This window comes from Nicotiana sylvestris, chromosome 5 (genome assembly GCF_000393655.2).
Source record: "Nicotiana sylvestris chromosome 5, ASM39365v2, whole genome shotgun sequence".
Taxonomy (NCBI): domain Eukaryota; kingdom Viridiplantae; phylum Streptophyta; class Magnoliopsida; order Solanales; family Solanaceae; genus Nicotiana; species Nicotiana sylvestris.
This window is the reverse complement of record NC_091061.1, coordinates 133752628-133896806: the sequence shown is the minus strand read 5'-3', so window position 1 is coordinate 133896806 and position 144179 is coordinate 133752628. Positions and strand designations below refer to the sequence as shown.

Genomic DNA, 144179 nt, shown 5'->3' with positions numbered 1-144179 from the left:
GGTTGAGGTCAGTCAGCTAGTGGTAGCCCTAGAGGGGGAGGCCGATCAGGAGGCGGTCATGACCATTTTTATGCACTCCCTGCTAGACCTGATGTTATTGCTTCAGATGTTGTGATCACAGGTATTATCTCAATTTGCCACAGGGATGCCTCTGTATTATTTGATCCTGGTTCCACTTTTTCATATGTGTCACCATATTCTGCCGGTTATTTGGATTTGCCCCGCGAGTCTCTTGTTTCATCTGTTCATGTATCTACTTTGGTGGGCGATACATTGTTATGGACCGCTTATATCGGTCTTGTGTGGTGACTATTTGGGGTTTGGAGACCCGAATAGACCTTTTGCTGCTTAGTATGGTTGATTTTGAAGTGATATTAGGCATGGATTGGTTGTCTCTGTGCCATGCTATCCTGGACTGTCATGCTAAGACGATGACGTTGGCTATGCCGGGGGTGCTACGTGTAAGCACGTGATTTTTGACCCTTCCCGAGAATTTTCACATTTTTAGCGTGAATATGTGAAATTGGGTCTAGTATAGCTATTTTAACTATTTTACTTTATTTCGTTGCAAAAAGAAAAAAAATCACAAAATATATATATAAATTTTAGTTTATGTATTTCTCATAAACTTGAAAAATACAAAAATTGTACTTTATTTTGGTACTTTATATAAATTCGAAAATTACAAAAAATATAATTCTATTAATGTTTTGTAGTCGTTTTAATTTTGGAAAAATACAAAAAAAATATTACTTTATATTTTTGTCTTTATTAAAAACGAAAATTACAAAAAATAGTTTTTATTCTATAGTCATTTTAACTTTGAAAAATACAAAAAAAAATATTGCTTCATATTTTATCTTAATATTTAAAAAAACGAAAATTACAAAAATAGTTTTATTAATATTTTGTAGCTATTTTAAATCTTGAAAAATATTTAAAAATATATAGTTTTGTTTAAATACTAGTCTTATTTTTGGTAGTTATTTTGCTTACATAGGACTAGTTAAGCAACGTGTTCCTATTTCTCGGGTCCGGGCAAAAGAATAATATTCGGGTTCAAACTACCCGGTTTTAGGCCTAATTTTCGGACCTAGCCCATAATAAACCGTGTCCAGGACACGTGGGGAACCCCACCACGCGTGGGGGACATATGCCTCGAACCCCACCACGCGTGGGGCTCATTTTCATGGGCATTGTATTACAAAAACACGGACATAATTTAAAAAGAGGGGGGACCAACGAAAAGGACTTTGAAAAATGGAAAAGAAAGAAGAAACGGACAGGAGGAAGGGGACCAACAAAAAACGGACGGTGGAATTTTTTTGAAACATATACTACTGTTCCTCTTTCTTCTTAAAAGGAGAAGAAGAAGAAAACTCCAGCGGCCCTAGCAGCTCCTCCATCAACACCAAGCACGACCACCACAAAACCATCACCAAACACCACCCTGTCATCCTCCTCTCCGCCTCAACACCACCACCATGCTGCCCGCAACCCCACCGTCCAAACGCCATAACCAACGACCCCAAAACCCTCGCGTCCAAAACCTCCGGTAAACCACCATTAACGACCCCTACTGTCGCAGCAAGGACGACCACCTACAAACCATCACCTTCCCCAGCTTCCCTCACGTCCGAACCAGTCGCACCACCACACCCCGTCATCCAAACGACCACTCCTCCAAGTCCGTCGACCTCCATAACTTGCTGCCCAGTTCCGTCGACCACGACCACTCCTCATCGTCGGCCACTGTTCCTGCTTCTTCTTCCTGAAGAAAGTAGAACAAAAACCCTACGCCCACACGTCCGAACCCACCAGCTCCTCACCACAACCCAACACCACGACCAACAGTTTTCCCCGTCGTCAAGTCCGCCATTTTCAGTCCAAGGTCATCAATCTCCAAGCAGTCGTAACTGCGTTTTGCGAGCAGTTGTGGGTCGCTGCGATCCCGCCTTGCCGAGTTTTCTGTTTTCCGTCGAGGTTCGATACGTCGAGGTTGTTGTCCGAGGTTTCATCGCAGGTCCAACGCACCGGACGTCGATCGCAAGTAGGTATCCCTGCCCGTGTCCTTCATGTTTTATGTTAGTAATATATATATGTGTTTGTTGAAATACAATCCTAGTTCATGCGAATAGTATGCAAATGAGCGAGACATATTCATATGATGTTTGTAAATCACTATTTCTTGTTAATTAACTCCGTATGATATTGAAATTTGGTCGTGAATGCATTTCCTTTGTTTCGTCATGTTTAGTAGTTATTCGGCATTTTGTTTCTTCACGCTCAGATTATTGTTATCTAAATGTTTGTCTTAATAGTTGTTTGTACGTGTAGTAGTAATGTTAAAATCATAGTAGTAATCTAATCCCGCGGAAAGATATTCGTTTCATCAAATAAGTTTAACCTACAACCCATGGCCTCGCGAAGTAGTAAAGAAATGTAGTCATTTTAGCCTTGTCCTTTTTTTAAAAAAAAAAATAAATAAATAAAAAAAAATATATAAAAAAAAACGAGGCTAGCTTCGCCAAATAAAATGTACAGATTGCGAGGCCCTCGCAAAATATATGTATTAAATACTTAGATTCCGGGACGGGCCGTTTTAGCAAATTTCACGGCCCTACCAAAAAATAATAATGCGCTAGTTGCTTTAGGCGCGCCTTTAATAATGTTAACTCCCTAAACTCGGGTGCACATTTGTGTGACCCAAATCCAAATCTCAACGAAATCGAAATATGTCTTTAATCACGGGTACATTGACTGTGACGCGGTATGAGATGCATTTCCATGACGTTGCAAATTCCTTTTAAAAAATAAGAATGAGATGAGCCTCGCCAAATAACAACACGAATTGCGGGGCCCTCAATAAATACTTGTTTAAAATTACTTAGAATTCAGGAGGGCCGTTTAGCGAATTTCACGGCCTCCGCAAAATAATAACGCGATAGTCTCTTTAGGCGCGTGTTTAATAATTTACTTTCTTAAGCTCGGGTGTGCATTTCATGCGACCCAAATCCAAATCTCAAAACATCAAATAAAATGCGTTCCGGATTGTGGGTGCATTTCATGTGACGCAGTCCAAAGACGTGTTTTAAGCGATGTTCACATTCTTGTAAAAACAATAATAATAAAGCGGTTAAAAGTTAAAATTTGCACATAAGTTCATACTTGTATAAAATCAGATAATCAAGCCGAATATAACAATTGAGCGACCGTGCTAGAACCACGGAACTCGGGAATGCCTAACACCTTCTCCCGGGTTAACAGAATTCCTTATCCGGATTTCTGGTACGCAGACTGTAATATAGAGTCATTCTTTTCCTCGATTCAGGATTAAAATTGGTGACTCGGGACACCCTAAATCTCCCAAGTGGCGACTCTGAAATTAATAAACCAATCCCGTTTCGATTGTCCTTTAATTGGAAAAAACTCCCCTGCGCCCCTCGGGCGCGGAAAAAGGAGGTGTGACAGCTCTGGCGACTCTGCTGGGGATATGACCCAGAACCACTGGTTCAGGGTTAAGAATTCGAGCTTAAAATAATTGTTATTATTTGGCTTTATTTATTATCTGATTATTACATGTTTTGAGCCTAATGTGCTAAATGCTGCTTTTACCGCTTTGATATTATTTGAACTGTATATAAACTGTGCCGAAACCTTTCTCTTCTTACCTCCGGGGATGTGCTTACTGGTTGAGACTCCCTATTCTGTTAGTGTCATACCCTAAATAAAAGAGGCTCGGAAAGTTTCTAAGCCGGCTGGCCTTTTGGTTCCCGGAAAGGAGCTCCTTCCTCAGCTCGAGTTGTCCGCTCGGGTACACTGTCTAGAACACCGACCCAGGTTTTTGAACCTAGTATAACAAAGCCACATGCCGGATCCCTAGTAGGAACGTTTATTTGCATCATGTGCATTTGACTTAGGGGACTCAACATAGGGGTTGGGTCCGTCTAGGACAAGCAACCTGAAAATAATAGACAATCTTTCGGCATCCTATGTGCTACATGTTGTATTTAGTCAAGGGCGTATGGGTCATTTGGTCATTTCCAGCATGATGTTATTTTAATCAAAGCATGGGGAACATTTGTGGAATCCAAGAAGCCTTGGAATTCCCTATGTCCCCCACGCTTGCTTTTTGGGAAAGCACATGGGGAACATTTGTGGAATCCAAGAAGTCTTGGAATTCCCATATGTCCCCCACGCTTCATATGTTGGGAAAAGCGCATGGGGAGCATTTGCGGAATCCAAGAAGTCTTGGAAATCATTATGTCTCCCATGCCACATTTTTGAAAGAAATAATAAATATAAAAAATAAAAATACAAATAAAAACAAAGCATGAAAATTCAAAAAAAGATTTTGTATGTTGTCATCATTTTCCACATATAAGAAAATCGTGAAAAGATGAGGAAATGGCAGTGTAGAGATATAACTACTTATTTTTAGAAAGAAAAAAAAACCAATGTCCAAGTAGTATCGAAACTCTGCCGAAATTTTGAGAAAATGAAAAGAAATGTTTTATTGGTTTGTTATATTAAAAACAAAGGAAAAATAGAGAAAAAAATCATCATTGTTCTGTCTTGTTTTTTTCAGAAAAATATAGAAAAAAAAATATTTGTTTTGCCATAAAAATGAAAATAAAAAAAAAGGGTTTTGTTTTAAAATGGGGTTTTATTTGTTTATCTGTTTATGAAAATGTCAAAATAAAAATAATAAAATAAAAAGAGTCCGGCGTTGAATGTGATTTTATTATTTGTTCCAAAAATAAGTATGTATATAATCCAAAAAAATTCAAAAAGATAAAATAGATAAATAAAAAATCCGAAATATTTTGATTCTTCTTTCAAAAAATAATATCTCCTTACTTCTTTTAAAGCAGTTCTTTTAAACGAAAATTCAAAAAAGGTTAGTTCATCTGCTTATTATTATTTGCCTACTTATTCTTGGTTTGACCGAACTACGCGGGTTTGATTCTCACCGGATGTGAGATACGTAGGCAACCCTCATCGGGTCCAACCCCACCTTCTCAAAAAAGAAGGAATGTTTTATGTTTTTCGTTAATTTATTTGTGTGTTATGAATGAAGAATAATAGTCTATTTGATTGTTGTGGGAAAAATAATAGAAACAAAAAAATATAGAAAATGGAAAAGGGTCCTCTCAAAAATAGCTTATTCGCCCGAACTACGCGGGTTTGATTCTCACCGGATGTGAGATACGTAGGCAACCCTCATCGGGTCCAACCCCACCTTTTGCTGAAATAGCCAAAAATCAAAATTTTAATCTTGTCATAAATAAGTCGGGTGATGTCCAACCCACCTTTGCTAAAAAGCCAAAAAAAAAAAATAATGATAAAAAAAAAAATACATGTCTAATTTTAGTTTTGTCATGAAGTCGGGTGACGCTGTTTTATCAAGACATAGCCGAATATTCCCGAAAGGGACGCCGGAAGGCTGACTTTGCATAAACAGCCACCTTCGGGTCATTTTTTAAGATTTGGTCCAGTTGACCCACACAGCCTTAAAAATCTTCGTCCCCGAGACGTTGAAAGGCCGTGCTTGCAATATTGAGTTTTCTAATTAAAAAAAATGATAAAAAGAGTAATAAATAAGTCAGGTGATGCCGTTTTGTCATAAATAGCCGAATGTTCCCGAAAGGAACGCCGGAAGGCTGACTTTGCATAAATAGCCACCTTTGGGTCATGTTTAGGATTTTGGTCCAGTTGACCCACACAACCTTAAATATCTTCGTCCCCGAGACGTCGAAAGGCCGTGTTTGCAATACAAGGTTTTTATCATAATTTGAAAAAAAAAAAACAAAGAGTCAACGGTCGGGTGAATGCCGTTTGGATGTTTAGTCAAAAAAATATGAAAAGAATAAAATAAGCCGAGCCAGCTTCGGCCGCGTCTTAAACCGTTCTTGCCGAAATAGCCTTAGAGTATCTTTCAGTTGTCGAAAGGTTATTTTCGTAAAAGAATGGACCAGTTTGTAAAGTGTCATAAAATAATCCTCCTCGGCCTCAAAATTCATGTGAGAGTTGGAAAGGGCCACGTTTGGTTAAAATTAGCAAATGGAAGAAGGAAGTTGGCCATTTGTTTTTGAAGTTTGTAAACCTTTTGATTAAAATAGGCGGGTTGTTTGATTTTCAAGTTGGTAGGTCATCTTTAAACCTTTGAAACCCAGTTTGTTTTAATATGAAAAGTGAAAAGAAAAAATGTTCATTATTGTTTATCTTTTATTGGTCCGAACTACGCAAGGTCTGATTCATGCAGGGACATGATACGTAGGCAATCTCCATAAGATTCGACCACCACTAAAATAAAAATAAAAAATATAATAATATATAAATAAAAGAGAGTGTGGAAGATTTTCAGGGGGCACAATTGTCTAACTGCTTAGGTACATTGTATCTCTGATATATGATTGTCTGTCCAATGCCCTAACACTAACGTGATGGCTTCCCTTTGATGTGTCCATATATAGAAAGTGGTTGGTTGTGGTAACTCCTCCCTGCAAAGCAAAATCAAAGGACAATGGCTCAGAACCGCAGAACCGAGTGGGTCGGTACTGATGACCGACAACAATTGATCGAACGGAACAGCGGGTTGGTAGAAGAAGTGAGAATGCTGAGACAGCATGTGGCAGACATGTATCAGGCATGGATAACGGGAAAAGCACCACCCCCTCCACCGCCAAGTCTCTTGAGCTCGGTCATTTCCCAAGCACCCAACACCATAATGGAAGATCCCCCATACTCTCCATCCCAACCCACTTATGGCAGCTTTCCCAGCTACCCCAATGCTTCTCCGCTCCCCAACACCACTTCTTTCCCCGCCATACTTCACTTTCCAGGCACCCGGCTCCACAAAATGCCTACCCACCTACACAAGCCTACCAAAAGCCACCTGGATCAGGTTTCCGGCCCTGTCAACATGCAAGAATGAAGAGGTTGCTGAAACGAGGAAAGGCTCTCACCCCCATCGGGGTATCTTATGCCAGTCTGTTTGAAAGGCTAAGGCATGCTGGTTCGATTGAGCCACTCCCCGCATGTACTATAAATCCGCTTGCAAGGAGCTTTGATCCGGCAGCACGATGCGCCTACCACTCCAATGTCATAGGGCACAACATTGAGAGCTGTCATAGCTGGAGAAGGGAAGTAGAGAAAATGATCCGAGAAGGGCGGGTTGCGATTAATAACAGTGACATGGAGCACTCGAACCTCCTCGAGAACTTGCCTACGGAGGTTGATGAGGTTGAAGCTGGTAATATTGATGCAAAGCTCAGTGGCTAAAATGCCAAGTTTGATAAAGTGGGAGGACGTTTTGTTCCTTGGTCAGCAAGAGAGAAGCTTGTGGTGGCTCATTTTGTTGTCATTTCTGTTGTTCGGATTATTAGGGTTATGAGTCGGATGTTGTCTTGTCCAGTTTGTTTTTAGGAATTTTATTCTGGTTGTTTTGTTTGTCTTGTCATTCAAACCATTTCACCGGTAATCTAATGCAAAATCCGGTCCTTTTTATTTCCAGTTCTCTTTTGTTTAGTCCTTTTATCATTTTTGTTCAATGCCGATTCTAGGGACATGACATGCGCACCCAGTTTGGGCCTAATCTTAAAAGTTAATCATAAAACCCTGGGAAGGTGATCAAAGCATTTAAAGGAAATAAGAACGGTTTGAGATTATTTGGAGCCCGAGTCATGTGGAACTGGGGCAAGTTAAACACAAAGAAAACCGTTAAAGAAAGATTCGCCTAAATTGGCATGAGGGTCATTCATAATAATGAGAATGAGAGTGTCGCCCAACGGTGCTTTAGAAGTGACAAATGACCAAACAGATGTTGAATATAATTGTCAAGTCCAGCACCATCAGAAGAGACTACGAATTTAAGTTGTGTTGTTTGCACTTGGCGTGTTTTGAAGACTGGAATGACGAAGGCATTTTGTTCTGCTACCCAAACACTTTATCCTTCGTTACCCCTTTTTGAGCCTTATTTATTTTCTTTCATACCCCTCGTTCAGAATTAGTAGCAACGAATAAAATACGCGAGCATGGCAGGTAAGAGAAAAGAAAGAAAACAAAACAACAAAATGGAAAAAGAAGAATAAAAGATAAAAGAGAGAAAGAAAAAAACGACAAAAAGAAAGGAGAAATGAAAAGAGAAAAGAAAAGAAAAGTGATAACAAAAAAGAAAAAAGAAAAAAAAAAGTCAGATGAAAAAGAGGAATTGGGAACTACGTTTGACCTGATTCCTCAAAGAGGATACGTAGGCGCTTCACGGCTCGGTCATAGTTTTGAAAAAATGAAAAAAACCCAATCAAAATATCCCCAAGCAAGAAACTGAGGCAAAAGTTGCGTTTGTTGTAAATAAATCTAATTCCGAAGGTTGTAATTAATAACCCAAAATCGATTCGTTTTTGAGCCTTTAATACCCTTTCTTTCTAGCCCTATCCAAAACCCACATTACGGTCCAAAGAAAGACCTTCCGACCAGTCTTCAAAAGATGCCAAGTCAGACAAATAAGATTCTTACCGGCGAACATAACATTCTGTTTCCACAACAGAAAGGACTCTAATCTCTAACAAAAAGAGTCATGCCGGCAACACTCCAAAATCCCCAGCTGGAGAGAGATATAAAACGAGAGAGTCTTATTGGTGAAAACCTTCACAGGCACCATAAGGCGATGAAAGCTGAGAGAAAACCAAAATGAGAGAGACTTGATAGTGAAAACCCTTCGGGCACTACAAGTCGAATAAGATTGAGAATCAGAGGGGGAATCGCCAATGGAAGATCTTAAAAGATGATTGACGGCAGAGGATAGGCCACATACGCATGTCATGGCCATTAGAGTCGGTATCTGCGTTTGATAGGGTTTTTATTTATAGTTTCTTTTGTTAAAGAGTCATGTTTTTTTTTCTTTGTCTTTTTATTCTGTTCCCTTTTATCTTTTTCCTTTCATAGAAAAATCCCCAATAGAGTCTGTCTGGTCAGAACAAGTATGAAATGACTTCAAATAGGCCATCAGCTTTCCAAAATGAGATCTGACTAGTACATCCAAGTGGTATAGTCAGCAGGGAACAAACGCGAGGCCAGTGTCAAAAAGATATCCCCAGCAAAAGGGAATTGACAGAAGGATTGACAAGCGTCAAGAGGGATACCGTTGCCTTTATCAAAAGTTATAAACCTCAAGGCCAAGGCCCATGAACAAAGCAAGGAAAGCAGTGAGCATGATTTGGCGAAATCCATACTAGACTAAAAGGTCGGGGAAATGCCAGTTGCCGAGCTATGCCACAAAAAGAAGAGGGATATCCCCATCAGAAAGGGATTGTACCCAGCAAATAAAATCGTCCCCAACAAGTTGTTGAGCACAGAGCAAGGAAGGAGAAAGGGAAAGCCATCCCAGTAGGAGTATCACAACCAACCACCATGTTTTAAACTAACGATTTTGTTTGATTTGAAACAGGTAAAGGAAATGGCATTGATGCCAGAACTGCGTGCCACAAGGGATATTATCAAACTGGGGCAGAAAATTTTCCTTCCATTTAGAAAATTTTCTGGAAGTCAGGTACCCCCAGCTGATAACATTTTACCCAACAGTGTTATCCCTAGCAGGTAAGTAAATAATTCCTCAAAGGTGTTATCCCTAGCAGTTGCGAGGGGTCCAACACAAGGTTGGAAAGGCGGTATCCTCAGCGGTTCCTTTTGGGGAAATGCAAAACGACTCTCAAGGGAGGTAGTCTTCGAAGGAAGAAGCTATGCGGAAAAAAAGAAGAATAAAATCAAAAAAGAAGAATAAAAAGATAATAATGAAAAAACAAAAAAAAAAGGGTAAAAAGTCATCCCCATCTAAGTAATCCCCAACAGTTTCGAGGGAAGACAATACAGGTAAGTAAATAATTCAAAAAAAAAAAAAGCAAAGGTTTCATTAATAGGAGACGCACTTCCTAATTTGAAATCATTAGAGTTCTACCCATAGGAGATGAATTTCCTCCTAAGTTCGTTTTAGTTGCACCAATAGGAGATGCATTTCATCAAAATCTCAGTCTGATGAATCTTTCTCCTGAGATACCAAAAATAAAAGACCTAGTCTGATGAACCTTCTCCTAGGATCAAAATCTTAGTCCGACGAATTTTTCTCCTAAGATAGAGACCTAGTCTGACGAACCTTCTCCTAGGATCAAAATCTCAGTCTGATGAATCTTTCTCCTGAGATACCAAAAATAAAAGACCTAGTCTGATGAACCTTCTCCTAGGATCAAAATCTTAGTCCGACGAATTTTTCTCCTAAGATAGAGACCTAGTCTGACGAACCTTCTCCTAGGATCAAAATCTCAGTCTGATGAATCTTTCTCCTGAGATACCAAAAATAAAAGACCTAGTCTGATGAACCTTCTCCTAGGATCAAAATCTTAGTCCGACGAATTTTTCTCCTAAGATAGAGACCTAGTCTGACGAACCTTCTCCTAGGATCAAAATCTCAGTCTGATGAATCTTTCTCCTGAGATACCAAAAAGAAAAAAAAACCTAGTCTGATGAACCTTCTCCTAGGATCCAAATCTTAGTCCGATGAATTTTTCTCCTAAGATAGAGACCTAGTCTGACGAACCTTCTCCTAGGATCCAAATCTTAGTCTGATGAATCTTTCTCCTAAGATAACCAAAAAACAAAAAATGACCTAGTCTGATGAACTTTCTCCTAGGATCAAAATCTTAGTCTGACGAATTTTTCTCCTAAGATAGAGACCTAGTCTGACGAACCTTCTCCTAGGATCAAAATCTTAGTCTGATGAATCTTTCTCCTAAGATACCAAAAAACAAAAAATGACCTAGTCTGATGAACTTTCTCCTAGGATCAAAATCTTAGTTTGACGAATTTTTCTCCTAAGATAGAGACCTAGTCTGACGAACCTTCTCCTAGGATCAAAATCTTAGTCTGATGAATCTTTCTCCTAAGATACCAAAAAAAAGAAAAGACCTAGTCTGATGAACCTTCTCCTAGGATCCAAATCTTAGTCTGACAAATTTTTCTCCTAAGATAGAGACCTAGTCTGACGAACCTTCTCCTAGGATCAAAATCTTAGTCTGATGAATCTTTCTCCTAAGATATCAAAAAGAAAAGACCTAGTCTGACGAACCTTCTCCTAGGATCAAAATCTTAGTCCGATGAATTTTTCTCCTAAGATAGAGACCTAGTCTGACGAACTTTCTCCTAGGATCAAAATCTTAGTCTGATGAATCTTTCTCCTAAGATACCAAAACAAAAAAAAAGGAAAAAAAAAAGAAAAACATTTGAAATAAAAGAGTCATTTTCCTAAAACCAGGCGCCCACCTGTATAACGAGAGGAATACATTTCAGTCTTTACTTTCAGGTGTTGAAATTGGGAGCCCGCCCATAGAACAGAGGCATACATTCCAGTCTTTAAATTTCTTACCAGGCACCCACCTGTAAAACGAGAGGAATACATTTCAGTTTTACTTTCAAGTGTTGAAATTGGGAGCCCGCCCATAATAACAGAGGAATACATTTCAGTCCTTACATTTCAAGCATTGAAGTTAGGCGCCCACCTGTATAACAAGGGAATACATCCTAATCTAGTGTTTAGTTCACTCTCAGCACTGCATCAGTAGTATCAGTGGGCTACGATTTTGCTAACGACTCACAAACCTCCCCAGGGCAAACTGGGTTAGGAAATTTTGTGTGTTTTGTTTGTTTTGATTGTCAGGGACCCGCCTGTAGAACGGAGTTTGTGGTAAAAGCAGAAGGACTACAACAAAAATCCCCAGCACTCAATCCAAGATAGAAGCAACAAGAAGCTCGCCCCAAGAATGCGAGTCAACAGTCTGAGAGGGTCAACAAAAGCTAGTCACAAAAAGAAAAAAAGAGAAAAAAAAAAGAAAAAGAAAAAGAAAAAAACGAATGAATCCGAAGCACGGAAGTGGAGAACGGATGTGATCTGCTCAAGAACTAGCGCCTACAACTAGCAAGTATCAAGGTTCAAATCCAAAGTCTGTATGAAGCACCATTCAAGACTCAAGACCAAGTTTCAGAAGACTTGAAGATAGGAATCCTTGTAACTAGTAGCTGATAGGCTTAGTTAGTCTTTTTCAGTTTTCATTTTTGTTGTAATGACAGGACCGCGGACCGGAACCTCAACGGAACGGCACCTCGATCGGCTCTTCACCTCGGTACACTTCACTATCTCTCTCATTCCCGAACTACACGTGGCCTGATTCCTGTATAACCAAGGATATGTAGGCAGCTCAGATACCAGGGCTCGGTCACATTCCCTCCCTTTCCTTAAGTGTAGTCCGTCCAAGTAATGGTCGGGTCAAAAACACGTCTAGTCGTTCTTTGTCGGAAAACTCTTCGTGTTTCCAGTCAAAGAGGGGCAGCTGTAAGCACGTGATTTTTGACCCTCCCCGAGAATTTTCACATTTTTAGCGTGAATATGTGAAATTGGGTCTAGTATAGCTATTTTAACTATTTTACTTTATTTCGTTGCAAAAAGAAAAAAAAATCACAAAATATATATATAAATTTTAGTTTATGTATTTCTCATAAACTTGAAAAATACAAAAATTGTACTTTATTTTGGTACTTTATATAAATTCGAAAATTACAAAAAATATAATTCTATTAATGTTTTGTAGTCGTTTTAATTTTGGAAAAATACAAAAAAAATATTACTTTATATTTTTGTCTTTATTAAAAACGAAAATTACAAAAAATAGTTTTTATTCTATAGTCATTTTAACTTTGAAAAATACAAAAAAAATATTGCTTCATATTTTATCTTAATATTTAAAAAACGAAAATTACAAAAATAGTTTTATTAATATTTTGTAGCTATTTTAAATCTTGAAAAATATTTAAAAATATATAGTTTTGTTTAAATACTAGTCTTATTTTTGGTAGTTATTTTGCTTACATAGGACTAGTTAAGCAACGTGTTCCTATTTCTCGGGTCCGGGCAAAAGAATAATATTCGGGTTCAAACTACCCGGTTTTAGGCCTAATTTTCGGACCTAGCCCATAATAAACCGTGTCCAGGACACGTGGGGAACCCCACCACGCATGGGGGACATATGCCTCGAACCCCACCACGCGTGGGGCTCATTTTCATGGGCATTGTATTACAAAAACACGGACAGAATTTAAAAAGAGGGGGGACCAACGAAAAGGACTTTGAAAAATGGAAAAGAAAGAAGAAACGGACAGGAGGAAGGGGACCAACAAAAAACGGACGGTGGAATTTTTTTGAAACATATACTACTGTTCCTCTTTCTTCTTAAAAGGAGAAGAAGAAGAAAACTCCAGCGGCCCTAGCAGCTCCTCCATCAACACCAAGCACGACCACCACAAAACCATCACCAAACACCACCCCGTCATCCTCCTCTCCGCCTCAACACCACCACCATGCTGCCCGCAACCCCACCGTCCAAACGCCATAACCAACGACCCCAAAACCCTCGCGTCCAAAACCTCCGGTAAACCACCATTAACGACCCCTACTGTCGCAGCAAGGACGACCACCTACAAACCATCACCTTCCCCAGCTTCCCTCACGTCTGAACCAGTCGCACCACCACACCCCGTCATCCAAACGACCACTTCTCCAGTCCGTCGACCTCCATAACTTGCTGCCCAGTTCCGTCGACCACGACCACTCCTCATCGTCGGCCACTGTTCCTGCTCCTTCTTCCTGAAGAAAGTAGAACAAAAACCCTACGCCCACACGTCCGAACCCACCAGCTCCTCACCACAACCCAACACCACGACCAACAGTTTTCCCCGTCGTCAAGTCCACCATTTTCAGTCCAAGGTCATCAATCTCCAAGCAGTCGTAACTGCGTTTCGCGAGCAGTTGTGGGTCGCTGCGATCCCGCCTTGCCGAGTTTTCTGTTTTCCGTCGAGGTTCGGTACGTCGAGGTTATTGTCCGAGGTTTCGTCGCAGGTCCAACGCACCGGACGTCGATCGCAAGTAGGTATCCCTGCCCGTGTCCTTCATGTTTTATGTTAGTAATATATATATGTGTTTGTTGAAATACAATCCTAGTTCATGCGAATAGTATGCAAATGAGCGAGACATATTCATATGATGTTTGTAAATCACTATTTCTTGTTAATTAACTCCGTATGATATTGAAATTTGGTCATGAATGCATTTCCTTTGTTTCGTCATGTTTAGTAGTTATTCGGCATTTTGTTTCTTCACGCTCAGATTATTGTTATCTAAATGTTTGTCTTAATAGTTGTTTGTACGTGTAGTAGTAATGTTAAAATCATAGTAGTAATCTAATCCCGCGGAAAGATATTCGTTTCATCAAATAAGTTTAACCTACAACCCATGGCCTCGCGAAGTAGTAAAGAAATGTAGTCATTTTAGCCTTGTCCTTTTTTTAAAAAAAAAAATAAAAAAAAAATAAAAAAAAAAATATATAAAAAAAAACGAGGCTAGCTTCGCCAAATAAAATGTACAGATTGCGAGGCCCTCGCAAAATATATGTATTAAATACTTAGATTCCGGGACGGGCCGTTTTAGCAAATTTCACGGCCCTACCAAAAAATAATAATGCGCTAGTTGCTTTAGGCGCGCCTTTAATAATGTTAACTCCCTAAACTCGGGTGCACATTTGTGTGACCCAAATCCAAATCTCAACGAAATCGAAATGTGTCTTTAATCACGGGTACATTGACTGTGACGCGGTATGAGATGCATTTCCATGACGTTGCAAATTCCTTTTAAAAAATAAGAATGAGATGAGCCTCGCCGAATAACAACACGAATTGCGGGGCCCTCAATAAATACTTGTTTAAAATTACTTAGAATTCAGGAGGGCCGTTTAGCGAATTTCACGGCCTCCGCAAAAATAATAACGCGATAGTCTCTTTAGGCGCGTGTTTAATAATTTACTTTCTTAAGCTCGGGTGTGCATTTCATGCGACCCAAATCCAAATCTCAAAACATCAAATAAAATGCGTTCCGGATTGTGGGTGCATTTCATGTGACGCAGTCCAAAGACGTGTTTTAAGCGATGTTCACATTCTTGTAAAAACAATAATAATAAAGCGGTTAAAAGTTAAAATTTGCACATAAGTTCATACTTGTATAAAATCAGATAATCAAGCCGAATATAACAATTGAGCGACCGTGCTAGAACCACGGAACTCGGGAATGCCTAACACCTTCTCCCGGGTTAACAGAATTCCTTATCCGGATTTCTGGTACGCAGACTGTAATATAGAGTCATTCTTTTCCTCGATTCGGGATTAAAATTGGTGACTTGGGACACCCTAAATCTCCCAAGTGGCGACTCTGAAATAATTAAACCAATCCCGTTTCGACTGTCCTTTAATTGGAAAAAACTCCCTACGCACCTCGCGGTGCCGGAAAAAGGAGGTGTGACAGCTCTGGCGACTCTGCTGGGGACTTAACCCAGAACCAGTGGTTCAGGGTTAGAAATTCGAGCTCATATAAATTGTTATATTTGGTTTTATCTGATTTTTACATGATTGAGCCTAATGTGCTAAATGCTGCTTTTACCGCTTTGATATTACGTGAACTGTGTATAAACTGTGCCGAAACCCATCTCCTCTCTGAGTCTTCTAAATCATGAAGAAGGGTGTTAAAGGAATTGAAGGAGCAACTTCAAGAACTCCATGATAAGGGATTCATTCGGCCTAGTGTGTCACCTTAGGGTGCGCCTGTTCTATTTGTGAAGAAGAAGGATGGCACGATGAGGATGTGCATTGATTACAGGCAGTTGAACAAAGTCACAATCAAGAACAAGTATCATTTGCATCGTATTGATGATTTATTTGACCAGTTTCAGGGAGTAAGGGTGTTTTCCAAGATTTATCTCAGGTCAGGGTATCACCAGTTGAAGATTAGGGACTCAGACATTCTTAAGATAACTTTCAGGACCCGATATTGTCATTATGAGTTCCTTGTTATGTCTTTTCGGCTGACCAATGCCCCATCATCGTTCATGCATTTGATGAAAAACATGTTTCGGCCTTATCTCGACTCATTTGTGATTGTATTCATTGATGATATCCTGGTATACTCTCATAGCCAGGAGGAGTACGCCGAGCATTTGAGATTTGTATTGCAATTGAGGGAGGAGAGGTTTTATGCCAAGTTCTCCAAGTGTGAGTTTTGGCTCAGTTCAATGGGTTTCTTGGGAACGTGGTGTCCGTTAAGGGTATTCAAGTGGATCCGAAGAAGATAGAGGCCATTCAGAGTTGGCCCAGACAAACCTCAGCCATAGAGATTTGTAGTTTTCTTGGTTTGGCGGGTTATTACTGTCGGTTTGTTCAGGGATTTTCATTTATTGCATCACCTTTGACCAAATTGACCCAAAAGGGTGCTCCTTTTAGGTGGTCGGATGAGTGTGAGGCGAGCTTTCAAAAGCTCAAAACTGCCTTGACCACAACTCTAGTGTTAGTTTTGCCATCAACTTCAGGTTCTTATACGGTATATTGTGATACTTCTTGGGTCGGCATTGGGTGTGTGTTGATGTAGGAGGGTAGAGTGATTGCTTATGCTTCTCGTCAGTTGAAACCCCATGAGAAGAACAACTCTGCCCATGATTTGGAGTTGGCTGCCATTGTTCTTGCGTTGAAGATTTGGAGGCATTGTCTCTGTGATGTGTCTTGTGAGGTGTTTACTGATCATCGTAGCCTCCAACACTTGTTCAAACAGAAAGATCTCAATTTGAGGCAGTAGAGATGGTTAGAGCTGCTAAAGGACTATGATATTACTATTTTGTACCATCCGGAAAAGGGCAATGTAGTGGCCGATGCCTTGAGTAGGAAGGTGGTGAGTATGGGCAGTCTTGCATTTATTCTTATTGGGGAGAGACCTCTTGCGGTTGATATTCAGGCTTTGGCCAATCGGTTTGTAAGGTTGGATATTTCGGAGCCTAGTCGGATCCTAACTTGTGTGGTTTCTCGGTCTTCCTTGTTTGATCGTATCAGAGAGCGGTAGTATGTTGATCTTCATTTGTTGTCCTCAAGCATAAGGTTCTGCATGATGATGCCAGAGATGCAACTATTAGTGATGACGGGGTATTGAGGATGCAGGGCCGGATATGTGTGCCCAATGTAGATGGGCTTCGGGAGTTGATTCTGGAGGAGGCCCATAGCTCATGATATTCCATTCATCCGGGTGCCGAGAAGATGTACTAGGATTTGAGACAAAACTATTGGTGGAGGAGAATGAAGAAAGATATAGTGGGGTTTGTAGCTCGGTGTCTCAATTGTCAGCAGGAAATATGAGCATCAGAGACTGGGTGGCTTGCTTCGGAAGATAGAGATTTCGGAGTGGAAGTGGGAGCGGATCACCATGGATTTCGTAGTTGGACTCCCACGGACTTTGAGGATGTTCGATGCTATTTGAGTGATTGTGAATCGGCTGACCAAGTCCGCACTTTATTCCTGGCTGAGATTTATATCAGAGATAGTTCGCCTGCATAGTATCCTAGTTTCCATCATTTCAGATAGAGGAACTCAGTTTACATCGCAGTTTTGGAGGGTCGTGCAGCGAGAGTTGGGTACTCAGGTTGAGTTGAGCACAACTTTTCACCCTCAGACGGACAGATAGTCCGAGCGCACTATTCAGATATTGGAGGACATGTTACGCGTTTGTGTCATTGATTTTGGGGGTTCACGGGACCAGTTTCTACCAGTCACGGAATTTGCTTACAACAACAGTTATCAGTCGAGTATTCAGATGACTCCGTATGAGGCTTTATATTGGAGACGGTGTAGATCTCCAATAGGTTGGTTTAAGCCAGGCGAGGCTAGGCTTTTGGGTACAGACTTGGTTCAGAATGCACTGGACAAGGTGAAAGTGATTCAGGAGCAGCTTCGTACAACGCAGTCAAGGCAAAAGAGTTATGCTGACAGAAAGGTTCGTGATGTGTCTTATATGGTTGGGAGAAGGTTCTACTAAAGGTTTCACCCATAAAGGGTGTTATGAGATTTGGGAAGAAGGGCAAGTTGAGCCCTCGGTTCATTAGGCCTTTTAAGGTGCTTCGGAGGATTGTGGAAGTGGCTTATGAGCTTGCTCTGTCACCTAGCTTGTCGGGGGTGCATCCAGTATTTCATGTTTCTATGCTCCAGAAGTATATTAGAGATCCGTCTCATGTCTTGGATTTCAGCACGGTTCAGTTAGTTGGTGATTTGACTTATGATGTGGAGCTAGTGGCTATTTTGGAGCGGCAGGTTCGAAAGTTGAGATCAAAGGATATAAATTCAGTGAAAGTGCAGTGGAAAGGTCGGCCCGTCGAGGAGGCTACTTGGGAGACCGAGCGGGCCATGCGGAGCAGATATCCACACCTATTTGAGGCTTTAGGTGTGTTTCTAGACTCATTCGAGGACGAATGTTTGTTTAGGAGGGGGAGGATGTAACGACCCGGCAGGTCAATTCATGAGTTATAGCCCCATTTCCCCCATTTCTGCTCTCTTATGTGTTCCTCAGCTGTATTTCATCGTATTGTGTTAGTTGGTTCGGGTCCGGAGTGGTTTCGTTGTGGGATGAGACACTTAGTCTCCTATTTAGAAGTTTAAGTTGGAAAAGTTCACCGAATGTTGACTTATCCGTAAACAATCTCGGATGTGAATTCTGATGGTTCGGTTAGCTCCGTTAGGTGATTTTGGACTTGGGAGTGTCCGGAATGTGGTTTGGAGGTCCGTGGTAGAATTAGGCTTGAATTGACGAAATTGGAAATTTTGCGACTTTCGGTCGGCAGTGGAAATTTTGATATCGGGGTTGGAATGGAATTCCGGAAGTTGGAGTAAGTCCGAAGTGTCATTTCAGGTCATTCGGAGGTGATTTGATTAGTTTTGGCATCGTTTGCAGAATTTAAAAGTTTAGAAGTTCTTAGGCTTGAATCCGAGGGTAATTTGGTGTTTTGATATTGTTTTGAGTGTGCCGAAGGTTCGAATAAGTTCGTATGTTGATATTGGACTTATTGGTATGTTTGGTAGAGGTCCTCAGGTTGATTTTGGGTGATTGACGGAACAAGGTTGGAATTTGAGGAATGCTGAAGATTGAACTCAACTGTCATAACCATACCTGGGAGTGGGAACCGCAGGTGTGAGCCCATAGAAACGGAGAAGGGGCCGCAGATGTGGCCAAGGCTGAGCTCGGTTGGGAGCCGCAGGTGCGAGAATTGGACCGTAGAAGTGAATTCTGAGGATTTAAGTGGGAACTGCACCTGCGATAGATTTTCCACAGGTGCGGCATCGCAGAAACGACATAAGGACCGCAAATGCGGAAGTTCTGAGTAGAATGTATAAAAGGCGGACTTTGCGAATTTTAGTTTATTTTTCACCATTTTTAGTCGGCTTTGGAGCTTTGAGAGCGATATTGAGGATGAATTCAAGGTTTATCAGTAAGGAAGTGGCTTGAGCCCTAATACTTATATATGTGATGATTTTTCGTTGTTTAATCATGTAATTAGTGAAGATTAGGGGTGAAAATAAGGGGTTAGGGCTTGGGATGTTTGGAGAGTTTGATTGTGGTTTTGAGGGGTCAAATGAAGTCGGATTTTTATAAACTTGTTTGTATGGACTCGTGAGTGAAAAGGCTTTCTAGTTTTGTAATTTTTGTCGGATTCCGAGACGTGGGCTCGGGGGCCGAGTTTAGGTGAATTTTGGAATTTTGGTCTAAATTGATAGTTTTTCATGTGGAATTGGTTCCTTGGCCTATATTGATTGCATTGTATTGCTTTTGGTTAAATTCAGAATGTTTGGAGGCTGATTCCAGAGGCAAGGGCATAGCGAAGTTGGATTTGGCTTGGTTTGAGGTAAGTAATGCTTCCAAACTTGATTTTGAGGGTTCGAAACCCCGAACTATGTGTTATGTGATTAGTGTTGAGATGACGCACATGCCAAGTGACGGGCGTGCGGGCGTGCACTGTGAGATTATGGCCTGGTTCATTCCATGGCACCGCTGAGTGACTCTTTCTTGCTGATATCCGTGTTTCTATCATGTGATTAAGTAAATGAGCTGTAAATCATACTAGATATCATGTTAGGGCTTCACGCCGATACTGTTGAGACCCGAGTGGTCGTTTCTTGTTATCATCTTATTAGTTTCATTGATATTCTATATTCATTCTTATTCATGCATATCATATCATGTCTCAGTCTCGGTTATTATTATTTGACACATCATATCATTGTTCCGGGCTAGTTTTTATGGTATTGTGAGCACGTGTGTGAGACTGGAGAGTGATGACTAAGTGAGGCCGAGAGCATAATTATGAGTGACAGTTATGGGATTGGGCTACACACCGCAGCGGTAATGTTGATGATTATGATAGGACTTGGGCTGTAGGATCCCCTCCGGAGTTTGTAACACACCCTCAGTGAGTGCAGTTGATATTATTGAGGGACGGATCTTCTCTGGACATGGATTTTGTCCGAAGTATTGCTGGAATGGCCTTCCTCGGTACTGAGTGACGGTTGTCGGTGATGTCTATATATTCCGAGATGGATCTTCCCTAGGCCGGATAGCCATATATTGTACCGAGTGGTTGAGTACTTGAGAGTGGAGATACATGGTACATTTTCATGCATTCTGTGCATTGGCACGTTGAGATTAGCTGAGCTTTATACTTCACATTGTTCAGATTTGCATTTACGTGAATTGCAAGCATGCCTACTTTATTGTACAGTTTAATTGTGTTTACTTGTTGAGACTAAGTTCGTCACTACCTATCAGTCCATAGTTTGGACTTGTTACTTACTGAGTTGGTGTACTCATGTTACCCCCTACACCTTGTGTGTATATCCAGGTATCTCAAGCCACAGTAGCGGTTGTTGACTATTCCAGTCGCGGATTTTCATCAGAGATTGCGAGGTAGCTCCCTGGCGATCGCAGTCCTGCCTTTCTCCTTCTTTATCTTCCTTTTAGTGTATTTTGGTTACTCTCAGACTGTGTTAGTCTTGCTATATTTCAGAACAGTTGTATTATTTGCTCATGACTTAGTGACACCCGAGGTCGGGCTTTTATTTCTGCATTTTGGCTTTTGAATTAATCTCTTTTTACGAAATTTTTAGTATGAAAAAGGCTATTACTTATCTTTAAATGAAATATCGAATTGTTTGGGAGTGGGTCGGCTTGCCTAGTTTCATGATAAGCGCTATCACGACCGGATTAATTTTGGATCGTGATATTAGGGTTTTCATCCTTTTTAGACAACGGATTTGGAGTGCATGCATGCACTCTCTACTTGGAAAAGGAAAAAGATAATTGAACCAGAGGTTGACAATAAATCTACAGATGTCCGTCATTCAAACTGCATTTGTTTAGTGTCAGACTTCAAAAAAATAGTATTCAAATGCAAAGATTTACTCTATACATCTCCGTAGCTTTTCTCTGATTCAAGCTACAACAAATAACACTTAGCCACTTTTTTAGAATAAACCTCTTCAACCATGTGTTCCATGCATGGGAGCAAACTATGCTCATCTCTACATATAATAACAACGCATGAACGAAACCTTGAAGAAAATTAAAGAAGAAAGATTAAGAAAAATATAGAAAACTAAAGAAGGAAGATTAAGAAAAATATATGACGGCCTTCTAATTGCATAACATTTAGTGGTTTTTGCAAGTTTTCAATAAGAAGTTTTGCCCATAGGACAAGCGGGGACAAAAAGTTAAAGGCCACTTCAAAAAGCGTCATATATTTTGCATATGTAAATCATGCAAACTATATTAATTTAGTATCATACGTGTAATAGAGAAAAATATAAAAAATCAAATACAAAGATATTTTCATATGACCATACTTCACCAATCTATTGATATATACGCATGTGAAAACCTAATATAAATTTTCAAACAATAGATTGGAATACAAGCATGCACTCTTTATTTGACGAAGAAATAAATGCACAATATCAAAAGATTGTAAAGGATTTTCATATTTTTTTGTCACGACCCGGATTTCCCACCATCGGGATCGTGATGGTGCTTAATATTACACTTGCTAGGCAAGCTAACGTTAGAACAATCTACTTTTTTTAATATTTTAAATCGGATATTAAAGAAGAACTGAGGTAACTGAATAAATTTAAAGTAATATTGCAGAAGTTGAACTAGCCAAATATCTATTACAATTCCCCGAACCTGGTGTCATGAGGGCACGATCTACTAGAGTAATACACATAAGAGTCTGAAATAAGTAACAAGATGTTGGAATGAAAGTGCATAGCTAAATAAACAGAGGATGGGGACTCTGAGAGCTGCGGGCGCTGAACAGCCGTAACTCAAGTCTCTGCGAATGTCTGATCCGAGCTCGCTAGCAACCACCACTGGGACCGTCTCCAAAATCTGCACAGTGTGCAAAGTGCAGTATCAGTACAACCGACCCAATATATTGGTAAATGCCGAACCTAACCTCGACGAAGTAGTAACGGGGATAAGACGGGTCACCTACCCTAAAACCTGTACACAGTCTATAAGAATGACAGAATAATTGAACTACAGTACAGAATTAAACAGCCAACAGGAAATGATAACCACAACCTCGAAAATAAACCGGTGTCATCCAAAATTACCAATCTCTACCATCTCAAATAAAAATACCGAAAAACAATGCAGCTCAAGAAATAAAAACATATAGGTTGTTACGGCGCACAACCCAATCCCACCAGACATCACATAATCCTCCCTTATTCCACCAACACAATATCAATAACAGTAAATAATATATATATATAACCCGATCCCACCAAATATTAATATCCATATCGTAATTCACCCTTATTTCACCATATCAATCCACCTTTATTCCACTTGTTGCGGCGTGCAAACCGATCCTATCGTACATACATATTCACCATTATTTCACCATATCAATCCTCCCTTATTACACCTGCTGTGGCGTGCAGCCCGATCCCACCATATCAGTACCAAACAGTCAATGTACACAGTCAAATCAACAAGCTAAATCACAAGGCCTTTACGATAAATAAATACCAAACTGAACCAAGAAAAGGAACCTTGTTCAATATAGAATCTACACAAATAATACTACACAGCAAGACCAAACCAGTAATTTACAGTTAAAAGGTACAAACAAGTCAAATTAAGCAAATAGCAGGGATTAGGAGAAATTATGAAAAGAGCTAACATGATTAACAAAAGAAAACATTGATTAAGACATAGCAATTAAGGATGAAAAACATTTAGAGCATGTAACAATTACGATAGGAGGAGAAACAATTAAGGAAAAACTATAAATCAAGGAAAAACAGATAATTCGGCGATGTATAATCACTCGTCACCTTGCATATACACCGCTCACATGGAATTCACTTAACACAAAGTCCGAGGGTTCCTAATTCCCTCAAGTAAAGGTTACACACAATACTTACCTTGCTCCAAAGGTCCCCTCAAAGCTCAGTCACAACTTTGCCTTTCAAACACGCCTCTAAACCAACAATATTTAGCAAATTACTAACCAAATAATTCAAAATACTCCCTTAGGAATCTCCCACGATCGATAAGAATTCAATTTAGGCCATTATTGAAAAAGTCAACACCCGGGCCTGCTCGGTCCAAACCCGAAATTCGGACCAAAACCCAATTACCCATTCACTCCTGAGCCCGGATATACAATTAGTTTTAGAACCTTATCTCAATTTGAGGTCTAAATCCCCAAATTTTGAAATCCCTAGTTTCTACCCAAAATCCCAATTCCATCATGAAAACCTTAGATTCTAGGTTAAAATCTTGTAAAATGAAGTGAAATATTGAAAGAAGCTAGTTAAGAATCACTTACCTATGATTTGGGGAAGAAATGGTCTTTGGAAAATCGCCTAGAGGGTTTCTTGTTTTGAAATATTTTGAGAAATAAGCAAAACTCCCCTCTAAGTTAGGTTTTACACAGCTGCAGATGTCGTATTTGCGACCTGAACTTCGCAATTGCGAAGCTCGCAAATGCGAGAAAAGCATCGCATTTGCGATGTCTCTCACACTTCTTCTTCCTGCGCAAAAGCGAAAAAATGCTCGCAATTGCGAGCTGAGCTGATCGCAAATGCGATCAAATGATCGCAATGCGAAGGCTGCCTTCTCCCTATCCCCATCTCAAATGCGAAACATTGTTCGCAATTGCGAATGCTGGCCTTCCCATCCACTCTTCGCAAATGCGATGAGTGGATTGCAAATGAGAACCCCAACAGTGGTTGCAAATGCGATGCTTAACTCCGCATTTGCGAGGTCTGAGGCCTGCAACAAAAATCTGATGCACCAGCACTGTTCTAAGTCCCATTTTCACTCCGTAGCCTATCCAAAATTCACTCGAGCCCTCGGGGCTCCAAACCAAACATGCACACAAGTCTTAAAACATCACACGAACTTGCTCATGCAATCAAATAGCCAAAATAACACCTAGAACTATGAATTTAGCACCAGATCAAATGAAATTCTCATGAACACTTTGAAATTTCTATTTTCACAACCGGTCGTTTGAATCACGTCAAACCAACTCTGTTTCACACAAAATTTCACATACATGCCTTAAATATTATATTGAACCTGTACCGGGATCCAGAATCAAAATATGGACCCAATACCAACAATATCAAACATCAATACTTTCCTTAAAAAGCCAATAATGTTTCAGATTTCAATCTTTTAAAATAATTCATAACTCGGGCTAGGGACCTCCGAATCCTATTCCGGGCATATGCCCAGGTCCCATATTTTGATACGGACCCACCGAGACTGTCAAAATACAAATCCAAGTCCGTTTACCAAAAATATTGACCGAAGTCAACTCAAAATGAAGTTTTTAAGCAAAAATTCTTTTTTATCAACTTTCAACACAAAAGCTTTCTGGAATCATGTCCGGACTACGCAAGCAAATCAAGGAGGGATAAGAAGAGGTTTTTAAAGGCCTAGGAACACAAAATTTGGTTTTAAATAATAAGATGACCTATCGGGTCATCACATTTTCCACCTCTAAAATAATAGTTCGTCCTCGAACGGACATAGAAAAGTACTTGATCTGGGAAAAAGGTAGGGATATCTACTCCGCATATCGGACTCAGACTCCCAGGTAGCTTCCTCAACAGGCTGACCTCTCCACTGGACTCAAACTGAAGGATAACTCTTCGATCTTAATTGACGAACCTGCCAGTCTAGAATAGCTACCAGCTCTTCCTCGTAGGTCAAATCCTTGTCCAACCGAACAGTGTTGAAGTCTAACACATGAGATGGATCGCCGTGATACTTCCGAAGCATGGACACATGGAATACTAGATAGACCGTTGATAAAACATGTGGCAATGCAAGTCTGTAAGCCACATCTCCGACTCGATCAAAAATCTCAAAAGGCCCGATGTATCTAGGGCTCAACTTGCCGACCGTGAATGCAACATCACGGACCTTACGGTCAGCATAACTCTTCTGCCTGGACTGAGCTACGCGAAGTCTATCCTGGATGATCTTAACCTTATCCAAAGCATCTTGTACCAAATCTATACCCAATAACCGAGCCTCCTCCGGCTCAAACAATTCAATTGGCGATCGACATAGTCTACCATATAATGCCTCATAGGGAGCCATTTGAATGCTTGACTGGTAGCTGTTGTTGTAGGCAAACTTTACAAGTGGCAAGAACTGATCCCAAGAGCCTCCGAAGTCAATAACACAGGCATAGAGCATATCCTCTAGTATCTGAATAGTGCGCTCAGACTGTCCGTCCGTCTAAGGATGGAATGGTGTGCTCAACTCAACCTGCATGCCTAACTCACGTTGTACTAGCCTCAAGAAATGCAAGGTGAACTGTGTACCTTGATCAGAAATGATATACATGGGCACACCATGAAGATGAACGATCTCACGGATAGAAATCTCTGCCAACCGCTCTAAAGAATAGGAAATTGCCATCGGAATGAAATACGCTGACTTGGTTAATCTGTCCACAATAACCCAAACTGCATCGAACTTCCTCTGAGTCCGTGGAAGTCTAACAACAAAATCTATAGTGATACGCTCCCACTTCCACTCAGGAATCTCTATCTTCTAAAGCAAACCACCGGGTCTCTGATGCTCGTACTTTACTTGCTTACAATTTAGACACCGAGCCACATATGCTACTATATCTTTCTTCATTCTCCTCCACCAATAATACTTCTGCAAGTCCTGATACATCTCCGCAGTACCCAGATGAATAGAATACCGGGAACTGTGGGCCTCCTCTAGAATCAACTCACGAAGTCCATCCACATTAGGCACACAAACACGACCCTACATCCTCAAAATTCCATCATATCCAACCATAACCTTCTTGGCATCTCCGTGCCACACTGTGTCCCTAAGGACAAGTAAATAAGGTTCATCATACTCCCACTCCCTGATGCACTCAAACAATGAGGACCGAGCGACCGTACAAGCTAGAACATGACTGTGCTAAGAAATATCCAACCTTACGAACTGATTGGCCAAAGCCTGAACATCTAATGCAAGCGGTCTCTCACCAATTAGAATGTACGCAAGGTTGCCCATACTAGTTGACTTCATATTCAAAGCACTAAGCACCACATTGGCCTTCCCGGGATGATACAAGATGGTGATATCATAGTCTTTCAATAGCTCTAACCACCTCCTTTGCCGCAAATTGAGCTCCTTTTGCTTGAACAAATAGTGCAAATTTCGATGATCCATGAACACCTTACACGACACGCCATAAAGATAGTGCCTCCAAATCTTCAGCGCATAACGATGGTTGCCAACTCTAAGTCGTGAACAGGGTAATTCGTCTCGTGAGCTGCGGCAAAGCATATGCAATAACCCTGCATTAATACCGCACCAAGTCCAATATGAGATGCATCACAATATACTGTATAAGGCCCTGATCCTGTAGGCAACACCAACACTGGCGCCATAGTCAAAGCAGTCTTGAGCTTCTGAAAGCTCGCTTCACACTCGTTTGACGATCTGAACGGGGCACCCTTCTGGGTCAACCTAGTCAACGGGGCTGCTATAGATAAAAACCCCTCTAAAAATCGATGGTAATAACCCGCCAATCCCAAGAAACTCCGGATCTTTGTAGTTGATGCGGGTCTCGACCAGTTCTTCACTGCCTCAATCTTCTTAGGATTCACCTGAATACCCTCTGCTGATACAACGTGACTCAAGAAAGCAACTGAACTCAACCAAAACTCGCATTTTGAAAACTTAACATATAACTGACTATCCCTTAGAGTCTGAAGAGCAATCCGAAGATGCTGCTGATGTTCCTCTCGACTACGGGAGTAGATCAAGATATCATCAATAAAGACAATCATAAAGGAATCCAGATAAGGCTTGAACACTCGGTTCATCAAATCCATAAATGCTGGCAAGACATTTGTTAGCTTAAATGATATCACTAGAAACTCATAATGCTCATACCGAGTCCGAAAAGCTATCTTAGGGAAATCGGATGCCCTAATCCTCAATTGATGGTAGTAAACCTCAAATCGATCTTTGAAAACACCTTGGCACCCTGAAGCTGGTCAAATAAGTCATCAATCCTCGGCAATGGATACTTGTTCTTGATGGTGACTTTGTTCAACTGCTAATAATCTATGCACATCCTCATCAACCCATTCTTATTTTTCACAAACAACATAGGCGCACCCTAGGGCGAGACACTAGGTCTAATAAAGCCCTTATCAAGCAAATCTTGCAACCGCTCCTTCAATTCTTTCAACTCTGGCGGGGCCTTACGATATGGCGGAATACAAATGGGTTGAGTGCCCGCAGCCAAATCAATACAGAAGTCAATATCTCTATCGGGTGGCATCCTCGACAGATCTGCAGGAAACACCTCAGGAAACTCACGAACAATGGGAACAGAATCCATAGTAAAAATCTCCACACTAGATCATGAAGATAACCCAAATAAGCTCGAAACCCCTTCTTGACCATGTGTCGAGCCTTCATATAAGAGATAATCCTGCTGGTAGAATGGTCAGGGGTCCCCCTCCACTCTAATCGAAGCAACCCTGGCAAGGCTAAGGTCACCGTCTTGGCGTGACAATCCAATATAGCATGATAAGGTGGCAACCAATCATTACCCAAAATGACATCAAAATCAACCATATTGAGAAGCAGAAGATCTACGCTAGTCTGAAGACCTCCAATAGTAACCACACACGAACGATAGACACAATGTACAACAATAGAATCTCCCACAGGCCACAAGGGTAGACATATATACAGGAGCACTCAAAGAATCACGAGGCACAACCAAATATGAAGCAAAATAGGATGACATGTATGAATATGTAGAACCCGGATCAAATAGAACTGAGGCATCTCTATTGCAAACTAAAATAATATTTGTGATAACCGCATCAGATGACTCAGCCTCCGGCCTGGCTGGAAAAGAATAACATGGGGGCTGGGACCCAACACTCTGAACCATGTCTCTAGGACGACCTCCTGCTGGCTGGCCTCCACCTCTAGCGGCCTGGCCTCCACCTCTAATGGCTTGACCTCCACCTCTAGCGGCTTGACCTCTACCTATGGCTCCCTGACCCCTACTTTTATCTGGATGAGCGGTCGGTGATGCAACAGGTGCAGGAATTATGGCACGAGAACTCTGCTGTGGCGTGCTGCCCAATAATCTCGGACAAGTCCTCCTAATATGCCCATAACCACCACACTCAAAACATCCATCCTGGTACTGTGGCTACTGAAACTGAGACTGACCCAAATGGGCTGGCTGACCTCGTTAATAACTCTGAATAGGAGGTGCACTGATAGGAGATGGCAGTGCACTATTGGCTGGCTACCCAGAATGAGGCACATAATGACCAAGACTCCCTGAAGCACTATGGCATGTTTGAAGCGCCGAATGATATGGCCTGGGAGGATGGCCCCTACCAAAAGTACCCCTGCCTCCAGACGAGGCACCACGAAAACCACCTGAATGATGAGGTCTCTTGTTAGATCCTTGACCACTCCCCTGAGCTACTACCATCTCAACTCGCTTGGCAACATTGGCTACCGCTTGAAAGAAATTTCGCTCCCAGTCTCCTTAACCATCTGCAATCTGATAGGCTGAGCAAGTCCCTCAACAAACCTCCTCACCCTCTCTCTCTCTCTCTCTCGGTAGGAAGAAGAAGAATAGCATGACGGGCTAGATTCACAAATCAAGTCTCTTACTGAGTGACAGACATAGAACCCTGTTGAAGACGCTCGAACGACCTCCGATAGTCCTCTCTGAGTGATAGAAAGGAACTTCTCAAAAAATAACTAAGAGAACTGGTCCCAAGTAAGAGCAGGCGACCCCGCTAGTCTGGTCAACATATAATCCCTCCACCATTTCTTAGCTGAACCTGACAAATAAAATGCAGCAAAGTCGACCCCACTGGTCTCCACTATCCCTATGTTCCATAACACCTCATGACAACTGTCCAAATAGTCCTAGGGATCCTCTAAATATGCACCGCTGAAGTGAACTTGGAAAAGCTTGGTAAACCTATCCAACCTCCACAAAGCCTCAGAAGACATAGCTGATCCATCACCGGTGTACAACACCCGGCGGAACTTCCCCCACTGCTAGACTACTGGAGTCTAAAACTTGGGAGCCATCTGCTCCGGATTGTGAGTAGCGGGAGTCTGGACTCCTCCCCCAGCCCGAGAGATGGCTGGTGCTATAGGAAATGTATTGGTTTGAGCAACACTCTCCATAAGGCCTGCTAGGCAGACCAAAGCATCCCGAAGCACTAGGGTGGCGATGAATACCTCCGGGACCTGAGCTGGTCCGACAAGCATGGTCTGGGATGCAACTTCCTCATCAAACTCTACTTGAGGCTCCACTGTTGTTGTTGCTCGAGCTCGGGGCTAAGATCTGCCCCTGCCTTGGCCTCTGGCACGACATCGGCCTCGATCCCTTCCCCTCGTAGGAGCTGCTGTTGGGGGCTCTGGCTGTTGCTCAACTGAAGATGTGGTACGCGTTCTCATCATCTGCGAGAGAACAGAATAGAAGAGTTCAATCAGCAATGATAGAATAAAATCGCACGACAGAGAAGAATAGAAGTGAAACTGTTCCTAACTCCATAGCCTTCGGAAGATAAGTACGGACATCTCCGTACCGATTCGCCAGACACTATTGAGTTTTCTTGTGAATCGTAAGACCTATGTAACCTAGTGCTCTGATACCAACTTGTCACGATCCAGATTTTTCACCATCAGGACCGTGATGGCGCCTAACATTACACTTGCTAGGCAAGCCAACGTTAGAACAATCTACTTTTTTTAACAGTTTAAATCAGATATTAAAGAGGAACTGAGGTAACTGAATAAATTTAAAGTAACAATGCGGAAGTTGAACTAGCCAAATATCTATTACAATTCCATGAACCTGGTGTCACGAGTGCACGAACTACTACAGTAATACACATAAGGGTCTGAAATAAGTAACAAGCTTTTCGAATGAAAGTACACAGCTAAATAGACAGAGGATGGGGACTCCAGGAGTTGCGGGCGCTGAACAGCCGTACCTCAAGTCCCTGCGAATGTCTGATCCGAGCTCGCTAGTAACCACCGCTGGGACCGTCTCCAAAATCTGCATAGTATGCGGAGTGCAATATCAGTACAACCAACCATATGTACTGGTAACTGCCGAGCCTAACCTCGACGAAGTAGTGACGAGGCTAAGACGGGTCACTTACGCTAAAACCTGTACGCAATCTATAATAATGACAGAATAATTAAAATACAATACAGAATTAATCACCCAATAGGAAATAATAACCACAGCCTAAAAAATAAACCAGTGTCGTCCAAAATTACCAATCTCTACCAGCTCAAATAAAAAAATCGGAAAACAACACAGCTCAAGAAATAGAAACATATAAGTTGTGTGGCGTGCAACCGATCCCACCAGACAACACATAATTCTCCCTTATTCCACCAACACAATATCAATAACAATAGATAATATATATATATATATATATATATATGCTGCGGCACGCAACCTGATCCCACCATATATCAATATCTATATCGTAATTCACCCTTATTTAATCATATCAATCCACCATTATTCCACCTGTTGCAGCGTGCAACCCGGTCCCACCGTATATAGATATTCAACCTTATTCCACCATATAAATCCTCCCTTATTACACATGCGGCGACGTGCAGTCCGATCCTACCATATTAGTACCAAAAAGTCAATGTACACAGTCAAATCAACAGGCCAAATCACAACGCCTTTTTGATAAATAAATACCAAACTGAACCAAGAAAAGGAATCTTGTTCAATGTTAAATCTACACAAATAATACTACATAGCGAGACCAAATCAGCAATTTATAGTTAAATGGTACAAACAAGTCAAATTAAGCAAATACTAGGGATAATGGGAAACTCTGAAAAGAGCTAACATGATTAACAAAAGAAAACATTGATTAACACGTAGTAATTAATCATGGAAAATATTTAGAGCATGTAACAATTAAGATAGGAGGAAAAACAATTAAGGAAAAACGATAAATCAAGAAAAACATATAAGTCGGCACCGTATAAGCACTTGTCACCTTGCATATACACTGCTCACATGGAATTCACATAACACAAAGTCTGAGGGTTCCTAATTCCCTTAGGTCAAGATTAGACACAACCCTTACCTTCGCTCCAAAGACCACTCAAAGCTCAATCACAACTTTGCCTTTCAAACACACCTCCGAACCAACAATATCTATCAAATTACCAACTGAATGTTTCAAAATAAACCATAGGAATCTCCCACGATCGATAAAAATTCAATTTAGGCCATTATTGAAAAAGTCAACACCCGGGCCCGCTTGGTCCAAACCCGAAATTCGGACTCAAACCCGATAACCCATTCACCTACGAGTCCGGATATACAATTGGTTTTGGAATCTGACCTCAATTTGAGGTCTAAATCCCCAAATTTTGGAATCCCTAGTTTCTACCCAAAAATTCCCAATTTCACCATGAAAACCTTAGATTCTAGGTTGAAATCTTATAAAATAAAGTGAAAGATTGAAATAAACTAGTTAAGAATCACTTACCTATGATTTGGGGAAGAAATGGTCTTTGGAAATTTGCCTAGAGGGTTTCTTGTTTTGAAAATTTTGAGAAATGAGCAAAAATCCCGTCTAAGTTAGGTTTTACACAGCTGCAGATGTCGCATTTGCGACCTGATCTTCGCAAATGCGAGAAAACCATCATATTTGCGAGGTCTCTCACACTTCTGCTTCCTTCGCAAAAGCGAAGAAATGCTCGCAAATGCGAAGGCTGCCTTCCCCTGTCCCATCTCAAATGCGAAACATTATTCGCAATTGCGAATGCTGGCCTTCCCAGCTACTCTTCGCAAATGCAATGAGTGGATTGTAAATGCGAACCCATCAGTGGTCGCAAATGCGATGCTTAACCTCGCATTTGCGAGGTTTGAGGCCTGCAACAAAAATCTGATGCACCAACAGTGTTCTAAGTCCCATTTTCACTCTGTAACCTATCCGAAACTCATCCGAGCCCTCGGGGCTCCAAACCAAACATGCACACAAGTCTTAAAACATTACACGAACTTGCTCATGCGATCAAATCGCCTAAATAACACCTAGAACTACGAATTTAGCACCAAATCAAATGAAAATTCTCAAGAACACTTTAAAATTTCTATTTTCACAACCGGTCGTCCGAATCATGTCAAACCAACTCCGTTTCTTACCAAATTTCACAGACATGCCTTAAATTTATATTGAACCTGTACTAGGCTCCGGAACTAAAATGCGGACGCGTTACCAACAAGATCAAACATCAATACTTAATAACCAATAATTTTTAAGATTTTAATTTTAATAAAAATTCATAACTCGGGCTAGGGACCTCCGAATTCGATTTCGAGCATGCGCCCAGGTCCCATATTCCGATACGGACCCACCAGAACTGTCAAAACATGAATCTGGGTCTGTTTATCAAAAATGTTGAACGAAGCCAACTCAAATGAAGTTTTTAAGCAAAAATCCTTATTTTTATCAACTTTCAACACAAAAGCTTTTCGAAATCACGCCAGGACTGTACACGCAACTCGAAAAGAGATAAGATAAGGCTTTTAATGGCCTCAAAACACAGAATTTGATTTTAAATCATAAGATAGACCTATCAGGTCATCACACTTCTAAACAACAAATTTAAAATATATGCATGCACTCACTACTTGGAAAAGAGAAAAAAGTAATTGAACCAGCTATTGACAGCAAATCTACAGATATCATGTCATTCAAATTGCATTGATTTAGTGTCACACTTAAAATTAAAAATAAAATAAAATAAAATGCAAAAGATCTACTCTATAAATCTTCATTGCTTTTTAGATTCAAGCTACAACAAGAAACTCTTAGCCATTTCCTTTAGCATAAACCTCATCAACAATGTGTTCCAGGGGAGAAAACTATGCTCATCTCTATGTGCAACAACAACGGATGAAGGGAAAATTGAAGAAAAATGAAGAAGAAAGATCAAGAGTTATGGAGGATGGCCTTCTTGAAAAGACGGCCAAGAATGGCGACGATGACAAAAACAAGAAAGTTCATTCAATTAAAATTGTAATTATGTCCCAAGGTGAACACCAAATAAGCCAAGAAGGTGAAGTTATAGCTAGAAGCAGCTAAAAGTGATAAACTCGAGTGTTGAGCTACATATGTTTATTTTCAACTCTCATCAGAATGAATAAACTAGTTAGTAAGTTGTGATCTACTCTACGATCCTTCTGTTTTTGTGTGGCTGGTAAAATACAAGTGTAAGCAATAAAAAAGTCAATCTTTTCGGCAAAGTATCTATCAATATCTTTTTTCGTTTTTTTTTTGTTACTTTTATAAAATTTTACTTCCAAATTATTCTTGACCGGTTCATCCAGAAAGTCAATAAGTCATTCGTGTTTGCTGGTGATTAATGATTTTGTACCATCTCCTTTTGTGTCGAGATTCAGTATAGATGTAGTCATTTAATTTGTTGCACTCGATCGCTTAGTATACCTATGAAAACACACAACGAAAGCATAAAGTACATAGTTTATCTCGTATGTTCATTTTCATCACATTATATAAAATCGGAGCGATCTCCACAGTGGTATATGCTGAAATTTTTGCGAATGATGTCAATATTTAAAGAAATAAAAAGACGGACAAATCACTTGACAATATTATATTATATAAATTACTACCGGTTGAAAATCTGGACTCTTACTCTGATTTTGAATGGAAAGAAAAGTCATTCTCTATCAGTGGAAAAAAAGTCGTGTCATCGGTTTCGAGAGAGGGCGGAGAAAAAATCTGCATTAACTAACATAAAATAATAGTGGAAGGAAGTGATGGCCCTTTATTCTGGCAGTTACGGGATTTTGACGTGCGGCTTTTGGAGTCTTTATTACCACACCGAACCGGCGTAAACAAAAGGAGAAATACAAGAAAAAGGAGAAAAGAGATAAATAGAAATGCTCCTCATAGAAATTGCCACATCATTCTTTTAAGCCCCTCCTTTATATATATATATATATATATATATATATATATAGATTACTTCATAGAAATAGTGGATGTCCTCAAAAAGTTTCACTGAGAAATAAAAATGATAAAAATTGCAACACAACTTATAAGGGTCGCTGACCCACCAGAGTTGCGGTGATGACGAGAGAGATGAAGAGTTGAGAAGAGCAACAATAGCATATTGCATGCTCAAAGAAATTCAAATTACATAGAAGTTTTATTTTTATCAAAATTATAATTTTAAATTCACTTATATGTTGAAATGATGTATTTCTAAAAGTCTCAAAGTGTTCATTATCATTGATTACGTAGGTAAAAATATCTTTGTACAATCATTTTAGTCAATTATAACCCTAGAAAAAGTCTATAGTTCAATTTTTGATGATGTCTAATCTTTTAATAAAAAATAATGCTAAAAAACTTAAAATACATATATATGCACAAATTGACGATCATTAGATAAATGCAGCAAATGGGCCAATAAGCGCTTGCGGGATGTAATGTCATTTTAAAAATAACTAATACTCTGTGTTTTGCATATTTTTTATATGTATATTTTAGTAAAAATTTTCTATAAAAATGGTGTCACGTGATATTGCTTTCCTTAACGTAAATCTGCCCGTCTTCACAAATTATACTGTCTGCGGAGGAGGAATTACCGACTCGATCATTTTGGATTTTGGCAGCATTTGCTTAAATGTTATATTGAATTGTATTGTTAACTTTAGAGTTTTCATAATGATCAATAATCTAAAAGAAACCTTGACTAATAACATCTCTTTGTGTGCACATTTGGTAAGCAACGATGTTGATAAAAGAAAAGAAGATCCAATTCAACGGCTGTGTATTTTGAACTTTGCTCACTACAAGAAAGTATAGAATTAGCAACAATTTTTTTGCAACAACAATAATATTGTTGCAAAATACAATAAATGACAACAACTTTATTTAGTTGTTGCTATATCATAGAATTTTTACCCACAAAAATTTTTTTGTTAGCAAAAGTTTTAATATCGTTGCCATATTTAACAAACAATATAATAAATTTTAAATATATATAAGTTAGCAACGACTTTTTAACAACAATAATATGGTTGTTGGCTAAGTTTAATAAATGGCAACAACATAATTAGATTGTTGTTGTATCACAAAATTTTTAACCACAAGGTTTTTCTTGTTACCAAATATTTTAGATTCTCGTTACTTTGTTTTAGGAGTAATATAATAAATATAAAATATAAAAATAATTGGCAATAACAAATATTAGTGTTGCTATTACACAAAATTTTCTCAACAACTCCATTGAGTTGTGGCCAAAAATTTAGTAAATCACTTTTAGTTTTCCGCCAAAACAAACGCGCCAAAACAGATTTCCCTATTTTATTATTTTTTCCCAAATTTTTAGCGCTCAATTTTAGTTTCCACTGCATCTAGGTTTTCTCTTTTCATTATCTAAACTAAATTCTTGCATCTGTGTGTTCGATTTTTTGATCTCTTCCGATGTGTTCAACCCAAAATCTGGTGAGTTCTCGCTTTTGATTTCGTTTCTTCTCAATTTCTATTGCTTTCTGCTTTTGATTTAGTTTAATCGTATCATTCTTCTTAATTTGTGATACCTTAATCACTAGTCAATGATTGTTTACTGGGATTTTCTTGAATTGTTTTGTAGTATGAGATGTCGTTGATCTTTTCTTGGTTGTTATAGTGAGTGTTTTCTATATAATTTTCTTAATTTTTTTCATGGTCATGCTATTTGACGTTCTTTTTTTGGGGAATTAATGGTGTGAGAGTGAGAATATTTGGGATTGATGATTTACAATATGGGCTATTGTCTACTTTTTTTCTGAATCTGATAAAGATTGGTGCCTTTATCTGTTCTTTGTTTCATCCGGAAAAAATGGGAGTCCCCAGTTTATTGTGAAACCAAGTGCAGCCATTAATACCACAAGACTACTTTGCTTATTTCAATCGCTTTCTTCACACGACTTCTATCCATCACCCTGCCGAAATGGTTAATTTTAACTTTCTACTACTCCTTTTATATTTTATTTTTTGTGATTTTTTCTTTGTAAATTTATTTGTTTCTCATTTTTCTGAACATATCTTATTTTTTTCTTATCATTTTGCTGCCTTCACTTTTTCATTTGGCTAATGTCCAATAATATAATTTTTAACATGTTATAGCCTATCATGACAATAAATGTGCATGTTTCTAGTAATACTGAATCTGCTACCGATGTAGTTTCAAATTCACAGCCAGGTAAGTTATTTCATTTGTTAAAATTCTAGCCCTTTAAAATCTCTTGATTGTATAGATTTAATTTGCTGTATACCTAAATATCTTCCTATGTTGCCGAAGGAAAAAAGAGAAAGGGAAGGGGGAAGACAACAGGGCTTTTAGTTCAAAAGAAACGGAAAGATAGTGACAATAGAAAGTTGAAGGTGATTATTCCACATGATAGAACAGTAGCAGTAGGCCTTGGAGCTAAAGATTTTGTTACCGAGCTCTCCGTCAAAGTTCTCCAGCATTCTAGGCATGATGTCAAGAAATGGAAGGAAGTTCCTAATCTAGCAAAAGATAGAATTGTTGCTCATATGCTGGTAATTCACTTTGTTTCTTCCCGATCACTTGATAAATTCTAGAAAATTGGTCACTTTCTTGATAAGCTTATCAAATTCTTATTTATAAACTTACTTTTTTTAACGTCTCATTTGATTAATTTAGCTTATGAAAAGCATACAACAAAGAACCAGCTTCTACTGAAGTAGATGGTTCAACTCCTACTTATATGTTGAGGTAGCTAAGATAATATATAATCAAATTCTAAATTCCAGATTACTTTTGAACTTGAATAATTCACCAGAACAATGATGTAAGTGTACAAATAAAGTATGTTTATAACTTATTAGTGGTAAGCCAATTTTAGGCATGCTAACCTGAAAGGTCCTCAACACATTGGCAGACAATGAAAGTTATATTCTAAGTAAGCTCACTTAAGTATTTTTGAGTGCAGGACACCTTTCAACTTCCAGACACACAACACAATCGAGATACTATCCTTCAAACAGCTAATAATTTATACTGATATCGTCGTAGTAGACTCCACGATCATTTCAAGAAATTTGCTTCGAAGGAGGAAAGCTTGCAGAACATGCCGGCAGAAGTTAATGAAGCTGAATGGAATTTCTTAGTGGACTATTTCAGTTCTGATGCTTTTAAGGTAATTAGGAGTATATCAAAATTAAATGGACTATTAGTAGTAGTAAGCACACCATTCCTTAGTGGAAGAAGAACGCCATAAACGAGAGAATGTAGAGTGTAAACTAATAGAAGTGGAAAATCAACTTGTGGAGGAGCGGAAAAAACGAGAAATCATGGAAGCTCGTCTGGTGGGTGATCAAAAAATATTAAAACAGGGCATGATGGCACTAGTATCCCATATACAAAGTTCCGAGGTATTTAATTTGTTTAAGGCGTTAAAGTTTCAATTACTTGCTTTTGATCCTAAAAATAATTTTATTAAACTACTTAAGAATAAAAGAGAAACCAGGTAGCAGTTGAATTCAATATCTATGGCAGGGCTTTGTTATTATAAATGTCTACTGGTGCTTGTTGGTAAGATGGTACACAGATACAATGAATGTAGGAAAGAGACATTTTACCCATAGCTTTTTTAAATGATTGAGAAACTATCTTAGCTTATCAGTATACGAAGCAAATTGCTGCCGATTTACTTTAGCTCTGTAGCTGAATATCAGCTATAGTATGTGAACTTTCACAAACTTCAGCTTACTTTAAATACTATGATAAAGATATTTCTAAGTCCAACACATGATGTTCTGTCTTATATCCTATGGTAATAGCTTCGAAGAATGGATGTTCTCATACACTAATCTGTTTGTCATTTCTACATGAGATATTAGATATTCAAGGTATAAAATGCTTTATGTACATGTTGTCTATTTATTTGGATCTATAGAAACTATATTTTGTGTTCTACTGAAAGGAAACGTGTTCTAATAATTTTGATGTTATAAATTTGCATCTTCGAAGTTTTATCATATTTAAGTTTAGTTGTACAATGTTTAACAGACTGGACTTCCTACTGCAATTTTTGACATGATTGCTAATTTAAATGATTCGGATGAGACAAGTCCTACAAGTCTTATGGATGATAGCATGGTAAGTAAACTTATTCTAGTTCTTGTGAAAGGAAGTTTCTTGGATGTATATGCAAATGAATCTATTTGAATAAATCAATCTTTGTCTAAATTTTTTTCAGACTATAGTATTGTATCTTTGGGAGTATTTAGCATGTTCTGATGCAATTTTATTTTGGGGAGTATTTTAATCAAGCTTACACTGCTTACATGCCTATTTTTCTTAAGTTGTTGCAATTATTTCTCATTAAAATATATTATTGATTTTTCTTAAGTATTTGGTTTCAAGAAGACTTTTGGTCTGAATACCTATGGGAGGATGACTTGAAATATACAAAAGTTGTTTGTGAACAGGATTATATAACTTCTTGCCTAGCTGTGGCAAATGAAAAAAGAAAAAAAGATAACCATACCAAATACCAAATAGTTTGAAATAAGCATTAAATCAAGAGTGCTTTTAGTCATGATGCACTTTACCTTTGCACATAATCCAGATTGTGGGTGATTGTTTCTTTCTCTTGGTCGTGCATTATTAATCTAATATTCCCAACCATGTTTCTGAGAGTGCTTTTTAAGTTAATGTTGTGTTTCCACTAAGCTCTTTTCAGGTTGATGGTTCTTGTTACGGAGTCATTTTGGTCATCTTAGTATCTTGATATTTTTTGTGTTGCTTTTACATGGCTTCCCGGTGTTGTCTCTTCTTGTCTTTTTTTTCATTGATGTGGTACTTATGTTGTACTGAGCCGAGAGTCTATTGGAAACAACCTCTTTATCTTCACAAGATAGGGGTAAGATCTGCGTAAATTGGGATTATACTGGGTATATTGTTATTGTTGTTGTAAGTTGTTGCAGTAAAATAAGCTTCCACTATTTCGTTTTGCACGTTTGTACTTTATTGCTTCTTTTTATCAAAATCTAATTATATTTTTTTTTAGGATGAGTAGCATTCCTGACATCTGGTTCATGTAGTGCACAAGCTGGTGGAAGAAGATTTATTTTTTGGGTTACTATTAGAATAGAACTTAAGGACCTTGGATATATGATACTTTTGTTTGTTTTGTAAGTAAAGATATACTTTTTAGGATTATTTAGCTTTTGAAAGTTAGTATATCCACTGCATCAATTTTATGTATAGACGCTTTATTTATAAATATATATATATATATATATATATATATATATATATATATATATATATAAATTAAACTACAATTTATTATCTCTACATGTATTTGTGAAAATTTAAAGAATATATGAATTGTGTATTTAGTAACACCACATAAATTGTTGCCAAAGTAGTACTAGAGAATATGTTGAAAAATAAAGTAATTATTACCACAATAATAGTTGTTGTTAAAAGTCTTGATAACAGATTATTAACTTTACCGCCAATTTCTTTAGCAACAACGGATATTGTTGGCAAAAAATTAATTTTGTCGCAACAATAATTTTTGTTGGTACATGTCTTTATAATCCACGACTTCATTGACCTTTTACCAACGACAAATAACTTATGACAACGATATATATTGTTGCGCTAAGTTACCTTTTGGCAACAATATTTTCTGTTGTTGCATATACTTTTCCCATCGGTGTTTACTTCAACGGAGTGCAACGACTTCTTTGTCGTTGCCAAAGATATTTTTGGCAACAACATTGAATATATGGCAACAAAATTTGTTGTTGCGATATGCCTTCTTTCTTGTAGTGGCTTTACATGAAAAATGAATGAATCAATCAAAGAACAAAGAAGGAAATTCAATCAGTCAGCCTTGTCAAAGATTCTCAAGCGCGCAAGAATGGGAAGAGAGCTAATCACGGCTAGAGATCAAATCCAGAAGAATCTGCAAAAGCTCAAATCAAGGAGAAATGGATGAAGCAATTCGTCAAGATTAAGAATGAATCTAGCTATCATTTAAAGCTAGATTCATGAGGCTACCCTTGGGTCTTTCTCTTTGATTTGTATTCCTCACAAGGAAAGGTCTCCTAAAATTGTTGCGATACAATCCCAGAAGACAAGGAAACAGAAGAATCATCCAGCTATAAAGGAAGAAGCAGAAGAACATCCGAAGGCACACAACTACATCATCTGTTTTTAAGCCTTTCTAGTTCTTAGTAAAAATACTGTATTCCTGAGTCTAAAAGTGTCACAAAATATTGGAAGAGTTAGAATACAAAACGATAGTTGTGTCAGTATTGGAAAGAATTACTCTTGCTGTATATCATTGGTTGTGAACGTACTGAAACCATCATTGTTGTAAACATTCATTAAAGATCTAAGAGAACCCTTATGACCCAAGAGAACTGGAGTACGTACCACACTGGTACTGAACCAGTATAAAATTGATGTGTCTTCTTTACCTTTCTGTTTCCTTAGTTTATCTCTGCTATAATCAATTACCGCGTAATGTTTAGTCGACTAAATTCATACTTAGTCAACTAAATTTTTTAAATAGGTTACAAATCACCCCTCTCTTGTACTTTCAATTGGTATCAGAGCATTACTCACGAATATTGCTTAATAGCAAGTTGGGAAATGATCATGGCATCAAATACAGTCGTTGGAGCACTATTTCAAGAAGGAACATCTCAAGTATGACCCCCGTACTTCAATGGCTAGCACTTCTCTCACTGAAAAGTGTGCATGAAGACCTATACTATGTCATATGATATTAAGGTATGACATGCGATAAAAAAGGAAAATCTTTTAATTCCGCCAAAAAGGATGCAAACGGTCAAATCATAGTATCATCTGACCCCCTTGATTTGGATTATTATACTGAAGAACAATCAGCCATTATTCAAGTGAATGCCAAGGCAAAAAAATTATTGTACAATGCTATCAGCAGAGAAGAATACAAAGAAAATGTAGGATAAGTTAGAAGTCACATATGAAGGAACAAACAAAGTGAAAGAAATAAGGATAAATCTCCTAGTTCGAGACTATGAAATGTTTCAAATGAAGGATGGATAATCAGTGGAGGACATATTTTCTAGGTTCACTAAAATTGTGATGACCTGGCCGGTCGCTTTGAACATTTGCACTTTGCTCGGTAGTTTGAGGGCGTGAGTAGTTCCGTGTGATGTATTATGACTTATGTGAATCATCGGTTTTGGTTTTCAGGTTATTCAGGATCGATTTGAAAGAATGAATTTCATGAGTTAAGCTTTAAGTTGGAAGAGTTGACCAAGTTTGACCTTTTAGTATTTGACCTCAGACTTGAGTTTTGATGGTTCTGTTAGGTCCAGATAGTGATTTTGGACTAGGATGTATGCCCGAATTTTCATTTGGATATTTCTAGAAGGTTTCGGCACAAATTGGCGAAAATTGGAATTTGAAGGTTTGCAAAAGTTCATAAGTTTGACCGAGAGTTGACTTTGGAGATTCCGGATTCGGATTGTGATTTCGGGAATTGGAATAGTTTCACACCCCGTTTTTAACCTCACTAACCCCTTTTAAATAGATAAAAGTGATTTTAAAACTTAAAAGGGTTTCAATTTGAAAAGTGACAAAAGATTGTTTTTCGAAGGATTTTTCAGAGTCGTCACCTGACATTTGGTTTTGGTGTGCCAGGTCGCCATATTTTTAAAAAGAATTCCTTCAAAACATATTGTACTCTAAAACATAATCTGCACTAGAGATTTTAGTTAAGGAGGTTCATTTGACTCGGGGATAAGGTGTTAGGCATTCCTCAAGTCCCGTAACTAGTACAGTTGCATACTCGATCTAGTTGTCTATTAAAAATATTCTAATTGAGGCTAAAGCACACGAGAAAGGCTAAATACAAAAAGGTTCGAGGTCGTCCCCACCTAGTAAATAAAAGAAAATAAATTAACAAACTAAATCTAGCTATCCTAAACTATGCCTCCATGGTGATGTCGCCTCGGCCTTCGTTTACAATCACTTCGGGACATTTCCCTGATAAAAATATTTACAGAGTTTACGGGGCATTATCTTGAATATAAACTAAAAGGGAACGACCTCTCACCTCAAGTAAAAGAAAAAAAAAACTAAAGTTTGCCTACCCGAGTATGGTTGGCCTAACATGCTACTAGCGAACCCCAAATAGATAAAATAGAAATAAATGCTAGAGAATTATCTAAACCCCAATAGCTTAATGTTCTATTCAAAATCCCATACTTGTTTCTTTACAGACCAATCCCGCAACCCAAGATTTTCAACCCCTTGGGCTACCAACCGAGCTACTAAATTTTTGTTGATTTAATTTGTAACGACCTGGCTGGTTGTTTTGCTTTATAGAACTTTGTTCTCCTAAATAAGACTTTTCGTACTTTCTTTTAGTGTTTTGTGACTTGTGGGGATGGTTAGTTTAGTATTTGGAAGGGTTCGGGTTGAAATCAAAACACTTGGTTCCTTAAGGTTGGCTTAAAAGGCTAAGTTTGGCTTAGGTCAAATCTTTGAGTAAACGACCCCGTAATCGAGATTTGACGGTTGCAATAGGTTTGTATGATAATTTTGGACTTGGGCGTATGTTTGGATCGGGTTTTGGATAACCCGTGAGCATTTCAACGCCTAATAGTGAAAGTTGGCATTTGAGTGAATTTCATAAGTTTAGGTTGAAGTAGATTTATACATTCTAGACGTCCGTTTGGGATCCAAGCATGGGAATAGCTCCGTATGGTGATTTTGAACTTGAGAGCATGTCCGGAAGTAGATTCGGAGGTCCGTAAGTCGTTTCGGGGTCAATTGGCGAAAGTTAAAAATTTAAAGTTTTTGGAAAATTTGACCGAGGGTGGACATTTTGATATCGGGTTTGAATTCCAGTTTTGGAAGTTGGAGTAAGTGAGTAATATCATTTAAGACTCGCACGCAAAATTTGGCATCTTTCCGAGTTGATTTGATAAGGATCGGACACGCATAAGTGTTTTTAGAAGTTTTTGAGTGCATGAGTTAATCCATGCGTTTTAGCATCCGATTCGTGGTTTTTTGATGTTAATTCAGTGCTTTGATCATGCGAGCAAATTTGTATGGTGTTGTTAGACTTGTGTGGGTATTTGGTGTGGAGCGCCGAGGGTTCGGGTGAGCTTCAGATGTTCGGAAGGATGAAAAACACATCAGTTTTCTAGTCTTTCTTGGCATCAGTTGCAGGTCTCGCAAATGCGAGAATTTGTTCGCAAATGCGAACCACGTATTTGCGAGAAGGGCTTCGCAATTGTGAAGGAGCCCGACCTAGGCAGTGTTCGCAGTTGCGACACATCAGCCACATTTTCAATCTCAGCAGTGTCTATATTTGCGACTCCTTGGTCGCATTTGCGACTTTGGCAGCCTAAGCCCAGGTTTGCATTTGCGATGGTTTTGTCGTATTTGCGAACCAGGTGTCGCACCTGAGGCATGTGCACAACTTATTAATTACGAGACTTAGACTATTTAGCTCATTTTCTTTCAATTCAATTTTTGGATCTCTTGGAAGGGGATTTTCACCTAGCAATTTGAGGTAAGCAATTTCTACACAACATGAGTTAAATACATAGATTATGGATAGATTGACAAGTAAAAATTGGTGAAAATCAAGGGTTTAGATGAAAACCTAAGTTTTTGATAAAAATGAGATTTGGCCACAAAATTGGTTAAGGAGTTTAGTAAAAATTATATATTAGAGTTTGTGGGGTTATGGGTATCAACTTTGTTCGAACATTTTCGGAATCCGGGCACGTAGGCCCAGAGGTAAATTTTAGAAATCTTACATTTAGAGTTGGGTAATCACTTTAATAGCGGGTGTCACACCTCCCTTTTTCGCACCCGCGAGGGCGCAAGAGAGTTTTTCCAATTAAAGGACAATCGAAACGGGATTGGTTTAATTATTTCAGAGTCGCCACTTGGGAAATTTAGGGTGTCCCAAGTCACCAATTTTAATCCCGAATCGAGGAAAAGAATGACTCCATATTACAGTCTGCGTACTAGAAATCCGGATAAGGAATTCTGTTAACCCGGGAGAAGGTGTTAGGCATTCCCGAGTTCCGTGGTTCTAGCACGGTCGCTCAACTGTTATATTTGGCTTATTTATCTGATTTTAAATACAATATGAACTTATGTGCAAATTTTATCTTTCAACCGCTTTTATCATTTACTGTTATTTTTATCAAGAATTGCAACGTTATAAAAATGTATCTCGAACCACGTCACAATCAATGTACCCGTGATTAGAACACATTTCGACTCCGTTGAGAATTGGATTTGGGTCACATAAATGTGCACCCGAGTTTAAGAAGGTAAGATTTATTAAGGCGCGTCCTAAAGAGTCTAACATATTGTTATTTTAGGAAGAGGCCGTGAAGGTTCATTAAACGGCCAAATCCAAAGTCTAGTCAATGGTTATGTATTTTATTGAGGGCCCCGGCGGTTTGTGATTTATTTGGCGAGACTCGTCTCATTTTTATTTTAAAGGATAAACCTATAGTGACTATATTTTCTATTAAGTTCGTCTCTAAAATAAAAGAAAATCTCTTAATTATTTACATGTTGAAAACGTAACTTATTAGTTATTAGTTTACGGCTAATGCGATTGGAAAATTGCGATCGAGTTTGTACAAAGAAAAACTGCTTTCATTTTTATATTCTATTATTTACTAATGCTAGAACATGAGAGGGATACACAATAATATCAAAGCAGATTAACTATTCTTCAAATAATTTAAACTAGCATTATTAGATGAAGAAATCATACATATGCAGCCTCATTACTCATTAATTAATCGACTACATTTTTATACAAAGAGAGGAAAATTAATATTCAAACACAGATCCAAACAAAAGAATTCAACAGGAACAGGAGCCTGATTAATATTTCATTTTTCGCTTCAAGCCAAGAGTGTACAAATGTGTACCTGGAAACAGCAGTACAAGAACAAAAGAAGTAGGAGTCAGCAACAGTAATAACGCGGCAACAGCAGGTTCAGCAACACCGCAAAACCAGTAACAACCAGTAGAATGACCCAGTAACAGATTGAAAACTCAGCAGTGCAAAAGTACAATCGCAGTCAAAGCAGAAGAGAGAAAAGATACGAGATGCAGTAGTTTCTGACTTTTGAATAACACTCGAAGAAAAGCAAACAGAATTGTTCGAGTGAAAGTTCAAATTGTCTTTCTCTTTTACTATCACAAACTCTCTCAAGTATAAAAGTATGTCAACTCTCAAGTGTAAAAGAATCTGTCAACTCTCTCTAAAAATCCTCTCAATAATATTCAACTCTTTTTCTCTCCCCCAAAAATCCTTCTTAAAACTCTCTAGTCAAGAATGACTCTATATATAGCAAGACAAGTCTTCTATTCCCAACCCCAAAATTATTCCCCCAATGGCATGCTTTGGCCCACTATTAAATGTCTTCTTTATTTTAAATTTTGTCCCCCATGCCTACATTAAATAAGTACAAGATTCCCAACCCATTACAATTTGTCTCCCATGTTTATATTAAACAAGTACAAGATTCCTCCCCATTATGTTTTGTCTTGTCCCCCATTATATTAAACAAGTACATCAAAAACCCCACCCCATTATATTTGTCCCCCATGCTTAACATAAAGAATCAAAATAATGTTCAATTACCAAACTACCCCTCCGACCTTATTGCAATTACAAATCTACCCCCGAATGCAATGCAATTTACCAAATTACCCCTCTGCTCTAAACAATCAATTAATCATAACTCAACCAAAATATAGTCAAGATGACCAATTTCTCAACAATCTTCAACAACAATTTACATGAACATGATGAACAACACAAACTCCAAATTAATGGAATGAATTAACCATATCGGGAACCAATCCTGGTTAATTTAGACCATGAATGTATGAGCAAGAACACAACAATACGAACAACAAAACACATGATTCAAACTAAATTAACAAATCAAAGACAAACATAATCTCATATTAAATCACTAGATTTAAACATGAACTTCAAACAAAGATGAACATGAATTAAATCTATTTTTAAGCAACAAAACATGACGGATTCACATGATTCAAACAACATTACTAATTTCTGAAAAATACATAACAACATGAAACAAATAGAAGAAATAATTAATTAAATTTCAATTTGAATCCAACAAACATTAAACTAACAAATATTCACTTAAACAACAATACAAACATGAAACAAACATGAAAAATAACTAATTAATCTTTCATTTGAAATCTGAAAAATTAATTTAACAAACAACACATGAACATGAACTAAAAATTAATTCAAACGATAAACAAAACAAACATTTACCGATTTTAGATTCGAAAATATCAAAACAAAATACGGACAAAATAAGACTCAAAAACTACTAACCGGATCGAAATGACGAACAAACGACTAAACCAACAACGAACTTGACGAGCCTCGACCAAAGCTCGAACCAACGATGACGAACGCTATTAAGAAGTAACTGAAGAAGCTGGACGGGACAGTAGCAGCAGACTGGACGATGAAGTGGAAGGCAGAAGCAGCTGGGGGTGTGTTTGTTGCTTGCGTGAGGAAGATGGAGGTGAGGCATCAACTCGGCAGCAGCAGCTCGGAGCTTGGTTGTTGACGAGGCAACACTAGCAGCCCAAAGCAGAAACGAGCAGCCAGCAGCTGGTTGCCGCAGCATCGACGGGGGTTGTTAATGGTGAAGCAGCAACGAGAAACAAGCGAAGCGAGGCGGCAGTTCGGTTGTTCGAGCTGTTCGCAGCTGAGGACGAAACAATAACGGAGGTCGTTTGGGCAGTGACGACGTCAGGGCAGTGACTGCATCCATGGCGGACTGTCTGGGCCATCACTGGTCGTTGATTGTTATGGCATGGAAGGCGGTTGACGACGAGGGTGAGGGCAGCCATGGACGTCGAGCTCGAACTCGAGCTTGACGAAGGACGAAGAAGACGAAGTGATGACGCAGACGAACTGTTTGTTAGTGGCGTTTGGACGTGAGGGAGTGGGGTCGAGGGCAGCCATGGAAAGCAGCCATGGATGGCTTGGGGATGAAGGTTTTGGGAGAGAAAGAAGATGGAGGGGGACGGGTAGTTAGTTTTAGGTTTTTAGGGTTTTTTGTTCTTTTTGTTTTTTCTTTTGTTTTGTTTTTTGAATGAAGAGGGGTGTTGGGTTAATGGGTTAATGGGGCGGACCGGGTCGACCCGTGTGAAGTGGACTGGGTCGTGGACAATTGTTTGGGTCTGGGGTTGAAAATTGAAGAAGTGGCCCAATCCGATTTTTATTTGTATTTTTTGTTATCTTTTCTTCTTTTATTTTCTAAAACTAAATTATAAAAATACTTAAATTTTTATTAAGAACTAAATTAAGTTATAAAATCGCAAATTAACTCCCAATAATAATTAACGCGCAATTAAGTAATAATTAAGCATAAAATTGTTCATTTGGACATTAAATGCTAAAAATGCAAAAGATGCCTATTTTTGTAATTTTTAATTTTTGTAAAACTAATTTAATTACTAACAATTGTAGAATTAAATCCTACATGCAAAATGCGACATATTTTTATATTTTTTATTAATTTAACAAATAAGCAAACACAGACAAATACAAATAATTATCTAAAAATATCACAAAAGTACTCAAAATTGCACACCAAGGAAAATCATTTTATTTTGCATTTTTTGGGAGTATTTCTCATATAGGGCAAAAATCACGTGCTTACAGCGGGGATATGAACTCTTGAGCATAAATTGATTAATTTATATAATATTTGACTAGTTTCGAGTCGTTTGGCACCAAATTTGGGGGTTTGAGCACAACCTTGGACCGGAAAGTAGGCCTTGAGACGAGGTAAGTCTCTTTTCTAACCTTGTAAGAGGGAATTAACTCCATAGGTAAATTATAATTAACATATGCTCTTATTTGTAGGGGCTACGTACGTACGAGGTGACGAGAGTCCGTATATAGCTACTAATTATGCTATTGTTCGGGTAGTGTAGGACCCATATCATGTTATACTTGAAATATTTGCACCCGTACTTGATAACTTAAATGCTTCAGTCACAATGGAAATTGATAAAAGAATTGTAATAGGTTAAATTCACTTACTTGAATGTTGTGAATGGAACATTTGACTGTAAATGAGAATTTTTGTTTTATTTTAAATGTTTTCTATTTGTGGAGCCGACCGAATGCCTTAGTAGTAGATAGATGCATCTATGGTTCGTGTCGTTCGACCCTCAGCAGTGCATAGTTTAAATATTATGTTGGATCGGGCCGTACGACCTCGGCATGATTTGCGCATGATAAATCATTGGAACTATTAATGATTTATATTGCTTAAATGCCTTGAGATACAAACTGTTAAATGATGAAAATAAATTTGGGACTTCAATATTTGTGAAAGGAGTATTTACTATTTCCTGTTATTGAGTTTCAGTATTATTCATGTAACCCATGCTTAATATATAATTTTGATATATCATTGTTAGCCTATAGTAAGTGTCAAAGTCGACCCCTCGTCACTACTTCTTCGAGGTTAGACTTGATACTTACTGGGTACATGTTGTTAATGTACTCACGCTACACTTCTGCACTTAAATATGCAGGATCTGAGGCAGATACATCTGGTGCACGCACGCTTGACTTTTGGTACGAGACTATACGGTGAGCTGCCTTTCCGAGCCGTTCTGCAGCAGCCGAAGTCTTCCTTTTGTTATATTTTTTTGTTTATTTTATTTTAGACAATAGATTAGTATTCTTTTGTATATTCTACTAGAGTGCTCATACACTTGTGACATCGGGTCTTGGCACACACTAGTAGACTTATAATTTATGGTTGTATTTCTACGATTATGACTGCATTTAGCTGCCTTTGTTCTAATTATTTTAAATCTGTTATCCCTTAAATCTTTTAAATTAAGGAAGTTATTTACTTGAAAAATATATTAAAATGGGATATCACTAGATTGTTCACTGTTGGCTTGCCTAGCAACGGTGCTGGGCGCCATCACAGCTTAAAATAAAATTAGGTCGTGACCACATGGTATCAGAGCTTTAGGTTTACGTAGGTATCACATGTTATGGGCAGACCTAATAGAGTCTTGCGTATCAGTACAAAGACGTTTATACTTATCTTCGAGAGGCTATAGTGTTACATCTCACATTTTCGTACGTTATAAGTTTCGTCTTCAGTTAATCGACGTAGACTCGGGAATAAGATTATCTTGAGATTAACGTATTTATGTTGTTTATAGCAAGCAATAAGTAAGTGTCATAAAGGATAAAGGGTACATGAATTAAAGAAAATGAGTTTCGCTGAAAGTGATCAATTTGGGATAAAATATGGGTCGAACGATAATACCCGATAATTATGAACTAGTACCATACAAAGTACCATATAACCACGGTAGTATCATGTATAAAGTATATTAAAAATAAGTAGTATTTTTAGGTAATTTGAGATAATTATTAATTATACAGATAATTAATTAATTACCGAGTAACGGAATATTACCTAGTAAATTATTAAAATATAAGATAAAGATTAATTTCTCCCCCCAAAACGTGGCAAAAGGCCACCAACTAAGAGAATGACTCTTAGTAATTCTAAGGACTAGGTGGCAATTAAGTAGCAAAGATATGGACAAATCATTTGTTATAATTAATATACAATTCTCACCTTCAGAACCTTAGGAACCTTTAGAAGTAAAAGGAATTAGCATTTTGCAATCCAAAAAAAACGTAACCTTTCTTAACATCTCTGGAAATAATAGCCATTTTCAAGCTTCCAACAAAGCTAATTCTTTCATTTACTAAAAATGAAACACCAACAGAAGATTAGCAAGCTTCAACAAAAAACGTTTTCCAACCAAAAATCCAACGAGAATTATTGGAATTTTAACAACATACAAATTTTGTGGTTCTAAAGGGGTACGATGCAATCTTTTGTGATGACTCAAAAGGTCATCACTTATTTTATAAATAAATTCTGTGTTTAGAAGCCTTAAAACCTCCCTTTTGTCTCACCTCGATTTGCGTGCACAGTTCGGACGTGTATCCGGAAAGCCATTATGTGAAAATCTGTTAAAAATAATGAACTTTTGCTTTTAAGATGAATTTAGGTTAACTTCGGTCAACATTTTGGGTAAACGGACCCGAATCTAGCCCCGTGATTTGACGGTCCTGGAGGGTCCATAGAAAAATATGGGACATGGCCGTATGCTCGGAATTGAATTCCAAGGTCCCAAGCCCAAGAAATGAATTTTTGAAGAAAATTGTTTAACTGAAATTTTAAGAATTTTTGGAAATTTGAATGTATTTGAAATTGATGGTTTCGGGCCCATATCTTGGTTCCGGAACACGGTACAGGTCTTATATGGTATTTAGGTTGAGCCTGTAAAATTTGGTAAGAAACGGACTTGAAATGACGTAAATCGGACCCTCGGTTGTGAAATTTGAAACTTAAGTGTTCTTGGGATTTTTCTTTGATTTTGATGCTAAATTCGTTGTTAAAGCTGTTAATTTGGAGATTTGATCGTACGAATAAATCCATATGATATTTTTGAGTTAGTATGCATGTTTGTTAGGAGCCCCGAGGGCTCGGGTGAGTTTCGGATAGGTTTCGAAAGGTTTTTAAACTTAGAAAAGCTGCAGGTTTTCAGTTTATGGTATTCTGGAGTTTTGTTCTTCGCGTTCGCGAAAGGACTCTTGCGAACGCAAAGGGTAAGTCAGGCTGAAGTACAATTCCTTCGACGCGAACGCGAAGCCTTGGGGGTGCTACCCTTCGCGAACGCGGACCTGCTATCATGAACGCGAAGGCCTTTTGGCCAGGACAGGGGGAAAGAGGTTTTTGTTCTACGCGAATGAGGCCACTGGCCCGCGAACTCGAAGACTTGAGGAGCTAAAGCTCCGCAAACGTGAGCCACTAAACGCGAACGCGACAGGCCCTTCGCGAATGCAAAGAAGGCCTATCCAGTGAACTAAAAACAATAGCAAAATCGGGATTGAGTCCATAACTTTATATTTTCAAAACTAGATAGCATTGAGGCGATTTTCAAAGAACAAGTTCTTCCCCAAAGCATTGGTATATGATTCTAAACCTTTTCCTTTCAATTTTCCATTGCATTTTATCAATTTTCATCCAAAAATCTAGGGTTTTTATGGTAGAAATTAAGAATTTGGGTAGAGTTAGGGCTTTTTAAATAATTGGAATTTAGACCTCGTGTTGGGTTCGGATTTTGAAACTAATTTCATATTTAGGCTCGTGGGTGAATGAGTTATCGGGTTTTGGTCCGAACCTCGAGTTTCGACCAAGCGGGTCCGGGGTCGATTTTTGACTTTTTAGGGGAAATGCAAGAAAACCTATAATTAAGTATTGAGTATGAATTCTTTAGTATTTATTGATGTTGTTAAATTAATTTGGGCTAGATACAAGTAATTTGGAGGCGAATTCTAAAGGAAAAGCGGTGTTTGAGGCTTGAGTTGGCCGTGGAAGTTTGAGGTAAGTGTTTGGTCTAACCTTAGCTTGAGGATTAGACGTTGTGTCTTATTTGCTATGTGTTAATTGTGGAGTACGATGTAAAGGCATAGTGACGAGTATCCATACGTCGGTGTCAAGCATGCCCGTGAGTCTAGTGTTGTAATTGTTGTGACTCCGTTGTGATTTATTCATGCCTAATATGATGATTATCATTGTTGGTTCCCTTGCCGGGATTTTATTATTTATAACATTGTCTCCTCTGCCGGGATGTTATTATTTATGACATTGTCTCTCTTGGCGGGATGTTTTTGTTTATGATATTATCTCCCTTGTCGGGATGTAGTTGTTACACTCTTGTTCCCTTACTGGGATTCTTTTATGACTCATGTTGAATTGAAATTGGAGCGGGTTGCACGCCTGTAACAAGATATATGAAATGGGAGCGGGTTACACGCCTATAACAAGATATATAAAATAGGAGCGGGTTGCACGCCTGCAACACGATATATGAAATGGGAGCGGGTTGAATGCCTGCAATGAGATATATGAAGTGGGATCGGGTTGCACGCCCGCAACGAGATATATGAAATGAGATCGGGTTGCACGCCTGCAATGAGATACATGAGATGGGATCGGGTTGCATGCCTGCAATAAGATATGAAATGGAAATGAATTCTGTGTTTGTTTTCCTTATCCTTGTTAGTAATTGGATTTTGGTTTCTTTACATTCCTCTTTGGTATTCCGTTGTTATCTGTTACTCCCTGCAACATATTTTCCCCTCCCATCTTTAGTTATAATTATCTGCTGTTATTTTTTGTTGTATATGATTTAACTGCAATAGTTTATTTGGTAGTCTAGTTCTAGCCTCTTCACTACTTCACCGAGGTTAGGCTAGGCACTTACCATCACATGGGGTCGGTTGTGCTGATACTACACTCTGCACTGTGTGTAGATCCCGGTACAGTAGCTTTAAGACCATAGCTTTGAGTTGCTGCCTTCAGTCCATTCGGAGATCCCAGGTAGTCCTGCAGGCGTCCGCAGGCCTTGGCATCTCCTTCCATCCTTTTATTCTGTTTCTTTTACGTATTTCAGAGACTGTGTTGCAATAAATCTTTCGAACCTTTATCTGTAGTATTCCTAGACAGTCTGTGGAATTGTGACACAAGTTCTGGGTAGTTTATGTATGGATTTGTATTAGCATCTTTATTAAAATATTACATTTCAGTCTTCCGCTTATTAAATTCCGCTGTTTTATTTAATGTTGATTATTAATTGCTAAAGGATTAAAATAAATAAAAGGTAAATAATTTAAATGGTTGGCTTGCCTAGCTTTCACTAGTAGGCGCCATCACGACTCCCGGGGGTGGGAAATCCGGGTCGTGACAAGTTGGTATCAGAGCTCTAGGTTACTTAGGTCTCACAATTCACTGACAAGCTTAGTAAAGTCTGAGGGATCAGTACAGAGACGTCTACAGAGTTATGAAAAACTTTACATCTATTCTTTCCTGTCATGCGGTTTGGTTTCTCAATCCTAATTGAATTTCTACGATATTCTTTTGCAGATGGTGAGAACACACGCTTCCTCATCCACTGATCAGCAGCCCGAGTCCCTAGAAGCAGCTTCCACGAGGGGCAGAGGGCGAGGGCGAGGCCGTGCTAGAGGCCGAGGTAGGGATAGAGCTCAGCCCAGAGTAGCAGCACCAGCGGTGGAGCCTCAGGTTGAGTTTGATGATGAGGTTCCGGCCCAGGCAGTTTCGTTGGGCCCAACTCAGGTCCCAGAGGGGTTCATTGCTACCCCAGTCCTCCAGGATGCTTTGGTCCATCTTGTGGGCCTTATGGAGAGTTTCACCCAGGCAAGCTTGCTTCTTGTAGCACCAGCCGTCTCTTAGGTTGGAGGAAGAGCCCAGACTCTTGCTACCCGCATTCCGGAGCAGATGGCTCCCCGTTTCAGACTCCAGCAACTCAGCCATTTGGAGTAGTTCCGCCGGGTATGGTAGCTTAGACCGGTGATGGAGCAGCTATGTCTGCTGATGCCTTATGGAGATTGGACAGGTTCACCAAGCTCTTCACTACCACTTTCAGCGTTGCATCTTCTGAGGATCCCCAGGATTATTTAGACAGATGTCATAAGGTTCTCAGGAACATGGGGATAGTAGAGACCAATGGGGTCGACTTTGCTACTTTTCGCTTATCTGGATCCGCCAAGACTTGGTGGAGAGATTATTGTTTGGATAGACCAGTTGGGTCACCAGCTTTGACTTGGGATCAGTTTTCTCAGCTATTTCTGGAGAAGTTTCTTCCTATTACTCAGAGGGAGAACTATATGAGGTAGTTTGAGCGTCTCCAGTAGGGTTCTATGACTGTTACTCAGTACGAGACCAGATTTATTGACTTGGTCCATCATGCTCTTATTATACTTCCCACTGAGAAAGAGAGAGAGAGAGAGAGAGGAAGTTCATTGAGGGACTCATTCAGCCTATTCAATTGCAGATGGCTAAGGAGACAGGGAGTGAGATTTCTTTTCAGGAGGCGGCCAATGTGGCCAGGAGAGTTGAGATGGTTCTTTCGCAGGGGGTGGTCAGGGGTCTGACAAGAGGCCTCGTCATTCAGGAAAATTCAGTGGTGCATCGTTTGGAGGCAGGGATTCGTATAGTAGAGGACATCCTCCTAGGACTTTTCAGTCAGCACTTCAGGTTTCTCGTGGTGCTTCAGGTGGCCGTGGTTCTCACATGTAGTATTCTGATCAGCAATCCTATAGTGCATCACCAGCTCCTATCAGTGCACCTCTGCTTCAGAGTTTTCAAGGTCGTCAGCCCTAGCAGCCGAGGGCCTGTTTTACTTGTGGCGACACGAGGCATATTGCTAGATTTTACCCTTCACCACCGAGCAGTTCTCAGCACCAGGGTTCCCGTGCCATGGTTCAGGCACCGAATGTTCCACCATCCGCTCAGCCAGCTAGAGGTGGAGGTAGGGGTGCTATAAGTGGAGGTAGATGTATTAGAGGTGGAGCTCAGGCCGCTAGAGGTGGAGGCCAGCCAGCAAGAGGCCATCCCAGAGATGTAGTTCAGAGTGGTGGGGCCCAGCCCCGATGTTATGCACTTCCAGCCAAGCCTAAGGCTGAGGCTTCCGATGCAGTTATCACAGGTACTGTTCTGGTTTGTAGTAAAGATGCTTCAGTTCTATTTGATACAGGGTCTACATACTCCTATGTGTCATCTTATTTTGCACCATATCTGGTCATGCCTAATGATTCTTTGAGTGCTTCTGTATATGTGTCTACACCGGTGGGTGATTCAATTATAGTAGATCGTGTCCATCATTCATGTATAGTTGTGATTGGGGGACTTGAGACTTGAATAGATTTCTTACTATTGGACATGATTGATTTTGATGTCATATTGGGAATGGACTGGTTATCACCTTACCACGCTATCTTGGACTGTCATGTCAAGACTGTGACCTTAGCCTTGCCGGGTTTACCTCGTTTAGAGTGGAGAGGGACTCCTAGTCATTCTACCTGTAGGGTTATCTCGTATATGAAGGCTCGACGTATGGTCGAGAAGAGGTGTTTGGCTTATTTGGCATATGTTCGTGATTCTAGTGCTAAGGTTCCTTCTATGGATTCTGTGCCTATAGTTCATGAGTTTCCTGAGGTGTTTCCTTCTGACCTACCGGGTATGCCACCCGGCAGGGATATTTACTTCTGTATTGATTTGTCTCCGGGCACTAAGCCCATTTCTATTTTATCGTATCGTATGGCCCCACCTGAGTTGAAAGAGTTGAAGGAGCAGTTGCAAGACTTGCTTGATAAAGGCTTTATTAGACCTAGTGTCTCGCCTTGGGGTGCGTCAGTGTTGTTTATTAAGAAGAAGGACAGATCGATGAGGATGTGTATAGATTATCGGCAGTTGAACAAGGTTACAATCAAGAATAAGTATCCATTGCCGAGGATTGATGATTTGTTTGATCAGCTTCAAGGTGCCAAGGTATTTTCGAAGATTGACTTGAGATCTAGGTACCGTCATTTGAGGATTAGGGCATTCGATGTCCGTAAGACAGCTTTCTGCACTCGGTACTGGCATTATGAGTTCTTGGTGATGTCATTTGGGTTGACAAATGCCCCATCAACGTTTATGGATTTGATGAACCGAGTATTCAAGCCTTACTTGGATTCATTCGTAATAGTCTTCATTGATGATATTTTGATCTATTCCCGCAGCCGGGAAGAGCACGAGCAACATCTGAGAGTGGTCCTCCAGACTTTGAGAGAGAGTCAGTTGTATGCTAAGTTTTTGAAGTGTGAGTTCTGGTTGAGTTCAGTTACATTCTTGTGTCATGTTGTATCAGCAGAAGGTATTTAGGTAGATCCGAAGAAGATAGAGGTAGTCAACAACTGGCTTAGACCCGCATCAGCTACAGAGATCCGGAATTTCTTGGGTTTCGTAGGCTATTATTGTCGGTTTGTGGAGGGGTTTTCATATATTGCATCCGCGATGACCAGGTTGACCCAGAAGGGTGCCCAAATTAGGTGGTCAGACGAGTGTGAGGTGAGCTTTCAGAATGTCAAAACAGCCTTGACTACGGCGCCGGTGTTGGTTTTGCCCACAGGTTCAGGGTCATATACAGTTTATTGTGATGCATCACGTATTGGACTTGGTGCGGTGTTGATGCAGGATGGCAAGGTCATTGCTTATGCTTCGCGTCAGTTGAGGATTCATGAGAAGAACTATCCGGTTCATGATTTGGAGTTAGCAGCCATTGTTCACGTGTTGAAGATTTGGAGGCATTATTTGTATTGCGTGGCATGTGAGGTGTTCACGGATCACAAGAGTCTTTAGTATTTGTTCAAGTAGAAGGAGCTAAATTTGAGGCAGAGAAGGTGGTTGGAGCTATTAAAAGACTATGATATCACCATCTTATATCATCCGGGAAAGGCTAATGTGGTGGCCGATGCTTTGAGTAGGAAGTCAGCCAGTATGGGCAGTCTTGCATATATTCCAGTCGGTGAGAGACCGCTTTCTTTGGATGTTCAGGCTTTAGCCAATCAGTTCATGAGGTTGGATGTTTCTGAGCCCAGCCGTGTATTAGGTTGCACAATCGCTCGTTCTTCTTTATTGGAGCATATCCGAGATCGGTAGTATGATGATCCTCATTTGTGTGTCCTTAGAGACACGGTGCAACACGGTGGTGCCAAGCAGGTTACATTAGGAGATGATGGAGTTTTAAGGCTGCAGGGTCGAGTTTGTGTGCCTAATGTGGATGGGCTCCGAGAGTTGATTTTAGAGGAGGCCCATAGTTCCCGGTACTCTATTCATCCGGGCACCGCTAAGATGTATCAGGATTTGCAACAACATTATTGGTGGAGGAGGATGAAGAAGGATATTGTTGCATATGTGGCTCGGTGTTTGAATTGTCAAAAAGTTAAGTACGAGCATCAGATGAAAGTACAAGAGGGGTGTGAATTGTATATTTTTAAACTTAATCGGTTACTAGTTGACTAGTTTATCGAATAGTCGACTAGATATAATAACCTAACAGTTATGATGACAGAAAGTAAGATGCAAAAAGTAAATGCAGGAATTAAAGACATCAGAATTTTTTACTGGTTCGGATTTAATGTGAATCCTAGTGTAGTCCCCTTGGGTTTCAAGGGAGTTCTCTTTAGTAAATATGTTTCTCCGAGTACAGTTGAAATGTCTTGACAACACAGTTCCTCAAACACTCATTTCTTTTTTATACAATGCCTCACCAGTGTTACACTCTCTTTTTTCTCTGACTTGTTACACAACAGATCTTAGTGAAGTACAATGTTTGCTTGCAGTAGAAAAAAGAGAGGGATTTTGGTTCGATCAAAGTATATCTGACTAAGGTTTAAGGCTGACTATAAATACTTCGATGAAGGTCGAGGCTTGACAACCCTAAAGATTTGATCCTTGGAAAGAGATTGATTCTTTCCGAGAATAAGACATCTAGCTGTTGCTCTTCTTTGATTTCCTACTTTTAACAGATGTATGTAATGAAGGCTTGCTCCTTGATTGTTGGTTCTTCCGAAATTAGTTGCATATCAATCTTTACAGGATCTTCAATTTTCCGGGTATGCTGGCCTTGATTCATGCCTTGAGTTTAGGCTTGCTTGATTTTCTCCATCGCAGCTGGCTGTTAATCTTTGCTGATTGATTTGCTGATTGAGTTCTTTCCTTAGGTATCCAGATTTGCGAGTTCTTTCCTTAGGCATCCAGATTTGCTGATTGGATTGTAATCTTTGCTGATTGATTTCTTCACTTAAGCATCAAGATTGACCCCAGCGATCTTGTAGTATCTTCTTAATTCCTTGTAATTGACTTCCTGCGGAGGTATATTATTTGCATCATTAAAACTATATCTAACAATCTCCCCCTTTTTGATGATGACAAAATAATATATAAGTGTAAACACCAGTTGACTTCCCTGTATTTTACTCCCCCTCAATATATGCAGTTGACTAGTCCATGATACTCTCCCTCAGTTCATGCAGTTGACTAGTCTATGGTAGAGTCGACTCCTACCACAGAACTTTACCTGTACAGATATAACATATACTCTTTCTCCCCCTTTTTGGCATCATCAAAGAGGGAACAAGCCAAAAACTAAATAGAATATATAACATTTAAACAGGACAGCTATAGGAATTATCCAATGGCGGAGAAAACAGCCCACAAAAACAGCACATCAAAAAAAATAAATTATCCAAAGGCTGAAAACATAGCCCATAACCAGCAGAGCAAAACAAATTGTCTTAAAACAACCACACTAACGACGCAGAAAATAAGTAAGGGTGTTGCAGATGGCCTCCTTCAATTGTTCAAAGCTAGCATTGGCTGAGATGCTCACTCCATCCAACCTGTCATGAATCTCCCTGAAGGCTTTGACAACATTCTCCCTAACTCTGAGAACATCAACTCTAATTTTGGACACATCAGACCCTATTTCCTTGGAAATGGCATGAATGTCACCAATAGTAGACTGAGTGGCTGTGATAAGATTTTTGATTTCAGAGAGTAGAGAGTCAATGGCACGAAGCTTGTCACCAAGATCAGGACTATCAAGACTGGGATGAGGGACAAAGGGTGAAGGTTTGGGCTCTATAGGGGCATGTTTTGCTTCACTATCATGCTTTTTAACCCAGGAGCCCTTTACACTCACATATCCCAGAGTAGCAAAGGCTCTAGAATTGTAAGACGTAGAGACAGTCATGAAGAGATAGTTGGACAGGGAAATTTGATGAGCTTCCAGAATGTGAGTGATTGCCATGCCATAGGGTAGACTGGTGGGATCTTCAACACTCTCGATCATGAAATTGATAACCCAGGAGGAAAGCTTGATTTTGAGTTTGGTCACTAGGCAATAGATGAAGAAGGTGTCTCTTGGAGAGAAGGTTGAAAAGGAACCAGTACGGGGAAGCATAGTAGTTGTTACAATGTGGGCCAGAACCCGAGTTTCGAAACTGACATTACTGGGACCTAACTGGTTTGGAAGGGATTCAGAGGGACACTCATCAATACACTGTTTGGCTTGGTCAAAGGAAATTTCAAAGTCATCATGACAGGTGTTTTAAACAGCATAGAAAAACCAGAACAACAACACAAAGAGCGAATCAAACAGCGCACAGTCAAGAACAATGCGCTTACCTAACACTAAAGATTCCAACTTATTAGGTTTACTAGAACAGAGATTTGCATAGAACATTTTTACCAGGGGTTCAAATACCTTAGGTGGAGGAATAGAGAAGAACTTAACCCAACCTTAATGAACGAAAAGGTCTTTGACCTTCCAATTGAGGGCTTCCATGTCATCAAGATCGACAACCCTTCCATGAGCGATGGGCTTGTCTTTCAGAGCAATGAAGAAATCCCTATTTGGGGAATCCCAGAAGTTGAGGTCAGATTCAAGAAAGGCAGAGAAATCAACCTTGTATTTCTTTGGGGTGGAGGAAACAAGGGTTCTTCCATGGGTTGCTTACCTAAAGCTTTTTCTCCTAAGAGTTAAGAGAGTTCAAAGAAATCTCCCTGAGAAGAGGCGAAACCCTCAGAGTTATCAGACCTTAGGTCTACTTGTTCTGGGGGCATAGATGGGGGTTTTGCTTTGGAATGAGTGCTTTTTCTGGTAGAGGCAGAGGGATTTATGGGATGTTTGGCCATTGTAAGGAAGGGGTTTGATCAGAGCTTTGGAGAGGAGATAAAGATGAAAGTGATTGAAAAGGGTTCTCCCGCCTTAAGAAGAGGGTTTCTGACGGTTGAGTACAGAAATTGAAAAATTGTCAGTTGACGGGACGCGATAATTGACTTTCGAACTTTGAACGACGAACTGATGTGAAAGAAGAGAAAAGAGAGGAAAAAACAGAGGCTTAATTAATGCATGAGTAAAGGACAATCATTGCACCAAAAATAAATTAACAATACATATAGGTCCTAAGGGTTATTAGTAATGCAAGTAATACCAAGTAATTTTCTTAAATCGTAAAATCTCTCCTCTAATAAAGGTTTAGTAAAAATATTAGCTAACTGGTCAGTGGTTCCAACAAAATATATTTCTATGTCTCCCTTAGGAACATTATCTCTGATTAAATGATGCTTGATATCTATATGCTTTGCTCTATAATGATGCAAAGGATTTTTGGAAAGACAAATAGCACTAGAATTGTCACAAAAAATTTGTATAGGCTTAAACGAAAGTTTATAGTCACCTAGTTGATGAGACATCCACAGTAGTTGTGCGTAGCATTGTCCAATAGCAATATATTCGGCTTCAGTAGTAGACAATGCAACTAATGCTTGTTTTCTACTGTTCCAGGATATCAATGCCTTTCCCAATAATTGACATGTACCACTTGTGCTTTTTCTATCGTCCTTATCACCTGCAAGGTCAGCATTTGAAAAACCTTCTAATTTAAAAGAGTTAGAGCGAGGGTACCATAATCCATGAGATATAGTCCCAATGAGATATCGAATGATTCTTTTTACGGCGGTCAAATGTGATTCCTTAGGAGCTAACTGAAACCTGACACATTTACATACGCTGAACATAATATCCGATCGACTTGCTGTCAGATACAACAGTGATCCAATCATTCCATGATATTTAGTTTCATCAACAGGAATACCCTGTTAGTCTTTGTCTAGATTTGTGGAAGGGCTCATTGGTGTGCCAATGTATTTTGCATTGCTCACAAATTTTTGAATCAGCTCTTTTGTGTATTTAGTCTGACTTATAAAGGTTCCTTCTTCAGATTGTTGAATTTTTAGTCCAAGGAAGAACATTAGCTCTCCCATCATACTCATTTCGAATTCGCTTTGCATAAGATTTGAAAATTCCTTGCACATGACAGGGTTAACACTACCAAATATAATATTATCAACATAAATTTGAATAATGAGGTTACCTTCTGATGATCTTTTAATGAACAAAGTAGTATCTATTTTACCTCTTATGAAGCCATGATCAACAAGAAAGGAACTCCGTCTATCATACCAAGCACGTGGAGCTTATTTTAGCCCATACATCGCCTTAGTGAGCTTGTATACATGGTATGGGAATTTTGAATCTACAAACCCAGGATGTTGTTTCACATATACTTCTTCTTCAATAAATCCATTCAAAAGGGCACTTTTAACATCCATTTGAAACAGCCCGAATACTTTAAATGATGTATATGCCAAAAGAATTCGTATGGATTCCAAGCGAGCTACTGGGGCAAAGGTTTCATCATAGTTAACTCCTTCCTGTTGTGAGTATCCCTAAGCAACTAGTCTGGCTTTATTTCTTACGACCTTTCCATCCTCGTTCAATTTATTTCTAAAAACCCACTTTGTTCCAATTACAGACACATTTTTAGGTTTGGATATCAGATTCCACACTTGATTCTTACTGAACTGATCTAACTCTTCCTGCATAGCTTGCACCTAGCTTGAATCTTTTAGTGTTTCCTCTATATACTTTGGCTCAATCTGAGAGATTAATGCAATATTTGCTTTCTTTTTGAGAGCTCCCCTGGTTTCATTCCTTCATTTGGATCCCATATAATGAATTTTTGAGGATATTCAGGCTCGCTTCTCCATTCATTTGGATGTACTACATTTGTAGTTGACTTGATTAGTTGATCTGGTACATTGCTGCTGTCTTCACCAGTTGACTCTGTCGCAACATATATATCAATCAACTCTTGAGATTTTCTTGTCTCCTGAGTTTCTTGAGCTTGATCTTCATCACCTGCAGTAATTCCTTTCTCGACCAAGGAATTATTTTCATCGAATATAACATGTACAAATTCTTCCACACATAATGTGCGTTTATTATAGACACTAAAAGATCTACTATTTAATTAGTATCCCAGAAAAATACCTTCGTCAATTCTTAGATAGAACTTTCCAAGATTATCCTTACCGTAATTGTAGATAAAATATTTACTTCCGAAGGGATGGAAGTAACTAATATTAGGACGTTTACCTTTCCATAATTCATATGGAGTCTTCTTCATAATAGGCCTTATGAGGCAACGGTTGAGAATGTGACATGTTGTACTTACACCTTCTGCCCAGAAGTGGTTTGGCAGTGAATGGTCTAGTAACATGTTTCTTGCCATATCTTGGAGGGTTCTGTTCTTTCTTTCTACAACTCCATTTTGTTGTGGTGAGCATGGTGCAGAGAAATTATATGTGTATCCCTGATCATTACGGAAATCTTCAAATGCTCTACTTTCAAATTCTCCCCCATGGTCATTCTGAATTGTTGAAATCAGATGTCCCTTTTCTCTTTCAAACTTTTTGCAGAAAACTTCAAAATTTATTAATGCTTCATCCTTATGAGTTAAGAAAATTACCCAAGTGAAACGTGAATAATCATCAACAATAACAAAAGCATACCTCTTTCCTCCTATACTAGCAGTTCTAGTAGGCCCAAATAAATCTATATGAAGTAATTGCAAAGGTTTTGAAGTAGATACTATATCTTTGTTTTTGAAAAAGTTTCTGGTCTGCTTACCCATTTGACATGCATCACAAATATGAGTTCTAGAAAAACTCAGTTTGGGCAGACCAACAACTAACTCATGTTTGGACAATTTTTCTATCAAATGCATGCTAGCATGACCAAGTTTCCTATGCCACAACCACAGATCATCGACATAGAAGATAAGCAAATATGGCCATCTATCTTTTCAAAACTATCAAGGATATAAACATTTCCATACCTTTTCCAAGGAAGGACTATTTTACCTGATTCATCTTCAATAGCACATCCTGTTTTCTTAAAATTTACCTCATATCCCGAGTCGTAGAGTTGACTTATGCTCAAGAGATTGTAGTTGAGGCCATCGACAAGATAAACTTCAGTGATGTCACAATTGTTATTGAAGGGAATTGTTCCAGTACCAATTATTTTGCCTTTTGAATCATCCCCAAACTTAACACTTCCTCCATCAATTTTTGTAACTTCTTTGAACAGATTTTTGTCACCTATCATATGACTGGAACACGCACTGTCTAGATACCGTTTTCCTTTGCGGCTTATTCTGTGGTGTTACTGCAAAACAAGATGATTACTTTATTTTAGGTACGCAAGCTTGCCTGGGTCATGTAAGGTTAGTGTTACCAGGTTCAGGATTGTTTTTTGGTTTCCAAACCCATCCTGAAATGTTTGTTTTACGAAAATGACAAAAGGAATATTTATGCCCACTTTTGTTACAACAATGACACTTAACGTCTGACCTACTTTTAGGTCTTTCATTAGTGTTAGTACTAGTCGACTTAGTTCTGGCTGATCCTTTTCCAGTTGACTTGTAGGTCGTCTGGTTTGACCTAACAGAACTGTGACTGGTGGACTTGCGTATGCCATTGAGTTGCATTTGCAATTTCTCAAACTCTTCTTGAAGTACTTCTTTTTCGATTTCACATACTTAGTGTTTGAGTTTCCAGTCTTTAACTTCTCTAGTGAGTCTCTTAAGCTCATTCATCATTTTTGAGACTTTTTCAAAGTTAAATCAAGAATATCCTGCAATTCATTACATCTTTCACAGTTATAAGATCTTACCTCAGTAGTTTCACCTCGTGCCATGAAACAGTTTTCATTTTCTTCATCTGAAGTGTCCTCATCTGTCCAGCATCCTGAGGATTTGTTCATTTCGTTTTCCAGAATTGTCATGAAGCAGAGATTTGCTATCTCTTCGTGGTCTGAATTGTCCTCATCACTCTAGCTTCCGAAGGATTTGTTCTTGTTAAAGCCTCTAGAGATCTTCCTCTTCAGTTCTGGGCACTCAGCTTGAATATGCCCAAATCTTCCACATTCATAGCACTTTCCATCATTCTTGTCCTGTTCGTTGTATTGCCTGGATCGTCTTGGTGGAATTCTTCCTTTCTTTGTGATCTTGTATCTTCTCATCAATCCATCTATGTTTCTTGATATCATAGCGATATCTTCTTGCAAAGCTTCAAGATCATCATCAATTTCGTTTTCAGCTATTTCAGTAGAGGTTTTGAATGCGACTATTTTCTTTTTTTTCTTCTTGACTGGTCTTCTTGAGGTGCGTCTTTTCAAAAGCAATGAGTTCTCCTCGTAGTTCATCATAGGATAATTTGTTTAGATTTTGAGATTCTAGTGCGACTACTTTGGTTTGCTAAGTTGTTGGCAAACTCCTGAGAATTTTTCTAACTTGATCTCCACTGGTGTAAGTCTTGCCAAATGCCTTTAGATCACTAATTATTTTGCTGAACCTGGCAAATATCCCTTCAATAGTTTCTCATTCTTTCATTGAAAAAAGTTCGTAATCATGGACCAGCATGTTGATATGTGTTTCCTTTACTTTGCTAGTTCCTTCATAAGTGACCTCAAGCTTGTCCCACATTTCTTTGGCTGTGTCACAGCTTGAGATTTTCTCATATTCTTCACCACTTATAGCGTTATGAAGCAAACTTCTCACTTTTTTGTTAACTTGTACCACTTCCATTTGCTCTTTTGTATATGAATCTATATTTTCAGGATCAGCAAGTAGTGGAGTGGCAGCTGGTAAGGTATAGTTTCCTATTTTGATGACTCTCTAAACTTTGACGTCATAAGCTTTGGAAAAGATCTCCATTCGCACTTTCCAATGGGAGAAATGTTGTCCGTTGAAGTATGGTATCTAACTTGTGAAGTTCCTTCCTGAAAGAGAGCTCCTATGATAACTTGATTTGCCATGATCTTTTCTCACAAGCTGTTAAGCAAAAGTAGAATATGAGCCTTGTTCTGATACCAATTGAAAGTACAAGGGGGGGGGGGTGAATTGTATATTTTTAAACTTAATCGCTTATTATTTGACTAGTTTATCGAATAGTCGACAAGATGTAATAACCAAACAATTATGATGACAGAAAATAAATGCAGGAATTAAAGACACCAGAATTTTATACTAGTTCGGATTCAATGTGAATCCTAGTCCAGTCCCATTGGGTTGCAAGGGAGTTCTCTTTAGTAAATGTGTTTCTCCGATTATAGTTGAAATGACTTGACAACACTATTCCTCTAACACTCGTTTCTTTTTGATACAATGCCTCATCAATGTTATACTCTTTTTTTTTCTCTGACTTGTTACACATCAGATCTGAGTGAACTACAATATTTGTTTGCAGTAGAACAAAGAGAGGGATTTTTGGTTCAATCAAAGTATATCTGACTAAGGTTTAAGGCTGAGTATAAATACTTCGATGAAGGTCGAGGCTTGACAACCCTAAAGATTTGATCATTGGAAAGAGATTGATTCTTTCCAAGAATAAGACAGCTAGCTGTTGCTCTTCTTTGATTTCCTACTTTTAACAGATGTATGTAATGAAATCTTGCTCCTTTTATTGTTGGTTCTTCAGAAATTAGCCGTGTATCAATCTTTACAGGATCTTCGATTTTCCGAGTATGCTTGCGTTGATTCATGCCTTAAGTTTAGGCTTGCTTGATTTTCTCCATCTCAGCTGGCCATTAATCTTTGTTGATTGATTTGCTGATTGAGTTCTTTCCTTAGGCATCCATATTTGCTGATTGGATTGTAATCTTTGCTGACTGATTTCTTTCCTTAAGCATCAAGATTGACCCCAGCGATCTTATAGTATCTTCTTGATTCCTTGTAATTGATTTCCTACATAGGTATATTATTTGCATCATTAAAACTAGATCTAACATCAGAGACCTTGTGGTTTGTTTCAGAGGATTGAGCTTCCCGAGTGGAAGTGGGAGCGTATCACTATGGACTTTGTTGTTGGACTCCCATGGACTCAAAGGAAGTTCGATGCGGTGTGAGTTATTGTTGATAGGCTGACCAAGTCAGCACATTTCATTCCTATGGTAGTCTCCTATTCTTCTGAGAGGTTAGTCAAGATCTATATCTGAGAGATTGTTCGTTTTCATGGTTTGCCCGTGTCTATCATTTCGGACTAAGGTACGTAGTTTACCTCACATTTCTAGAGAGCAGTCCAGCGTGATTTGGGCACACGGGTCGAGTTGAGCACAATATTTCATCCTTAGACGGATGGGCAATCCAAGCGCACTATTCAAATTTTGGAGAATATGCTCCGAGCTTGTGTTATTGACTTTGGAGGATCATGGGATCAGTTTTTGCCTTTAGAGGAGTTTGCCTACAACAACAGCTACCAGTCGAGCATCTAGATGGCTCCTTGTGAGGCTTTATATGGTAGGTGGTGTCGGTCGTAGGTTGGATGGTTTGAGCCGGGAAAGGCTCAGTTGTTGGGTACAGATCTAGTACAGGATGCCTTGGATAAGGTTAGGATTATTCAGGATAGGTTTCGTACAGCTCAGTCCAGGCAAAAGAGTTATGGCGACCGTAAGGTTCATGATTTGGCATTCATGGTCGGTGAGTGGGTGTTGCTTCGGGTGTCACCTATGAAGGGCATGATGAGATTTGGGAAGAGGGGCAAGCTTAGCCCTAGGTTCATTGGTCCGTTTGAGATTCTTGATCGAGTGGGAGAGATGGCTTACAGACTTGCGTTGCCGCCGAGCTTATAAGTCATGCATCCAGTGTTTCATGTGTCCATTCTTCGGAAGTATCAAGGTGATCCATCCCACGTGTTAGATTAGCACTGTCTAGTTGGACAAGGACTTGTCCTATGAGGAGGAGCTGGTAGCTATTTTAGACCGGCAGGTTTGTCAGTTGAGATCGAAGAGTTTCCCTTCTGTTCGTATTTAGTGGAGAGGTTAGCCTGCTGAGGCATCTACCTGGGAGCCCGAGTCCGATATGCGGAGCCGTTATCCCCATCTTTTCTCTGACTCAGGTACTTCCTTCTTATGTACGTTCGAGGACGAATGGTTGTATTAAAGGTGGAGAATGTGATGACCCAAAAGGTGATCACTTGTTTTAGAAATAAATTCTATGTTTCGAGGCCTTATAACCTCCCTTTTGCCTTACCTCGATTTGCATGTGCAGTCCAGGCGTGTATCTGGAAAGCCATTATGTGAAAATCTATGAAAAATGATGAACTTTTGCTTTTAAAATGAATTTAGGTTGACTTCGGATAATATTTTGGGTAAACAGAACCGGACCTGTGATTTGATGGTCCTGGAGGGTCCGTAGGAAAATATGGGACGTGGGTGTATGCCCGAAATTGAATTCCGAGGTCCCAAGCCCGAGAAATGAATTTTTGAATAAAATTGTTTAACTAAAATTTTAAGAGTTTTTGGAAATTTGAATGTATTTGAAATTGATTGTATCAGGCCCGTATTCTGGAGCCCGGTAAAGGTCTTATATGGTGTTTAGGTTGAGCCTGTAAAATTTGGTAAGAAACGGACTTGAAATGACGTAAATCGGACCCTCGGTTGTGAAATTTGAAACTTAAGTGTTCTTGGAATTTTTCTTTGATTTTGATGATAAATTCATTGTCAAAGCTGTTAATTTGGCAATTTGATCGCACGAATAAGTCCATATGATGTTTTTGAGTTAGTATGCTTATTTGGTTTGGAGCCTCGAGGGCTTGGGTAAGTTTCAGATAGGTTTTTAAACTTAGAAAAGTTACAGGTTTTCAGTTTCTGGTATTCTGGAGTTTTGTTCTTCGCGTTCGCGGAAGGACTCTCACGAACGCGAAGGGTAAGTCAGGTTGAAGGACAATTCCTTTTACGCGAACACGAGAAACAGGACGCGAATGCGAAGCCTTGGGGGTGCTACCCTTCGCGAATGCAAACCTGCTATCGCGAACGCGAAGCCTTGGGGGTGCTACCCTTCGCAAACGTAGACCTGCTATCGCGAATGCGAAGGCCTTTTGGCCGGGATAGGGGGAAAGGGTATTTTGTTCTATGCGAAGACTGCTACTGGCCTGGGAATGTGAAGTCTTGAGGAGCTAAAGCTCCGCGAAGGCAACTGAGCCTGACCCTACGCGAATGCGAAAAATGCCTGTCCAATGAACTAAAAACAGTAGCAAAATCAGGATTGAGTCCATAACTTCATATTTTCAAAACTAGAAAGCATTGAGGCGATTTTCAAAGAATAAGTTCTTCCCCAAAGCATTGGTATATGATTCTAAACCTTTTCCTTTCAATTTCCATTTGCATTTCATCAATTTTCATCCAAAAATCCAGGGTTTTTATGGTAGAAATTAAGAATTTGGATAGAGTTAGGGATTTTTGAATAATTGGAATTTAGACATTGTTTTGGGGTCGGATTTCGAAACTAATTACATATTTGGGTTCGTGGGTGAATGTGTGATCAGGTTTGGGTCCGAACCTTGAGTTTCGACCAAGCAGGCTCGGGGTCGATTTTTGACTTTTTGGGGAAAATGCTAGAAAACCTATAATTAAGCATTGGGTATGAATTCTTTAGCATTTATTGATATTGTTAAATTAATTTGGGCTAGATACAAGTAATTTGGAGGCAAATTCTAAAGGAAAAGCGGTGTTTGAGGCTTGAGTTGGCCGTGGAAGTTTGAGGTAAGTGTTTGGTCTAACCTTAGCTTGAGGGATTAGGAGTTGTGTCTTATTTGCTATGTGTTAATTGTGGAGTACGACGTATAGGCATGGTGACGAGTATCTATACGTCAGTATCAAACATGCTTGTGAGTCTAGTATTGTAATTGTTGTGACTCCGTTGTGATTTATTCATGCCTAATATGATGATTATCATTTTTGGTTCCCTTGCCGGGATTTTATTGTTTATGACATTGTCTCCCTTGCCGGGATGTTATTGTTTATGATATTGTCTCCCTTGACGGGATGTTATTGTTTATGATATTGTCTCACTTGCCGGGATGTTGTTGTTACACTCTTGTTCCATTGCCGGGATTCTTTTATGACTGATGTTGAATTGAAATGGGAGCGGGTTGCATGCCTGCAAAAAGATATATGAAATGGGAGCGGGTTGCACGCTTGCAACAAGATATATGAAATGGGAGTGGGTTGCTCGCCTACAACGAGATATATGAAGTGGGATCGGGTTGCACGCCTGCAACGAGATATATGAAATGGGATCGGGGTGCACGCCTGCAACGAGATACATGAGATGGGATCGGGTTGCACGCTTGTAACAAGATATGAAATGGAAGTGAATTCTGTGTTTGTTTTCCTTATCCTTGTTAGTAATTGGATTTTGGTTTCTTTACATTCCTCTTTGCTATTCTGTTGTTATCTATATCTTCCCGCAACATGTTTTCCCCTCCCATTTTTAGCTGTAATTATCTGTTTTTATTTTTTGATGTATATGATTTAACTGCACAGGTTAATTTAGTAGTCTGGTCCTAGCCTCGTCACTACCTCGCTGAGGTTAGGCTAGACACTAACCAGCACATGGGGGCAATTGTGCTGATACTACACTCTGTACTGTGTGCAGATCCTGGTGCAGCAGCTTTGGGTTGCTGCCTTCAGTCCATTCGGAGATCCGAGGTAGTCCTGCAGGCGTCCGCAGGCCTTCGCGTCTCCTTCCATCCTTTTATTCTGTTTTTTTTACGTATTTCGGAGACAGTGTTGTAATAAATCTTTTGGACCTTTATCTGTAGTATTCCTAGACAGTTTGTGGAATTGTGACACCAGTTCTGGGTAGTTTATGTATGGATTGGTATTGACATCTTTATTAAAATATTACATTTCAGTATTCCGCTTATTAAATTATGCTGTTTTATTTAATGTTGATTATTAATTGTTAAAGAATTAAAATGGGAAAAAGGTAAATAATTCTAATTTTTGGCTTGCCTAGCTTTCACTAGTAGGCACTATCACGACTCCCGAGGGTGGAAAATCCGGGTCGTGACACCTTTTCCAAGAGTATCATATGGATTTTTCCCTACCCCAGGTATGTTAAGGCTATCCCTTCTTTCTTTTGGCATGATCTATACGACACAAACAAAACAAGCAAATGTGCAATTTCCATAAATAACTTTATTCATAGAAATGCTAGAGATGTTTATGTTCTTGATTCTGCATGTATCATATTATTCTATCATCTGTTCATGAGTCTTAGAAAAATACGTAAGTTGAAAAAGTTTACTTCATGATATTATTCAAAGGCATAATGATCTTATGAAACTCCAAGAAATTTTATTGACGTACTTCTCATGGATTGCATTCATGTACATTGACCCATGACCATATGACGTTATATACGCATATATATATGTATATGTATATATATATATATATATATATATATATATAAATATGTATATATATGTATAAATATGTATATATATGTATATGGGATATGGGAGAAGGTTATGGCGTTATATATGCACCACCACCTGATCAGCTGGTATACGTTATTGATTTGCCCACAGTAGCTGAGATGATAAGATGGGATGCCCTCAGAGGCTTGATGAAGTTATGAACACATATACCCATGCATGGTATGGCATTTATACGTATACACATGACATTTTAAATATTAAAGGATTTCACAGAGCTACTAAGATTTACATGTCGAGTCTTTTACTCCATGTTTCTCTCATGTCTATTGTTTACTGATTTTCATTCCTTACATACTCGGTATATTATTTGTACTGACGTCCCTTTTGCTTGGGGATGCCGCGTTTCATGCCTTCAGGTCCCTATAGACAGGTCGAGAGTCCTTCAAGTAGGCTATCAGCTTAGCGGAAGATGTTAGTGCGCTCCATTTACTCTGGAATTGCTTATTTGGTCAGTATGATAAGTAAGCATTGATTGGTTTGGCGAGGCTCTATCCCGATCTTTATGATATTATGTATTCTTAGAGTCTTGTAGACATATGTCATGTATACGGATTCTTGTATGGCCTTGTCGGCCTATGTTTTGAGTATATAAAGGATCATGCCCACCTTAAAGGCCCATACATCATATGTATAATTTTGGATTACATGTTGGATCGTCCAATATTGAGTATTTCTCCATGTTTTATTCTACTTATCTCACGATAGCCTCTCTAGCTCATTTACCCATGATAGCATGATACGAAAGATACGTTACGTAGGTACTCAGTTGAGTAAGGTACCGGGTACCCGTCACGGCCCATTGGTTTGGGTCGTAACAAAAGTGGTATCAACCAGTTCTATCCTAGGGAGTCTACAAGTCATGTCTAGTAGAGTCTTGTTTATGGGTGTGTCACGCACCATACTTATAAGCAGGAGGCTACGTGGTATTTAGGATTTATCACTCTTTCTTTTGACTCTAGATCATGTGGTAAAGCTTAGTGGTAAGGACTAGGTTTCCTACACTGTATTTTATTCATAATACGATTATGCCTACATCCAGAAAGACAATTGGTAAGAGATTGAATGTGGCTAATGAAGAGTTGAGTCAGAGAAACTCGACTTTGCATCATGCTTATGTTAAGTAAATGTGAGGTCTTCAACAGATCATGTGTATACTGAAAGGTGTAAGCCTATTGATAAGAAGCCTTGAGGAAAGAATACCTATCTACCTTTATGGTGAAAGACAGTGAGAGATTCAGAAGATAAATACAGGTTTCAACAAGCAAAAGAAGTAAGATGAAGAAGGGTACGAGGCGCCCAGTTAATGAAGATTATTAGTATTTACAATGCAGGAAGAAAAATATAAGCATTTTGAGTTACCTTCAGCAATAACAGAGGTATGTACAATTGGCCATACCCATCTCATTTATGCCCTATGGGGGCTAACAGAAGTAGTATAAGAGAAGGATGGACTTCAGGATCCGGCTGGGGTTAGAGTAACCCAAATGATAGATGTATTGTTTGCATTGGTTGACATTTCCGAAGGGTATTATGAATGTGCTTCTAGATATTTTTGTGAGACACCCAGATGGTGCACTCTAGAATATTACAATTAGATGTGAATACTAGCATAATCGGAAAACATATCAGAAGATAGGCACTGAAAGCCTGGAAGGGATAAATATTACCTTAGTGTGACTCTCGTCCCTAGTAGAGCAAGGACGTTGAGCAACCCGAAGAACCGATGGATGAAGCAGGAGGAGCAAAAAAGCAAAAGAATGTCTTACTGAAGTTTTCACAAGAAAGGGATAGGCAGAAATATTAGTAGAGTAATGAGAAGAGAGATAAGGAAGAATTATGAGTAAGATGCGACACATGGATAGCAATGGTAGATCAAAAGATGACAATATTACAGAATCTATAGTAAAGTAAAGGAAGAGAAGAGAAGTGACAGGCCTTAGGACAACAAAAGAGTAGGCCTTACAGTCGTGTCGTCATTTCAAGAAATAAGTTCGCAACACTAACGCGATTACCAAAATGAAAAGTTAGACCCCAGAGTAGTAGAACATGTATGGATTGGTGAACACGATAAACTAAATATGAATTAGGGACTAAGTGATTGATAATAGTAGGCATCATGAGAATTTCAGATTTTATTCCGGAGATAATAGAATGGACAACAGAAGAAGGTTCGTAAGAAATTCAGAGAATGGTCATTCAAGAATACGCTTCCCTAAAGTAAGCAATGTGAGCAAGGTTCACATTAAGAGACTGTATGTGCCAGTTATACTAAGTGTCACCCTTGTGAGTCAGGAATTTTGTTATCTTTGGTACAGAAGGATTACTGCAAGGCGAGAAAGGGTCATCGATGATGTAAAAGATGCCAAAGATGGAGAGGTAAAACATACGTAGGTAGGTCATCGTAGCTCCAACTCTTAGTACTCCCCTAAAGGGGGAATATGGAATGATGTGGCATTAAGCCAGAATTAAGTAGTTCTAGTAATTATGGAATGATAAAGGAAGAATGTGAAAAAAATCAAAAAGGGATGAGATTGAATTTATCCAAAGCCTACATATATGCTATGATTCAAGAATATTATGCAAACATGACGTCAAGGAGAGGAAGTAAGGGTTCCTACCCGAAATGTTATTGATAGATAAGGAGTCAGTGCGAGAGGTAAGTTAAGATAAAGGAAATAACCCAAGAAAGATTGCGTGGAATATTGATATGAGAATGGGCCAACGACTAGTTAGCAGTTAATTTAGGAAGAGCCTAGTTATGGCTAGACAGGAGGTTACAAACGAATCGACAGATCGTGCAAGATAAGCATAGTATAACCCAATATAGTGAATTATGCCTCGCAATAATGTCATTGTAATACTTGAGATATATTCAGATAGGAGTCGGGGTAGTTAAAGGTACCGTATGAATGTTACGGGAATAAAAGAGAGTGCCACTGGGAAGACAATCAAAATACTAGTTCAGAGGCAACCCTACAAGTACAAGGGCATGGAGATAAGTAACTACGAATAATTATAGGCAATGAAGGACATCAAAAGGTCCGTAATATGCTCACAACTTTACAAGAGTTAGAGGGTCATCCCTAAATACTACAATGAAAGACTAGCTGAGAAAGTAAGGAAGAAGGCTTCAACCTAAGCTCAGTAACCTAAGGAGAGAATGGTCTTATAACAACAGTCTAACAATAACATTGTATGCACTCCATAAGAAAATGGCACCTTCCGTGGCTAATGAACGGGAAGTAAAAACCAGAAGTGATATCCAAGATCATATGAGTTGTATGGAATTCCAATATGTGTGGGCTCTAAGATAAGCTAAGTATGCACACAAAAAGGGGAAGGAAGACCAGGAAAAGTAAAAGCTTACATTTAAAGAAAGCTGAGAAGGAACAAAAGGAATTATTCGATCAATGATCCGGAGTTAGCTACGTTATGGACTCACTTAAGTGTTTGGAGTATCATACATGTATTACATCTCTCGTTTTTGAACATTAAAATTTTGTTTTCAGTTAACCGACGTGGACTCGGGGATGACATTATCTTGAGGTTAATGTATTTACGCTATTTGTAACAAGCGATAAATAAGTGTCATGAAGGATAAAGGGTACACAAATTAAAGAAAACGAGTTTCGTTGAAAGTGGCCAATTTGGAGTAAAATACGGGTCGAGCGATAATACCCGATAATTATGAACTAGTACCATGCAAGGTACCATATGACCACGGTAGTATAATATATAAAGTATATATGAATTATATTAAAAATAAATAGAATTTTAAGTAATTTGAGATAATTTTTAAATTATGCGGGTAATTGATTAATTACCAGGTAACGAGATGTTACCCAGTTAACTAATAAGTGGGTAAAGATTACTAATCTTCACCCACTCTCCACGTGGAACAAGGCCACCAATTTAAAGGGTGACTCATAACTATTGTAAATAGGTGTCTTACACCTATGGAATAAGAAAAGTTTAATTTTATCAAGATAACTCCATGTAGGAACCTGACAATCCACAAATGTGATATTATCACAATTTAGTACCAAATCCATTCAAAGGCTAGAACCACAAACGTTTTCCTCCAAAATAAAATGAATTCAATATTATTCTTTCAAAACTAATGAAGAACCAGAGACATTATCCTCCAAAATCAAATGAATTCAATGTTATTCGTTCCAAAATTTTAGGAAACAGAAAATATTTTTGTCCTTGAATTTCTAAGGAGCGAAGCCAAATTTCGTTCAATCAACGAAGGTTTTCCAACAAAATATTCTACAGAATTTTCCCTACTCCAGGTATGTCAAGGTCCTCCCTTCTTTCTTTTGGCATGGTCCAAATTATACTGAAGAAACGAGCAAATACATAGTTTTTACAAATTACTCTATTCGAAGAAATAGTAGGGGTCTCTATATTCTTGATTCCCTATGAGAATTATTATTATCTTCTATTCATGGGTGTCAGAATAATACACAGTTGGAAAAGTTTATCCGGAAGGAATATTGAGATTATTACGTATTTTTCATGCATTTCACTTATTATACATGTGCATTGACCCATGACCAGATGGCATTATGTACGTGTATATATATGTAAATATATGTATATGAGATATGGGAAAAGGTTATGGTGTTATATACGCACCACCACCTGATCAGCTAGTATATGTTGATGATGTTGCCCATAGTGACCGACACGATATGATGGGATGCCCTCAGTGGCTTGATGATATTATGTACACCCATACCTATGTATGGCACGATATTTATACGCACGTGCATGACATTATAAACGTTTCAGAATTTTTAAAGTTATTCAGATTTAAAGATGTGTTTCTATATTCCATATTTCATCTATGTTTTTTACGTACTAATTTTCATGTTTTACATACTCAGTACATTTTTTCGTACTGACACCCTATTTCACGGGGCCTGTGTTTCATGCCCGCAGGTGCAGATAGGCAAGCTGACGGTCCCCCTTCTTAGGATCCCTGATCAGCGAGAGTTGGCGTGCTCCAGTTGATTCGGAGCTGCTTTTGATTTTGGTACGATACATTTGTATATATATATATATATATATATGTATATGGGTATGACATTGCTCAGTCCCGTCTTTGTACAGTTATGTTTCTATTAGAGGTCTATAAATAGTATGTCTTGTTGGATAGTATATGGCCTTGGCGGCTTCTAGTTTTGAGATGTCTAGTTGTCTATAGCAGCCTTGTTGGCTCGCCCTCCGTATGTTGTATGTATATGTATGTATGCCCTTTTAGGAAGATTTCCTTCATGCACATTATTCTCGTAACTCAACAGATGTTATACATGTTCATATCTTGGATGCATGGTTAGGGGTGTTTGATAGGTAGGACTCGAAAACCTGTCGCGGCCCATCGGTTTAAGTCATGACAAAAGTGGTATCAGAGCAGTTCTGTCCTAGAGTTGTCTACAGACCGTTTCTAGTAGAGTCTTGTTTATGGGTGTGTAGTGCACCACACTTATAGGCAGGAGGCTACAGGACATATATGATGTTATCCTCTCTTCTTATCTTAGATCGTGCGATATAAGCATTCATGCTCCTAAAAATGTGTTACGTTTTCAGCGATGCCTCCGAAGACTACAACTGCTAGCACGGGTCAGAAGGCTATGAAGGCGTTAGAAAGAGATATAAGTTATACTATGGATTCAGACCCATGGGAGATCATGGGTTCTATTGAGGAGGATCCATATGAGTCACTCGTTCGACCTATTTCGACCTCTCCGGTAGTAGATGGGGTGAGAGGAGTTCCTAGCTCACCAAGGACCTTAGTTTCATAGCCCGTTGATTAGGGTATGGGGGAGTAGTGCATGCATTGGCACAACCGGGTTTCCCTCAGGCTCAAAACTATGTCATGGTATTTGAGGACACCAGCTCTTCGGAGGTTCCGGATACTCCACAGTTTTGGGAATCTATTAATCAAAGTTCATCGGTGTATGTTATGGGATATGCAGAGGAAGTAGCTAGTAGTCGGACCAAGATGAGGAAGGTAACTAATAAGGACATGAAGATTTTGCTTCGAAGTGTGTCCGATCGAGGTTCTTATATAGGACGAGGCAGGGAATCTCTACTATAGACTTCCCCCAAGTGTCAGTTTTTGGTTGGTAAGTTCCACCTCTTCTTGGAATATTACCAATTCAGGGTTCTAAATGTATTAGGTTGTTTTATGAGAATGTAAGGAGCCCCATCCCGACTTGTATATATTATGGTTATGCCTACTTAGAGGTTTTGTGGACGTTATCCTGTATATAGTCTTGGATATGATATGTCTACGACCTAGTCGAACCCTATGTATATAAACCTTTTTTTAAATTAGTTATGCAAGTTAAGTCTTAATATTGTTACTTATATATATGGATGTCACCCATAATGGCCCGTGATAGATTTGATAATAAACAATGATATGGTACGTGGTGTTCGGTTAGTAAAACTTAACGTTATAATAGGTAGGATTGGTTGGCCTTTTGTTACGTTAACATCAAGTGTAGGTCAAAGATGGTTTGATTTCAGTCCCCAGGAGAGCCTGTTTTAGAATGAAAAGGTAATACCGCATTGCCAAGAGGTAAATTTATCTTCTATATCAAGGCAAGGAAGATAATAAAAAAGGGCTACATTTATCACTAAGTTTGAGTTTGGGATGTGGAAGTAGAGTTACCTACCATTCAGTTCATTCTTGTAATTGATGAGTTTCCCGATGAGCTTCTGGGTCTTCCGCCAGAGCGAGAAATTGAGTTTGTCATTAACCTACTACTACCAGATATTCATCTAATATCTATTCCCCTATATAGAATGGCCCCTGTAGAGCTAAACGAGTTAAAGGAACAACTAAGGGTCTTGCTTGAAAGAGATTTTATCAGATCTAGTACGTCACCGTGGGGAGCACCTGTGTTGTTTGTGAGAAAGGAGGACGATTCCTTACGAATGTGTATTAATTATAGGCAGTTGAATAAAGGGACGATCAAGAATAAGTACCTGCTCCGGAGAATTGATGATTTATTTGATCAGTTGCAAGGTGCCAAATGTTTTTCAAAGATAGACCTGAGGTCCGAGTACCATCAAGTAAGGGTTAAGGATGAAGATATTCCGAAGACAGCATTTAGGACTAGATATGGGCACTTTTAGTTTCGTGTTATGTCATTTGGTTTGACCAATGCCCCAGCAGTATTCATGGATTCAGTGAAGCGTGTTTTCAGGCCCTTTATAAGATCTGTTCGTAATCGTATTTATCGGCGACATATATTGGTATATTCTCATTCAGAGGTTGAGCATGAAGATCACTTGCGTATTGTACCTAGAGTTCTACAAAAGGGCAAGTTGTATGCAAAATTCTCTAAATGTGAATTCTGGTTCAACTCTGTAACTTTCCTTGATCATATTATTTCGGGTGAAGGCATCCGGGTGGATACACAAAAAAGTGAGGCATTAAAGACTTGGCCTAGACCCACAACTCCGATGGAGGTTCGTAGCTTCTCCGTTTGGCAGGTTATTATAGGAAACTTGTAACGGAATTTTCTTCTCTTCTAAGCACCTTCGATCAAAATAGTATGTGGTGTCTCACTTAATGTTCCGGAATAACATAAGGAGATTTATGATGCAAGTAAGTTGAAGAAAGGTTGCAAATAAGTATAAATAGATATGTATAGGTCGCAAAGCTAAAGTATGGTAGAGCGACAAGGTTTTAGGAAGACAGGGAGAAGGATAAGAAAAAATGAGTGAAAAAGGTAACAAGAATGGATAAGTCCTTGGGTATAAGTTCATAAGAAAGCTGGTGATTTCTCTAAGTTACAGAAGGCTCAGTATAGCCTGAAAGAACTCAAAGGAGTCTAAAACTAGTAATGTTTAGAATAGATGCTGCCCTAATAGTGGGATAAGGGCGCAATTGTGATGGATAAAGGATAAAGTTTGGGCCTCCGAAGAGGAGAAATTCCTGAATTGTAAAAGATTAGGATACGCATGTAAGTTAACTCAGAAGGGAACTAAGTTTTAATGGACCAATCCTTGCGAATGGAGTTTCCGAGCATTGAAGGACAGATTAACTTCCGCAGCGGTTCTACTACTCCCAAAAGGGATCGATGGTTATATTATCTATTGTGATGCTTCAGGCGTTGGATTGGGTCGTGTGCTGATGCAACATGGTAAGGTTGTAGCTTATGCTTTCAGACAACTAAAAAAAGCACGAGAAGAACTACCTGACCCACGATTAAGAGCTAGCCCTGGTGATTCATGCACTAAAAATGTGGAGGCACTACTTGTATGACATTCATGTTGATATCTATGCGGATCATAAGAGCCTTCAGTATATCTTCAAGAAAAAAAAGAATTGAATTTACATCAAAAAGATGATTGGATCTACTTAAAGATTATGACATTGATATTTCATGTCATCGAGGGAAAGTGAACGTAGTAGCCGACGCCCTCAGTCGTAGATCTATGGGTAACCTGTCATATTGATAGCCAGAAAGAAAAAGGAGAATATCCCATGAGGTTCACCAGCTAGCTAGTCATGGAGTTTGGTTACTAGACTCAGGTCATATTGGAATTTCTATTCAGGATACAACAATATCCTCGTTAGTAACTGAAGTAAAGGAATGTCAGTATGAGGATCCTGTATTAGTTCATTATAGAGATACACCTCTCAAAAGGAGAAGACACCATTTGAAATTATAGAAGATGGAGTCCTCAAATATCGAGGACGATTATATGTCCCTAATGTTGTAAGGGTGCATCAGCAGGTTATGGGAGAAACTCACCATCCTGGAGAAACTCACTATCCATCAAAAAGCAACAAAGATGTATCATGATATCAATGAGGTATATTGGTGGGACGGAATGAAAAAGGATATAGCGGAGTTTGTTGCTTAGTGCCCTAACTGTCAGCAGGTTAAGATTGAACATCAAAAACCCGGTGGATTATTGCAGGCTATAGAGATTCCGACTTGGAAATGGGTAATAATCAATATGGATTTCATCGTAGGCTTACCTAGTACCCAACTTAGGTTCGATTTGATATGGGTGAATGTTGATAGACTTACAAAGTCAGCCCATTTCTGCCTGTTAGAACTACATGTTCCTCAGAGGATTATGCGAGACTTTATATTAAAGAGATAGTACAACTACATGGTGTCCCTATATCTATTATCTCGGATACGAGAGTTCAATTTATAGCTAACTTCTGGAGGTCCTTCCAAAAAGGATTGGGGACTCAAGTAAGTCTTAATACAATATTTCATCCCCAAACAGACGGTCACACTGAGCGTACTATTCAAACACTGGAGGATATGTTACGATCTTGTGTAATAGACTTCAAAGGTAGTCGGGATGATCATCTGCCGCTTATTGAGTTCGCGTATAATAATAGCTACTATTCCATCATTCAGATGGCTCTATACGAAGCTCTTTACGGATGAAAGTATAGGTCGCCTATAAGGTGGTTTGATGTTGGAGAATCTGGATTACACTGGCCAGACCTGGTTCGGCGAGCCATAGAAAACGTAAAATTGATTCGGGATCGACTATTGTTAGCTTAGTGTCGTCAGAAGTCATATTCTGACATGCGGCGACGAGACTTAGAGTTCGAAGTTGATGACTGGGTATTCTTAAAGGTGTCACCTATGAAGGGTGTGATGAGGTTTGGCAAGAAAGGCAAACTTAGCCCACAGTATATTGGGCCTTATTGGATCATTTAGAGAATGGGCCAAGTAGCCTATGATTTAGAATTGCCCTCAAATTTGGAGTCTGCCCATCCGGTCTTTCACGTATCTATGTTACGAACGTGCATTGGCGATCCTACCCGAGTGGTGCCCACGAATGACATACAGATTACATAAGACTTATCATACGAGGAAGTGCTGGTTGCCATTCTAGACCGACAAATCCGCAAGCTACGAAATAAGGAGGTAGCCTCCGTGAAAGTACTTTGGAGGAACAACAATATGGACATAAGGTACGTGTACAAATTCCTCAAGAAAAGGGTCTGACTGAGATGTCATAATCATAAGGTACGTGTACAAATTCTTTTATTGGTTATTGTCATTGATCAGGTGAGGCTATTATCGTTGTTCATAATTATAGTCCTATGCGGCGTTGGGTTATTAAGCTTATACATGGAGAGTTGATAGTATTTTTATTACAAAGTTAACCCTGCCAAAGTTATATGGATCACGGGGAGTTGAACATTTGGGGACGAATGTTTCTAAGGGGGGAATGATGTTACATCTTGCGTTTTCATACGTTAAAATTTCATTTTCAGTTAACCGACATGGACTCGGGGATGAGATTATTTTGAGGTTAACGTATTTACGCTATTTGTAACAAGCGATAAATAAATATCATGAAGGATAAAGGGTACACGAATTAAAGAAAACGAGTTTCATTGAAAGTGGTCAATTTGGAGTAAAATACGGGTCGAGCGATAATACCCGATAATTATGAACTAGTACCATGCAAGGTATCATATTACCACGGTAGTATAATATATAAAGTATATATGAAGTATATTAAAAATAAATAGAATTTTAAGTAATTTGAGGTAATTTTTAAATTATGCGGGTAATTGATTAATTACCAGGTAACGAGATGTTACCCAGTTAACTAATAAGTGGGTAAAGATTACTAACCTTCACCCACTCTCCATGTGGTACAAGGTCAACAATTTAAAAAGTGACTCATAACTATTGTAAATAGGTGTCTTACACTTAAGGAATAAGAAAAGTTTAATGTTATCAAGATAATTCCTTGTAGGAATCTGACAATCCATAAATGTGATATTATCACAATTTAGTACCAAATCTATTCAAAGGCTAGAACCAGAAACATTTTCCTCCAAAATCAAATGAATTCAATATTATTCTTTCAAAACTTATGAAGAACCAGAAACGTTTTCCTCTAAAATCAAATGAATTCAATGTTATTCGTTCTAAAATTTTAGGAAACAGAAAATATTTTCGTCCATGAATTTCTAAGGAGAAAAGGCAAATTTCGTTCAATCAATAAAGGTTTTCCAACGAAATATTATACAGATATTTTCCTACTCCAGGTATGTTAAGGCCCTCCCTTCTTTCATTTGGCATGGTCCAAATTATACTGAAGAAATGAGCAAATACACAGTTTCCATAAATTACTCTATTCATAGAAATAGTAGGGGTGTCTATATTCTTGATTCCCCATGATAATTATTATTATCTTCTGTTCATGGGTCTCAGAATAATACGCAGTCTGAAAAGTTTATCTGGAAGGAATATTGAGATTATTACGTATTTTTCATGCATTTCACTCAGTTATACATGTGCATTGACCCATGATCAGATGGTGTTATACATGTGTATATATGTAAATATATGTATATGGGATATGGGAAAAGGTTATGGTGTTATATATGCACCACCACCTAATCAGCTGGTATATGTTGGTGATGTTGCCCACAGTGGACGAGACGATATGATGGGATGCTCTCAGTGGCTTGATGATATTATTTACACCTACACCTATGCATGGCACGACATTTATACGCACGTGCATGACATTATAAACGTTTCAGAATATATAAAGTTATTCAGATTTAAAGATGTGTTTCTATATTCCATATTTCATCTATGTCTTTTACGTACTAATTTTCATGCCTTACATACTCATTACATTTTTCGTACCGATGCCTTATTTCACGGGGCCTGCATTTCATGCCCACAGGTGCAGATAGGCAAGCTGACTGTCCCCCTTCTTAAGATCCATTATCAACAAGAGTCGGCGTGCTCCACTTGATTCGGAGCTGCTTTTGATTTTGGTACGATACATTTGTATATATATATATATATGGGTATGACATGACTCAGTCTCGTCTTTGTACAGTTATGTTTCTATTAGAGGTCTGTAGACAGTATGTCTAGTTAGATAGTATGTGGCCTTACCGGCTTCCAGTTTTGAGATGTATAGTTGTCTATAGCAGCCTTGTCGGCTCGCCCTGCGTATGTTGTACGTATATGTATGTATGCCCATTTGGGAAGATTCCTTCATGTATATTATTCTTGTAACTCAACAGATGTTATACAGGTTCATATCCTAGACGCATGCTTACGGGTGTTTGACAGGTAGGACTCAGGCACCCGTCGCGGCCCATCGGTTTGGGTCGTGACAACATGCATCATATACAGCCGTGGAAGATTCCGGTATAAGTTAAAAGAAAGAATTGAGCCTATATGATAGATCGAATTATTAAAGGATTATATCATGGGTATTCCATAGCGCCGATGAAAGCTAAACATAATAACTAATACCATGAACCTCAGATCAGGAGATAGCTTAATCCTACATAAAGGTTGATCAGAAGAAGGAGGAAACTAAAGAGTTACATCAACAAAGTAAATCAGGAATCTAATTATTGGACCCAGAAAATTATAGAAATCGTGATTGAGCACAGTATATGGTCACTCTTAATATTAGAGGTACAAGAGGGATAGTACAACAACCATATTCTATAACGGCTCTATGATAAAGTCGGTTAGAAAGTACTAGCCTCATAAGAAGTCAGTACGAAGCTCCTAATATATTGTGTATGCATTAGAGGTGCAAGCATTATAATAGAGCTTCAAGTTATGGACGTGAATTACACTTAGGTGGAAGGGAGGTCATGAAAGAGATAGAAGATACGATGCGAGATTTTAAGGTAAGTAAGGTAAAGGTGAACAACATACGAGATACTCAAAGGCACAAGATTGTGAATAGACCATATTTTGGATAAAAGGCTAGATGCGCGGGGATTCAGTATCTAGGAATAATAGCAGCATCGACAGTAGCATATCTTCCAGCCTATGGTCTAGGTATCGAAAAGCCTGACTAAGAGATTAAAGAAGAGTTAGAGACGATGTGATATCTCGATTGATGTTCCAAAATGACATAAGAAAATCTATGATGCAAGCAAGTTGAAAGGTTGCAAGTAATATAAATAGATATGTGTAGGTCGCAAGCTATTGTATGGTGAAGCGACAAGGTTCTAGAAGACAAGAGTAAGGATAAGAATGAGTGTTTGAGAAGGAAACGAAATTTTTTTATAAGTCCTCAAGATTAAGCCAATGAAAACAAGAAGAGCAGATGGCTTCTCTAAGTTATACAAAGCTTACTATAGCCTGAATGAACTCAAAAGAGTCTAAGACTAATATCACTTAGAAGAGATGGAATGCTGCCCTAGTAATATAATGAGGGTGTAATTGTAATAGATAAAGGATAATGTTTGGACCTTCGATTGAGTAATGATATGACAAAGAAAAGAAAAGGATCTCATGAATCGGACATGATTAAAATACCCACGTAAGGTGAATCACATTAGGATGATGTAAGATACGGTTATGAAAGCATGGTATCGCCCCAGGTGGATCAGTCTAATTATTTCAGATGTTCCTCGATGAAACATGAACCCTAGCGGTTAAAAGGTTAAGTTATCAGGGGTAGACTATAGATCAATATTGAGGTGAATCAATTACTAGGGATGTATAAAAGTTATAAAGTATTCGGAAGACATATGCTGTGAAAATGATAAGTGCACCAGTCAACATTCGAGGACGAATGTTTATAAGGGGGGGAAGGATGTTACATCTCACGTTTTCGTACATTAAAAGTTTAATATTCAGTTAATCGACGTAGACTCGGGGATAAGATTATCTTGAAGTTAACGTATTTATGTTATTTATAACAAGCGATAAGTAAGTGTCATGAAGGATAAAGGATACATGAATTAAAGAAATTGAGTTTCGTTGAAAGTGGCCAATTTGGAATAAAATACGGGTCGAGCGATAATACCCGATAATTATGAACTAGTACCAAACAAGTACCATATAACCACGGTAGTATAATGTATAAAGTATATTAAAAATGAGTAGTATTTTTAAGTAATTTGAGATAATTTTTAATTATACGGATAATTGATTAATTACCGAATAACGGGATATTACCTAGTTACTTATTAAAATATAATATAAAGATTAATTTCTTCCCCAAAACGTGGCAAAAGGACACTAACTAAGAGAATGACTCTTAGTCATTCTAAGGACTAGGTGGCAATTAAGTAGCAAAAATGGGGACAAATCATTTGTTGTGATTAATATACAATTCTCACCTTCAAAACCTTAGGAAACTTTAGAAGTAAAAGGAGTTGGCATTTTACAATTCAAAGAAAAACGTAACCTTTTTTAACATCTCTTAAAACATTAGCAATCTTCAAGCTTTCAACAAAACTAATTCTTTTATTTATTGAAAATGAAACACCAACAGAAGATTATCAAGCTTCAACAAAAAATGTTTTCCAACCAAAAATCCAACGAGAATTATTGGAAGTTTAACAACGTACAAATTTTGTGGTTCTAAAGGGATACGGTGCAACCTTTTCCAAAAGTATCATATGGATTTTATCCTACCCCAAGTATGTTAAGGCTATCCCTTCTATCTTTTGGCATGATCTATACGACACAAACGAAACGAGTAAATATGCAATTTCCATATAAGACTCTATTCATAGAAATGCTTGAGATGTTTATATTCTTGATTCTCCATGTATCTTATTATTCTATCATTTGTTCATGGGTCAAAGAAAAATACGTAAGTTGAAAAGCTTACTTCATGATATTATTCAAAGTCATAATGGTCTTATGACACTCCAAGAAATCTTATTGACGTACTTCTCATGTATTGCATTCATGTACATTAACCCATGACCAAATGACATTATATATATGTGTGTATATATATATATATATATATATGGGAAAATGTTACGGCGTTATATATACACCACGACCTGATCAGCTGGTATATGTTAATAATTTGCCTACAGTAGCCGAGATGATATGATGGGATGCCCTCAGAGGCTTGATGAAGTTATGAACGCATATACCCATGCATGGTATGGCATTTATACGTATACGCATGACATTTTAAATATTAAAGGATTTCACAGAGCTGTTCAGATTTACATGTCGAGTCTTTTACTCCATGTTTATTTCATATCTACTGTTTACTGATTTTCATTCCTTACATACTCGATACATTATTTGTACTGACATCCCATTTGCCTGGGGACGCTGTATTTCATGCCCGCATGTCCCTATAGATAGGTTGAGAGTCCTTCAAGTATGCTATCAGTTCAGTGGAAGATGTTGGTGCGCTCTATTTGCTCCGGAGTTGCTTATTTGGTCAGTATGATTAGTATATGCATTGATTGGTTTGGCGGGGATCTATCCCAACCTTTACGATATTATGTATTCTTAGAGGCTTGTATACAGATGTCATGAATATGGATTCTTTTATGGCCTTGTCGGCCTATGTTTGAGTATATAAAAGATCATGCCGACCTTAAAGGCCCGTACGTTATATGTAAAATTTTAGATTACATGTTGGATCGTCTAATGTCGAGTATCCATGTTTTATTCTACTTATCTCACGATAGCCTCTCTGGCTCATTTACCCATGATAGCATGATACGAAAGATACATTACATAGGTACTCGGTTGAGTAAGGTACCGGGTGCCCGTCGCGGCCCATTAGTTTGGGTCATGATATATAAGGTATTAGTAAACTACTCCTTATTCATCTCCTATCGTGCAGTTGGTGGTGTACTAAGTTTCTTTCTCTTATTCTCTTACAGATGGTGATAACACGCACGACCGATGTTCTGGACCAAGGATAGATGCTCCACCTATTACTAGAGGCCGATGTAGAGGCCGGGGGAGGGCACCAGCCTGTGGAAGGGGATGAGGACGCCCCAGAGTTGTCCTAGTTGCACCACCAGCGGATCCAGTGGAGGGTTCCATTTTTGAGGAGCAGGGAAAGGTGCCCACAGTAGAGCCGACCCTAATCGATTTCATGTTAGCACCGGGCTTTCAAGAGGTCATGAGTCGTATGTTGTGGTTCATGGATACTTTGACCCAGGCTGGTTTATTTTTAGCAGACCCAACCACATCTCAAGCGGGAGGGGGAGCACAGACCCTTGATGCTCAGGCTCCTGGGCATGCAGCTGTTGTATATCAGACCCTGGGCACACTACTCATGGGCGGGGCCCAGCCAGTAGCAGCAGCCATACCTAAGCCTAGACCAGCTACGGCCGGCAAGCCACACAAGCTATTGGATAGATGGACTAGGCTACACCCTCCTGTCTTCGGAGGTAAGCGACATGAGGATCCCTAGGACTTCATTGATCGGTGCAGGGATAGACTGCACAATATGAGGATATTGGAGTCCCATGGAGTGGACTTCACTAGTTTCCAGTTGGAGGGTAGGGCCCGTAGGTGGTGGCAGTCTTATCTTCTCGGCAGGCCAGTGGGTTGTCCTCCCATGACTCGAGACCAATTTACATGCTTGTTGCTAGACAGGTACATTCCACCCTCTTAGAGGGAAGAGTTGTGGTTTCAGTTTGAGCAGTCTAGCAGGGTCAGCTGTCTGTGACTAATTATAAGGCGAGATTCTCTGAGTTGTATCGCAATGCACTTATGATACTTCCTACTGAGGCGGAGCATGTGTAGAGGTTTGTTACAGGGTTGCACTCAGGTATTCAGGCTACTATGGCACGAGAGGTTGAGATGGATACTTCTTATCAGCTAGTAGTGGAGATAGCTCAGAGGATGAGGGCTACCCTTAGAGGGGTAGAAAGCAGATGCAGCAGGACAAGAGGCCTCGTTTTTCTAAAGAATTTAGAGGTGCCCCAACTGGGGGTAGAGGTCAGTTTGGGAGGTGTCAGCCTAGCCGACCCACATATCTAGCACTACCACCTCCTTAGAGTGCTATGGCACAACCTTATTTCAGCGCCATGCCATAGAGTTCTTACCACCCACCAACCATTCAGGGTTCACCTAGTGGGTACTCCGGTCATTAGGGTTCTTCCACTGCTTGCTTCAGTGCCATGCCAAAGAGTTCATACCGCCCGCCAGTTATTCTGGGCTCTTCTAATGGGTATTCAGACCATCAGGGTCAGACTCTAGGGCAGCAGATCACCACACCGAGAAGTTATTTCAAGTGCGGAGATTTTGCCTTAGGCTTCAAGGCAAGGCAGTGCAGCAGAGCCAACTGCCCATAATTCCAGCACCAGCTGTTCGGCCGCCCAGAGGCGGAGGGCAGGCAGGTAGGGGTCGTCCTAAACGTGGAGGCCAGGCAGGGAGAGGTAAACTAGCTACTATTCAGTCAGGCGGAGGCCAGCCAACCGGCGCTCCATCCAGATTCTATGCCTTTTCGGACAGACCAGATGTAGTGGCCTCGATGTCGTGATTATAGGTATTATTTTTGTTTGCTGTAGGGATGCTTTGGTATTATTTGATCCAGGGTCTACCTATTCATATGTGTCATCTCTGTTTGCTCATTTCCTGGATATTCCTCGCGAGTCCTTGGGCACTCCTGTTTATGTGTCCATTCCTGTGGGCGATTCTGTCATAGTGGATTGGATCTTTTGGTCTCGTGTGGTTACATTATGTGGTTACGATACTAGAGAGGACCTTCCGTTGCTTGATATGACCGACTTTGAGGTCATCCTGGGCATGGACTGGCTATCCCCATTTTATGCCATGCCAAAACTATTACTTTAGCAATGCCAGAGTTGTCAAGATTGGAGTGGAAGGTTTCATCTGTCAGTACATCTAGTCGGGTTATCTATTTTCTGAAGGCTCGACACATGGTCGAGAAAGGCTATTTGACTTATCTAGTTTATGTTCGGGATACTATCACGGAGACTCCAGCGATTAATTCGGTGCCAGTAGTCTAGGAGTTTGCCAATGTGTTCCCTTCTGACCTTCCAAGCATGCCACCAGATCGTGATATTGATTTCTGCATTTACTTGGCTCCAGGTACCCAGCCTATATCTATCCTACCATACCGTATGGCTCCGAAAGAGTTGAAGGATTTGAAGGAGAAGCTTGAGGAGTTACTAGCAAATGGGTTCGTCAGGTCAAGTGTGTCACCTTAGGGTGCACCAATGTTATTTGCGAATAAGAAAGACGGAACCATGCGGATGTGCATTGATTACCGCTAGTTGAACAAAGTTACCATTAAGAACAAGTACCCACTTCCGCATATTGATGATTTGTCACCAGTTGCAGGGTGCTAGGGTGTTCTCTAAGATGGAATTAAGATCGGGGTACCATCAGTTGGAGATTTAGGACTTAGATGTTCTGAAGACTGCTTTCCGTACTAGATATGGCCATTATGAGTTTCTAGTGATGTCCTTCAACTTGACTAACACCCCAGCTGTATTTATGGATTTGATGAATAGGGTTTTTAGGCCTTATATTGATTCGTTTGTCATTGTCTTCATTGATGACATTTTTATCTATTCGCGTAGCATGGAGGAGCACGAGCAGCATTTGAGAGTGGTACTTCAGACCTTGCGGGAACAAAAGTTATATGCTAAGTTCTCTAAGTGTGAGTTTTGGCTAAATTCTGTGGCATTCATGGGACATGTTGTATTAGACGAGGGTATTAAGGTGGATCCCAAGAAGATTTAGGCAGTTCAGAACTGGCCTCATCCCACTTCGGCGACTGAGATCAGGAGTTTCTTGAGGTTAGCAGGTTATTATCGACAATTTGTGGAGGGCTTCTCATCCGGTTGCAGCACCTTTGACTAGGTTGACTCAGAAGGGTGCTTAGTGCTGTTGGTCCGATGATTGTAAAGCGAGCTTTTAGAAGCTCAAGACAGTTTTAACTACCTCACCGGTTCTAGTGTTTCTTTACGGTTTGGTGATGTATACTGTGTATTGCGATGCTTCACGCATTAGTTTGGGATATGTATTGATGCAGGAGGGGCAAGTTGTTGCATATGCTTCATGTCAGCCAAAGATCCTTGAGAAGAATTACCATGTGCATGATTTAGATTTAGCCGCGATTGTTCATGCTCTTAAGATCTGGAGGCATTATCTCTATGGGGTATCCTGTGAGGTTTATACTGATCATCGCAGCTTGCAACATTTGTTCAAGCAAAGGGATCTCAATTTGAGGTAGCGCATATGGCTTGAGTTACTGAAGGATTATGACATCACCATTCTTTATCATCCGGGCAAGGCGAATGTAGTCGCGGATGCCTTGAGCAGAAAGGCAGAGAGTATGGGTAGCTTGGTATTCATTCAGTAGAGGAGAGACCATTAGCTTTTGATATTCAGTCTTGGGTAACAGACTTGTGAGGTTGGATAATTCAGAGCACAACCGAGTTCTTGCATGCGTCGTTGCCTAGCCTTAAGTATTGGAGTAGATCAAGGCCCGATAGTTTGATGATCTACATTTGATGGTTCTCAGAGAGACTGTACTATAGGGTGGTGTTAAGGAGGTTTCTACCAGTGAGGATGGTGTTCTATGACTCTATGGTCGTCTATATGTTCCTAATATCGATAGCTTGAGAGGGAGGATTCTAGAGGAGGCACACAGTTCTCGGTATTTCATTTATCCAGGTGCTACGAAGATGTATCGCGACAAAATTTCTGATGGTGGCGGATGAAGAAAGACATAGTTGAGTATGTAGCTAGGTGCCTAAATTATCAGCAGGTTAAGTGTGAGCACCAAAGGCTAGGCGGCCTACTCCAGCAGATGACTATACTAGAGTGGAAATGGGAGCGCATTACTATGGACTTAGTAGTTGGGTTACCGCAGACCTTACGGAAGTTTGATGCAGTTTGGGTCATTGTTGACAGGTTGACCAAGTCGGCACACTTCATTCCAGTCGTGGCTACGTATACTTTAGAGAGGTCGGCCTAGATTTATATTCAGGAGATAGTTCGGGTGCATGGTGTGCCTGTTTCCATCATATCAAATAGAGGCCCTCAGTTTACTTCGCATTTTTGGAGAGCCGTACAGAGTGAGTTGGGGACCCGTGTAGAGCTCAACACCACATTTCATCTATAGACCAACGGGAAATCGGAGTGGATAGTTCAGATCTTGGTGGACATGCTAAGAGCATGTGTGATTGACTTTGGAGGGCAGTGGGATCAATTCTTACCTCTGGCCGAGTTTGCTTACAATAATAGTTATCAGTCCAGCATCGAGATGGCTCTATTTGAGGCTTTGTATGGTCGGCGATGTCGTTCTCACATCCGGTGGTTTAAGCCTGGCAAGGCTAAGTTATATGGTACTAATTTGGTAAAGGATGCCTTGGAGAAGGTAAAGTTAATACAGGAGCGGCTTCGCACAGTATAGTCCAGACATAAGAGTTACGTGGATCAGAAGGCGCGTGATTTATCATTTATGGTAGGCGAGAAGGTTCCCTTGAAAGTCTCACCGATGAAGGGTTTTATGAGATTCAGGAAGAAGAGCAAGTTGAGCCCAAGGTTTATAGGCCTATTTGAGGTGTTGAGATGAGTTGGGGAGGTTGCTTGTTAGCTTGCTTTACCTCCTAGCCTATCGGGAGTTCATCCGGTGTTCCACGTGTCTATGCTTTGGAGGTATCACACTGACTTGTCATATGTGTTAGACTTCAGCACGATTCAGTTAGATGAGATCCTGGGTTATGAGGAGGAGCCAGTTGCCATTGTCGCTAGACAGGATCGCTAGTTGAGATCAAAGAGGATTTCTGTAGTAAAGGATCAGTAGAGGGGCCAACCAGTCGAGGAGGCGACCTAGGAGTCCGAGGAGGACATGCAGAGCAGATATCCACACTTATTCAGCACTCCGGGTATGATTCTAAATCTGTTCGAGGGCGAACATTTGTTTAAGAGGTGGAGAATGTAACGACCTAACCGGTCATTTTGCTTTCTAGAACCCCGTTCTTCTAAATAAGACTTCCCATACATGCTTTTGCTATTTTGTGACTTGCGGGGATGGTAAGTTCAGGATTTGGAAGGGTTTGGGTTGAATTCGGAACACTTGCTTCCTTAAGGTTGGCTTAAAAGGCTAGAGTTGACTTCGGTCAACATTTTGAGTAAACGACCTCGGAATCAAGATTTGACGGTTCCATTAGGTTCGTATGATGATTTTGGACTTGGACGTATGTTCGGATCGGGTTTTGGACGACCCGTTACATTTCAGTGCCTAATAGTAAAAGTTGGCATTTGAGTAAATTTCATAAGTTTTGGCTGAAGTAGATTTTTAAATTCTAGACGTCTGTTTGGGATTCTTAGCCTGGGAATAGCTCCGTATAGTGATTCTGGACTTGGAAGCACGTTTGGAAGTGGATTCGGAGGTCTGTAGGTCATTTCGGGGTCAACTGGCGAAAGATAGAAATTTGAAGTTTTTGGAAAGCTTGACCGAGGGTGGACTTTTTGATATTGGGTTCGGATTCCAGTTTCAAAAGTTGGAGTAGGTCCATAATGTCATTTAAGACTTGCACACTAAATTTGGCATCATTCCAAGTTGATTTGATAGGGATCGGACGCGCAGAAGTGTTTTTAGAAGTTTTTGAGTTCATGAGTTAATCCATGTGTTTTTGAATCCGATTCGTTGTTTTTGATGTTATTTCAGTGTTCCGATCGTGCTAGCAAGTTTGTAGATGTTGTTATACTTGTGTGGGTGTTTGGTGTGGAGCTCCGAGGGCTCAAGTGAGTTTCGGAAGTTCGAAAGGATGAAAAACACATCAGTTTTCTAGTGTTTCTTGGCAGTAGTTGCAGATCTCGCAAATAAGAGAATTTTTTCGGAAATACAATCCACACATTTGTGATAAGGATTTTGCAATTTCGAAGGAGCCCGACCTAGGCAGTGTTTGCATTTGCGACACATTGGCCATATTTGCGATCTCAGCAGAGTCCGCATTTGCGACTCTTTGGTCGCATTTGCGACCTTGGCAGCCTAAGCCCAGGTTCGCATTTGAGATGGTTTTGTCGCATTTGTGACCTTTGAATTTTTGAACCAGGTATCGCAAATGCGACACCTGAGGCTTGTGCACAGCTTATTATTATGAAACTTAGACCATTTAGCTCATTTTCTTTCAACTCTTGGGCGATTTTTGGAGCTATTGGAAGGGGGTTTTCGCTTAGCACCTTGAGGTAAGTAATTTCTACGTAACTTGAGTTAAATACATAGATTATGGGTAGATAAACATGTAAAAATTGGTAAAAATCAAGGGTTTACATGAAAACATAGGTTTTTGATGAAAATTGAGATTTAAGCCCGAAATTGGTTATTGAATTTAGTAAATATCATATATTTGAGTTTATGGGGTTATGTGTGTCAACTTTATTCGAATATTTCCAGAATCCGGCACGTGGGCCTGGGGGTAAATTTTAGAAATCTTACATTTAGAGTTGGGTAATCACTTTAATAGCAGGGATATGAACTTTTGAGAATAAATTGATTAATTTATATAATATTTGACTATTTTCGAATCGTTTGGCACCAAATTTGGGAGTTTGAGCACAACCTTGGACCGGAATGTAGGCCTTGAGACAAGGTAAGTCTCTTTTCTAATCTTGTAAGAGGGAATTAATCCCATAGGTGAATTATAATTAATATGTGCTCCAATTTGTGGGGCTGCGTACGTACGAGGTGACGAGAGTTTGTACGTAGCTACTAATTATGCTATTGTCCGGGTAGTCTATGACCCATATCATGCTATACTTGAAATGTTTGCACCCCTACTTGATAATCTAAATGCTTCAGTCACATTGGAAATTGATAAAAGAATTGTAAAAGATTAAATTCACTTACTTGAACGTTGTGAATGGAACACTTGACTGTAAATGTGAATTTGTGTTTTATTTAAAATGTCTTCTATTTGTGGAGTGGGCCGAATGCCTCGATAGCAGATAAATACATCTATGTTTCGTGTCATTTGACCCTCGTCAGTGCATAGTTTAACTATTATGTTGGATCGGGTTGTACGACCTCAGCATGATTTGCATGATAAATTGTTGGAACTATTCATGATTTATATTGCTTAAATGCCTTGAGATACAAACTGTTAAATGATGAAAATAAACTTGGGACTTAATATTTGTGAAAGGAGTACTTACTATTTCCGGTTATTGAGTTTCAATATTATTCATGTAACCCATGTTGTGATGACCCGGCCAGTTGTCTCATGAGTACCGCTCTGTTTCCTCCATTTCAGCTTCTTTATGCTTCGTTATCCGTGTTTTGTGGTATCGGGTTGGTCGGATCGAGTTCGGAATGAGTTTGGTGAAGTTTGAGACACTTAGTCTCTTTTAAAAAGGCTTAAGTTGGAAAAGTCAACCGGATGTTGACTTATGTGTTAGAGGGCTCAGATATGAGTTCTGATGGTTCAGTTATCTTCGGGAGGTAATTTGTGACTTAGGAGCATGATCGGAATGGGTTTTGGAGGTTCGAAGTAGACTAGGGCTTGAATTGACGAAATTGATATTTTGGCGATTTCCGGTTGATAGGCGAAATTTTGATATAGGGGTCGGAACGGAATTCCGAGAGTTGCAGTAGCTTAGGTGTGTCAATTGGGATATGTGTGTAAAATTTCAGGTCATTCGGACGTGGTTTGGTTGGGTTTTTGATTAAAAGCATATTTCAGAAGATTTTAGAAACTTAGGCTTGAATCTGATGTGATTTGGTAGATTTGATGTTAGTTAGTGTGTTTTGATGATTGGAACAAGTTTGAATAAGGTATTGGGTTATGTTTGTGCTTTTGGTTGAGGTCCCGGGGGCCTCGGGATGATTTCGGGTGGTTAACGGGGAAGTTGAAGTGTAATTGCAGCTGCTGAAGTTTTGCTGCTTCTAGTGTTTTCGCACCTGCGGTTTGAGGACCGCAGGTGCGGCACCGCATATGCATTAGATTGGCCGCAGAAGCGGATCTTGGGAACAATGTCTGGGACCGCAGTTGCGGTAGAGGGACCGCAGATGCGGTTTAGGCTGGATTAATGAATTTCCGCAGAAGCGGAGTTTTGACCGCAAATGCGGTACTGCAGATGTGGTGGGTGTGGCGCAGATGCGGAAAAGCCTAGGCAGAATGTATATATTTCTTCCTTCGCAATTTTTGAAGGGTTTAACTATTTTTAAACTCGGAATTGGGAGCTTTGGGCAATTTTGAGGAGAGGAATCAAAGGGACTTTGTTAAGGTAAGGATTTTGGACCTAAAACACATTTCTATGGTAATATTTCATGGATTAATACTGAAATTAAAGGAATTAAAGGGCTAAAAATGGAGTATTAGGGTTTGAGTTTAAGAGGCCTTAAATTGAGGATTTGAGGGGTGATTTGAACTCCGATTTTGGTATTCTTGATATTTATAGACCGTGGGGAGATAAGGAATCTAATGATATGAAAATTTCTGAGTTTCGAGAAGTGGGTCCGATGCTCGAGTTTTGCTAATTTCAGGATTTTTGGTATTTTACGATTGTTTTCGCTTGGGCTTCGTTCCCTTAGCATATTTTGATGCCGTGATTCTGATTTTTAATAGATTCGACGCAAGTGGAGGCCGATTCGAGGAGAAAAGGTGTCGCGGAGTAGTATTTTCACTGGTTTGAGGTAAGTAACCATTGTAAATCTAGAAGTGATGGTACAAACCCTGGTATTTGACTTGTTTTAATAAATGTCGTGATGCACATGCTAGGTGACGAGCGTGTGGGCGTGCACCGGTAGGGATTGTGACCTAGTCCGTTCTGTAGTGACTATTAAGCCACGTATTTGATTTGGAAATACTATGTTATTCCGTATTTTGGATGTTTATACTGTTTTATGGGTTGTATGTCATGTTTGGGGCCTTGTGCCGACCTGTAGAAACCCTTAGGGGCATTTTGACCGTTTTTCCTCACTTTACTTGCTAAAGGCATATCCTCAGTCGTGTTTTACCTGTTTAAAAGCTAAAAATGGTTTTATCGCTTTACTCCTAATTGTGAGGACTATTTGGGCTGAGTTCTCTGATTCCTGTTGTTGTGCCCGAGAGGTTGTGAGGTTAAGGACTGAGAGAGGTTGAGAACCCACTTGTGAGGATATTATATGTATATATATTATGGATCAGGCTGCACGCCGCAGCGATACTTATATGGATCGGGCTGCATACCGCAACGATATATATATTGGATCGGGCTGCACGCCGCAGCGATATTACGCTTGGGTTGTAGGAGACCCTCCGGAGTCTTCACACCCCCAGTGAGCGTAGTCGACTATAAATATATGGATCGGGCTGCACGCCGCAACGATTACTACGATTTCTATTATTATGAGATATAAATGAGCCGAGTGTTGAGAGTGAGCACTAAGTGACGAGAGTTGAGTCATGAGTGATTGAGAGGCTGCCTGAGGGGCCAGGTTCTGAGTGATTCCTTGCCAAAGAGGCCTTGTCATGATGTTTTCACTGATTTCACTTTTCTTTTAAATAAGCCTCTGTTTGATATACTGCTAAGTAATTGGTTCCAAATGTTTAAACTAGAAATGTGGTTTTATAACGGAAACTGATTTTTGAACTGCAAAGATGACATGTTGTTTCGTTGGTTATTCCGTTATGTATTTTTGAACTGCTCGTCACTACTTTCAGACCTTATTTACTTTAGTTACTTACTGAGTTGGCGTACTCATGTTACTCCCTGCACCTTGTGTGCAGATCCAGGTGCCCGAGCAACCGAGTGAGCATTTTTCAGCTGGTTCATTTTTTTGTCGGGGATTTCGAGGTAGCTGCATGGTGTTCGCAACCCTGTTCTCTCCCTTCTATCTTGTTATCTTTTCAGTATTTTCTAGACTATCTATGTAGTAGGATGTTCGAACTTGGATTAGAGGCCCTAGACTCGTGGCACCAGATCATTAGTCTATGTAGTTTATTATTATTTTGACTTCCACATATTTTCTGTCATTTTAAACGTTTATTATGAAATCGTTGTTTAAAACTCGTGTTGGAAATGGTTTCTTACTAAAGGAAATGGGTTGTGATTAGTGACTGGTTAGCTTGCCTAGTAATATGATAGGCGCCATCACGACCGGTATTTGGGGTCCTGGCAAGTTGGTATCAGAGCCTAGGTTACATAGGTCTCGCGAGTCATGAGCCGGTTTAGTAGAGTCTAGCGGATCGGTATGGAGACGTCTATATTTATCCTCTAGAGGCTGCAGAACCTTTAGGAAAAACATCATATTCTTGAAATTCTTGTCGTGCGAATTTGTTGATCCGAGTATTAAACTTCTGATGTTCCATTCTCTCATAGATGGTGAGGACATGTGCTACTGGGCAGGGCGGACGACTGCCAGTACCACCAACTGGGCCACCAGAGGCCGAGGTTGCGGTTGAGGCAGGGGCAGGGGCAGAGCAACTAGAGCAGCACTGGCAGATCCACCAGCTGCCCCAGTTCCGGATCAGGTCCCGGTTTTGGATGCTACAGTAGCCCCAGTTCCGGATCAGCTGTGCCTATTGTGATCCCAGGTCTCCAGGAGGCTTTAGCTCAGATCTTATCTGTGTGTACCGGTTTAGCTCAGGTGGTCTCAGCTACTACGGCCATAGCTACTTCCTAGGCCGGGGGAGGCACCCAAACTCCCATTGCTCGCACACCTGAGTAGGTAGTGTAGGGATTACAGACACCGGGGGCACCTCCAGCCCGGCTGGTTGCACCAGCTCAAAAGTTTGTAGTACCAGTTATGTCGGATGATGAGCAGCGTCGACTTGAGAGGTTTGGTAGGCTCCAGCCTCCACGATTCAGCGGTTCAGAGGGCGAGGATGCCTAGGGTTTCTTGGATAAGTGTCAGCGGATGCTTCGTACAGCAGGGATTCTTGAGACTAGTGGTGTGGCATTTACTACATTTCAGTTTTCTGGGGATGCCTTCACTTGGTGGGAGGCGTATGAGAGGCATAGGCTTGTTAGTGCAGCGCCCCTTACTTGGCAACAATTCTCTGTTCTCTTCCTATAGAAGTATGTACCACAGTCGCGCCGAGAGGAGCTGCGCAGACAGTTTGAGCAGCTGCATTAGGGGGAGATGACGGTGGTATAGTATGAGATGTGGTTCTCTGAGTTAGCCCGTCATGCGGTTTGGATGGTTCCCACAGATGGAGGGAGGATTAGGAGGTTTGTTGATGGCCTAACGTATCATCTACGGATTCTCATGACTAGAGAGAGGGTGACAGGTGCTACCTTCGAGGAGGTTGTTGATATCGCCAGTGAGATTGGGACTGTACGCCGACAGGAGCGAGAGGAGAGAGAGGTCAAGAGGCCTTAGGGATCTGGTGGTTTTAGTAGTGCTCCTTCGAGGGGTCAGTTCCAGCATGGCAGAGGCCGTTCTTTCAGACAGGCTCAGTCAGCTTGCCTAGGTTACCGTAAGGCATTTTCGGGTCATGGTTATCATGGATCTCAGCAGGGCCAGTCATTACTTAGTGCCCTTCCATCTTAGAGCTCATCTCGTGCTCCGTCGGTCCAGGGTTCTTCCATGCCAGGTCCTTCTACTGGTCATTCTGGTGCCAAGGGTTCCCTTCAGTCCCCATATCCAACACCGGGGAGTTGTTATGAGTGCGGAGAGTTTTGATATATGAGGAGGCAGTGCCCTCGACTTCATGATAGTCAATCTCAGCAGAGAGGTTAGCCCTCGACTTCTGCTCCAGTTACTTCACCACTCGCCCAGCCTGCTAGGGTTGGAGGTCAGGCAACTAGGGGTCGCCCCAGAAGGGGAGGTCGATCAGGCGGCGGTCAGGCTTGTTTGTATGCTATCCCAGGTAGACCAGATGCTATTGCTTCAGATGCTGTCATTACAGGTATTATTTCAGTCTGCCACAGAGATGCCTCTGTATTATTTAATCCCGGTTCCACCTTTTCTTATGTGTCCTCATACTTTGCTCATTATTTGGGTACGCCCCATGAGTTTCTTGCTTTACTTGTTCATGTATCTGCCCCATGAGTTTCTTGCTTTACTTGTTCATGTATCTGCCCCGGTAGGCAATACTTTTGTTGTAGACCGTGTGTACCGGTCATGTGTGGTGACAATTGGGGGTCTGGAGACCCGAGTGGATCTGTTATTACTAAGTATGGTGGATTTCGATGTCATTTTTGGCATGGATTGGTTATCTCTGTATCGTGCTATTCTAGACAGTCATGCCAAGACAGTCACTTTGGCTATGCCGGATATGCCACGGATCGAGTGGCGAGGTGTGACGATTACGTTCCTAGTAGAATGATCTCTTTCTTGAAGGCCCAGCGTATAGTTGGGAAGGGTTGTCTTTCATATCTAGTGTTTGTGAGGGATGTTAGAGCTGAGGCTCCCAGAATTGATTTTGTCCCAGTCGTGAGAGATTTTCCAGATGTTTTTTCTTGCAGACCTGCCGGGCATGCCACCGAACAGGGATATTGATTTTGGTATTGATCTGGTACCGAGCACTCAGCCCATTTCTATTCTACCGTATCGTATGGCACCAGCGGAGTTGAGGGAGTTAAAGGAGCAGCTTCAAGAACTCCTTGATAAAGGGTTCGGCCTAGTGTGTCACTTTGGGGTGTGCCGGCTTTGTTTATGAAGAAGAAGGATGGCACAATGAGAATGTGCATTGATTATAGGCAATTGAACAAGGTAACAATTAAGAACAAGTATCCTTTGTCTCGCATTGATGATTTGTTTGACCAGCTTCAGGGAGCGAGAGTGTGCTCCAAGATTGATCTCCGTTCGGTCTATCACCAGTTGAAGATCAGGGATTCAGATATACTTAATATGGCTTTCAGGACCCGATATGGTCATCATGAGTTCTTGTTGATGTCTTTTGGGCTGACCAATGCCCCAACAATGTTCATGCATTTGATGAACAACGTGTTCCGGCCTTATCTTGATTCTTTTGTCATAGGCTTCATTGATGATATTCTGGTGTATTCGCATAGTCAGGAGGAGCACGCGGAGCATTTGAGAGTGGTATTGTAGAGTTTGAGGGAGGAGAAACTTTATGCAAAATTCTCCAAGTGTGAGTTTGGCTTGGTTCAGTGGCTTTCTTGGGGCACGTGGTGTCCAGCGAGGGTATTTAGATTGATCCGAAGAAGATACATGCGGTTCAGAGTTGGCCTAGGCCGCCCTCAGCCACAGAGATTCGCAGCTTTCTTGGTTTGGTAGGCTATTATCGCTGGTTTGTTTAGGGATTCTCATCAATCGCATCGCCTTTGACCAAATTAACTCAGAAGGGTGCTCCATTTGTATGGTCGGACGAGTGTGAGGAGAGCTTTCAGAAGCTCAAGACAGCTTTGACCACAGCTCCAGTGTTGGTTTTACCATCAGCTTCAGGCTCTTATACCGTGTATTGTGATGCTTCGAGAGTTGGGATTGGTTGTGTGTTGATGCAGGAGGGTAGAGTTATTGCTTATGCTTCTCATCAGTTGAAGCCCCATGAGGAGAACTACCCCGTTCATGATTTGGAGTTGGCTTCCATAGTTCACGCATTGAAGATTTGGAGACATTACTTGTATGGCGTATCTTGTGAAGTGTTCACTGATCATCGCAGTCTTCAGCATTTGTTCAAGCAAAAGGATCTTAATTTGAGGCAGCAGAGGTGGTTGGAGTTGCTTAAGGATTATGATATTACTATATTGTATCATCCGGGAAAGACCAATGTGGTGGCCGATGCTTTGAGCCGAAAGACAGTGAGTATGGAGAGTTTGGCATATATCCCAGTTGGGGAGAGACCCCTTGCGGTTGATGTTCAAGCATTGGCCAATCGGTTCGTGAGGTTAGATATTTCGGAGCCCAGTCGGGTGTTGGCTTGTGTGGTTTCTCGGTCTTCCTTATATGATCGCATTAGAGAGCGCCAGTATGATGATTCGCATTTTCTTGTCCTTAGGGACAGAGTTCAGCATGATGATGCCAGGGATGTCACCATCGGTGATGATGGGGTGTTGAGGATGCAGGGCCGAATTTGTGTGCCCAATGTGGATGAGCTTCGGGAGTTGATTCTGGAGAAGGCCCATAGCTCGCGGTATTCCATTCATCCGGGTGCCGCGAAGAAGTATCAGGATTTGAGACAGCACGATTGGTGGAGGAATGAAGAAAGATATTGCGGGATTTGTAGCTCGGTGTCTCAATTGTCAGCAGGTGAAATATGATCATTAGAGACCGGGTGGCTTACTTCAGCAGATGGTTATTCCTGAGTGGAAGTGGGAGAAGATCAGTATGGACTTTGTTGTTGGACTTCCACGGACTTTGAAGAAATTTGATGCTATTTGGGTGATTGTGGATCGGCTGACCAAGTCCGTGCACTTCATTCCTGTGTGTACTACATATTCTTCAGAGCGGTTGGCAGGGATCTATATCCGGGAGATTGTTCGTTTGCATGGTGTTCCAGTTTCCATCATTTCGGATAGAGGTACTCACTTTACCTCACAGTTTTGGAGGGCCGTACAGAGAGAGTTGGGTACTCAGGTTGAGTTGAGCACAACTTTTCATCCTCAGATGGACGGACAGTCCGAGTGTACTATTCATATATTGGAGGACATGTTGCGTGCTTGCGTCATGGATTTCGGAGGATCATGGGATGAGTTTCTACCACTCGCAGAGTTTGCTTATAACAACAGCTACCTGTCAAGTATTAAGATGGCTCCATATGAGGCTTTGTATGGGAGGCGGTGTAGATCTCCAGTTGGTTGGTTCGAGCCCGGTGAGGCTAGGCTATTAGAGACTGATCTGGTGCAGGATGCTTTGGAGAAGGCGAAGGTGATTCAGGAGAGGCTTCATGCAGCGCAGTTGAGACAAAAGAGTTATCCCAATAGGAAGGTTCCAGATGTGTCCTACATGGTTGGCGAGAAGGTTCTGTTAAAGGTTTCACCCATGAAGGGTGTCATGAGATTTAAGAAGAAAGGGAAATTGAGTCTGCGGTTCATTGGGCTTTTTGAGGTGCTTCGGAGGATTGATGAGGTGGCTTATGAGCTTGCTTTGCCGCCCAGCTTGTCTAGTGTGCATCCGATATTTCGTGTTTCCATGCTCCGGAAGTATATTGGAGATATATCTCATGTTTTGGACTTCAGCACGGTTCAGTTGGATGATGATTTTGACCTATGATGTGGAGCCAGTAGCTATTTAGGGTCGTCAGGTTCGAAAGTTGAGGTTAAAAGATATAGCGTTAGTGAAAGTGTGGTGGAGGGGTCGGTTCGTGGAGGAGGCTACCTGGGAGACCGAGCGGGAGATGCGGAGCAGATATCCCCACCTATTTGAGGCTTCAGGTATGTTTCTTGACTCGTTCGAGGACGAACGTTTGTTTAACTTGGGGAGGATGTGATGACTCGGCTAGTCATCTCATGAGTACCGCTCCGTTTCCTCCATTTCAGCTTCTTTATGCTTCGTTATCCGTGTTTTGTGGTATCGGGTTGGTCAGATCGAGTTCGGAATGAGTTTGGTGAAGTTTCATACACTTAGTCTCTTTTAAGAAGGCTTAAGTTTGAAAAGTCAACCGGATGTTGACTTATGTGTTAGAGGGCTCAGATATGAGTTCTGATGGTTCGCTTAGCTTCGGGCGGTGATTTGTGACTTAAGAGCGTGATCAGAATGGGTTTTGGAGGTTCGGAGTAGACTAGGGCTTGAATTGGCGAAATTGATATTTTGGTGATTTTCGGTTGATAGGCGAGATTTTGATATAGGGGTCGGAATGGAATTCCGAGAGTTGCAGTAGCTTAGTTGTGTCAATTGGGATATATGTGCGAAATTTCAGGTCATTCGGACGTGGTTTGGTTGGGTTTTTGATCAAAAGCGTATTTCGGAAGATTTTAGAAACTTAGGCTTGAATCCGATGTGATTTGGTAGATTTGATGTTGTTTGGTGTGTTTTGATGATTGGAACAAGTTTGAATAAGGTATTGGGTTATGTTTATGCTTTTAGTTGAGGTCCCGGGGGCCTCGGGATGATTTCGGGTGGTTAACGGGGAAGTTGAAGGTAATTGCAGCTGCTGAAGTTTTGTTACTTCTAGTGTTTTCGCACCTGCGGTTTGGGGATCGCAGGTGCGGCGCCGTATATGCGTTGGATTGGCCGCAGAAGCGGATCTTGGTTAGAATGTCTAGGACCGCAGATGCGGTAGAGGGACCGCACCTGCGGAGTCGCAGATGCGGCTAGTGGACCGCAGATGCAGTTTAGGCTGGATTAATGAATTTCCGCAGAAGCGGAGTTTTGACCGCAAATGCGGTACTGCAGATGCGGTGGGTGTGGTGCAGATGCGGAAAAGCCTGGGCAGAATGTATATATTTCTTCCTTCGCAATTTTTGACGGGTTTAACTATTTTTAAACTCGGAATTGGGAGTTTTGGGCAATTTTGAGGAGAGGAATTAAAGGGACTTCGTTAAGGTAAGGATTTTGGACCTAAAACACACTTCTATGGTAATATTTCATGGATTAAGACTGAAATTAAAGGAATTAAAGTGCTAAAAATGGAGGATTAGGCTTGAGTTTAAGAGGACTTAAATTGAGGATTTGATGGGTCATTTGAACTATGATTTTGGTATTCTTGATACGTATAGACTCGTGGGGAGATAAGGAATCTAATTATGTGAAAATTTCTGAGTTTCGAGAAGTGGGCCCGGGGCTCGGGTTTTGCTAAATTCAGGATTTTTGGTATTTTTTGATTGTTTTCCCTTGGGCTTCGTTCTCTTAGTATATTTTGACGTCGTGATTCTGATTTTGAATAGATTCGACGCGAGTGGAGGCGAATTCGAGGGGCAAAGGCGTTGCAGAGTAGTATTTTCACCGGTTTGAGGTAAGTAACCATTGTAAATCTGGAACTGAGGGTACAAACCCCGGTATTTGACTTGTTTTGATAAATGCGGTGACGCACATGCTAGGTGACGAGCATGTGGGCGTGCACCGGTAGGGATTGTGATCTGGTCCATCCCATAGCGACTATTAAGCCACGTATTTGATTTGTAAATACTATGTTATTCCGTATTTTGAATATTTGTATTGTATTATGGGTTGTACGCCATGTTTGGGGCTTTGTGCCGACCTGTAGAAACCCTTAGGGGCATTTTGACCTTTTTCCTCACTTTACTTGCTAAAAGCATATCCTCAGTCGTGTTTTACCTGTTTAAAAGCTAAAATTGATTTTATCGCTTTACTCCTAATTGTGAAGACTGTTTGGGCTGAGTTCTCTGATTCCTGTTGTTGTGCCCGAGAGGTTGTGAGGTTAAGGACTGAGAGAGGTTGAGAACCCAATTATGAGGATAGTATATGTATATATATATTATGGATCGGGTTGCACACCGCAGCGATACTTATATGGATCGGGCTGCATGCCGCAGCGATATATATATTGGATCGGGCTGCACGCCGCAGCGATATGACGCTTTTGCTGTAGGAGCCCCTCCGGAGTCTTCACACCCCCAGTGAGCGTAGTCGACTATAAATATATGGATCGGGCTGCACGCCGCAGCGGTTACTACGATTTCTATTATTATGAGATATAAATGAGCCGAGTGCTGAGAGTGAGTAATGAGTGACGAGAGTTGAGTCACGAGTGACTGAGAGGCTGCCCGAGGGGCCAGGTTCTGAGTGATTCCTTGCCCGAGAGGCCTTGTCATGATGTTTTCACTGATTTCACTTTTCTTTTAAATAAGCCTCTATTTGATATACTGCTATGTAATTGGTTCCAAATGTTTAAACTGGAAATGTGGTTTTATAACGGAAACTGATTTTTTGAACTGTAAAGATGACATGTTGTTTCGTTGGTTATTCCGTTATGTATTTTTGAACTGCTCTTTACTACTTTCAGACCTTATTTACTTTAGTTAGTTACTGAGTTGGTGCACTCACGCTACTCCCTGCATCTTGTGTGTAGATCCACGTGCCCGAGCGGCCGAGTGAGCATTTTTCAGCTGGTTCAGTTTTCTGTCGGGGATTTCGAGGTAGCTGCATGGTGTTCGCAACCCTGTTCTCTCCCTTCTATCTTGTTATCTTTTCAGTATTTTCTAGACTATCTATGTAGTAGGATGTTCGGACTTGCATTAGAGGCTCTAGACTCGTGACACCAGATCAATTGGGCTGTGTAGTTTATTATTATTTTTACTTCAGCATATTTTCTGTCATTTTAAACGTTTATTATGAAATCGGTGTTTAAAACTCATGTTGGAAATGGTTTTTTACTAAAGGAAATAGGTTGTGGTTAGTGGACTGGTTGGCTTGCCTAGTAATGTGATAGGTGTCATCACTACCGGTATTTGGGGTCGTGACACATGCTTAGTATATAATTTTGATATATCATTGTTAGCCCATAGTAAGTGTCAAAGTCGACCCCTCGTCAATATTTCTTCGAGGTTAGACTGGATACTTACTGGGTACATGTTGTTTATGTACTCACGCTACACTACTACACTTAAAAGTGCATTATCTGAGGCAGGTACATTTGGTGCGCACACGCTTGACTTCCGGTACGAGACTATACAGTGAGCTGCCTTTCCAAGCCGTTCTGCAGCAGCCGAAGTCTTCCTTTTGTTATATTTTTCTGTCAATTTCATTTCAGACAATAGATTAGTATTTTTTTATATATTCTACTAGAGTGCTCATACACTTGTAACATCGGGTCTTGGCACACACTGGTAGACTTATGATTTTGGGTTGTATTTCTACGATTATGACTGCATTTAGCTGTCTTTGTTCTAATTATTTTAAATACGTTATCCCTTAAATCTTTTAAATTAAGGAAGTTATTTACTTGAAAAATATATTAAAGTGGGAAATCACTAGATTCTTCACTGTTGGCTTTCCTAGCAATGGTGGTGGGCACCATCACGGCCTAAAATGAAATTGGGCCGTGACATAATTCTTTTGTCATCAAAATATTAATTGTGAAACCTTAAGCATTTATCCCTTAATGAAGCAATGAAACAGGAAACCAATAACTCATTTAAGCCATGAAGATTCATCCAAGCAAATTAAACCAAACATTACGCAAACAGTAATCAATAGAACAAAACTGAATAAATAAATACTACTAAGACACCCCAAAACAGAGGAACAAAACACTAACTCATACGAGCAACAAATACAAAGAAAAGACTGATTAACGAGATTATGAAAATAAACAAAAGCATGACATTAAGTGAAGAAAAAGTAGAGAAAAGGGAGAAATAAACCTCAAATAAATCTGAAATGCAACTGTTTGACAATTCGGAGGTGCGACGCGATAGAACCTCAAGCAAGAATCTCCATGGGAAACTAGAGAACATGACCTAGATCGGAAAATCGGACAAAGATCTCGAATAGGCACCTCTACTAGAACTGAGAACGACCTCTCGGCAACTTCGAAACTCGTCGAAAACCCAAAAGTGAAAAAATAAGCTAAGCACTTTCTTTACAGCGAAAACGCGACAACTTTGGAACTGTTTCGAAGCTGCTCTAACATGAGTTTCGAGGCTGGATTTTGCTTAAGTTTGGGGCGAGTTTAAGGATTGTTTTGAGGATGGAGTTGAGCAGATTTTTAGCTTATATTTCGGGTCATTCCGGGTGCTTTTTTGGTCCATTTTTGGCTGGTTCTTGGTAGTAGTTGGCAGATGAATTTTCGGGTTGACTCTCATAGGTTTTGGAGATGGTTTAAAGCTAATTTTCAGCTGGTTTGGAGCTGCATTTCAGAGCTCAGTTTTGGCGTCGTTTTTGACAGCTCTTCACGGTAAGTTTGAGGTGGGCTTGGGGTGTTCATGGATAACTTGAGATCTAATATTAATGGATGAAAATTAGGTGTTATTATAGAGGTTTCATGGTAGAGATAAGGAAGAAGAAGAAGAAAGTGGAAGACTCCTGATTTGGTGTTTGTCGTGGCTCTTTTTTGCACTTTTGCTCTATTTTTTGTTCCCTCTGTTCGTTCCCCCTCTCTTGTGTGTGCGATCTTATCTATTCTCAATTTCTTTTTGCTAGCGTGTGGTCCCAACCCCATAAGAAAATGTCGTGTCCCTTTCTGTGAGTAGAATCGACAAAGTCATAAATTATTATTGTGCTAATCTCCCATAATACAAAGTATGAGAATGAGGAAAATGTTACGATAAAAATCAAAATATGGTGGATGTCTACTCTTTCTCCATGATCTTTCTCTTAAATGGTTAATGACATATTCAATGACATATTTTCTATGTTCAATGATATATTCCATGACATATTTTCTTCACTTTTCATACCTATATAAAGACCTTGTAATAGATAGGAAAATACACACAATTGAAGAAGAAAATCTCTTCCTTCTCTCTATCTCTATTTCTTGTTCATGTTTTACTAAATTGCTTTTATTTCTTGTTCATGTTTTACTAAATTGCTTTTATTTCATAACACGTTATCAGCACGAGTCTCTAACTAATTGTATATATATATCTACGAAAAAAATTCTACATCCGGAAAGATTACAATTAGAAGTCATACATATCATCACATGGTTAAATGTAAAGAGAAACTACATATGGTAAGTAATGAAATGTAAGAAGGTATGATTATCTTATACTTGTCATTCCTTTAAAATCTCATATGCACACAACTTCGTACTACACCTGTATTGCATAAGCACATATTAATATTACATCTTTTATATCACATGAATGGAATAAAATTTTCGAAGTTCTATATGTGAAAATCATAGTAGCAGTTAATTGTTGATATGATGCATGTCATGGTAACCAAGGATATTTTATATAAATTGTCCTATGCATATTTATGTGTTAACTATCTTCAATCTGTCCTGCCGCTTTAAACATTTTCTTTTACTTGGATGAATATTTTTTTCCTTTTGGATTTTTACACTTGCATATAGTACCAAAAAAAAAGGAATAAAAAATAAAATAAAATTGGTTATACTGATTAAAAGCATAAATTATCTTGAAGAAAACAAGAAATACTTCACATCTTTATCTAGGTTGATTAATTAGTACTTCTATGATATTTGGAAAACAAACCAGCTATTTGAAAGTATACTTCATAATTTATGGTCGTATCATTTGAAAGCAAACAATGATTAGTATGATTACTAGAAGAGGTATTTTTGAGTATCCATGACCTACTTGATGCTTGCTACTGACTTACCAATTTTAAGTATTTTATATGAATGATGCACAAGCTACAACTGGTAAGTTGTTACCTATAATGTCACTTTTCAAGTAATATAAATGCTGAATTTATGTATTAGTACTATATATGTGTTAGGTGTACTTTTGATAAATTTATTCTCTAATTGCTTGGTTGAATTGAGTGAAGGAAAGTCATGGCGTTAAATCAAATCCAATAGGTAGGGCATACCCCGAAAACAACAATATTTTTTAGAGAGACTCAATAAATATTATGACAATGATTTTATGATCCTTTTAAACTCTTATAGAATTTAGAAGAAATATTCTGACTACAAACGGTTGTATTTTATATAGATGCTACAAATAATTAATAAAGATTTGCACTAATTTGAGATTTGTACACTTATTTAAGAAAGCAAATTTGATTTGCTAAGTTGCAAATTAGTTTTGTATAACTTTCTTGGCATGTGATTGAAATTAAGGCTTGAGAATCAATCTCAATATTGTTTAGCCTATTATGTCATTGATTGAGGGTAAGACATGGGGATCAAGTCCTGATGCTCCATAATGATAAGAGTTGGGTTTGAGTCCCAATTTATTATGGCCTAACATGCCTTTATATTGGTAAGACATTGGGTTTGAGTCCCAATGTACCATATTGATGATATAATGATGACTAAAGAAAAATAATATATTTTTCATGAAAAGGCATGAAAAATGTCCCACTTGATTTGTTCCATTCTTGAAGTGAATGTGATAACAATGCATAATAAGTTTCAATGAAGACAATTGGTTGAACAATGAACGTGGGCGTTCCAAATATCAAAATAATAATAATCATCACTATGATTATAAAAGGAGAACAATAAGGGTTCTCAAAATAATCCTTCAAAATGTGAAGGCAATGCTTACCATCAAATTGGTATGAAAATAATAAAGCATGTCGCTGATTATGATCCATTCCTTGAAGAGAATGTGACTTATGATAAGCATTGAGAATGCAAACCCATTCCTAAAGTTGAATGTGGCAATATGTGATAAAAGCAATGAATAAAGACATGCAATTCATGATTATATGAATACCACACAACTCACCTCTAAGGGAGGTTTGAGTAAAATAAAGAGAATAAATATTATTGTGTGGTTACATGAATATGTCATTGGTCGCGTACATGTGATATGCCAAATATTATTTTGCCATGCCTTATAAAAGTTATTAAAGGCAAAATTAAAGCAAGAAATAATTTTGCTTATGATGATTTTGACCATGACAATCTATTATGATATAATTTTCTCCGTGAAGGAGACATTTACCATATGAATGGTATGATAAAAGATCTTGTAGTACAAAAGTTGTTAAGAACTCCGGAAAAACTAATTTGTTACTACCCGGATGAATAAACTTATTCATGACATTGATATTGTAAAGTCTCAAAAGAAACTTTTTGAGTTTCAAATATATAAGTCAAAGTGATTGGCATATTGAGACTATAAATGAAAGGAAGATTGAATATCTTCATATTTCTATAATCATACCGGGTAAATATGAAAGGTTACCCGATCTTCTTTCTATTTGTACTACACAAATATAAGCATGATGCTGGAATCATATGCCACAAGTAAACTAGAGATTTACTAAAATAAATATTAATTGGCATGACCGGTTGACCATATCGGTTCAATTATGATGCGAAAAATTAATTAAGAATTACATTGACACATATTGAAGAATAGAAGATTCTTCAAGAATTCTCTTGTGCTGCTTATTCTCATGATATACCAGTTAAAGGTTGGGATTGAATCCTTTGATTTCTGGAAGGAATAAAAGGTGATATATATATGGGCCCAGTCACCTATATATATATATATATATATATATATATATATGGGCCCAGTCACCTGCCATGTGGACCGTTTGCTATTATATAATTTTAATAGATGCATCTATTTTATGGTCACATGTGCATTTGTTATCAACTTGCAGTTTGATTTTTGCAAGATTGCTTGCTCAAATTATTAGAGCACAATTTCAGAATATAAATTATGATGATTTATCTTAATAATACTGGTTTAAATCCAAGTTGGTTTAGCAGAAATTGTATCCCTCCAATTATAGCTAAATCATTGGTTATGAAAACAAAACTTCCAAAAATAAAATTTGGTATGAGATTTATTATTTAATATACAACAGCACTTGTACGCATCTAGCCAAGTTATAAAAATTTCTCCCTATCACAATTGGTTCAGGGTCAGGAACCAAATAATTTCTATATAGAAATATGGATGTGCTATATGATTTAATTATGCCACCAAAATGCACAAAGATGAGTTCCCAAAGATGGTTGGGAAATGTGTTGGTGATCCCAACATTAGGGGGAGAAAATGGGCAGCTGAGAAAGTGATACGTGAAATGAATTATTATGAATACATATAGATCCTCGTACAAGAAAATATAAACTTGAAGTTCAAGTGATAATTCATTTACAAATTATTGCCAGACGCATTTGCTGACCCAAAGCTAAATGTCATATTTCAGCTGCTAATGCTCCAAATAGAATAAAGTCCATGAGGGACAGAGTCTATGGCACGCATGAAGTGTAACAGACCAATCGGTTCCAAAGATAAAACTCCTTGAAGAAGGAGAGGGGCAAATATTCAAAATGGTCATAATAAGGAGGCAAGTGCCCTAGAAGAGCACCACGACATAACACTTCATAAGACCTCATGGGAGAGGCTCAGGTACCTGAAAATAATGAAATAAAGAGATCTCAATAAGTTATGTCTTTATTGGGTAATAATGGAACCGACATAAAATGATTGTCGACGATATTGTTAATATAATGTAGCGCTCAATATGATTAATATTGACGAGGATCTTGAGATCAAATCTGTCATGAAATTTGGACGGATAAAAGATTGGCCAAATAAAAAATACGCAATGAAATTGACTTCACTTGAAAAATGTGAAGTTGGACGGATAGTCCAACACCTGAAAGTATAAAGTCAATTATGGTATAAATGTGTTTTTGTGCGAAAGGTTCAAGTCGATAGACATAAAGACGACTTGTGGCACAAGAAAATTAGTAAATATCCTCACATTGATTATATGGAGACATGTTCTCTTATAGTGGATATAGTCACTTCAGGTTTTAATCTGGCAATATATGAAAAACTTGATATGCGTATAGTGGATATCATTGAAAGATTTAAATTGTCTTGGAGCATATTAAGGTTTCCAAGAATTTTATTAAAGCTTCAAAAATCCTTATACGGATAGAAACAATCAGGGCCCATGTGGTATAATAGCCCGAGAGAATACTTGTTGAAAGAAGGGTATAAGAATAATTCAATTTGTCCTTGTGTCCTTATAAAAGGATATGGATTTGAATTTGTTATAATCGCCATGTATGTTGATGATTCAAATATCATTAGAACTCCTGGAGAGCTTCCTAAAGCAGTAGACTGTTTAAACATTTTGAAATGAAAGATCTTGGAAAGACAAAATTTTGTCTTGGTCTACAAATTGAATATATGAAAGATGGAATTTTTGTCCTTCAGTCAGAATACACTAAAAAGATTTTAAAGAGCTTCTATATGGATAAAACACATCCATTAAGTACCCCGATGGTTGTGAGATTACTCGATATAAATAAAGATCCACTGACCTCATGAAAATAATGAAGAGCTTCTTGGTCCTAAAGTACCATATCTTAATACAATTGGTGCGCTAATATATCTTGCTAACACTACAAGGCATGACATAACTTTTTCAGTTAATGTCTTAGCAAGATATAGCTCCGCTCAAGGAGAAATTGGAATGAAATCAAACACATATTGCGTTATCTAAGGGGGATTACCGGTGTGGGCTTATTTTATGGCAATGATTGCAATACCGATCTTATTGGTTATGTCGATGTGGGGTATTTATCTGACACACACAAGGCTTGATCTCAAACATGTTATGTGTTTACATGTGTGGCACTGTCATATCTTGGCGATCGACTAAGCAATCAATCGTGGCTACTTCTTTTAATCATGCTGAGATAATTGCTATTCATGAAGCAAGTCGAGAATGTGTATGGTTGAGGTCTACTATACATCTTATTCGAGACAAATGTGGTTTGAAGTGTGATAAACTACCCAAAGTTTTGTATGAAGAAAATACAACATGCATAGCTCAATTAAAGGGAGGATTCATAAAGGAGTCAGGACAAAACACATTTCACCTAAATTATTATTCACACATGATCTTCAAAAGAATGGTGATATTAATGTGCAACGGATCCGTTCAAGTGATAATATGGCTGATTTGTTCACCAAATATCTACCGGCGTCAACCTTCAAGAAACTAGTGTAGGACAAAGCACATTTCACCTAAATTATTGTTCACACATGATCTTCAAAAGAATGGTGATATTAATGTGCAACGGATCCGTTCAAGTGATAATATGGCTGATTTGTTCACCAAATATCTACCGGCGTCAACCTTCAAGAAACTAGTGTACAAGATTGGGATACGAAGGCTCAACGATGTGAACTGATGATCTCATCAGGGGGAGTTAATACGCGTTGTACTCTTTTTCCCTTACAAGGTTTTGTCCCATTGGGTTTTCCTTGCAAGGTTTTTAACGAGGCAACCAAAAGGCGTATTTCTAAATATGTGTACTCTTTTTCTTTCATTAGGATTTTTTTTCTAATAAGGTTTTAACGAGGCACATTATTTATAGACATCCAAGGGGGAGTGTTATGATAAAAATCAAAATATGGTGGATGTCTACTCTTCCTCCATGATCTTTCTCTCAAATGGTTAATGACATATTCAATGACATATTTTCTATGTTCAATGACATATTCCATGACATATTTTCTTCACTTTTCATGCCTATATAAAGGCCTTGTAATAGATAGGAAAATACACACAATTGAAGAAGAAAATCTCTTCCTTCTCTCTATCTCTATTTCTTGTTCATGTTTTACTAAATTGCTTTTATTTCTTGTTCATGTTTTACTAAATTGCTTTTATTTCATAACAATTCCGTTACTATTCTCTTTTTTCTCTTCCTCTTATGGAAGAAATCCATTTAAGGAGGTGGGCCCCATTAGAAAATAAAGAAACCATTAATTATTTACATAAGAAAAATAAAAGAGGACAGAATGGGTAGGGAATCACTTGAATTGAATTTCAAAGTTGGGCAAAAATCTGTTTTCCCCTATTTACGTTCCTTTCCTTCTTCTTTTTTTTCATTTCATTGTTCTTCTTTTTTTCTAATGTTGGATAATAAAATGAAATAAAATAAATACTTTACAAAAATACTAATTTATCTAGGATAACAGAAAATATTAGGAGGAGACATAGAATTACTATGTTAATGAAATTTAATTACTACTCAATATATACTAAAACCTACAACTTTAAAACTAAACTAATTAAATATATTCTTTAATAAAAATTCTTATCTTTTTTGGTAAAATAAAATATTAATACTATTTTTTTGTATTTTTCAATTCTATGAAAAGTGATATAAACTAAAAGTAACTAGATGAAATATAAATTAACGTAAATAAAGGAAAAGATTTTTGTAGTTTACAATTTTTATGCTTTAAAAATATGAATTAAAATTAATAATAGATTAAAATACTATAAACTCAAATAAATATAAAAAATAGTAAGACTACTAAAGATAGTTCTAATATGCGGGTAAAAAATTACGTGATTACAAGTGCCCTTCTTTGCTTGAAAGCACAAAGTGTTTTTGAGCAAAGAATTGAGTAAGCAACGTAATTGAGTTCTGACCCAACACTTATTAAAAAAAATAAAGTTGGATAAAATGATGGTGATCGAGCCTGGTATCTGAGCTGCCTACATATCCTTGACTATAAAGGAATCAGGTCACATATAGTTCAGAGGTAAAAAAGAATGGAAAGGTATACCGAGGTGGAGAGTCGAGTGAAGTGCCATTGAGGTTCTGGTCCTCAACAAAAGTTACAGCAAAACAAAAGAAAAATACAAGGTCCTATCTAATTCTTATCTCGAATTTTCCTTGAATCTCTACTTGAATCTTCAACATGAAACTGAAAATCAACCTTATTCTTCAGGTGGGCTCCGGCTGGCTTGAACTTGAAGAAAACTGAAAGTTGACCCTGTTCTTCAGGCGGGCATCCTGCTGCTTGCACATGAAATAAACTTCAACTTGGAGTAAACTTGAGCTTGCGAACCTTGTTCTTCAAGCGTCTCGTGCTACTTCTGATTTGAACTGAAAAACTAGAGGTTAACCCTATTCTTCAGGCAGGTTCCTGCTGCCTCTAACTTGAACTTGAAATCTGAAAGTTGACCCTGTTCTTCAAGCGGGCTCTTGATACTTCTAACTTAAACTGGAAATTGAAAGCTGACCATGTTCTTTAGGTGAGCTTCTGGTACTTCTGAATTGAACTAAAAAATGACAGTTGACCATGTTCTTCAGGCGGGCTCCTGGTGCTTCTAACTTGAACTTTGAAATAAGCTTGAATTTGAAGTAGGCTTGCGCTTGTAAACCTACATTTTCAGGTGAGCTCTTGCTTCTTAAACTCGAAAATTGAAAGTTGACCCTGTTCTTCAGGCGGGATCCTCCTGCTTGATCTTGGAAGAAACTGAAAGTTGACCCTGTTCTTCAAGCGGGCTCCTGGTGCTTCTCTGATTTGAACCTGAAACCAATTTCTAAAAAGCATTAACATCGTTCTCTAGATAGTTCCTGCAACTGAAACAAATAAAACAAACAAAATTTTTTGCCCCAGTTTGCACAAAGAAGATTTGTGAGTTATTAGCAAAACTGTAAACTACTTATGCTATTGATGAAGGTGTGATGATCCAAAAGGTTATCATTTGTTTTGGAAATAAATTCTATGTTCTGAGGCCTTAAAACCTCCTTTTTGTCTCACCTTAATTCGCATGCGCAGTCCGGGCGTGTGTCTGGAAAGTCATTATGTGAAAATCTGTGGAAAATGATAAATTTTGCTTTTAAAATGAATTTAAGTTGACTTCGGTCAATATTTTGGGTAAACGGACCTGAACCCGTGATTTGATAGTCTCGGAGGGTCTGTAGGAAAATATGGGACTTGGACGTATGCCCGGAATCAAATTCCGAGGTCCCAAGCACGAGAAATGAGTTTTTAAAGAAAATTATTTTTTGAATTTTTAAGAGTTTGAAAATGTGAATGTATTGTAATTTGATGGTATCGGGCCCGTATCTTTGGTTACGAAGCCCGATACAAGTCTTATATGTTATTTAAGTTAAGCCCATAAAGTTTGGTAAGAAACAGACTTGAAATGACGTGAATCGGACCCTCGATTGTTAAAAATGGAACTTAAGAGTTCATGAGATTTATCTTTGATTTTGATGATAAATTCGTTGCTAAAGGTGTTAATTTGGCAATTTGATCGCACGAGTAAGTCCATATATGTTTTCGAGTTAGTATGCACATTTGGTTTGGAGCCCCGAGGGCCCAGGTGAATTTTAGATAGGTTTCGCGATGTTTTTACACTTAAGAAAAAGTTGCAAGTTTTGAGAAGTTGTAGGTCTCTGAAGCTAGGTCTCGCGGTCCGCGGTGAAATCTTTGCGATCACGGTGGGTTCTAATGAGCAAGGCCAGGTCTTCGCGGCCACGCTCGATTTCTTGCAGTCCGCGGTGGAGCTCCGCGGCCGCAGTCTTTTTTATGTGGTCCGCGAAGATGGTCTGAGAGGAGTATATTTAAACGAGACTTTAAGTTATTTTTCACTTTTCAAAATCCTAAAACATAAGAGGAGATTTTTCAAATACTTTTTATTCTCCCAATGTCACACCTCCTTTTTTACCACCCCGAGGCGGTATATAAGGGAATTTTTCCAATTAAAGTGACAATATTCGAAATGGGATTTATTTATTTCAGAGTCTCCACTTGGAATAGTTTGTTTGGTGTCCCAAGTCACCGGTTTATTTTAAAATCCCAAGTCGAGAAAAGTTGACTTTATTTAAAAGTCTGCGAACCAAAAATTCTAGATAAGGAATTGTGTTAACCTGGGAGAAGGTGTTAGGCATTCTCGGGTTCCATGGTTCGAGCACGGTTGCTTAAACTATTAATAATTGGCCTATTATCTGATTCACTACATGTTTTAAACCTATTGTGTATTTTTAACTTTATAACCGCCTTTTATTTATTTTAACCGCTTTTAGGAAGATTCAATGCTATTTAAAACACGTCTTAAACCACGCTACATGAAATGCACCCACGGTTCGCGACACATTCTATTTAACATTGTTTAGAATTGAAATTGGGTCACATGAAATGTACGACCGAATTTAGTAATAAATAAAATTAATTTGAAGAACGCGCCTAAAGCAACTACGAAGGTTCAAATTAATAACAATGTTTGCGAGGGCCATGGAAAATTTAACTGATGGCTCGCCCCGATTTTTTTAAAAGGGTTTGAATTAATTTCATGAGGGCCGTGGACTATTAAAAGGAAAATGGAACACCTCAATTTTTCTATAAGAGTTAACTAATTTTATCGGGGCCATGGGCTTAAGAGTTTTATTTGGCATACCACACCACAAAAGGTTTTAAGAGTAAATAATTAACGCCATCTAAGGGTATTTTTGTTTGAAACTATCTTAAGCTTAAAAAAGGCTAAAGGATTATGAAAGATTTTTAATTGCTTTGGACAAAGGGAATGGGCCAGCAGTGGCTCCTCACTTGGACGAATCAGCTGTAAATGCTGTATTTGGGCTCATGAATTGGCCCAGTAGAGAAGGAAACCTCAAGTTTCTGCCCAAGCCTGAATTTCGAACAAGTTCACCCACATTGGGCTTAACCAGGAGGGCCTCAGTTAACGTCTGGGCCTATCTACCTTTGTGTTCTGAACTTACCCAAACTGCTAGAGAAATTGCAAGGAAAATGATTCACTTCAATCAGAAAACAAAAACAAACAAAAATATGCAATCCAAATTCGGAGGTTCATTTTTACCAACCTGATTCTAATTTAAAGAAAATTAATCAACTAATTTTTGCAATGTAGATAAAAAAAAGAATTGCGATTTAAAAAGGAAGGGATGGCTTATGAGACTGACTCAAAGCTTTGGACCTATAGGCTAGGCCCAAACTATTTGAGGTTGTTCTTTCGATTCGGCTACAGATTCAGCCCCTTTCTTTCTTATTAAACGAACAATTTTCAGTTCCACTAAGTAGGCTTGAAGCCCAGCTCCTCTACATCGCTACTATTTTGTAAGGCATGAGAAACACATAACTTAATTCCTAAATACAGTTAATCAAAAACTTGAAACTAAACATAACCATTACATTCTTCAAATAAATTAAGAAGCTCTCAAAATACATTAATACCTATGGAATACATAAACTAAACATTACTAAAGCTAATCTATTATAGATCTTAGATAACTGAAATCCTGAATAATGCCTCCTCTTTGGACATGGTTTGTCCATTCGAGCTTGGTCCCCTCTTGTGTTAGAATGGTGTAAACTCCAATTTCCAGCCTTTAAACCTGCTGATTTGGATAATAAATAGCCAAATCCGCAGGTATCAACTTATAACAAAACAAACAAAGGACAAACAAAAGGATTTAAATAAAAGGAAAAGTTATATAATCAGACAAAAGGTAAGAAGCTGACTTCAAAAAAAACTCAAAACCAGCCCTAATGGCTAACTTTGCAGGATTGAAACTCATAAAACATTCAGACACAGATCAACTTGCTCATGCTCAAAATCTAAACTCACATGTTCAAGATTCAATTATATTCATATCATTATAGGCTAAATACTATCATAAAAGACATTCATTTGCACCAAACATCATTTACATACAACTGATTTCACATTTCTTTAACAACAAACATTACATGGGGAGAATGAAGTTTAGTACCTTGCACAATAGCAACAAAACAACAACTAAAAGGTGCAAAAACTGGCTGAAACTTTAATAAGAAAGAGCAGCAACAGGACAGGAGCCACAACAGACCAAAACCCAAGTTTCAGACCCAAAATCAAACACTTGAACCCAGAAATTGACCAACTGAAGCAAGAAAATCCCTATTTCAAACCATTCCCAACTTGTAAAGATTCAGAAACAAAATGAGGAGTTTTGGAGTTATAATATTTCTGAAAAATATGATGTGATTTCAGGGATTTTGTGCAGAATATTAAAGCTGAATCCGTATGAAAAATCTCTATCTTTTCAGAATGAGTGAGCCTATATATAAGCTGCCTTGGGGAAGGTATCTTTTAAGCATATTCCTTATCCTAGGTAATAATAGTACTGTCCTTTTTTATAGCCTTTGTTACAACTGTCCTTTATTTCAGCATTTTTTAACAGCTAGGACAGCTGTACATTTTCTAGAAATTTCTGATTTTCAACTTAAGTAAAAACCTCTTTTTACTCTTTAGGTTACTACTTATTTCAACTTTAACCTAAACCTTTCCAATTCAAACAGGTCCTTAAAGTTACGAATAGTTTTCAGGTTAGGACCAACACAACCAAACCTAAGGCAAATAGAAATTTAAATCAAAAAGCCCAAAATAAAGATGAAACTACCACCTAGAATTAAAATCTAAATTATTCCATAAAAGAAGAAGTTCTCTAAGCAAAGGAAAAAGGAAAAGAGATAACATGAAGACAATAAAGGAAAAGAGTAGTGGATAATTCAAACTCATGCAATGCTTCTAATCAATCAAAACAAATAGACATGTGAATGAAGTCTGAAACTACACCTAAACGGGCAACCAATCAGAAATGTAATTAAGGGAAAAGAAAAGAAATTAAAATGAAATTAAGGGGGAAAATGAGTAACCAACAGACTAAAACATGATTAGTTCCTAAATGATAAAAATGCAGAACAAGAAACCTAAATATGCATCTAACAAAACCACTAAACATGCAGAAGACAAACAAGGATAAAATTTAAATTAACAGAAGAAAAGAAGAAGATTTACCTAAATTTGTTCCATAATTAGGTCAAATTGGGAACTCGTCCAAAAATCCTCCAAAATAGACTTTGACTATCATTAATCGACTGGTCTTAATAAGAACAGTCGACTAATGGAGGTTTTAAGTTCATTCGACCAAACACAGATCAATAAGAGAAAAAAGAAAAATTAGGGTTCTTCCGGAATCACGAGATTTAAAATTCGAAGCACTCAAGGCTGACTCGAAAGGGGCTAATGGTGGTTTGGGGTTCAGATGGGGGTAAGGATCATAGGGTGTAATTTTGGTGGGATTTGGAATAACTAGGGTTTTGGCCGTGTCCTTCGATTTAACATTCGAAGAAACCGGTAGTGATTCGAGGGAAAGGGAGTGGAGATTTGGAATGGGGAGGTGAAGGGGAGTTCATGGTATTATTTTGGGGACGATTGGACCATTGGAACCGTCGTGAGGCGATTTCCGATGGTGGTTTACGGTGGAGGCAGCGTGCAATGTGAGGCAGCTAGGGTTTGGGTGATTTACAGAGAGAGATGGAGAGTGAAATGGTTCAATTGGGGGGGTATGGTTTTTGGATAGTTTTATAATTATTGAGTTATGAGTTTTGAGCCGTTAGATGATTAAAATCCAATGGCTGCGATGTGGTGTTACCAAAACGGGGTCGTTTGGGGCAAGGGAAGGCTAGACCGGGTTTGGCAGGGATTGGGCTTGGGTTTTGGGCAAAACTTGGGCTGATTTGGGAGATTAAAATTGGTCCAATTCAGAAAATTAATTCTCTTATATCCCTCTTCTTTTATTTTCAATTTCTTTTCTTTTTCTTTTCCTCTCTTTTTTAATTAAAAATCCTATATTATCTAACATGTGAAATTAAACTATTTAACTAATTATAAAAATTATCAACAATCATTATAAATTAAAAGAGGAAAATTAGTAAACTAAAAATTAAAAGACAAAAAATGTAAAAATGAGCTATTTTTTGTGATTTTCAAATTTTATAAAACAAATAATTACTGACTAATTCTAAAAAATGTAAAAACAAAATCCTAAATGCAATGCATAATATTTTTGTTATTTTTCACGATTTAAATAAAAATTTAAACATGCACAGAAAAATGCAAATAATTAAGAAAATTCTACCAAAATTCCTCAAATGGCAAATAATTAACAGAAAACTTATTTTCCTTGGGATTTTATAGGAGTATTTCGTCTGGGGCAAAAATCACATGCTCACAGTTGCCCCTCTTTGCTCAGAACTACGAAGGGTTTTTGGGCAAAGACAAAATGAGCAAACTATGAGGGATTTTTGCTCGTTTGAAACTCTATAAGAAGCCTTTTGAAAAAGCCTGACCGAACCTTGCTTCAGAGGTTGCCTACATATCCTTGGCTATAAAGGAATCATGTCAGTGTAGTTCTAGAAGTTTTGGTAGCTGGGACTACCGAGAAACTGTAATTTCACTGTTGTTGCTATTGTTTCTGCTTGCTAAGCTCCTTATTACTTCAAAATGAAAGATAAGAAGCTAAACCAGCTAAAACTTATCAACTACTAGTTACAAGATTCCTATCTATAAACCTTCTAAGCTTGCTCTTGAGTCTTGGCTGGTTCTTCCTGCAGACTCTGATATGAATCTTGATGCTCATTAACTGCAAACACTGGTTCATTTTCTTCGGCTTTTCGGAACAAGGCGGGACATACAAAGCTTGTGACTTCAATCATATCTTGAGCAGTCCGCATCTTTTATCCGCTTCTATACTTGAGTTCACTTCTTTTCTTGTTATTCATTTTATTTTATTTGGGTTGAGACTTCTTCTTTTGGTCATCTCAAACCCGATGCCTAACGGCGAAAAACCTGTCCAGGCACCAAAAAAAACAAACGAACAAATATTTTCTGCCCAAGTTTTCACTAGAAAAATTTCGTGAGTTATTGTAACAAAATCTAAACTATTTCTTTATTAAAAGCAATTAAATCAATATTGTGTATCCTTGGGAAAAGAGATTAGAGAGTGGAGACCTATATCTATAATGGCATCAACTAGGGATTGGGGCCCAAAATTTGAAGGATTGCCAGGTTATACTGGAAAGATGATCGGGTCATGCCGGAAAAGGTTTGCCGGGAAAGGAAAGGTCCTCGGGTTATGCCAGGGAGGTCCACGGGTTATGCCGGGAAAGATGACCGGGTTATGCTAGAAAATAAAAGGTTCTCGGGTTATGCCGGGAAAGGAAAAGGTCCTCAGGTTATGCCGGGAAAGTCATCGGGTTATGCCAAAAAAAAAGGTCCTCGGGTTATGCCGGGAAGGTCCACGAGTTATTCCAGGAAGGTTATCGGGTTATGCCGGAAAATAAAAAGGTCCTTGGATTATGCTAGGGAGGTCCACGGGTTATGCCGGGAAAGTCATCGGGTTATGCCGGAAAAGAAAAGGTTCTCGGATTATGCCGAGGAGGTCCACAGGTTATGTCGGGAAAGCCATCGAGTTATGCCAGAAAAGGTCCTCGGGTTATGCCGGGGATCAACTAGGGAGTGGAACCCTATAATGGAAATGACTACCAGGTTATACTGGAAGCGACTAGGGGATGAGACCTTATGTTGGAAAGACGTAGCTAGAGATTGGGGACCCTAGGCTACCATGATTTTGGAATTTTTCTTCTTCTTGTTTTCATTTCACTTTTAATACTTTATTCAAGAGAATAAATGAAGAGTTTGGAAGGGACTTCCCTTTTTGCGTTAAATTCTGCATGCAGGACCATTCTGGTCTCTGCGCACTTTGCTTTTATTACACCTGCTTCTTGCGAGGTTATCTTAGATTAACCTGTTTTCAAATCAAAGAACAATTTGTCAGTTTGAAACGGTGGTTGGTTTTGTGGCCTTGATTGTTTTGATCACTTGATCTCGGCCCAACTCTTTTGCTGAACTCCTTTAATGCTTGCTGGCTTTCTGGAAACCGATTTCTCTTTTAAAACCGGATACCTTGATTTCTCCCAGAATTTCACATGACGGTTAACCCTTGGGGCTTGGTTTTTCATTTCATTTCGCCTTTATGGGAACTTGACTTTCGAATTTACTTCCTTTTCAAGAGTTTCCGACTCCGGAGCATCGGGCATCAAGGCCAGTCGAGATCGACTTGAGGCACCCGCTGAGGCTAGGTGTTTTTTCCTTGAAATTTGGCTTTTATCAAACAGAAACCTGTAAAACCAATCTTGCCATCTTTTCTTTCGATTAGTTTCGGAAGAGGATTAAAATCGAAAAGGGATTCTAAGAAAAGTACAGAAAGGAACAGGATACTGAATTAAAAGAGAAGTGTCCCTTTCGGGGAAGGAAAAAAGGACTTATCTGAAGTTCGTGTTGACTTCAATAGACATGACATGCTTCTTGGAATGGATAGCCGATCTGCGCAACTATCGAACTTCTCATAAACCCATTATGACCCGCGTTTTAAAACCAGGAAACCTTGCCAGGACTCTTTCAGTGGCAATGGTTGGAAGGGACTCCTTCTCTTCGATCAACGGCGCCCTTTTCGGGTTTTCGCCAATTGACCTCTCTCATTTCTCTTCTCACCGTCGCCTTATAGTGCTCTTTACGAGTTTTCACTAACAAGACTCTCTCATTTTTCAGTTTCTCTGCTCATCATCGCCTTACGGTACCCGTGTGGGTTTTCACCAATAAGGCTCTCTCATTTTATTTCTCTCATCTTGATTGCACTGGATCCAAATAGCTGCGTTCTCCGATTCTTGAACATTCTCACTGATTGGTCGAAAGGACTTGAGCAGGGTTTTGGGGTAAAAGGAATTTGGACCCAATTACAACTTTGGAATCATTCAGGTGGAATTTGCAGGGTTTTGAATGTTTTCAGGTTCCAAAGAGGGTAATCAAAGAAAGGTAACTGGCTCAAAGGGTTAGCAAAAGATTGGAGTGTTTGGGGTAGCGAGAATGAAAGCCTTCGTCATCCCAATTAGATAATATTGTTGTTGCGGACAGACTAGACATAATCGCTTTTGACTGCATCTGAATTTACAGTTGTTTCAGGGTCATTTCCTTCAATGTCTCCCAGGTACAACGCCCCTTTTGGCAACAATTTTCTGATAATGTATGAACCTTTCCAGGTAAACTGCTCACATATCTCCCTCATCAAGTGACTATTCAAGTTTGCAGCATTATCTGTAATGATAGTTGCAGGAATACCAAAACGGCATATGATATTGGAGTGCACGAAGTCTACTACTGCTTTCTTAGTGACAACTTTGAGAGTAATTGCTTAAACCCACTTCGTAAAGTAGTCGATGCCAACCAATATGAATCTATGCCCATTTGAAGCTTTTGGCTCGATCGTCCCAATGATGTCCATATCCCAAGCAACGAACGACCACAGTGCTGACATAGGATGCAGTTCTGTAGGCGGTGCATGAATCAGGTCACCGTGTACCTAACACTGATGACATTTCCCGACAAAACTAAAGCAATCTTTTTCCATAGTCATCCAGTAATATCCTACTCGAAGGATTTTCTTTGCCAAGACGTACCCATTCATGTGGGGTCCACACACTCATGTGTGCACTTCATACATGATTCTTTCGGCCTCTTCGGCGTCAACACATCTTAACAAATTGAGATTTGGAGTCCTTTTGTATGAGACCTCGCCGCTCAAGAAGAAACCGCTGGCAAGCCTTCTAATGGTTCTCTTTTGGTCTCCATTGGCTTGCTCGGGATATTCTTTCATTTTCAGAAATCTCTTGATATCATGATACCATGGCTGAACATTTGGCTCCACCTCGACCGTATTGCAGTAACCATGCCTTTCTTGGATTTGGATTTCCAACGGGTCAATGTGGAGATTGCCTGGATAAGGCAACGTCGAGGCCAAAGTAGCGAGTGCATCGGCTAACTCATTATGAAAATGAGGAATGTGCCTAAACTCAACTGACTTAACTGCTTGCTAAGATCTTCCACATGTTTTCTGTAGGGAATAAGCTTGACATCCCGGGTTTCCCATTCACCCTGAGCTTGTCGGATAATCAAGTCTGAATATCCCATGATCAACAATTCTTCCACATCTTGGTCGATTTCAATATTCATACCCATAATGCAGGCTTCATACTCAACAATGTTGTTTGTGAAGAGAACCGAAGCCGAGCTGTGGCTGGATAGTGCTGACCAGTGGGTGAGATCAAGATTGCCCCAATCCCGACACCTTTTATGTTTACAGCTCCATCGAAGAACATTTTCCAAGCATTGGTGTCTTCTGATTTTACCTCAACTGAATTCACCTCCTCGTCTAGGAAGTTAGTATTCAAGGGCTGATATTCATCATCAACAGGGTTTTCAGCTAGGTGATCTGCTAGAGCCTGGGCTTTCATTGCCATGCGGGTGACATAAACTATGTCAAATTCAGCGAGCAGGATCTGCCATTTGGCTAATCTCCCTGTGGGCATCAATTTCTGGAATATGTACTTCAGGGGGTCCAACCTGGTAATGAGGTAGGTGGTGTAGGCCAACAAGTAATGTCTAATCTTCTGAGAAACCCAAGTTAAAGTGCAGCAAGTCCTTTCCAACAAAGTGTATTTGGCTTCATAACTAGTAAACTTCTTGCTGAGATAGTAGATTTCCTACTCTCTCCTTCTGGTCACATCATGTTGCCTGAGGACACATCCGAAAGAACTCTCCCAAACTGTCAAATACAAAAACAAAGGCCTTCCAAGTTCAGGTGGGACCAAGACTGGCGGGTTCGACAGATATTCTTTGATTTTGTCAAAGGCTTCTTGACACTCATCCGTCCATTTAATTACTGCATCTTTATTTAACAACTTGAATATGGACTCACATGTAGATGTCAACTGAGCAATTAACCCGCTGATGTAGTTCAACTTTCCTAGCAGGCTCATAACCTCTTTCTTGGTTCTTGGAGGAGGCAAATCCCGAATAGACTTTATCTTTGTTGGGTCTAGCTCGATGCCCCTCCGACTGACTATAAATCTAAAGAGTTTGCCAGACGGAAGCCCAAATGCACATTTAGCTGGATTTAGCATCAAATCATACTTACACAGCTGCTCAAAGAACTTTCTCAGGTCCTGGACATGGTCGTCATATGCTCTGGAATTGATGATCACATCATCCACATACACCTCAATTTCTTGGTGCATCATGTCATGAAAGATGTCAGTCATGGCCCTCATATAAGTTGCCCCGACATTCTTCAAACCAAAAGGCATGATCCTGTAGCAATAGGTGCCCAGGGTGTGGTGAAGGCTGTCTTTTCCGCATCCTCTTCATCCATCAGCACCTAATGATATCCTGCATAACAATTCACGAAAGATTGTATCTCATGTTTGGCACAGTTACCAACAAGGATGTGGATGTTTGGCAAAGGGAAGTTGTCCTTGGGACTTGCTTTGTTTAGATCTCGGTAGTCAACACACACTCGAATTTTCCCGTCTTTCTTTGGCACGGGAACCACATTAGCTAACCAGGTGGTGTATTGGACCACTCGGATCACCCCCGCCTTTAATTGTTTTGTGACCTCTTCCTTGATTTTGTCACTGATATCAGTTTTGAACTTTCTTTGCTTTTGCTGGATAGGGGGATATCAGGGTAGGTCGGCAACTTGTGGACCACCAAATCGACACTTAATCCTGGCATGTCATCGTAGGACCAAGAAAACACATCTTTGAATTCAAACAAAAGTTGGATCAATGCGTCCCTGGTTCTTTCATCTATGTGAATGCTTATCATGGTTTCTCGAACTTCTTCAAAACTACCCAAATTAACCGGCTCAGTTTCCTTTAAGTTTAGCGTAGGTTTATTCTCGAATTGTTCCAATTCTCGGTTTATTTCCCTAAAAACCTCTTCTTCATCATATTCCGGTTCTTGGTTCATTATTTCACAATTAGACAACGTGCTTGGATCTGGGCATGAAGTCCGCAAGCATGTCATGTTATTTAAAGACGCATTATTAGAACTGAAAGAAGAAATAAGAAAAAATAACAAAATCATAAAGAATAAATAGAGATGAACGATGAAATATTGATTTCATTTCATTGAATTTTGAAGATAACAGGGTTTACATTAGAATTTAAAGACAGTAAATTAAAAGAAACATCCGAGTTGCACCCTGGAATAACTCGTGATGCAAAAAAGGTGGCAAGACTGGCCTACCAGGATTCCCGCCTGATTGGGAACGGAGTAGCCTTCCAGTTTTGCAACTTGGCATTGGGTCCCATATACAGCACCTAAGTGGTGCTCGAGCCTTCTCCCGGCTGAACCATGTGGGTTTCATACAACATTTGCCTCATAGCCCCACATATTTCTTCTTATTCATTGTACTTGGGCCTGATGAATGTTTTGTAGAGATATGGAACCGGCTGAGGTAAAACCCAACCATTGCTCTTTCAGTCATCTGCCCATGTCACATCGGCTTTTGTGGCATGAAAACCCACACCGAAAAACTTCTTGCTGGTAGGTAAAGTGATCGGTTCTGTGATACCTTGCAATGATGCCCCGAGTCCCTTCCCAGGCTTATAACCATGCTTGATCATTTCAGCAACCATGATAAATGCATTTGACAGAAAAGGCTAAGGAGAAGGGCTTCCCTCCTCACATTGATCGACAACCACCACCTCAAAAGCTTGATAAACTATATGTTCGCTACCTTCCCTGGCTTCGAGACATGGGACTAATGGGTCTCGGTAAATTGACTGCTCATCTTCTCAATGAACCACAATTTACTGGTCTTCATATTCAAATTTCACCATCTGGTGGAAAGTAGAAGGTACAGCCCCTGCCGCATGAATCCAAGGTCTTCCCAAAAGGAAATTATAAGAAGTGTCCATGTCTAGGACCTGAAAGGTCACCTCGAAATCCACAGGACCAATTGTCAAAATCAAATGGGTCTCACCTATGGTATCTCTCTTGATGCCATCAAAGGCACGCACACAGACATTATTAGGTCTGATTCTCCCCATCCCAATCTCCATTCTTTGCAAAGTTGAGAGAGGGTATATATCAACTCCGGATCCGCCATCCAGCATGACTCTCTTCACATAGTACCCCCCACATTTAACTATCAAATGGAGGGCTTTGTTGTGGGGGGCCCCTTTCGAGGGCAAATCAATCTTGCTAAAGGAAATCTAATTGACTGCGAAGAATCTTACCACCATCCTCTCTAGTTGTTCAACAGTGGTTTCAATTGGAACATAAGCTTCGTTGAGGGTTTTTATGAACACTTTCTGATACTCGGTTTAGCTCACCGCAGAGACAGGAGTGAAACCTTCGAAGGAGACTTTCGAAGTTGGTCTATTACCTCATAATCCGCAGTTTTCATTTTTCGGAAGAACACTTGTACTTCTTTGGCACTAACTAGCTTTTTGATCGGGAAGCGTTTCTTCTTGGCATTGTTCACTTCTCCCACATTAACGTATTTCTCAGCTGGGTTAGTTTTATTTGATTCTACCAGTACCTCTTTTCCTTTGGAGGTTACTACTTCCTTGTTATAATTCCACGGGATGGCAGTGGGGTCTGTCATGGGCCTCTGCGGTGCGCGGCCAATAACCACGGGCTCATTCATCCTTGGTGAAATTATTGGCCCCCGTACCATATTGGAGGGATCAATGTCATTTTTTCTTTCTTGTGACCCCGAGGAACATAAAGAATGGCATCTTTCGGGGGGCACTGCCTCAATTTTGGTTTCCACAGTCTTTTCTGTATTTTGAGGGGTGGGTTTACTCTTCTTCTCCCCCTTGTCTTGCTTTGCAGCAACCTTTGGCTTCTTCTCAACATCAGCAATCGAAATGATGTCTTTAAAAGTAGGATCAAACTCCTTATCTTCGCAAATCATTCCAATAACTGATCCATTGTTGTGAGCCGGTAATGGATTGTTGGTCACATTAGGAAGTTCTTCATCCTTTAGCACTATCAGTTTCTGCTCTATGAGGTTTTCAACAGCCCTTTTTAGAGTCCAACAGTCTTCAATGTGATGTCCTTCCACCCCAGAATGGTAGGCACATCGGGTGCCAGGTCGGTAAGAAGGTGACTCTAGGTTTTGCCTATTCGGGGGTACGAGTTGTAGCAAACCCATTTGGACCAATTTAGGGAATAGGCTAGAATATGACTCACCAATAGGTGTGAAGTTTGTTCTCCTGAGTGGCTCCCGAGCACGGGCATTGTAGGGGAAATTATTTTTCGGAGGTCGGGGATTATACTGAGCTTGGTAGGGAGGGTTATTTCTAAGAGGTGGAGCTCTATTTTGGTTGAACTGTTGTTGTGGACGGGCGTACGGCTGGGCGTACATTACTGCGTACGGTTGAGGAGCCATAGCATAGGCCACGTCCTGATGAGGATAATAGTGTTATGGGGTGCTTGGAGGGAAGTAACCTCTGGGTGGACGGGGGTTTCTCAAACTTGAGGGTGCCATTGCCACCTCTTCTTTCTTCTTTCTGTTTGCTACACCTCTGGACCCACCTTGAATTTCTCGAGATGTAGCTCTTATGGCAGATTGGGTCAATATGCACCTTGTTTTCAGACCATTCTCGAACATCTCACCAATCTTGATGGCCTCAACAAACGGTTTTCCCATTGCAGACATCATATTCTGAAAGTAGTCAGCCTCTTGGGCTTGTAAAAAGACACTCACCATTTCTGTTTCATCCATCAGAGGCTTGACCCTGGCCACTTGTTTGCGCCATTTAACAGCATATTCTCGGAAACTTTTCGATGATTTCTTCTTGAGATTCGATAGAGAATTCCTGTTGGGAGCTATGTCTATGTTATACTGAAATGTCCTGAAAAAATCTCTGACCAGATCGTCCCAAATGTGCCAACGAGACATGTCTTGGTCCATGTACCACTCAGATGCAATGCCAACTAGAATCTCTCCAAAATAGGCCATTAGGAGCTCTTCTTTTTCGCCTGCCCCTTGTAATTGATTGCAATACCTCTTGAGATGGGCTATGGGATTCCCGGGCCAGTCATACTTTTCGAACTTTGGGGTCTTGAAACCCAAGGGCAAATGCACGTGTGGGAACATGCATAGATCAGTGTAGGATATGGTACTCTTTTGTCCGCTCAAACCTTGTATGTTCTTAAGGCTCTGTTCCATGCTCCTCATTTTTCGGGTAATTTCCTCTTGCTTGGGGTTCTTTGTAGCCTTCTCCTATCTCGCGCCAAACTCGTACTAGGGTTGTTAAGGGTAAGAATTGGTGGTGAACTGGGTAGGTTCTGGTGGGAAAGATGATACTTGGAAGGTGAAGGATGATGGATCAAAGCTTGGCCTGGAAACAGTCGGTTGTACCGCAACCGAGGTTGGTGGTGCTATAAATATTTAGAGACCGCTCCCAAAATCCCCCGGGGGTGAACCTCAGAAGGTGTTCGGTGAAGTGAGATGAGATGGTGGGGTATCCAAGTGGGGTATTCGAGTAATGTATTGGGATATTAGAATTTCCACTTGCTCTGGAAAATAACTCGGGGAAACTGGTTATGGCACTTGGCGGCTCTCTACTATTGGACCAGGCGTCCCACATTTTCAGTACGCGGAGACACAGTGCCATATTCTCTTCAACTGCCGCTGACTCTAAGTTTGGGATAACCGATAGCGGGCTATCGTTTGAGATGGGAATTGTTGGTTGGAGACCTTCTGATGACATTTCTACGCTGCCCTTTGATCTTGTGAAGTATGGGTGTGAAGCCAGGTTACCACAAACTAACCACCTTAAAAATAGAACCTATATTCAACAGTTTACAACAAACTGGTTAGTTTGAAGCAATTAACACATAGAAATCGCACATTGGGGGTGTGATGCACATATGCAGTTAAAAGTGTTTTTACATGTTTTGCAACGATTAAATGTCTCATCCCGACTTTTGTTTATCTCCCCGATCTTTTCTCTTGCTCTCTTTTGCGCTCTCATTTTATCTCTTGTTTTTATTCTCTTTTCTTTTAGGTTTTTCTTTTGGTTCTCTCCGTTCCACATTCCTCTTTTATTTGAGTTATTTATAAAATCATGACCGGATCCGATAAGATTGCCTATGTATCACGACGCCACGTGAATCAGATCATCACGTAGTTCCTGAAATAAATGCAAAAAATAAGGAAGCAATTTTTTGCGATTTTTCCAATTCTGCATTAATAAAAACTCTACTTTTCTATATTACAAAAGACTCCATCATACTCTTTCTAAGAATTTAAAATAAAAAACAGACTTGAAACATATTTTAAGACTAAAAAATGAAGTACAGACTCAAAAACGAAAATCAAGAGAACATAAGTGCTTCTACCAGGGGCCCATGGGACATCAGTTGGTCTTGCCATGGGCTTGCGTGAAAGATCCCCTTGAAGACGCTCCAGGTTACTCATTATTTGACGAAGAAAGGTCATTACCGCAGCAAAGAAAGTGGTTCTAGTCATGTCTTCACATTCATGGCACTTCATGATGATGTAATCCGCAATTGCTCTAACCCTCTCCCTGATGATACCTTTTTCTTGGAGCAAACGCCCTATTTGTTGAGACCTGGCTTTTAGCACCTGGGTGTCCTGATGATTTTGACCTTGCAGTTGTTACATATCTTCCTCTAGCTGGGACATTAATGCATAGAAATGTTCCCTTTCTACCTTAAAGTTCTTAGCTTGTTTGGCCATCTCATTTTCACAAGTAGTTAGCTTTTTCTTCAACTCTGCGACTGTTCCCTCATATTTTCTTTTCAACTGCCGTACAAACTCTGCCCATCCCTTTACGTTCTTTGTCATTTGTGCTCGGGCTCTTGCTAGATTAACCTCGAATTTTTCTAAGTCATCCTGATACTCGGATACTTTCCTTCTAAGACCACTTATAAGCATTTCATTTGCTTGGCTTCTTTCCTGATTCTCAGCAGCTGTCTTCATTTATTGGATCTGGGCTCGAAGGGCTTTGTTTTCTTGAGTCAGCTTCTTCTTTTCCCCTTCATCGGCAGCAACTTGTACACTGTTGTCAAATTTGAGATCCCTGATTTGTCCCTCCTATTTGCTTATCTTAGCCATGTAGCTTGTCTCTTTCGCCAACCAATCCCATTGCTCTCGTGAATCATCAGTGAATTGCTGGACGTGGGGTCTTTAGCAATCCGCTCGGGCTCCCGAGGGACTTGAAACCTTTTACCAAACCAAATCATGTAATTAGGGTCTAACTCGCCTTTAGATAGATCCCGCACCCGAGTATTTGGCTCTAGAAATCTACACTCATTCCAAATCTGACGAACTTTTCCTTCTGGGAATACAACTTTCAGACCCAATTCAATGACTTGTCAGCTCAGATCTTCGTCATGTGGGATAGTTTGGAAACTTCCTAGTTGGCGTAGCACCCTGTGTGGAGTGTATGGCTGAATGCTCCGGAGACCCATTAAGAGAAGATAACACACCTCGGCTGACATGTAAAGGACTTCAGTGACAGGGAGCCAACCGAAAGTCCACTCAATTTTGTCTGAAGTTACGGAACTCAAATGAGCAAACCAAGCCTTTGTACCTTCTAGAAATTCACAACCCACCACCCGGTTTTCATGCTCTTCAATTCAATTTAGCCTAGTCATGTCGTAGTTCATGTACCCCAGGCGGTGACAAAGATGTTCTTGTATCCAAAGTTGTAGGAGCAAGTTACAGCCCTCGAAGAATTTTCCCCCTTCTCGGTAGATAGTTAAAGCTCGATAAATCTCTGCTAAGATCATTGCAACAAGGGTGCCATTAGCTTTTTTAATCATGACATCGGCCATTCCTACAAGACCCAATTCTATGTTTCCATCCTTTCTTGGGCATATTAAGACACCCAGTAATGCCACTATAAAAGCCAGTCCCCACCGTGATTCCCATTTATCTTTGTTTCCTGAATGAGTTAGGCCAGTATTTGGTGCCTCAAAACCGTAGGGATTGCCATAGTGTTGGTACAAGAAGTGGAATGTGCAAAATCCCTCAGATTGATTTCCATCTTGAACCTCTCGATTGATGCTCAGCAGGTCTAAAAACTTATGCGGAGTCACTGTTCTTGTCGCCACTGGTTACCGACTTCTAAAATTCCCGCTAAGACTGGCATAGCCCGTTATTTCTTCTAGCGTGGGAGTTAGCTCAAAATCAGAAAAATGGAACAAATTATGCGTCAGGTCCCAAAAAGGTATCAAAGCTTCAACTACATCCAACCCTGGTTTGATTTTCAGAAGACCAACAAGAACGCCCAAAACTTTTACCACAGTCTCTCTGCTGCTGACTTTTCCTAAGTTGCTCCATCACATATGGAGCTGTAATGGGATTTCCTCAAGAACTGTGAAGGGTTCATTTTCAATTGTGCTCATCCTGCACATTTATTAGAGTGATTGGTTAAGAAATCATGATTTATTTTGACTCAAGAGAAAGTTATCAGGTTTTTTTCAAAAATTTCCATTTCAAAACAAAAACTGCCTTTGCAAATACGGCCCTTCAGCACCTTAGGATAGAAGATTTTAGGGTTGTGTTTGCTAATTGGCCAAAATTTGAAAAAGGAGCCATAAGTGACTATTCTTGCAAAAACAACCTTCTGGTGCCGTTTTGGGGACATTTGGCTATTTAGACAAGAACGACATCACCTAACTTATTTATGACAAAACAACAAAATTTTTGTTCTTTTTTGGTTATTTTTGCAAAAATAGAGTTGGACCCGATGGAGGTTGCCTACATATCCCACATCCGGTGAGAATCAAACTTGCGTAGTTCGGGCAGTTTTGACATAATAAAACAATACCAGATATTTTATTGAAACAAATTTTCTTTCTCTTTTTTTTCAAAATTTCGGCAGAGTTTCGGTACTTTTTTGGATACCGGGTTTTTCACAGACAGGTAATTATCTCTCTCAATCCCAACTTTTCTTCATTATTCAAAAGCCGGTCAACATGCAATCCGAAGCAAATAAATTCACACGTAGCAAGTAGAATGCATCAGGATGGTCTTTTCATTTCAGGTACACCTGTCCTAGATGGTCCCAACCCCTGTGTTTAGTCCCCAAAATCAAATGCACGCGATGCAAATAAGCGTTCCTACTAGGGATCTGGCATAAGGCTTTGTTATACTGGGTTTATAACCCTGGGTGTATTGTTCTAGACCTGGCTTACCCGAGTAGACAGCTCGAGCCGATGGGGCAGCGTACCGGGAATACAAAAGCTTCACCGGCTTTGCAACTTGTCCGAGCCTCGTTCTAAAATTGGGATATGACTCTAATACAAAACAAGTTACATGAAGTGTACACTTCCTAGATGATTTAGAAGGCTCGGATAGAGGAGAGTTTCGTAGCAATTTATATATAGTCTAAATAATATCAAAGCGTTAAAAGCGGCAATTAGCACATTAGGATCAAATATGTAAAAATCAGATAATAAATAAAGCCAAGTATAACAGCTATTCTAAGCTCAAATTCGTGAACCCTAAACCAAAAGTTATGGGTTCGATCCCCAGAGGAGTCGCCAGAGTTGTCACACCTCCTTTTTTACCACTCGGAGGGGGTATATAAGGGAGTTTTTCCAATTAAAGTGATATTATTCGAAATAGATTTTTTTATTTATTTCAAAGACGCCACTTGGAATAGTTTGTTTGGTGTCCCAAGTCACCGGTTTATTTTAAAATCCCAAGTCGAGAAAATTTGACTTTATTTAAAAGTCTGCGAACCAGAAATTCTAGATAAGAAATTCTGTTAACCCGGGAGAAGGTGTTAGGCATTCTCGGGTTCCGTGGTTCGAGCACGGTCGTATACATTATTAATAATTGGCAAATTATCTAATTCACTACATGTTTTAAACCTATTGTGTATTTGTAACTTTATAACCGCCTTTTAATTATTTTAACCGCTTTTAGGAAGATTCAATGCTATTTAAAACACGTCTTAAACCATGCTGCATGAAATGCACCTGTGTTTCATGACACGTTCTATTTAACATTGTTGAGAATTGAAATTGGGTCATATGAAATGTACACCCGAATTTTGTAATAAAAAAATCAATTTAAAGAACGCGCCTAAAGCAACTACGAAGGTTCAAGTTAATAACAATGTTTGCGAGGGCCATGGAAAATTTAATTGATGGCATGCCCCAATTTTTTTAAAAAGGGTTAGAAATAATTTCACGAGGGCCATGGACTATTAAAAGTAAAATGACACACCTCAATTTTTCTATAAGAGTTAACTAATTTTATCGGGGCCATGGGCTTAAGAGTTTTATTTGGCATAGCACACCACAAAAGGTTTTAAGAGTATATAATTAACGCCATCTAAGGGTATTTTTGTTTGAAACTATCTTAAGCTTAAAAAAGGCTAAAGGATTATGAAAGATTTTTAATTACTTTGGACAAAGGGAATGGGCCAGCAATGGCTCCTCACTTGGACGAATCAGCTGTAAATGCTGTATTTGGGCTCATGAATTGGCCCAGTAGAGAAGGAAACCTCAAGTTTCTGCCCAAGCCTGAATTTCGAACAAGTTCACCCACATTGGGCTTAACCAGGAGGGCCTCAGTTAACGTCTGGGCCTATCTACCTTTATGTTCTGAACTTACCCAAACTGCTAGAGAAATTGCAAGGAAAATGATTCACTTCAATCAGAAAACAAAAACAAACAAAAATATGCAATCCAAATTCGGAGGTTCATTTTTACCAACCTGATTTTAATTTTAAAGAAAATTAATCAACTGATTTTTGCAATGTAGATAAAAAAAGAATTGTGATTTAAAAAGGAAGGGATGACTTATGATACTGACTCAAAGCTTTGGACCTATAGGCTAGGCCCAAACCATTTGAGGTTGGTCTTCCGATTAGGCTGCAGATTCAGCCCTTTTCTTTCTTATTAAATGAACAATGTTCAGTTCCACTAATTGGGCTTGAAGCCCAGCTCCTCTACATCACTACTGTTTTGTAAGGCATGGGAAACACATAACTAAATTACTAAATACAGTTAATAAAAAACATGAAACTAAACATAACCATTACATTCTTCAAATAAATTAAGAATCTCTCAAATTACATTAATACCGATGGATTACATAAACTAAACTTTACTAAAGCTAATCTATTATAGATCTTGGATAACTGATATCCTGAAGAATCCCTCCTCTTTTGGACATGGTTTGTCCATTAGAGCTTGGTCCCTTCTTGTATTAGAATGGTGTAAATTCTAATTTCCAGCCTTTAAACCTGTTGATTTGGCCAATAAATAGCCAAATCCGTAGGTATCAGCTTATAACAAAACAAACAAATGACAAACAAAATGATTTAAATAAAAGGAAAAGTTATATGTTCAAACAAAAGGTAAGAATCTGACTTCAAAAAACTCAAAACTAGCCCTAATGGATAACTTTGCAGGATTGAAACTCATAAAACATTCAGACACAGATCAACTTGCTCATGCTCAAAATCTAAACTCACATGTTCAAGATTCAACTATATTCATATCATTATTGGCTAAATACTATCATAAAAGACATTCATTTGCACCAAACATCATTTACATGCAACTGATTTCACATTTCTTTAACAACAAACATTACATGGGGAGAATGAAGTTCAGTACCTTGCATAACAGCAACAAAACAACAAATAAAGGTGCAAAAACTGGCTGAAACTTTAACAAGAAAGAGCAGCAACAGGACAGGAGCCACAGTAGACCAAAACCCAAGTTTCAGACCCAAAATCAAACACTTGAACCCAGAAAATGACCAACTGAACCAAGAAAATCCTTATTTTAAACCATTCCCAACTTGTAAAGAATCGGAAACAAAATGAGGAGTTTTGGGGTTTTAAGATTTCTGAAAAATATGATGTGATTTCAGGAATTTTGTGCAGAATATTAAAGCTGAATCCATATGAAAAATCTCTATCTTTTCAGAATGAGTGAGCCTATATATAAGCTGCCTTAGGGAAGGTATCTTTTAAGCATATTCCTTATCCTAGGGAATAATAGTACTGTCCTTTTTTACATTCTTTGGTACAACTGTCCTATATTTTAGCATTGTTTATAACAGCTAGGACAGCTGTACATTTTCTAGAAATTTCTGATTTTCAGCTTAAGTAAAAAACCCTTTTTACCCTTTAGGTTACTATTTCTTTCAACTTTAACCGAAACTTTTCCAATTCAAACAGGTCCCTAAAGTTTCGAATGGTTTTCAGGTTAGGACCAACACAAACAAACCTAAGGCAAATAGAAATCTAAATCAAAAATCCCAAAAGAAACATAAAACTGCCACCTATAATTAAAATCTAAATTATACCATAAAAGAAGAAGTTCTCTATGCAAAGGAAAAAGGAAAAGAGATAACATGAAGGCAATAAAGGAAAACAATAGTGGATAATTCCAACTCATGCAATGCTTCTAATCAATCAAAATAAATAGACATGTGAATGAAGTCTGAAACTACACCTAAACGGGCAACCAGCCAGAAATGTAATTAAGGGAAAAGAAAAGAAATTAAAAAGAAATCACGGGGGGAAATAAGTAACCAACAGACTAAAACATGATTACTTCCTAAATGATAAAAATGCAGAACAAAAACCTAAACATGCATCTAACAAAACTACTAAACATGCAGAAGACAAACAAGGATAAAATTTAAATGAACAGAAGAAAAGAAGAAGATTTACCTAAATTTGTTCCAAAATTAGGTCAAATTGGGAACTCGTCCAAAAATCCTCCGAAATGGACTTTGACTACCATTAATCGACTATTTTTAATAAGAGCAGTCGACTAATGGAGGTTTTAAGTCCATTCGACCAAACACAGATCAAGAAGAGAAAAAAGGAAAATTAGGGTTCTTCCGGAATCACGAGATTTAAAATTCGAAGCACTCAAGGCTGATTCGCAAGGGGCTAATGGTGGTTTTGGGTTCATATGGGGGTAAGGATCATAGGGTGTAATTTTTGTAGGATTTGTAATAACTAGGGTTTTGGTCGTGTCCTTCGATTTAAGATTCGAAGAAACCAGCAGTGATTCGAGGGAAAGGGATTGGAGATTTTCAATGGGGAGGTAAAGGGGAGTTCATGGTGTTATTTTGGGGGCGATTGGACCACCAAAACCACCGTGTGATTTCAGGTGGTGGTTTACGGTGGAGGCGGCGTGGAATGTAAGGCGGCTAGGGTTTGGGTGATTTACAGAGAGAGATGGAGAGAGAAAGGGTCCAATTGGGGGGGGGGGGTATGGTTTTTGGACAGTTTTATAATTATTGAGTTGTGAGTTTCGAGCCGTTGGATGATTAAAATCCAACAACTGTGATGTGGTTTTACCAAAACGGGGTCGTTTGGGGCAAGGGAAGGCTGGACCGGGTTTGGCAGGGATTTGGCAAAATTTGGGCTGATTTGGGAGATTAAAATTGGTCCAATTCAGAAAATTAATAAACTAAAAATTAAAAGATAAAAAATATAAAAATAAGCTATTTTTTGTGATTTTCAAATTTTATAAAACAAATAATTACTGACTAATTCTAAAAAAATGTAAAACAAAATCCTAAATGCGTATTTTTGGTATTTTACATGATTTAAATAAAAATTAAACATGCATAGAAAAATGCAAATAATTAATAAAATTCTACCAAAATTCTTCAAATGACAAATAATTAACAGAAAACTTATTTTCCTTGGGATTTTATAGGAGTATTTCGTCTAGGGAAAAAATTACATGCTCATACCCAAAATACTAGTAAGTAAATTTTTAACTTATTTCTTTCACTCCTTAACTTCTTTTAACAAGATTTCATCCTAGAATCTAGGGTTTTCATGATAGAATTGGGAATTTTGGGTAAAACGTAAGAATATTGGAATTTGGGGATTTAGACCTCAAATTAAGGTCGGATTCCAAAACCAATTATATGTCCAAGCTCGGGGGTGAATGAGTAATCGGGTTTTGGTCTGAATTTTGGATTTGGACCAAGCGGGCCCGGGGTCGATTGTTCGTCTATATCCGGAAGATTGTTCGTCTTCATGGTGTGCCCGTGTCTATCATTTCAGACCGAGGTACACAGTTTACCTCACATTTCTGGAGAGGAGTTCAGCGGGAGTTGGGCACACGGGTCGAGTTCAGCACAACATTTCATCCTCAGACGAATAAGCAATCCGAGCGTACTATTTAGATTTTGGAGGATATGCTCCGAGATTGTGTCATTGACTTTGGAGGCTCGTGAGATCAGTTTTTTCCTTCAACGGAGTTTTCCTACATCAACAGCTACCAGTCGAGCATCCAGATGGCTCCTTATAAGACTTTATATGGCAGGCGGTGTCGGTCGCCGATTGGATGGTTTGAACCGGGAGAGGCTCACTTGTTAGGTACGAATCTAGTACAAAGGGCCTTGGACAAGGTCAGGATCATTTAGGATAGGCTTTGTACAACTCAGTCCAGGCAAAAGAGTTATGCCGACCGTAAGGTTCGTGATGTGGCATTCATGGTCGGCGAGCGGGTGTTGCTTCGAGTGTCACCTATGAAGGGCGTGATGAGATTTGGGAAGAGGGGCAAGCTTAGCCCTAGGTTCATTTGTCCTTTTGAGATTCTTGATCGAGTGGGAGAGGTGGCTTACAGAATTGCATTGCCGCCGAGTTTATCAGTCGTGCATCTAGTGTTTCACGTGTCCATGCTTCGGAAATATCACAATGACCTATCCCATGTGTTAGACTTCAGCACTGTCCAGTTGGACAAGGACTTGTTCTATGAGGAGGAGCCGGTAGCAATTCTAGACTGACAGGTTCGTCAGTTGAGATTGAAGAGTTTTCCTTCTGTTCGTGTTCAGTAGAGAGGTCAACCTGTTGAGGTAGTGACCTGGGAGTCCCAGTTCGATATGCGGAGCCGATATCCCCATCTTTTCTCTGACTCAGATACTTCCTTCTTATGTTCATTCGAGGGCTAACGGTTGATTTAGAGATGGAGAATGTAATGACCCAAAAGGTCATCACTTGTTTTGGAAATAAATTCTATGTTCGGAGGCCTTAAAACCTCCTTTTTGTCTCACCTTGATTCGCGTGCGCAGTCCGGGCGTGTGTCCAGAAAGTCATTATGTGAAAATCTATGGAAAATGATAAATTTTGATTTTAAAATGAATTTAAGTTGACTTCGGTCAATATTTTGGGTAAACGGACCTGGGCACGTGATTTGACAGTCCCGAAGGGTCCGTAGGAAAATATGGAACTTGGGCGTATGCCCGGAATCGAATTCCGAGATCCCAAGCCCGAGAAATGAGTTTTTAAAGAAAATTATTTTCTAAAATTTTAAGAGTTTTTGGAAATGTGAATGTATTGGAATTTAATGGTATCGGGCCCGTATCTTGGTTCCGGAGCCCGGTACATGTATTTTATGTTATTTAAGTTGAGCCCGTAAAGTTTGGTAAGAAACAGACTTGAAATGACGTGAATCAGACCATCGGTTGTTAAAAATGGAACTTAGGAGTTCATGAGATTTCCTTTGATTTTAATGTTAAATCCGTTGTTAAAGGTGTTAATTTGGCGATTTGATCGCACAAGTAAGTTCATATATGTTTTCGAGTTAGTATGCACGTTTGGTTTGGAGCCCCAAGGGCTCGAGTGAGTTTCGAATAGGTTTCGAGATGTTTTTACACTTAAGAAAAGTTGCAGGTTCAGAGAAGTTGCAGGTCTCTGAAGCTAGGTCTCGCGGTACGCGGTGTAATCTTCGCGACCGCGGTGGGATTCATGCTGTCCGCGATGAGCAAAGCCAGGTCTTTGCGGCTGCGCTCGATTTCTTGCAGTTCGCAGTGGAGCTCCGCAGCCTCAATCCTTTTTGTGCGGTCCGCGGAGAGGGTTTAAGAGGAGTATATTTAAAAAGGATTTTTAGTTATTTTTCACTTTTCAAACCCTAAAACATAAGAGGCGATTTTCCAAAAACTCTTTATTCTCCTAAAACACTAGTAAGTCGTTTTTAACTTATTTCTTTCACTCCTTAACTTCTTTTAACAAGATTTCATCCTACAATATAGGGTTTTCATGGTGGAATTGGAAATTTTGGGTAAAACCTAAGAATATTGGAATTTGGGGATTTAGACCTCAAATCGTGGTCGGATTCCAAAACCAATTATATGTACGGGTTCGGGGGTGAATGGGTAATCGGGTTTGGTTTGAATTTTGGATTTGGACCAAGCGGGCCCAGGGTCGATTTTTTTAACTTTTTGGGAAAAACACTAGAAAACCTATTTTCATGCATTAGGATTTGTTATTTAGCATTTATTAATGTTATTAAGTAAATTGTGGCTAGATACGAGCGAGTTGGAAGTGGAACCAAGAGGTAAAGCGGTAGTTGAAGATTGATTGTGTTCGTGGCTTTGAGGTAAGTGTTTTGTCTAACTTTAGCTTGAGGGATTAAGAGTTTAGTCTTATTTGCTATGTGTTAATTGTTGAGTACGACATATAGGTATGGTGATGAGTATCTATACGTTGGTCTCAAGCATGCCCGTGAGTCTATACTATGGTTAATGTGACTCCATTTTATATTATTCATGTTTTATATGATGATTTCTATTGAGGAATATGATTTGTGGAGGTATTATTGGTAATTGAACATTGTAGAGCGTTGGCTCAAGTCGAGAAATGAATTGTTAACATTGTAGAGTGTTGGCTCAAGTTGTGAATTGAATTGTGAGGTAAATGTGGAAAAGAGAAGAGGTTTATGATATTATCTCCCTTGCCGGGATGTTATTGCTTTTGGTATTATCTCCCTCATCGGGACGTTATTATTCATGATATTGTTTCCCTTGCCGGGATATTGTTATTGTGCTATTGTTCCCTTGCCGGGATTTTATTGTAATCTTATTGATTCTCGTGACCTTATTGCTTTGTGATTGTTGTTTGGGTTAGGAGGAGTGTTAAAGCACAAAGGGTGATGCCATGCATGACATTTGTGAAAGAGTGTAAAGCACGAAGGGTGATGTCGTGTATGATTTTGAGAGTGTTAATGCACGAAGGGTGATGTCGTGCCGCATGATGTACAATTCCGTGCCGATTTTATTGATTTTATGGTGAGGACGAGAGTAAAAGCACGAAGAGTGATGTCGTACAGATTATATTGATTATTATGGTGAGAACGAGTGTAAAAGTACGAATGGTGATGCCGTGCACTTGTCTTTTATTTCTGATTCTCGTTGGTAATCGAACTTTGGTGATCCTTATATTTATCTGTTGTTCTTCTGTTAGTTTTTTTTATGTTCCCCGTAGCATGTTTCCCCTTTTCCCATCCTTAACTGTATATTTCTGCCTTTATTTCTGTTGTATATGATTTAACTGCACAAGTTTATTTGGTAGTCTGATCCTAGCCTCATCACTACTTCGCCTAGGTTAGGCTAGGCACTTACCAGCACATGGGGTCGATTGTGCTGATACTACACTCTGCACTGTCTGCATATCCCCGTGCCTTAGCTTTTGGACCACATAGAGGTTGCTACATTTAGTCCATTAGGCGACCCGAGGTAGTCCTGCAGGCGTCCGCAGGCTTTGGTGTCTCCTTCTGTCCTTCCATAATGTTTCTTTTATGTATTTCCGAAATAACTTTGTATTTATCTTTCGGACCCCTATTTGTAGTATTCCTAGACGGTCTGTGAAGTTATAATACCAGTTCTGGTAGTTTTTAGTTTATGGATTTTTATCGATTTTATATTAAATGGATACATTTCATTCTTCCCCTTTATTATTTCCACTGATTTTGCAAATGTTAATTCATAACTACTAAAGGATTTAAAAATGAAAAAAAGTAAATAATTGGAATGGTTGGCTTGCCTAGCTTACACTAGTAGGCGCCATCATGACTCCCGAGGGTGGAAAATTCAGGTCGTGACAAGTTGGTATCAGAGCTCTAAGTTTCTTAGGTCTCACAATTCATAGACAAGCTTAGTAGAGTCTGAGGGATCGGTACGGAGACGTTTGTATTTATCCCCAGAGGCTACAGAGTTAGGAAAAACTTCACATCTATTCTTTCCTGTCATGCAGTTTGGTTTCTAAATATTGATTGATTTCTACTTTGTTCTTTTGCAGATGGCGAGAACACGCGCTTCCTCATCCACTGATCAGCAGCCCGAGTCCCCCAATAGTAGCTCCCACAAGGGGCAGAGGGCAAAGCCGAGGCCGTGCTAGAGGCTGAGGCAGGGGCAGAGCTCAGCCAAAAACAGCAGCACCAGCGGCGGAGCCTTAGGTTGAGTTTGATGATGAGGTTCTGGCCCAAGCAGTTTCAGTGGGCCCAACTCAGGTCCTAGAGGGGTTCATTGCTACCCAGTACTCTATGATGCTTTGGTCCTTCTAGTGGGCCTTATGGAGAGTGTCACCCGGACAGGCTTACTTCTGGTAGCACCTGCCGTCTCTCAGGCCGGGGGAGGAGCACAGACTCCCACTACCCACACTCCGGAGCAGATAGTTCCCCAGTTTCAGACTCCAGCAGCTTAGCCAGTTGGAGCAGTTCAGTCGGGTGTGGTAGCTCAGACCGGTGATGGAGCAGCAATGTCTGCTGATTCCTTGTGGAGATTGGACATGTTTACCAAGCTCTTCACCACCACTTTCAGCATTGCATCTTCTAAGGATCCCCAAGATCATTTAGACATCTATCATGAGGTTCCCAGGAACATGGGGATAGTGGAAACCAATGGGGTCGACTTTGCTACCTTTCGTTTGTCTGGTTCTGCCAAGACTTGGTGGAGAGATTATTGTTTGGATAGGCCAGCTGGATCACCAACTTTGACTTGGGATCAGTTTTCTCAGCTATTTTAGGATAAGTTTCTTCCTATCACTCAGAGGGAGAACTATCGGAGGCAGTTTGAGCATCTCCAATAAGGTTCTATGACTGTTACTCCGTATTAGACCAGATTTATTGACTTGGACTATCATGCTCTTCTTATACTTCCCACTGAGAGAGAGTGAGGAGGTTCATTGAGGGACTCATTTAGCCTATTCGATTGCAGATGGCTAAGGAGACGGGGAACAATTTTTCTTTTCAGGATGCGGCCAATGTGGCCAGTAGAGTTGAGATGGTTCTATCACGGGAGGGTGGTCAGGGGTCTGACAAGAGGCCTCGCCACTCGGGCAGATTCAGTGGTGCCTCATCTGGAGGCAGGGATTCTTTTGGTAGGGGCCATCCTCCCAGGCCGTTCCATTCAGCACTTCAGGCTTCTCACGGTGCTCCAAGTGGTTGTGGTTCTCGTATGCAGTATTCTGATCAGTTGCCATACAGTGCACCACCAGCTCCTATCAGTGCACCTCCACTCTAGAGTTTTCAGAGTGGTTATTCAGGCCGTTAGGGTCAGCAGTCTCAGCCGCCGAGGGCTTGTTATACATGTGGCGATATGGGGTATATTGCTAGATTTTGCCCTCGAGCACCAAACAACTCTCATCATCAGGGTTCCCGTGCCATGGTTTAGGCACCGAGTGTTCCATAGCCCGTCCAGCCAACTAGAGGTGGAGGTAGAGGTGGAGGTAGAGTTATTAGAGGTAGAGCTCAGGACGCTAGAGGTAGAGGTCAGCCAGTAGCAGGTCGTCCCAGAGATGTAGTTCAGAGTGGTAGGGCTCAGCCCCGATATTATACTCTTCCAGCCAGGCCTGAGGCTGAGGCTTCCGATGCAGTTATCACAGGTATTATTCTGGTTTGTAGTAGTGATGCTTCAGTTCTATTTGATCCAGGATCTACATACTCCTATGTGTCATCTTATTTTGCACCGTATCTGGTCATGCCTAGTGATTCTTTGAGTGCTCCTATATGTGTCTACATCGGTGGGTGATTCTATTGTGGTAGATCGTGTCCATCGTTCATGTATAGTTGTGATTGGGGGTCTTGAGACTCGAGTAGATTTGTTACTATTGGACATTGTTGATTTTGATGTCATATTGGGGATGGACTGGTTATCACCTTACCATGCTATCTTGGACTGTCATGCCAAGACTGTGACCTTAGCCTTGCCGAGGTTGCCTCGTTTAGAGTGGAGAGGGACTCCTGGTCATTCTACCCATAGTGTTATCTCGTATATGAAGGCTCGGCAAATGGTCGAGAATGGGTGTTTGGCCTATTTGGCATATGTTCGTGATTCTAGTGCTGGGGTTCCTTCTATGGATTTTGTGCCTGTAGTTCATGAATTTCCTGATGTATTTCCTTCAGACCTGCTGGGTATGCCACCTGACAGGGATATTAACTTCTACATTGATTTGGCTCCGGGCACTCAGCCCATTTCTATTCCGCCGTATCGTATGGCCCCACCTTAGTTGAAAGAATTGAAGGAGCAGTTGCAAGACTTTCTTGATAAAGTCTTCATTAGACCTAGTGTCTCGCCTTGGGGTGCACCAGTGTTGTTTTTAAGAAGAAGGACGGATCGATGAGGATGTGTATAGATTACTGGCAATTGAATAAGGTTACAATCAAGAATAAGTATCTGTTGTCGAGGATTGATGATTTGTTTGATCAGATTCAGGGTGCCAAGGTATTTTCGAAGATTGACTTGAGATCTGGCTACCATCAGCTGAGGATTAGGGAATCCAACCTCCCCAAGACAGCTTTCCGCACTCGGTACGAGCATTATGAGTTCTTGGCGATGTCATTTGGGTTGACCAATGCCCAAGCAGCTTTTATGGATTTGATGAACCGAGTGTTTAGGCCTTACTTGGATTCGTTTTTGATAGTCTTCATTGATGATATTTTGATCTATTCCCGCAGCCGGGAGAAGCATGAGCATC

The 144179-nt window shown here is 39.6% G+C and overlaps 1 protein-coding gene and 1 long non-coding RNA gene across 4 annotated transcripts; one reads left to right on the top strand and one right to left on the bottom strand.

Annotated features, from left to right (window-relative positions):
• Window positions 1-35871: 35871 nt before the first annotated feature.
• LOC104216586 (uncharacterized) lies at window positions 35872-39817 on the top strand. 2 transcript variants are annotated; one of them, XM_070174089.1, is made up of 6 exons: window positions 35872-36045; window positions 36709-36784; window positions 36884-37125; window positions 37539-38457; window positions 38618-38707; window positions 39621-39817. In XM_070174089.1, exons 1-4 carry the CDS (start codon window positions 36025-36027, stop codon window positions 37608-37610), a joined length of 411 nt encoding a protein of 136 aa, XP_070030190.1. In that variant the 5' UTR covers window positions 35872-36024; the 3' UTR covers window positions 37611-38457; window positions 38618-38707; window positions 39621-39817. The 2 variants fall into 2 exon arrangements, 1 of the variants encoding a protein (XP_070030190.1); XR_011407429.1 differs by lacking the exon at window positions 36709-36784 and having other exon boundaries at window positions 35873-36045; window positions 37539-37980.
• Window positions 39818-45462: 5645 nt separating this feature from the next.
• LOC104216587 (uncharacterized) lies at window positions 45463-106412 on the bottom strand. 2 transcript variants are annotated; one of them, XR_011407683.1, is made up of 3 exons: window positions 105690-106412; window positions 60813-65312; window positions 45463-45531 (listed from the first exon to the last, which is right to left on the bottom strand). It is a non-coding gene; the product is annotated as an uncharacterized lncRNA (long non-coding RNA). The 2 variants fall into 2 exon arrangements; XR_011407682.1 differs by lacking the exon at window positions 45463-45531 and adding an exon at window positions 57650-58435.
• Window positions 106413-144179: the final 37767 nt, after the last annotated feature.

Coding starts and splice junctions, on each gene's coding strand:
- LOC104216586 (XM_070174089.1), top strand. CDS start 36,025: ATGTGTTCAACCCAAAATCTG. Junction 36,785..36,883: donor AGTTTCAAATTCACAGCCAG/GTAAGTTATTTC, acceptor ATGTTGCCGAAG/GAAAAAAGAGAAAGGGAAGG. Junction 37,126..37,538: donor GAATTGTTGCTCATATGCTG/GTAATTCACTTT, acceptor TTTTGAGTGCAG/GACACCTTTCAACTTCCAGA.